This window comes from Lissotriton helveticus, chromosome 3_1 (genome assembly GCF_964261635.1).
Source record: "Lissotriton helveticus chromosome 3_1, aLisHel1.1, whole genome shotgun sequence".
In the NCBI taxonomy this organism is placed as follows: domain Eukaryota; kingdom Metazoa; phylum Chordata; class Amphibia; order Caudata; family Salamandridae; genus Lissotriton; species Lissotriton helveticus.
Window position 1 is genome coordinate 524,835,325 of NC_136061.1, and position 144,179 is coordinate 524,979,503.

Here is a 144,179-nt window from a genome sequence, read left to right on the forward strand (position 1 = left end):
TAAATCTATAACTACTACAGAGGGATAGTATATAACTATCAGAAAAAGTTTACCATATTAACTTTTGGTGCACAATATACTTCAGTTTTAAAAATAACAACTTACCTTTACAAAGAAGTTGGAGTGATTAGTGAAAATCCAATTGAAATGTACAACAAGAAGTAGTAGTCAAAATGGCTGTGTTTCCTTCTCTTCCTTTATATATATTCAGGTATATAACCAATCAAATGTCAGGTAATAAAAGTAGAAAATGAAAGTAACATTTTCATTGGTTGTCAATTCCAACACTTCAGATGTGTTTTGTGAAGTAATTTACCTCAGGGTATTTAGAGAGGTCTACAGGCTAAATGGCTAAATGGAATTCCAACCAAATTTGTGAAAATGGTAGGGATTGGTATGTAGTATGTGCTAATCTATATTTGGTGAGAGTGTCTCCAGTCGTTTTTCTGTAAATTACTTTCCCACCTTTTTTGATGGAGCGCTTCCCGGGGAGAGACCCGGTACGCGAACTGGCGAGCGCCCCGGTACGCGAACCTTAAGCGTTACGGGAGTCCACCATTTTGTGTTTCGGTCGACTTAAGATACAAGATGGAGGGCAAATAATGTTCAGAATGGGTAGAAGGGGGCACGGTAGACTTATCTTGACCCCCTAGGTTTTCTGAGGGTGGCTGAGGAGGCTTATATGTGCGAAAAAAACATTTTTTAAAAAATTTTCGCGAGGTTAGCTTCCGGTTCGCGTACCGGGTAGCGCCCCGGGGAGCGTACTTTGTTGAAAATTAGTGAAAAAAGTTAGAGTAAAATATTAATTGTGAGTGATCAGATGTAGGGTAGCTCTGAGAAGAGCTTTTGGGTTTATGGTACATTTAGGTACTTATAAGTAGGTACCAATGCACAGTCTTAAATTCAGAATGAAAATTCTGTTGCCCTCATCTGAGAAGTGAACTCCATCTCCTCTGTAGATATCTTGCGTGTAGTAACGCAAGTTATTGTTGTACACGGAGCCCATTCCATGGTCTCTCATGTAAGCTGAAACAGATTTGTTTACATGCTTCCTCGACTTCTCAATTTGTGGACAAAATTGGTTTGACCACCTCCATTTCTGTCTTTGGCATATATTTGAATATACCAAGGCAGTCTGAGGAAAAAGTGCCATTAATTGCTCAAAGGTGTCCTTTAAAAGCATTTCCAGACCTACCCCAGTCAAAGTGCCCAAATCATTACCTCCACAGTGCAGAATTAACAGGTCAGGTTTTGGCAAATGCATAAAGGTTTTCACCAATGGTATCAATTGGTGACATTTTAATCCTCTGTGGCCAAACCACTTAATTTCCACATCTTGTAAATTGAGGTTAGGTAAATTTCTGTTCTCAGCATACCTCTGAGCCCAATAGATGTAACTATGTCCAACAATCCAGACAGAAAACATGGTGAGAGAAGGTTCTCCTGCAGTCAGATGAAGTGTGGCAATGAAATGGCAGTTGAAAAAATAAGAGTTTAAAATGAAAAAAACTGTGGAGTTTCTGTGTTAATGAAGCAGTAACAGTGATTGGTGGATTTTGATTGCTGAAAACAGAAAGTTAGGGTGCATGGATGAGTTCTTTGAAAGATGTATTTTGAGTGGTCAAGAAAAAATCATTAAATGAAAGAATGCACTGGATATGCAGGTGCACTGAGAGTTCAGAGTTCAATTGCAACATTGTTGTGTGAACTTGCAAACACCAGAGGTCTTCCAAGAGGTGGTTGCTATGCAAAAAAAGCAGAGAGGGCAGAGGGGGGAAGGGTTTTGATTTGAAAAAAGTGATGGAAGAGTTTTGATTGGGTGACATGAGAGATATGTGTGAAGAATTACAGCATTTCTGTGCTTTTGATAGCTGCAGACTCTGGAGTGCATACCTTTTGCTCTGCTGAAGACAAATTGGTGTGTTTCTGAGACTGTTTTGAAACTCAAAGTATTTGCTAAGGTGAGGAAAGATTTCTTTAATTTAGATAGAGAATAGTGTCCTTTAAGGAGAAAATTATGAAGAAAGTTGTGTTTTTCAAATGTTGCTTTGTCTCAAGTGTTTTACAAATAGATTTTGTTTCTTTGAGAAATTGCAATTGGAGAAAATGTGAAGTATTAGTACTGACAGGGTTTTCATGTGCATAGGAGCTGTGGAGTGTTTTCAAATTATGACTTGAAAATCGTTTTTGAGGAAAAGGAATGGTTTTAAAATTTATGACAAGGACATAATGGTGTATGCTTCTTTATAAGGCAATTGAGTGTCTCTGATGTTATTTTTCCCATTTTAATGTAAGACCTTTCCCTGTGGAGCAAATTGCTTGTAAATATGCTCCCACCTGTGCATGGCAAATTTAGATGTTGAATGTTTGCGTTACATAGCCATGTTAAAAGTGACCCAAACATGCTGCAAAGGCAATCAAAAAACGCTTTCATGTGTCTTAAGGACATTTTAAGTCATTTCCCCATGTGGAGTGTTTTCAAATTATGATTTGAAAATCGTTTTTGGGGAAAAGGAATGGTTTTAAAATTTATGACAAGGACATAATGGTGTATGCTTCTTTATAAGGCAATTGAGTGTCTCTGATGTTATTTTTCCCATTTTAATGTAAGACCTTTCCCTGTGGAGCAAATTCCTTGTAAATATGCTCCCACCTGTGCATGGCAAATTTAGATTTTGAATGTTTGCGTTACATAGCCATGTTAAAAGTGACCCAAACATGCTGCAAAGGCAATCAAAAAACACTTTCATGTGTCTTAAGGACATTTTAAGTCATTTCCCCATGTGCAGTGTTTTCAAATTATGATTTGAAAATCGTTTTTGGGGAAAAGGAATGGTTTTTAAATTTATGACAAGGACATAATGGTGTATGCTTCTTTATAAGGCATTTCAGTGTCTCTGATGTCATTTTTCCCATATTACATTAAAAGACCTTTCCCCGTGGAGCACATTCCTTGTAAATATGGTCCCACCTGTGCATGGTAAATTTAGATTTTGACTGTTTGAGTTACATAGTCATGTTAAAAGTGACCCAAAAAAGTGGCAAAGGCTTTAAAAAAACACTTTCATGTGTCTTAAGGACATTTTAAGTCATTTCCCCGTGGGCAGTGTTTTCAAATTATGACTTGAAAATCGTTTTTGAGGTAAAGGAATGTTGTTAAAATTTATGTGCGCCATATGCCCCCAAATTTCTTTTTCAGGGGTGCAGCAGGGTGTTCTTGAGACACCCCTGCACCTTTGGAAAAATTCCTAATTTGCGATGAGCTAATTGCTAATCGCAAATTGCACCTTCATTCCTATGGGCCTCCTGGCCCATGGAAATGAATGGGTAATTTGCAATTAGCAATTTGCTCATCGCAAATTAGGAATGGTAAAGAATCGCTATTTATTCCTTAAAATTCGCTATTTAGGAAATGCAAAATATTTTGATGATACATATGGCAGTTTATCTCTAACAAGATAAGAAGCTAAGGGATACATTTATGATGACTGGCGCAATGAAGTGGACATCACTTACTTCATTGGTAGACCTTTACATGTATTATCTCCTCTGTAGTCTTCATCAAGCGTAACTTTCATCTGCAATCCTGAGTAGGCCTCACCTTAAACAAACCTCTGGATAGGCCACACCTTATCGTCATCCTGAATTAATCATTTAAAATGCTAGGGACAGATTTATGATAGGTGTATGCCTCTTTTGCGCCACTGTGCGTCACTTTTGTGATGCAGCGGCGGTGCAAAAGATTTGCTGTGAGGCGACAAAATTACAAATTGATGCATTTAGGCAGATGTGTCATGGTGTAAAAAACACCGTGCCACATGAAACCGATGCAGCAGTGATGCAAAAGATGCACCATGTTGCAAGACAGGCCTCACTTGGGGCCATGTATCAAGCTAATTAGCATTTGCAAAGGCCGAAATTCTGTGAATTTCGGCTTTTGCGAATGCTAATTAGAAAAATGGTATGTATCAAACAAGTTTGATGCAAAATAAGGAATAGCAAAATTTGCTATTCCTTATTTTGCGATTGCACTGAAGGATTTGCAAATTTTGTGATTTCTTAAATGCAATGTATCAAACAAAAAATATGGAAAAAATGCCAATAAGGATTTGCAAATTACCACCAACTTCTAGTTGGTGGTAATTTGCGAATTCTTTTCAAAAAGCTTTTTTTCCAAAAAACAAAAGGTGCCATATGACGCCCATACATGCCCTTAGGGCATGTATGTGCGCCATATGCCCCCAAATTTCTTTTTCAGGGGTGCAGCAGGGTGTTCTTGAGACACCCCTGCACCCTTGGAAAAATTCCTAATTTGCGATGAGCTAATTGCTAATCGCAAATTGCACCTTCATTCCTATGGGCCTCCTGGCCCATGGAAATGAATGAGTAATTTGCAATTAGCAATTTGCTCATCGCAAATTAGGAATGGTAAAGAATCGCTATTTATTCCTTAAAATTCGCTATTTAGGAAATGCAAAATAGTTTGATGATACATATGGCAGTTCATCTCTAACAAGATAAGAAGCATAGGGATAGATTTATGATGACTGGCACAATGAAGTGGACATAACTTACTTCATTGGTAGGCCTTTACATGTATTATCTCCTCTGTATTCTTCATCAAGCGTAACTTTGATCTGCAATCCTGAGTAGGCCTCACCTTAAACAAACCTCTGGATAGGCCACACCTTATCGTCGTCCTGAATTAATCATTTAAAATGCTAGGGACAGATTTATGATAGGTGTATGCCTCTTTTGCGCCACTGTGCGTCACTTTTCTGATGCAGCGGCGGTGCAAAAGATTTGCTATGAGGCGACAAAATTACAAATTGATGCATTTAAGCAGATGTGTCATGGTGTAAAAAAACCGTGCCACATGAAACCGATGCAGCAGCGATGCAAAAGATGCACCATGTTGCAAGACAGGCCTCACTTGGGGCCATATGTATCAAGCTAATTAGCATTTGCAAAGGCCGAAATTCTGCGAATTTCGGCCTTTGCGAATGCTAATTAGACAAATGGTATGTATCAAACAAGTTTGATGCAAAATAAGGAATAGTAAAATTTGCTATTCCTTATTTTGTGATTGCACTGAAGGATTTGCAAATTTTGCGATTTCTTAAATGCAATGTATCAAACAAAAAATATGCAAAAAATGCCATTAAGGATTTGCAAATTACCACCAACTTCTAGTTGGTGGTAATTTGCGAATTCTTTTCAAAAAGTTTTTTTTCCAAAAAACAAAAGGTGCCATATGACGCCCATACATGCCCATAGGGCATGTATGTGCGCCATATACCCCCAAATTTCTTTTTCAGGGGTGCAGCAGGGTGTTCTTGAGACACCCCTGCACCCTTGGAAAAATTCCTAATTTGCGATGAGCTAATTGCTAATGGCAAATTGCACCTTCATTCCTATGGGCCTCCTGGCCCATGGAAATGAATGGGTAATTTGCAATTAGCAATTTGCTCATCGCAAATTAGGAATGGTAAAGAATCGCTATTTATTCCTTAAAATTCGCTATTTAGGAAATGCAAAATAGTTTGATGATACATATGGCGGTTCATCTCTAACAAGATAAGAAGCTTAGGGATACATTTATGATGACTGGCGCAATGAAGTAGACATCACTTACTTCATTGGTAGGCCTTTACATGTATTGTCTCCTCTGTATTCTTCATCAAGCGTAACTTTAATCTGCAATCCTGAGTAGGTTTCACCTTAAACAAACCTCTGGATAGGCCACACCTTATCGTCATCCTGAATTAATCATTTAAAATGCTAGGGACAGATTTATGATAGGTGTATGCCTCTTTTGCGCCACTGTGCGTCACTTTTCTGATGCAGCGGCGGTGTAAAAGATTTGCTATGAGGCGACAAAATTACAAATTGATGCATTTAGGCAGATGTGTCATGGTGTAAAAAAACCGTGCCACATGAAACCGATGCAGCAGTGATGCAAAAGATGCACCATGTTGCAAGACAGGCCTCACTTGGGGCCATATGTATCAAGCTAATTAGCATTCGCAAAGGCCAAAATTCTGCGAATTTCGGCCTTTGCGAATGCTAATTAGACAAATGGTATGTATCAAACAAGTTTGATGCAAAATAAGGAATAGCAAAATTTGCTATTCCTTATTTTGCGATTGCACTTAAGGATTTGCACATTTTGCGATTCCTTAAATGCAATGTATCAAACAAAAAATATACAAAAAATGCCATTAAGGATTTGCAAATTACCACCAACTTCTAGTTGGTGGTAATTTGCGAATTCTTTTCAAAAAGCTTTTTTTCCAAAAAACAAAAGATGCCATATGACGCCCATACATGCCCTTAGGGCATGTATGTGTGCCATATGCCCCCAAATTTCTTTTTCAGGGGTGCAGCAGGGTGTTCTTGGGACACCACTGCACCCTTGGAAAAATTCCTAATTTGCGATGAGCTAATTGCTAATCGCAAATTGCACCTTCATTCCTATGGGCCTCCTGGCCCATGGAAATGAATGGGTAATTTGCAATTAGCAATTTGCTCATCGCAAATTAGGAATGGTAAAGAATCGCTATTTATTCCTTAAAATTCGCTATTTAGGAAATGCAAAATAGTTTGATGATACATATGGCGGTTCATCTCTAACATGATAAGAAGCTTAGGGATAGATTTATGATGACTGGCGCAATGAAGTGGACATCACTTACTTCATTGGTAGGCCTTTACATGTATTATCTCCTCTGTATTCTTCATCAAGCGTAACTTTAATCTGCAATCCTGAGTAGGTCTCACCTTAAACAAACCTCTGGATAGGCCACACCTTATCGTCATCCTGAATTAATCATTTAAAATGCTAGGGACAGATTTATGATAGGTGTATGCCTCTTTTGCGCCACTGTGCGTCACTTTTCTGATGCAGCGGCGGTGCAAAAGATTTGCTATGAGGCGACAAAATTACAAATTGATGCATTTAGGCAGATGTGTCATGGTGTAAAAAAACCGTGCCACATGAAACCGATGCAGCAGTGATGCAAAAGATGCACCATGTTGCAAGACAGGCCTCACTTGGGGCCATATGTATCAAGCTAATTAGCATTCGCAAAGGCCAAAATTCTGCGAATTTCGGCCTTTGCGAATGCTAATTAGACAAATGGTATGTATCAAACAAGTTTGATGCAAAATAAGGAATAGCAAAATTTGCTATTCCTTATTTTGCGATTGCACTTAAGGATTTGCAAATTTTGCGATTCCTTAAATGCAATGTATCAAACAAAAAATATGCAAAAAATGCCATTAAGGATTTGCAAATTACCACCAACTTCTAGTTGGTGGTAATTTGCGAATATTTTTCAAAAAGCTTTTTTTCCAAAAAACAAAAGGTGCCATATGATGCCCATACATGCCCTTAGGGCATGTATGTGCGCCATATGCCCCAAAATTTCTTTTTCAGGGGTGCAGCAGGGTGTTCTTGAGACACCCCTGCACCCTTGGAAAAATTCCTAATTTGCGATGAGCTAATTGCTAATCGCAAATTGCACCTTCATTCCTATGGGCCTCCTGGCCCATGGAAATGAATGGGTAATTTGCAATTAGCAATTTGCTCATCGCAAATTAGGAATGGTAAAGAATCGCTATTTATTCCTTAAAATTCGCTATTTAGGAAATGCAAAATATTTTGATGATACATATGGCAGTTTATCTCTAACAAGATAAGAAGCTTAGGGATAGATTTATGATGACTGGCGCATCACCAGGGATGTGCCAGTCATCCTGTGCCGCTGTTCCGCCACCCATGGTGTGCTGCATTTACAATGCGGCAAAGCATGGGGCAAAAATGGCACAGATGCGTGACGCATCTGTGCCGTAAAGGTGGCGCATTGCTGGAGTTGTATCGCAAGTGCGATGCAGCTCCAGCAAGGCTCAGGGGTGCCCCATCTCCACAATGTTGCATCAAGACCTATGCCTGCTTCAAGCAGGCGCAGGGTTTTGACGCAGCTTTGTCCTATCTGATTGTAAATGCGGCACACCATGGGTGGCAGAGCAGCGGTGCACGTTAACTGGTGCATGCCTGGGGATGTGCCAGTTAACATAAATCTGCCCCTTTACATTTAAGTATGTGCAGGGGACACAGAGTCGGTGAGGCTTATCCAAGGTTAAGAAGAGATGAGTCCTGTTCACTGAAAAATTAGACATAGGCTTCACCTTCTCAGCATCGCTGGACATGGCTAAATAATAGCTGCAAAATGTTACTCTTGTTAAACAATTTTACTATTATAATCTCTGAGATTTGTCTCTTACTCTGCAACATCTCATTGTTGTTATCTTTCTTTAAAGATAAAGACAACATCAACATGAGTGACAATCAGCAATCAGTTGATTTTGACCTCATCATTGAACTCGTAATTGAAACATCAGTGGATGTTGATCCCTTGGATGATTTAAATCCTGAGGATGAAGAAGAACGTGATGAGGATGCAGATTTGTCAGAATTATATGACATAGGATGGGAATCTGACGTGCTTGAGCCTATGGAACTATAAACATTTATTTTAAAAATGTATAATAAATAAAAAGTAAAAATGTAAACCGTTTAATTTAAAAATAAAGACACCTTCAAAAACAGGTTATGTGTAGTGTCTTCAATAAAATATTAAAATATGCTCATTAAATTAGATCAGATTCACATATAAAATAGCACAGGTAAAATGAATATAAATTCCATTTCTTTTCTGCTATTTCTGTATTCTAAATTTGCCAAGCACTAAAAAATCTTCTATTTAAAATGACAAGTAGTGTGTTAAGTTTTTGATCACTGTTATTGATTTACTGTTGGGTAATAGTGGTTAATAACATTTTTTAATATATTTTACCACAGATTCAACTGCAGATCATTTCAAGATTTCACCATGCCAACCAAAGAAAGACTGAGAAAGGCTGCAAAACGTCAAAGACAGCAGGTCAATGAAAAAAAGCAGCAGTCCTCTAACAAAAAGATTTGTCAAGTCACCAAGAAAGCACCGGGTAAGAGTACAAAAACATTCATAAGAAATATCTGTAGTAAAAAAAATATTACTACAGAAAATGTTTCAGTCCAGAAAAGGAGAAGCAATTCAAACGGAAAGGAAAGGCCAATGAAAAATGTTACTGCTAGAGCAAGAGATAACTCTGTGCATGATAGTAGAAGGAAACAACAGTTTAGGGACATTCGTAAACGAATGTCCCGCAACAGGATAATTGGCAATTTGTTAAAAAATATTAGGAAAGGTCAACAGAAAGTGGTTTTTTATAAGAGAAAAAAAAAGTTGAGAAAGTTATTGATCAGGCATTTGAAATTAAACGTAAGTTATTTATTTTGATAATCAATAGAATTAGGAAGCTAAACAAGGCAATTTATGATTTCAAAAGAAATAGTAGATGGAAGAGAATAGTTAATCGTAGTAATTTTTGTGAAGTTTTTTCTGGAGAATGGATGCATAGTTCAAGCTGTGAGGCATTTTTTAATGAGGAGAGTTATTTCCAGGATAATGATTTGGTGCATGCTGTTGACACCAGTGGTCGAGCTTATGAAGTGAAAGATGGTTGTCCAGTTGAAAAAGAAAAACTTGTGACAACAGAGGCAGAAGAGGTGTTAGGTAATGAGGTTTTAGGAAGACGTCCTAAGGGTCCTGTGTACACCTGGAAGTGTAGTAGTATTTGCAGTGTGCGACAGGATTCCATCAATTTGCTTTGTGATTTTGTACGGTCATTTAATAAGAAAAGTTTGAAGCAGAAAATGAAGTTGTTGCAAGAATTAGATCCTTGCAGAGTGAGAGAAGTGACAGGTTTGCATGGTCATTCACTGGCTTGTCTTTCCAGGAGAGTATGCCAGAGTGTTTTTCATCATTTCAGGATGCTAGCAGTGCATCATAATAAAGTGAGGAAATTAGTTAGAATGTTGTATTATGCTAAGAGTCCAGCAATTATGCTTAAACAATTATGCGCTGCTCTTTTACATGGTTCTGAAATAGATGTGAAGAATATATGTGAAGAAATTGAGTTTTGTTACTTTGGAAGTAAAGAGGAGAATGTTGCAATTGACCAAGAAGAAGCGGGTAATGTGGAAGATAGTGTACAGGTTTCCAGTACAGATAATTTCCAGAGGGAAATTGCGACGTTTCAGGTCAAATCAAGTGAGAGGCCAAATTTCACTTGTGTGTGTTGTCGACGCACTTATTATAAGAATCAGACTAAGTTAGTGGATTTATATGCAAAAAGTGAAAGGGAAAATAATAGTGAATGGAAGGATTTCACAACATACTTGATGGTAGAAAATTGTTTTGATTTGGGATTGGATCAACGTGTGTGTACTTATTGTTGTAACAAATTAAATCAAAACCAGATGCCTGCTAGAGCAGTTCATAATAATCTGGAATTGGTTGAGATTCCTTCTGAATTGAAGGATTTAAATACTTATGAATCTATTTTGATTCAAAGTATCCATCCCTTTCAGGCTATTGTAAGAATGGAGCCAAAGACAGGGAAATTGCCTCCATCAGATTTACAGAGAGGATTAAAGGGAAGAGTTGTTTATTTGCCTCTAGATTTGAAGAAAAACATTAACACAATTGGAGTAGAAAAAGTGGAAGAGGAACCTCTGGTTATCTTAGTTAATGGGGTTCCGACAAAGAATAAGAAAATATGGCAAGATTTAGTGGATGTTAGGAAAGTTAAAAAGGCAACATTGTATTTGAAAAAAAATAATAAATACTATAAGAATGTATATGTTGCAGAAGAGGAAGTAAGTGAGGAAGAGGATAGCGATTTGTGTGCTGGTCAAATTGAGAAAGTAGAACCCTCTACTAGTGAAGAAATATATGAACATTATAGTGTTCATCCTTTGCATTCCAAGGAAGTCATGGGGAATGCTATTGAGTTGTTTCAAATGAAACAAGCCAAAGGGAGTCCCATTAGTGTTTGGGAGGAAAGTTTGGAAGCTCGGTGTTTCCCACAGCTTTTTCCAACAGGTCAGGGAGGAAGATATGATGAGCGACCTCATCAAATTCCTGCTTCTGAATACCGGACTTTGCGATTGTATGCAGGAGATGCTAGATTTCGACAATGCATTCCCTATTTGTTTCATCTCCTGTTTGAAAGCGATCTGTCTGGACTGTCATATGCAGTGAACCACATCTTGAAAAGTGGTATACACATGCAAAACATCTCGGCAAGTGACTTTATGGATAAAGTCAATGTCCAAGACAGTATTTTGGATTCTCACCTGATTAATCTCATGGCGTGTCAGCGTGGTACTAATGAGTACTGGTACCGTCGTCATGGTGATTTAAAATGTATGCTGAGGAACTTAGGAACTCCCACATGGTTCCTCACTTTGAGCTGTGCCGAGTATGGCTGGGAAGACTTACTTGAATTTCTACGAGAGGCAAATGCTAACATAGAAAACATCGAATTCAAGACACCCGGAGAACTGTGCTCTTTGGATCCAGTCAATGTATGTAGGTACTTCAATCATAGATTTGAAGCTATGATGTCTTTCATCATGAATAAGAAGAATCCACCTCTTGGAGAGGTGTTGGATTTCTTCTGGAGAAAGGAGTACCAAGCAAGAGGTGCTCCTCATATACATATGTTGCTGTGGATCAAGGATGCACCTAAATTTGGAATGGATCCAGAAGACTCAGTGATGAGTTTCATACAACAGTATTCTACGTGTGCTGTTCCAAACGCAAAGGAGAAGAAAAGCCTAAGAGAAAAAGTTCTACGTTTCCAAAGCCATCGATGTGGAAAGTACTGTCGTCGTAAATTCCGAAACAAGGACAAGTTCTACACCAAATGTCGTTTCGGCTTTCCACGACCGGTGATTTCTAAAGGAAGAGTGAACAGTTTGATGTCTTCGCTGCAACATAATGTGATGAAGAAATCACCTAAAAACACATACAATTTGAAGAGGAACGAAGAGTCTAAGTACATCAACGACTACAACCCGGTGATTTTGTCCATGTGGAATGCTAACATGGATATACAGTTTGTGGCTGATAACTGTATGGCTGTGGCTCGGTATGTGACATCTTATATCACCAAAAAAGAGAAGACAGAATTGAAGGACATGTGGGAAGACATTTCCCATGAAAAGAGCCTCAGCAAGAAGTTGTACAGTTTCAGTCTGAAGATGTTGTCGCATCGAGAAATCGGAGCTTACGAATGTTCTGACCGGTTGTCTTCAGCAAGTCTCTATGCCAAGTCCAGGAGTATCGTTTGGGCGAGTCTTGGTCTTGCTGCAACGCGTAATCGAGTTCTCAAACCTGTGCGGGAAATTGAGTATTTGGCGGAAAAGGAGCCAAACAGTACCGACATTTTGAAGACAAACATGTTGGATACATATTATCCAAATCGAAGCAGTCACCTCGAGAATGTTTGTCTGTATGAGGTTCTTCAAAATTACATATTCAAGAGGAACATCAAAGAAGACACTGAGAAAGGAGTGTATGCTGTAATAGGAAGTGAGGGATGTCTGGTCAAGCAAAGAAAATGCCACTTGGTAAACCATCGAAAATTGAGTGGCGAATCTCCTGAAAAAAAGGAGTTTTTCTATTTAGCACTTTTGCAACTTTTCAAGCCTTGGCGTGCAGAAGAGGAACTGCTTGGAGATTTCCTCTGTTACGAAGACTCTTTCAATGCTGCCAAGGAGACCATAGAATGTCCTGCTTTTCCCAAATATGTAGAAATGTTGAATGCGGAAATTGAGCAGGAAGCAACGATTGCAGCCGAGATTGCCAGAGACAGTTCTCAGGACAGTCAGAGTTCTGCTTCATTGAGTCAGGATCCACTAGGAGGACCTGTTATCGAAAATGAAGCTGCGACTGCTATGAATGAAGTGGAAAGAGCCATGGCACATGCTCAGGAGGATGCGGTTAACTTAGAAGAGTTGGAAAGACAACTCAACGTTGAGCAGAGGAAAATATATGACGAAGTTACCATGCAAATTGATCATGGATTAAGTCATGACAAGAAAGAGTGCTCATGTACGTCGTTGAAGCCTGTCCGACTGTACGTGAGTGGAGAAGCGGGAACTGGAAAAAGTTTCCTTATTAAAGCAATTTCATGTTATTTGCAGGAAAGGACAGAGTCATCGCTGTCTTGTGTTGTCACCGCTCCAACTGGACTGGCAGCACATAACATTAAAGGGATTACTTTACATCGTTTACTGATGCTGCCAGTGGAGCATGACAACAAATTACAATATCACAAGCTATATGGAGATGCTTGTTGTGAAGTTTCAAGAATCTTCAGGAAAATGAAACTTCTTATCATTGATGAAGTAAGCATGGTTTCCAATGTCATGCTTGCCTTTGTGCATTTGAGAATGCAAGAAGTTCTCAAAACAGAGTATGATGTGTTATTTGGTGGCAAACACATCATTGTTTTCGGAGATCTGCTGCAGCTGACACCAGTGAAAGGGCAACCTGTGTTCAAAATGCTCACGCATGAAGATACCAGGAAGTGCCTAGGGAGCATTGGCAATGTCAATATATGGTTAAACTTCAATTATGCTGAACTGCATGAAAATATGCGTCCGGCGAAGGATGAAGTTTACAAGACTATTCTACAAGATGTTAGAATTGGAAAAGTGACCGAGCATGGGAAAGAAGCTTTACATGCACGATTACTGACAAATTTATATCCAGAACAAGATGTTGTGCCTGAGAATATTTTTCAGAAAATTACTGAGAAGAAATCTGGAATATGTTTGATGCCAACTCTTGCAGAATGTGCCAAATTCAACCACAAAATGTTGCATTTAGAAAAGCAAGAGATTGTGAAACTGGAAGCTATTGATAGAGTAGAGCATATGGGATCAACAATTATTTTGTCTGAGAATTTGAAAACAAAATTGGATTCATTAGAGAAGACTATATCTAAAACTGCAGGTTTTGAAAAGACTCTGAATGTGTGCTTGAACTGCCGTATAATTTTAAGAAGGAATTTACATGTTGAAAGAGGTCTGGTAAATGGATGAATGGGTAATGTTGTTGATTTTGTAAAATACAGAAATAGAGATGGAATTGAATTTTTAAAAATTAAATTTGATGGCATTGAGGAAGTACAGCTAACTGGTCGTTGTTCTGCTAGATTTTTGCATGTAAAAGACTTATATGTTCGCCGTAAGCAGTTTCCTGTTTGCTTGGCATATGTGGTGACAATCCATAAATCGCAAGGTTTAAGTGTAGACAGTGCATTGGTGAATATTGGCAGTTCTGTGTTCAAGGAGGGTATGGCATATGTGGCATTGTCACGAGTTAGAACTTTATCGGGATTGTACTTGATTGAGTGTGATGTGACAAACATTTGTGCGGATCTAGATTGTGTTAAGGAATACAATAGGTTAAGAAGAGAGTATGCGCCACATTTGCCTCAATATCCTTTGTTTGAGAAACGTGTGGTAGGCCGGAAACGAAGAAATGTGACCAATACTGGGGAGGTTGTAGTAAAAAGACGAAAAGTCGATGAACCTGAAATTATAAGCAGAAACAAAAAGAATTCTGTTGAAGATGTTGTTGGTTTTCAATTTGAAAACAGTTCTGGTGTCAACTGCTATGCTAATGTAGTGGTTAATGTTTTGTTTTCTCTAGAAAATGTAAAAGAAGAGATTGTGGTCAATTCTGATCAAAGATTTTGCAGTTTGTTAAATTCTGTGTTAGAGAAATGTAGCACAGATAGAACAAAAATAGAAAGTGTGTCTGAAATTCGAAATCTGTTAGACAGATGTTCAGGCCAAACACAATTCTCTCAAAATATTCAGCAAGATTGTCAGGAGTTTTTAATGTATATGCTTGATGTATTGCATGCTGAAGGTGTAGATGTAGATCACCTGTTTGGGCTTTCTTATCAATGGCAGCATGACTGCGAGAACTGTAGGGTATCAAGTACTACTAGTGTAGACTCAGAAAGATTTATATATTTAACTTTGCCAGACAGTAAATCAGTCTCTTTTAATAAACTAGTAAAAGCAGCTGATCACAACATGGAGTGTAGCCCATGTAAATCTGAAATGATGTCCACATTATTTATACGAACATATGGCCAGTATGTTATTTTAATGTTCCAACGATGTAGGCCTGATGGAACAAAATTGACAACTTTAATTAAAAATTTTGTGGCTTCACAGTTGTCAATATCAGGAAGGACTTTTGTAACTGCAGCAATTATATATCATGACGGTCCTTCAATAACATCAGGACATTACACAGCTTATTTAAAGTCTAGAAATGGCTGGTCATTCTGCAATGATTCTGTTTTAATTTTTTAAAAAAAATTGCCGTATGACCTTAAAAACTCTTACCTGATGTTTTTAAAACAAAAATTTTAGGGAAAGAATCTCGGGATGTGCTCTGAGGAATTTCAAGAAGTTCTAATGGCTCCTACACGATTTGGCCTTGAGGATAAGTGTAGTACAGAGACATAACTTCTTACCATAACACTGGACGTCATGGAGAAATAAGTGCACTTTGAATGAGTTCAGAAAAACTGTTTCTTTTTATAATCTAATTGAAGCAGCCAATCAAAACATGGAGTAGAGGGAATGTAAGTCTGCGATGCTGTCTACTGTTTTACATTGCTTTGTGATTAAAAGTGATGTAGAGAATTAAATAATTGTAGTAGTCATAGAGGTAGTGTAAGTCTGCTTCATAGTAAGCAGTATCAGTGTCATAGGAAATGTAGAACATGACTGAGCAAGAAGGGGAAGATATTACTAGTCCAGGATTGTGAAAATGATCTTCAACATTTTAATTGTGAAAGTTGCGGAAATACAACATGACGGGATTGGCTTACAAGAATTCTAAGAGTTATAAATGGCTCAGACATGATTTGGCCTTGTGGAAACGTGTGGTAGAGTGCAAGAAGTCATTTATTGTATGTAACATGTTTTTCAAAACGATGGAGGTTTTCTTTCAGAAAGTGGTGGTCTGAAAGTAATAACAGCACAACAGAGTGTAAGCTGTTCATAGGACATCCTTCGACGTCATGGAAAGTAAGTTAACTTTAAGGAGTTCTGAATTCTGATTTGTTCTGTTGTATGGGTTTTTTAAACACAATCATTTTGATTGTGTTTTTTTTTCCCCGCTGTTATATGATGAATACCTTCAAGTCACTGTTTTTAGTGAAATTTGATACATTCTGAGAACAGCAAAAATAAACAATTTAACATGTATAATTAATTCTGTACTGTTTGTATTTATGATGTACATTTAGAACTGTGTAGGAGGCATGGAGAAGGAGAGGCTTCTGTAAGTGTCAAAGTTGTTGCATACAGTGCTCATATTCTACGTAGTCTTTCATATGATAGACTACATTTCCACAATGAGATACCTAAGCAAAGGAAACACAGGTGATATGATTGTGGAATGAGCAAAAAAAATTGCACGTTTTTCAATTATATTACCTGTGTTTCCTAACATTACACATCACATTGTGTAGATGAGGTTTAGGCCTGTTCCTGGAGACAGAGGAGGTCTGACATTTGTTCAACAGTTCAGTGGACATGACTCACTTCGTTGGTAGGCCTCCACATGTATTATCTCCTCTGTATTCTTCAACAAACCTAAATTCCATCTGCAACCCTGAGTAGGACTTACCTGAAACAAATCTGTGGATAGGTTACACCTTATTGGCATCTTAAAACAATCATTTAAAATGTTAGGGTCAGATTTATGGTGGCCGTGCGCCTCTTTTGCTCCATTGTGGGTCACTTTTGTGTAAAAGATGCACCATGTTGCAAGATAGGTTTCAGTTCATCTCCAGCAAGATACCATCAGTTTAAAATGTATATAATTAGCACTGTGTAGGGGGCATGCAGAAGCTGAAGCTTTTGTAAGTGTCAAAATTGTTCCATGCAGTGCTGCACTTCTGGGTACTGTTTAATATGCTGCACTACATGTGCACTATGAGATACCTAAGTAAAGGCAACACAGGTGATGTGATTGTGAAATGAGGAAAAGAAACTCCACATTTTTCAATTACATCACCTGTGTTTCCTAAGTTTACGAATGACATTGTGCAGATGAAGTTTAGGTCTGTCCATGGACACAGAAGAGGTCTGGCCTTTGTTCAAGAGTGAAGTGGACATGACTTACTTCATTGGTAGGTCTTCACATGTATTATCTCCTCTGTACTCTTCAACAAGCGTAAATTTCATCTAAAACCCTGAGTAGGCCTCAGCTTAAACAAACCTCTGGATAGGCCACACCTTATCGCCATCCTGAATCAATCATTTAAAATGTGAGGGACAGATTTATGATAGGTGTATGCCTCTTTTGCGCCACTGTGCGTCACTTTTGTGACGCAGCGGCGGTGGAAAAGATTTGCTATGAGGCGACAAAATTACAAATTGATGCATGTAGGCAGATGTGTCATGCTGTAAAAAACCCGTGCCACATGAAACTGATGCAGCAGTGATGCAAAAGATGCACCATGTTGCAAGACAGGCCTGACTTCATCTCCAACAAGATAAGAAGCTAAGTCTTCTGTAAATGTCAAAATTGTTGTATATTTTGCTCAACTTCTATGTACTCTTTGATATGCTAGACTCCATCTGCACTATGAGATACCTAACCAAAGGCAACACAGGTGATGTGATTGTGAAATGAGGAAAAGAAACTCTGTTTCTCCTTCAATCTTTTCCCTTGTCTTTTCTAATTTTTAAATACATGTTTTAATATTTTTCAAATGTTTGTTCTCTCTTTCACAGATTGAAAGTATAAAAACAAAAAGTGAGTAAGTTAACGACAATTATAAGGTAAATGTTTTGTACTCTTTTCGTTACATTTCTATCACATTCACCAACTAGTAGTTCGACAGCTTCATTTCTTTAACCCTCAGTTTCCTGCCTTTGCTACTTCCCTCATTCCTTTCTCTATTACCTACTTACTCTACTCCTTCCACTCTTTTTCTCAGTCCCTCTCTTCTCATAGTTCCTAACTCTTGTTCACTCACTCCGTCTCTATTACTCTTAGTGTCTCTGACTGATCACTGTTTCACTACTTGTTCATTATGCTTTCTCTGTGTAGTTGAAGCACACTGAGGGGCATATTATGAACACAGCCAATAAAATTATTGCTGTTTTTATTGGAAGAAAACTGTTGCAAAAGTGGTTTTAGCAGCAGTTTTCCGCCGCAAAAGCGGCTTTAGCGACACATTTCTGCCGATAAAAGCTGCAAAACTTTTATTGCCTATGTTGATGATATGGTTCTATGTTATTTACATTTCTTTGCTGTTTCAATTAATCTTTTCTGTTATTTTTTCTTTTCTGTTTTCTGTTTTTTCTCTCTGTTATTCCACATGTTTTAATCTTATTTTGAACATTCACTCACATTCTCCAAGAAACTCTTCTTTGTTATTGTTCTACTCTCTTTTTTTTCTTTCACTTCCTTATCTATTTTGTTTTTCACAATTATACCCTCTTCCATCTTTTCTTCGGTAAATAGATCTATTAAACAGTATCTCTGGATAACTCCCTATAGCTGTCTTTCTTTTAACATTACTCTCTGTTTACTTCCCTTATACTTACTCTTCTTTTTTTTTTTTTTTTGGTTCGCTCCCGGTTCGCGGACCGGGAAGCGAACGGGGTAGCGAACTAAAAGAAACAGAGCTTGCCAGAGTGCTAAACATTCTAGCAATTTTTTTTTGAAAGGGGAGGTAGTTCTGAAAAGAACTTTTTTTTAATGTTTTTGTTGTTTTATATATATTTTTTTTTCTGAATTTTTTTTCTTTTTTTTTTCTTTTTTGAACATTTTTATGTTTTTTTTTTGTTTTTGATGGAGGGGAAAGAACAAAAAACAGGCATTGAAAAGGGCTCAACAGGAGCAAAAAAAAAAATTACTGTCTGGGACGGTTAGGGCAATTGTGATTGTTAATAGCTAGGTTTATTAAATTAATGCTCATGTTACCACATGATAGCAATGCACCGCAATACATACAGGTATGTTTGATATGAGCAAAGTTCTCCTGAATGTTTGGCACGGTTTCCCGTGCCTCTGCTGCTGTCAACGATATTAGTGATGTTGACCTGGCCACAGGAGTTGTTGTTGGGTTATCTTGCATGTCACGTATCTCCGCCTGGCTGTAGTTCAATGGATGCCACCTGACCATGTGACGATGCATTGTATGGTTTCCGTAGCTATATTTTTTATCAGTGCCTCTAGATAACCGGTCTTTACAAATCAGGCAGGTGACATACCTAGCATTTACTTTTTTTTGCCCTCGAGGGAGTGAAAAAAACTGCCAAATAAAGCTGGCTTTCCGACGTGAAACCCGGGGCACCTCCTGTAAGAACTGTGGTCCTTCGGTCTTCTCTTCCTCTAGTTCATCCTCTTCCTCCTCTGTCTGGCTGATAAACTGGGGAGGTGGTCCTCTCTTCCCATGAGGAGGTGGAGGTGGTGGTGGGGGTGCACCAGCTGAAGCAACTATTGAAGCCATTGCTCAACTCTCAAAAATGGTCTTCCTCTCACAAAGATGAAAGTCAGAGTGAGGAAAGAAGGAGGGGTTTTCATCATTTGGGATAAAGAATATTTCTAAACCAATGAAAAGTTTTATTTTTAGGTCACCTGACCTAGCCTTACATCATTATGAAACCAAAAGTGAAATGAACCAATGAAAAGTTTTATCAACAAGTCACATGACCTCTTACGCTTAAGTTACGCGCTGCGGAACGCGCCCCGGATCGCTTCCGGGTCGCTGCCCTTCGTGCCTCGGTTCGCGCTCCAGAGCGCTTCCGGGTGCGCTAACGCGGCGTGTCATAAGACGCATTACGCGGCAACGCGATACGTCGCGCTTTTGCGACGTGCCGCGGATCGCTTCCGGGGAGCTGCGCTTCGCGTCTCAGTTCGCGTACCGGAGCACTTCCGGGTGCGCTAACGCAGCGCGTCATAAGACGCATTACGAAACAACGTGATACGTCGCGCTTCCGCGACGCGTCACGATGTTGATTTCTAACGCGGCAGTTGCGCTAACGGAACGTTTACCGGTTCGCGGACTGGGTCGCGGCATCAAGATGAGCTAACGGGAAGCTTCCCGGTTCGCGAACCGGGAGCGAACAAAAAAAAAGTATTAAATTTTTTTTTTATTAATAAACATATAAAATATATTTTTGGATTTAAAGAAGAATACATTTTACAGCTACAGATATTAGCTTTTAAAAAACCAATGAAATTCACTGAAAAAACCATAGGTTATAGACCATATATAGTTAGGAATTAGCATTTACAAAACCTTGAAAATTCACTGAAAAAACCATAGGTTATAGACCATATATAGTTAGGAATTAGCATTTAAAAAACCTTATTTTACTCACACAAAACCATTGAAATTCCATATATAGTTAGTTGTACTAACTATATATCGCGCACCCGCATTCCACTGCTGATCATGTCACATATTACATCATTCATGACATGGTCAGTGACATCACTGATGACATCACTGATGACATCTCAAATGACATCACTGATGACATCACTGATGACATCTCAAATGACATCACTGATGACATCACTGATGACATCTCATTTGACATTACTGATCACATCACTGATGACATCATTCATGTGATAATACGATGAACCTCTTCAGACTCTAATATAACCTTAGATACACTCAGTGTAAACAGACACTCATAGACTGTCACTCATCCATGGAGTTACTCAGACACTTAGTCAGTCATGCAAAGAATCAATCACACCTCCATTTCCTCAACTATACAGTTATACACACCTTACTTATTCAAACATATACTAACACATATTTACTCTCTTTTACAATGCCTGATACAAGTACACAATGATCCATACAGCCACTCACACATTCACTGGTTCTTATGCACAGTTATTTATATGTGTCCACTCTCACATGTACTGTATTTTACATATGTACTTACTTTAACATGTAGCACTGAGATATCCATTCACTCACCAATACACTCATGCACACAGTCAACCGCCCATACAGCTGTTTCCACATGCACTTTTGAACCCATACATCTAGTCAATCAACTGCTCACACATCTATGCAAAGAGTCATACACCTCCCAGCCACCCACACACACACTCAGTCTCCCATACAAATGCTTGGGCAACCAATCAATAACCCATACAGTTAATCATATAGCTACTGATCAACACATGCAGCAGTTTACAGAACAACAGACATAATGATGCACAAATTAAGACAGTTTAGTCACTAACCCATGCACTCAGTGAGACACATTTAATCAGTCACTCATACAGTCAGTCATGCCCCTACTAAATCCTTCATCAAGACACTTATACATCCACTCATTCTTCAATATGTAAGACATATTTTAACTTTACAGAATTATACAGTCACTGAATGTAGTCATCAGTGATGTCATCAGTGATGTCATTTGAGATGTCATCAGTGATGTCATTTGAGATGTCATCAGTGATGTCATCAGTGATGTCACTGACCATGTCATGAATGATGTAATATGTGACATGATCAGCAGTGGATTGCGGGTGCGCGATATATAGTTAGTACAACTAACTATATATGGAATTTCAATGGTTTTGTGTGAGTAAAATAAGGTTTTTTAAATGCTAATTCCTAACTATATATGGTCTATAACCTATGGTTTTTTCAGTGAATATATATATATATATATATATATATATATATATATATACACATTCCCTACTGGCAGTCCCCAGTAGGTAGTTATAGTTAAGATCTAGTTTCCATAGGAAATCCGCAACATTCTATTTGGAATAACTTTGGCGTGGGTGGACGAATCTTCGCGAAATTCTCCCAGAAGATGGAGCGCTCCGCTCTGCTCCTATCCTGAAGGTTTCGGGGTGATTCCTCAAGCGGGGGCTGAGAACAAAGGGGGTCCCAAAACGTGTTTTCCCCATTCAATTTTCCATAGGGACATTTAGCAGCGGCTACAGCCCGAACTGCTGAACAGAATTACACCAAATTTGGCAAAAAGGTAGAGTTTGGTTCACAGTCCGCGCTTTTTGTTAAGTGGTGTAAATCCGTGCAGTAGTTCCTGAGAAAGTCAAAAGTAAAATCATAGATATATCTATGGGCGCATAGGGTATCCTCAGAGTACCCTTCCGAGCACGAGCTGCATGCTAATTGGCTGTCAACTGTCTGTCAACACTCCAAACCAGGAAGTGTTGGCAGCCATCTTGTGTCTCCGTAGAACCGAGGCACAAGAAAACTGAAAAACAAGTGCGCAAAAGACGCAAAGGGGGCAGGGTAGAAACACCCTGACCCCTTAGGCCTGCTAGGGGGGTCCCACAAGGACCCCCAAGGCCCAAAAAAAAATGTTTGTTTTTTTAAAATTGCGGGATGCGCGCAGGGTGCGCGGATCCTGCCGATCAAAAAAAAACAAGCGCCCGCACTTTAATGCTAATTAGCCCCCGGGGGGCCAAATCCCCCCCGCAGCCCCGGGAACCGCCACCCCTGGGGCTTAAAAGTATAATGATGGGTGGCCTCTAAGGCCCCCCGAGCCCCGGAGACCGCCACCCCTCGGGGCTCTACTAAATTGAAATTGTGAAGGGCACACTGCCCCCCCCCGCAGCCCCGGGGACCGCCACCCCCGGTCTTGTTTTTTTATCCTGTGTGGGGGGCTTGACCCTCCCACACACAAGATTAGGTGTTAGCTGCTCCCCATGTAGAAAAGCAATGCCAGCTCCCACGGGATGCGGAGAGCCAGCAGGGACCGTGGGGGGATTAGGGAACCCCCCCACGGTCCCCAACGGAGAGGGCCAGCCCCGAGTGATGGGGTCCCCGGGGATACAAGTGGCCCCGGAGGGGGGCCAAGTGGCCCCCCTCCTCCCAAAAAAACTAATTAAATTTAAAAAAGGCCGACCCCGGGAGATGGGGTCCCTGGCCTATGGAGGGGGGCAAGGCAGCCCCCCTCCTATAAAAATACATTAAAAAAAAAAGTACATGCCCCGTTGGATGCGGTCCCCGGGGCCGATAATGGCTTCTGGGGGGGGGCCACGCGGCCCCCTTCCTTAATTTCTTAATTAAAAAATGAATTAGTGTGCAGGCTCTGGGGGATGGGGTCCCCAGTGCCCAAAAAATTGAAAAAGTAGGGGGCTACACAGCCTCCCTTTAAAAAAAAAATATTTAAAAAAGACCGGCATTGCGCCGGAGGCCACGGCCCCTCATTACACAACTCTGCAAACATGCCCCCTGGCGCGTTTGCAGAGGGGGAAAGAATTCCCCTTGAATACTGGGGGTCCCTGGGGCCAACTAGCCCACCAGGAACGTCCAGTATGCTCCCGCGTGCTCCATTGCAGAGAGGTGTTCTGAGTCCACGCCCCTTTTACACCTCTCTGCAACGCAGCTCTGTGGTGCTTACTGGAGGTAGCTGGTGGGCTAGTTGCACCCCAGGGACCGTCAGTATTCAAGGGGAGTTAATCCCCCAACTTAAAACGTGCCATAGGGCGTGTTTGCACCATGGTGAAGGGAGGGGGCGGGGCTTGAGTTCACACCTGTGCAAACACACCCTGTGGCGCAGTTTAAGTTGGGGAATTAATTCCTTGTCAATCCTGAGGATCCCTGGGGGCCAACTAGCCCACCAGGTACCTCCGGTAAGCGCCACGGAGCTGCGTTGCCTCTCAACACTTCTCTGCAACGCAGCCCCCTGGGGCATACTGAACGTACCTGGTGGGCTAGTTGGCCCCCAGGGACCTACAGGATTGAGGAGGAATTAATTCTCTAACTTAAAACACGCCACACGGCGTGTTTGCAGACATGTCACTTCAGGCCACACCCCCTTCCTTCACCACTGGGCAAACACGCCCCGTGACTCGTTTTAAGTTGGGAAAATTATTCCCTTTCAATCATGAGGTCTCCAGGGGGTCAACTAGACCACCAGGTGCTTCTAGTAAGCACCACTGCGCTGCGTTGCAGGAAGGTGGTCTAGGCCATGTCCCTTTTTACATCTCTCTGCTACGCAGCTCTGTGGCACTTACTGGATGTACCTAGTGGGCTAGTTGGACCCTAGAGACCCTCAAGATTGAAGGGGAATTATTTCCCCACTGATCCTGAAAAGTAATTTTAACTGTACTTACCAGTAACTTGAATTTCCTTCCATAGGATATCATTGCCTGCTTTCTGCTGAATAAGTTTCTAAGTGTTGATTTTTTAAACTTACAAATATTCCTCTAAAATCAGACGAACTACGAATTCCGATTCACTCACCTGTTATCAGGAGAGACATCAGTGCTGCATCTTTGAGCCCAGTATTGATCCTGAAAAGTTATTTTAACCGTACTTACCAGTAACTTGTATTTTCTTCCGTGGATGTCATTGCCTGCTTTTTGCTCAAAACGTTTCTACGTGTTGGTTTTTGAAACTTACAAATATTTGTCTAAAATCACCCGTACTACAAATTCCGATTTACTCACCTCTTATCAGGAGAGACCTCAGTGCTGCATCTTTGAGCCCAGTACTGATCCTGCAAAGTAATTTTAACCGTAGTTACCAGGAACTTGAATTTCCTTCCAAAGGATATCATTAGGCCTGGGCGGTAAATACCGTTCTGCTTGTGGAATTTGCGGAATTTGGGTAAGTTTGTGTTCCGCGGAGAACGCGAAATTGCCCAAAATAGTGTTTTTTTTTTGCTTGTTCATGTACTCAAAATGCGTGTTCGCAAGAAATTTCCCCCGAGCACGCAAACAGCAATTGCGAACAGGAAAAAAGCATTGTGAACTAGCAATTCCGCGTGTTCCTGGAATTTCTGCGTGTTCACAGAGATTTTTAACCGTTTTGCGGAGAGTTGCGTAACGCTAACAATAACACTACTTACCTGCTAAGTGAATTTACTTCTGTAGGGTAACATTGACTGGTTTCACTTGGAAATTCTTCAAAGTGTTGAGTTTTGGAACTTTAAAATATTCACCTCAAATCAGCCGAACAACAAATTACGATTTACTCACCTGTTATCAGGAGAGACCTCAGTGCTGCATCTTTGAGCCCAGTAGTGATCCTGAAAAGTAGTTCTAACTGTACTTACAGTAACTTAAATTTTCTTCCATAGGCTAACATTGACTGGTTTCACTTGGAAATTCTTCAAAGTGTGAAGTTTTGGAAATTTAAAATATTCCTATAAAATCAGCCGAACTACGAATTCCAATTTACTCACCTGTTATTAGGAGAGACCTCAGTGCTGCATCTTTCATGCCACTACTGATCCTGAAAAGTAATTCTAACTGTACTTACAGTAACTTACATTTTCTTCTATAGGCTAACATTGACTGGTTTCTCTTGGAAATTCTTCTAAGTGTGGAGCTTTGGAACTTTAAACTATTTCTCTAAAATCAGCCAAACTACGAATTCCAATTTACTCACCTGTTATCAGGAGAGACCTCAGTGCAGCATCTTTGAGCCCAGTACTGATCTTGAAAAGTAATTCTAACAATACTTACCAGTAACTTGAATTTCCTCCCATAGGCTAACATTGACTGGCTTCACTTGGAAATTCTTCTACGTGTGGAGTTTTATAAATTTAAAATATTCACCTAAAATGATCCGAACAATGAATTCCTATTTACTCACCTGTTATCAGGAGATAACCAAATGATGCATCTTTTAGCCCAGGACTGACCCTGAAAAGTAATTCTAACCATACTTACCAGTAACTTGTATTTCCTTCCCTAGGAATCTATTGTCTGGTTTTCACCAGAAAAGTTTTTAAATGTCTATTTTTACAAACTACAAATATTCCTAAAAAATCACCTGTATGATTTAAACGCATTCTTTCAACTGTTTACAGGAGATGCACCAGTGCTGGATCCAGGATCCACCACTGGGTAAGAAAAAGTAACAATAACACTACTTACCTGCTAAGTGAATTTACTTCTATAGGGTAACATTGACTGGTTTCACTTGGAAATTATTCTAAGTGTGGAGTTTTGGAACTTTAAAATATTCACCTAAATTCAGCCGAACAACAAATTACAATTTACTCAGTTGTTACCAGGAGAGACCTCAGTGCTGCATCTTTCAGCCCACTACTGATCCTGAAAAGTAATTCTAACCATACCTACAGTAACTTGAATTTCCTTCCATAGGCTAACATTGACTGGTTTCACTTGGAAATTTGGTTTCACTTGGAAATTCGTCGAAGTGTGGAGTTTTGGAACTTTATAAAATTCCTCTAAAATCAGCCGAACTACAAATTCTGATTTAATCACCTGTTATTAGGAGAGACCTCAGTGCTGCATCTTTCATGCCACTACTGATCCTAAAAAGTAATTCTAACCGTACTTACAGTAACTTGATTTCCTTCCGTAGGCTAACATTGACTGGTTTCACTTGGAAATTCTTCTAAGCTGTTATCAGGAGAGACCTCAGTGCTGCATCTTTCAGCCTACTACTGATCCTGAAAAGTAATTCTAACCATACTTACAGTAGCTTGAATTTCCTTCCATAGGCTAACATTGACTGGTTTCATTTGGAAATTCTTCCAAGTGTGGAGTTTTGAAACTTTAAAATATTCCTCTAAAATCAGCCGAACTACGAATTCTGATTTACTCACCTGTTATCAGGAGAGGCCTCAGTGCTGCATCTTTCAGCCCAGTACTGATCGTGAAAAGTAATTTTAACCGTACTTACAAGTAACTTGAATTTCCTTCCATAGGATATCATTGCCTGCTATATAAAATATATATAAATTAAAAAATATATTTAAAAGAATATATATATATTACAATTTCAATTTTTTAAAAAGATTTTTTTCCAATTTATATTAAAAATATGTAATGTAATTTAAAAAATAAAATATCTAAAAATAAATAGTTTAAAACAATGTAGTAAATCAGTAGAAAAAAAATAAAACAATTAATTCATTTAAAATTATCATTCATTCATAATCTTTATTTCGATACAACAGTATCATAAAAGATACATTAAAAAACACAGTGCAAGTACATACAACAGAGGGATCTCAATATTACGATTATTGGATTTAAATGCATCAATAATTGGTAGATATAATGGATGGGGGTGTCAATCATTTCATTAAGAACCTTATATAAATAGTTTAAAAAGGCATATAAAAATAGATAAAATCATTCTAGTTTGAGGACAGGTTATCTAAGGAACTAAAATGCAAATAATTTGGATACACACGCATAAATACAATATTAAACATTTGAATTTGGAACATAATTAATCTAAACGTACCAAATATGTATCCTTTAGTAATGCAATTTATTGTATTATTTCCTAAGCATCTCACGGAGCTCAATAACAGGTATTTAAAATTTCTCACCAACTTTGATTCTTACAACATTTACAGCCAACAAAAATCTACTAATACCAAAGACACTGACATGGCTAGTATCTGTTTTTAAAATCCTTTCTGATTCTCTATGCGATCTCACACCTATATTTATGCAAAGAGGTTTGATCCATCTGTTCCTAGGGACCGTATAGACTGAACAAAAGAACAAAACGTGTGGAATGTCTTCTTTAACTTTTCCTGGACACAGCGTACATATTTCATCACTGTCATTTGTCCACCTTGCTACACTTGCTTTTATCATTAATACACCATATCTATATTTCAGGTATAAAGTTTTAGCAAGTGGTGGATTTACTTTGTCTAGGAATGGTTCAAAGCAAGCACTATCTTTGAACGTAAGAAACTTACTGGTCAAAGATCCATTCACTCTATCACATAATCTATTATGGTCCATAAATGCCCAAAACAATGTTTTTAGAATCTTTTTCGAATTTGGGGTTAGTGTAGATGGATTGTTCCAAAAGTGTGCTAGGCCAATCTTCTCTAGCCAGGTACTAACATGTTTCAACCATGTAATACAGTTATTGGTGTCCAAATCTTTTAATTCTATTAAAGCCATCTAATAATCCAGCAACTTAGGAGTTGTGATGAAAAAGGGTTCAGGCAGATCAGGTAGTTTTACCCCTTTTCTAGGTTTGCCCGGCGTTAGCCGCTTCTCACCCAACTCACGATTTACCAAATAAAGAGGCAGGCGCTGGAGATTGGAAGGCAGGAAACAGGAGTTTATTTCCGACGGAACGGAACACGTCAAATCAGACAACAAGGTATCTTCTCGAGGTGCTCTAACAAGTTTCTCTACGGCTCCGTCTTTTATACACAGGTTTATGATGTACAAACATTCCTTATTGCAATAAAGACACTTTGAAGTACAAAAAAGGGCATGTTTGGGACCCCAGCTCCAGGCCCATTCCCATACTGACCGCTCTGATGTTGTTTTCCCCTCCCAAATGTGACATGTGATTGTAATCTGCAGCCGGACATTCCAACAGGGCACGAGGGCAGGAGGGGGTGGTCAGATCTAAGGTTGGGCAGGCGATAAGATCATGTTTCGCTATGCGGGCCGGAGGGGTACATCCACGAGACCTAGTTTTATGATGTGGGACTGGGTCGAGAGGCCAGGTGTAGCCGGGGGGGGGGCATCAGAAGAGAGGAAGGGTGTTCCTGGGAGGGATGCGGGGGTGTCGGTCAGATCTAGGGGTGTGAAGACCTTGATTAATCACCGTTCCTCTGATGTGAGGCGAGGTCCTACTGTAGGAAGCAATAAACTGCATCTGTTGGGCTAGGTGATGGCCCGGGATCAGGCCGGGCAACCGGGCAGGGAGGAAGAGGTTACCAAAAGGGCCCGTTCTATGAGTAGGATGAAAGAGCGAGGGGGCAGGGGTCCAGAGTGGTGACAAGGTCGTGTTTAGCGGTGCGTTTATGGCCCGAACAGGAGAGACCGGGGGCTGTCGGGGCGCGGGGTGCTTGCAGGGCTGGAGAGAGAGAGAGAGCGAGAGAGAGAGAGAGAGAGATGATGGCTATCGGCAATGGGCAGAGAGGTCATGACACAAAGATGGCTACTATCTATGTTCGTGATGGAGCCTAAAAGGGAACAAGATGGCGGGGCCACTGTTTCGTGACTTTCTTTACCTTCAACAGTGGCGAGGGTGAACACAAATGAACGCCGCTTATGAACATATACATTTTGTCATTTTCCACAGTCGCCGCTTTTTACATAAGATAGATCATTTCCGTGTTTATCATACATATAGTCGTGTGTAGTCAATGAAATAGCGTTTGTCAATATTGGTAGACTTACATATAACCGTGTGTAGTTGATGCGACATACGAGGTGGAATACATATAAATTTACATTTGTCGTACTTAAAAGTGACCGATGAAACATTTTACAGGCAAAAGTGGTTGAGGGAGGAATTTAGTCCAATACAAGCAATTAGTCAAGGGGTGTAGAAAGTTCCGAAAAAGGGGGGTCTTCGCCTCAGTGTCCTTTTAGTAGCGAGTCATCACTGGTAGGTTCTGGTAGTTCGTTTTCTTCCATTGGCGCTGTTGAGCACCGGCGGTGGAGCTATAGGTCCAGCTCGGGTCCTTCTTTACACGTCGCAGGGTGTGATCTGTCCTTTGCCATTAGGCCACAGTCCTGTTTCCTAGCTAATCTCTCTTAAGGGTGCCTTATGCTGGGCACCTGCATTTCTTTCTCGGAGTCAGAATCCACATGGAAAGGATAGAAGGGGTTTTGTCGGATAATCGAGGGAGGAGAGGGCGGAATGGGACCGGATCTTTGAGACGGACCAAGGGAGTAAAAGGGTGATGCGCAGGCAGGTCCATCAATCGGGCTCAAAGGGCGGGGACTTCTGGCACGCGTGGGTCAACAAGCAGAGGGCTTCAAGGCAGCCCTCCATTCCTTCGTTTTCTGCGTTTGAGAGTGGTGCATCGTCCCGCGTCCCGTTGCTCTGCGGCTCCATCTTAGGTCGAGGTCACACGCGCCTCACGATCTGTGGCCAGGTTATGCGTCACGTCCAGCCCCTCTCCTCCGGTGACTGTGTATCCTTGAATGGGTACAAAACAGGTTTTAGCGAACTGGCAAGAGAAGGCATTTATACATTTCAATTCCGTCCCAGATCTAGGTAGCTGGGGGTACGTTTCATCGGTCACGGTCAGAAGTTATCACTGTGGAGTATGTATACAGGCATGTCTACTGAGTTTGAACTAAGTCTATTTGGCGTTCATTCATGTCGCATGTGGCTTTCTGACCCTAGCCCTGGCAGTCTTTTATCATCATGAGAGAGGGGTAGAGGCTAAACACTCTTTTCTCGGGGAGCAACAGTTAAGCAGGGTCATCAGTTATACCTCGAGTTTACGGAGCTGGGGTCAAGCGGGAGGAACGGGGACGTTTTGGACATCCGTACTTGGGTGCGGAGGGGTGGGGCAATCTGGGCCTAGGAGATTGTGTTTCTAACGAGCTGAGAGCAGAAGGCCACTGACGTATAGTCCTCCTGTAAAAAGGGCCAGATTAGGGGGACATCAGTCGTCTTACCTGTCCTTTCCTTTATAGCCAATTCGAGTTCTATCATTTTTACAGAAAAGGAGAGGTAGTAACATGGCAAATTACAATTGTTTTAGTTTCTGGCAATTTGTCGATCACCTTTGTGTTCGAAAAACCAATTAGGCTTGTGCCGGCGGGGCACAACATTACCACACAGAGGAAGAGGGAGCAGGGGTCGTTCGCAATTTAAATGAACTATTCGGTACACGTACAACATGAAGGGAAAGGACGAGAGAGAGAGAAACGTGTACAATAATAGGCCATTTTGGTGCGCACAAAACACAAAACAGTAGGGGTCATATTATATAGAAACACAGACTGAGGGACAACGCAAATCCAGATACTACGTACACATGAATTCAGGCGAGGGGGGGGTACATGCATTTACATACAGAACTCAAGACAAAACATAGAACAGTACTTGGCCAAAGACATTTCCTCCTGCATGCTGCGCATCCTTAGTTTCCTATTTAATTCGCCTGGCTGTCTTTTGTTGTTCGTCTCTGTTGCAAATACTTATACTTTCGTCAATTGTTCGGGAACTATCCTGGTCGGGCTAGTACTTACGGTGGGATCTTTGAATCATTTTTAGCGAACGGGTATCCAGGCTGAGGCAACGGAGGGTGTTAGTTGGGGAACAATGGGCAACTTCGAGTTTCATGGCGTAAGAATCTACTCGTAGGTGCACGTCATTATTGGTTGCATTATTCGGGGGCCGGTTGGAGTCATATTTTTGTCATACCGCAATAACCCACCAAGTTTCTGCTTCAGGCCACCCCTCCAGTCGTTTGGTTCAGAGAGAGAGGGAGACGGTCGTTTCTAAGTAAGGGAGTGTTATATCTATGTTTGCTCGTCGTGTATAGGCACCAGGTTCATACCCCCCTTTTCCCCCATTCCATCGGTCGTTCGATCATCCCTCAAGTCGTACAAAAACATCTCTCTTATCAAACCAACGCGTGCAACGTATATCCAGTCGAGTCATACACAACCGGTTATACACGCACGCATTCATATCACCCAAAATCGTCATGTTCTCAGGGGCAGTCCCCATGGATAATGTATCATTTGTCCTCGCGGAACCATGGCGTGTTGCTTAGGTCTTTTCCATACTTTAGTCGACGTTCCGATGTGACCTGCAGAAAGAAGGGGAAAAAGAAGGGGTGGGGGCAGCGTTTTAAGACACATCCGCGCGCATAAACCCAAAAGGCTTTTTACTTACTACGTATTTTGACCTATCTCCGCGGGATGCAGTCCCTTCCATCTCGGCGTTTTAAGCCCAGAGAGACTGGTGGTGCGGGAGGCATATTCATTTATGGACTGCACATTGCATAGATCGCCCACGGGTGGTATTGCGGATCTTGTGTGGGGGGGGTCGAAACAAAAGGGCAATCAGGGTAAAGTGGGTGAACTCGTGTTCTTCTTCGAGGAGTCGGGGTGGTCTACAGTGGTACCGGGTCTGGTTTAGGGGCATCTGAAACAATTTCCCTGAGATATGTGGCATACAAAGTAAAACAGAACACCGGGACCTTTATCGATTGCCTTAGGTTGCACAAAAGTAAAAAAACACACGCAACAACTTGGATCGTTCACATTTTCAATATTTCTAGGTACTTTGCTTTTTAACCTTTCAGTAATCGACTTGCTTTATTTTGCCTATATTTTACGTAGGTCGGAAACAAGGGCTATGTATTCAAAACTTACCAATCCAAAAGCTACGACTGTATTTGTTATCACAAAATCTTTATTTAAAAAATTTTGACCTACAAATGCAGGCCTACAACCACGTGGGCCAGCCACGGAGCAGACTGGAACTCTACATGAGGGCATATTTATCTGCGGAAAACATAACTGAGTCGGTGGTTGTTTTATTTCATCAAGGTATGATAAGTGCAATAAAATCATATCGAAAATTCATTGTGGGTAAGTACCATCAGTGTCAAAAAGATTCGAACTTTCAATAATACTGTAATCAATGATGCGTCAGAACTTAATATCAAATTCATTGTTCGAATGTTCAAGCAATACTCATCCCCTCCCGCCATGTGCTTCAAAACTGCATACATATCTCACGATATCAAGTCTGAGCATCCGGAACACAACGGGGAATTGCGAGTTTCGTTTGTACCGGCGCCATTTTGGGTGGGGTCAGGCTGGTCCAAGTAGAGTCAAAATGTCTCTACCAACTCGTGGTTGGACCAGAACCTCTTTTCGGCAGTCCAGAAGTTTCGTTAAGGGGCAACAGAAGGGACCGGTGACATGAACCATCAATCAAAGAAAAGGGAGGGGCAACAATCTTTCCTACCGGGTCGTACTGATGTTCCACCGGAACTGATCAAATCGGTAGTCTGCAGTATCTTGGGTCATTCAAAACTGAGGCTGGCGCCAGCATGAGGGCGCCGACGTCTCGTGGCTACGTCTTGGTCGTTCTGCGGGCAATCATGGCAGTCATTTCCCATCGGGGGGCGGTCGGGGGCCCGCGGAGGTCGAGGGCCCTCCGCAACTCTCGTAGAATCTTCAAAGCTGAGGAGAACGTTTCTGAACGGAGGACTCGTTTTTCTAGCTGGCCAGCGACCAGGCCATCCTTGCACGCCAGGTTCGTTCCTGCAAGGTCGACCGCCATTTTTAGGAGTTCTACAGCTACCGGCAGTCACTGGGTCAAATGAGCAGACGGACTCCGGCCTGTTGGGTGAGGCGTTGTAGCACCGCCACAGTGGACGAGACCCTGCTGGGTGTGTGGAGCGTCCCTATACTGCAAGAGTGGACAAACCCTTTGCCGGGTGTGTGGAGCGTCCCTGCACCGTAAGAGTGGACGAACCCTTTGCCGGGTGTGTGGAGCGTCGGGGGTGCAGCTGAGGGGCCTCCACCTGGGGAGGCGGGAGAGGCTCGTCCGCGCCGCCTCTCCCTCCCAGTGCACCCCACGGCGTCTCGCTGACATTTGTTATGGCCGGCCCAGGCGACGAAGAAGAGGGGGGGGTCGGAGGCATATGCAAGACATCCCCCCCGTGGGCCTGCAAGGCGCCGGGAGAAGAAGGGAATGGGAGGACCAGTACATTCCGGGTCGGGCCCATGCCTTCTCCGGCCGATGCCGGCCGGCCGCTCTTTGCCATGGCCCCAGGAACGGGTCCCTTGGTTCATCCTGGGGACAGGCCTTGGCGCGTGGTGTCGCCTCCGGACTATTCGCGTAATGGTTCTCCACCCCAGGCCGCCGCCGACGGCTTTTGTAGACTTTCTGATGCCCAAAAAATCTACTAGAAAGTAGCCCAAAGTAGCCCAACATTGCTACTTTGGGGAAGGAGGGACAGGAACGGCGTCAAGCAGATGGCGAAATGCATTGTGGGTTTGTTGTTGCAGCCGTTTGCCGTGTAAATAGTTGTTTAATATATTTTTGTTCAAATAAAAACGTTTTAACCTGTTACTTTGCTATAGTGTTGTATATTTCTAATATTTGCCTAGGGTTTGTCGTTAATTGGGCGGTGGTGGTCGGTGGAGCCGAGCTGTCTCGCAGTCATCATGGCGTTGAGTTCGGCTTTCCTCACTAGTTTCATACTTCCTGAGGGGTTGTTCCTAATGCTTCCATTTCAGTGAGGTTGAAAAGAGATCTCATCAGTGGCCTACTGATTTTACTCGATTCTTTTTGTTTTTCCTAATGATTTTCATGTTCTTTTTATTTGCTAGCACGATACAGCGGCTAATCCGCATTTTCTTTATATATGTCCTTTTTATTAGGGGTGTCCTCCGGTGGAGCCAGATGGTCTACCTCTAATAAATGGTCTGGGCTAAACCAACTACTGAACAATGGGGAGAAGATAGGCATGACGGGTTACAACGGGGACAAAAGTCAGCACTACCTATCCTTCACCACTTTGCGGAGACTAGGTAGAATATTTCTATTCTACAGTATTCGCAATTAGGGAATACCCAAAGAGAGAACCAATTCCAAACAGTCAAGTTCGGACAAACAATCAATCAATCAAATGAGGAATAAAATAGGCGCGACGGGTTACAACGGGGGCAAAAGCCTGCGCTACCTACCCTTCACTATCTGCAAAGAGAGAGATCTTCCTGTTCCTCTCTGTTTGTAGGCAGAGAAGATCCTTTCCAAGAACCAATTCCGAACGATCAAGGTCCGGTCAAACAATCAATCAGTGGGGGATAAAAATAGGCACGACGGATTACAACGGGGGCAAAAGCCTGCGTTACCTATCCTTCACTATCTGCAAAGACTAAACAGAGTATGGCGGCTCTGTGCTTGTTTGCAAATAGAGAATGATCCAAAGAGAACCAATTCCAAAACAATAAATGCTTGGATAACAATCAATCAAATGGAGAGGGAAGTAGGCGCGACGGGTTACAACGGGGGCAAAAGCCTGCGCTACCCACCCTTCACTATCTGCAAAGGGAGAATACTCCTATCCTTCCCCGTTTGTAGACAGAGAATCTCTCAGGACAAAACAATCAAAATGCGTAATACTAGTATTTTCCAATGACAATCAAACAATCAATTCGCAATTTGTCGTGTTTACACGACCTTACCCGGACCGTATGGACAGTTTCTCGTCTTCCGTTTCCAGCGCCCGATCGTCCTCTATTCTCTGTAATTGCTGTGGCACTCCTGATGGTTCCCAGTCAGGACCGTAGATCACTCGAGAGAGGTCTGTTTGGAACCAGTGAAGTTCGGATGATCGGCTGCCAGACAAGGGTCTATCAGGCAGGAGCTCTTCCCGATCGTTGCAGTCGTTCACTCTGTCGTTGGGACCTCTCTCACTGGATCCACGTGTCGCTGATGGGCCCCACGTTTGGGACGCCAATTGATGAAAAAGGGTTCAGGTAGATCAGGTCGTTTTACCCCTTTTCTAGGTTTGCCCGGCGTTAGTCGCTTCTCACCCAACTCACGATTTACCAAATAAAGAGGCAGGCGCTGGAGATTGGAAGGCAGGAAACAGGAGTTTATTTCCAATGGAACGGAACACGTCAAATCAGACTACAGGGTATCTACTCGAGGTGCTCTAACTAGTTTCTCTACGGCTCCGTCTTCTATACACAGGTTTATGATGTACAAACATTCCTTATTGCAATAAAGACACTTTGAAGTACAAAAAAGGGCATGTTTGGGACCCCAGCTCCAGGCCCATTCCCATACTGACCGCTCTGATGTTGTTTTCCCCAGCCAAATGTGACATGTGATTGTAATCTGCAGCCGGACATTCCAACAGGGCACGAGGGCAGGAGGGGGTGGTCAGATCTAAGGTTGGGCAGGCGATAAGATCATGTTTCGCTATGCGGGGCCGGAGGGGTACATCCACGAGACCTAGTTTTATGATGTGGGACTGGGTCGAGAGGCCAGGTGTAGCCGGGGGGGGGGCATCAGAAGAGAGGAAGGGTGTTCCTGGGAGGGATGCGGGGGTGTTGGTCAGATCTAGGGGTGTGAAGGCCTTGATAATCACCGTTCCTCTGATGTGAGGCGAGGTCCTACTGTAGGAAGCAATAAACTGCATCTGTTGGGCTAGGTGATGGCCCGGGATCAGGCCGGGCAACCGGGCAGGGAGGAAGAGGTTACCAAAAGTGCCCGTTCTATGAGTAGGATGAAAGAGCGAGGGGGCAGGGGTCCAGAGTGGTGACAAGGTCGTGTTTAGCGGTGCGTTTATGGCCCGAACAGGAGAGACCGGGGGCTGTCGGGGCGCGGGGTGCTTGCGGGGCTGGAGAAAGAGAGAGAGAGCGAGAGAGAGAGAGAGAGATGATGGCTATCGGCAATGGGCAGAGAGGTCATGACACAAAGATGGCTACTATCTATGTTCGTGATGGAGCCTAAAAGGGAACAAGATGGCGGGGCCACTGTTTCGTGACTTTCTTTACCTTCAACAGTGGCGAGGGTGAACACAAATGAACGCCGCTTATGTACATATACATTTTGTCATTTTCCACAGTTGTCCAAAGTCTGACCCAAAGCATCAGGGGTCTGATTATTACATGATGATAAGTGCGTTTCATATTAAGATCGAGCATGGTTGGTAATAGCGGGGTACGCACTGGTAACCTTAACAATGCTCTATAAAATTTGTTCTCATTAGCCTCAAAGGCCTTTTTAGATGAAGACCCCCATAATTCAGCGCCATATAATGCTGCTGGTTGAGCTTTGGATCTAAATACCTCAAGTGTTGGCGATACTGCTTTATTAAAGCTATTTCCATGTCTTTTTAGAATCGGTAGAGTGTTTTGCATTAATAATAGCTTGCCCTTTTCTTTCTTAACTTTAAATCTAAGGACACATCCAAGTAACTAAAGTTTTGAACATATTCCAGTTTCTGTCCATTTAAAAACACATTTTCTCTAAAAGACTTATGGGGATTTATGGCCATGTACGTTGTCTTGTTGGTATTGATCTCAAGGCCCTTTTTGCTGCAGTAGGTTTGAAAGTACTAAGTAAGCATTGTAAACCCTTCGGTGTTTGTGATATAAGAATAGTATCATCGGCAAATAACAGGGCAGGTATTGTCTCACCCCCCAATTTTGGTGCGTCATTATTGCAATCCTTTACATGGAATGTCATTGACAAAATAATGAAAACAAGGTTGGTGCCAGCACACACCCTTGGGGAACTCCCCTTTTTATGGGGATTGGATTGGTTAGTTCGCCTCCCGGGCCCCACCTCACCTTTGCATAGTTGTTTTCATGCAATCTAATGATCTGTTCTATGAGATTGGCTGGTAACCCCTGACTGCTGAGTGACCTCCATAACAGATGTCTGGGGATGAGATCAAACACAGCCCTTAAATCAACAAACGCCACATACAGATGACCCTTCCTTATGTTTACGTACTTCCAGCACAGGCAGCAAAATCTGAATACCTGATCTACGGTACTTATTTTGGCTCTAAATCCTGCCTGAAACTTTGTGAGAACTGCCTTTTCCTCAATCCAAGAATTAATATGATTTAAAATATGCCTTGCATATACCTTCTGTAAAATATCGATTAAACTAATAGGGCGATAGTTTTCAGGATCGCTCCTATCACCCTTTTTAAAAATACAAATGATTTCCGCCCCCCTCCATGTCTCTGGTAGATCGGCTCCTGCGGCTACAAAATTGCACAAATGGTTAATATAGGGGCCCCAGACACTGGTATCATGTTTGTATAGGTCTCCAGGGATCTTATCTAGTCCTGGGGCGTTACTATTTTTAACCAAATTAATAGCCAATATTGTTTTCTGTAAATCAAATTCTAAAATTCCTACACTCGAGCTTAGTAATAGATCGTCGTTAACAGAACTTTCGATCTCAGGGGCTCCATACAGTTTTGTGAAATGATCTGTCCAGGTGGTCTCATCAAGATAAACAGCTCTAGATGCCTTTCCATTTTTATTTCCTTTGGCCACAAGTTTCCAAAATGCCATGTGGTCCTTGTTTTTTGCTGCTATCAACAATTCAGACCAAATTTCATCATCTCAAAGTGTTTTAGCATTCTCTAGTACTCTCTTGTATTTTAGTCTAGGTTCTTTAACTATCTGAATACTATTATTTTTAAAGGCTAGTACTAACTCAGTTTTGGCGACACGGCAATCCTTATTATACCAAGTTTTCCCATCGGCTTTGGGTGTCCGTTTTTCCCACTTGTTTTGTTACTAATGGGACTAATGCCTTAAAAAAAGCCCTTGTGTAGTTCTAGAAATTTATTTTTTTCCACTCCCATAGTAGTATAATTACAGAAAGTGTCCGCTAGAGTACTATAGACACTTGCCAACTTCTCGCCATGCTCTAACATATGTGCCCATTTAACCGAGCGGCGATTGTTACTAACTATGATGTTGTCCACACTGTTACAAGGGATTCTACTACTCTCCACTGAGCTAGGCAACAGTCTGCTTTTCAAAATAAGTTCAAGCGGGCGGTGATCGCTCTCTACTCTTGGTATTATTTTTAAGTCTACAGCATGGGGCCAAATATCAAGGGATAAGATTATATAATCTATTTTGCTTTGGGTAGTACTTCTACAAAAAGTTGAGGCCTTTAGTACGTCTGATGGAAGGCGACCATTGCATGCCCTTAAGCCATTGGTCATCATTAATCTCATAATTTGGAGTGCTAGAGTAGTACACGGGACAGTTTTACAATTATATATAATAGGAATCTTGTTGCCCATATATTCCTCCTCTAAAATCATTCCGAGCCCTGCGATCGGTTCATAATTGCAATTAAAATCTCCACCTATCACTATTCTTGCACTTAAATCCACGAGGTTTAAAATAGAGCCCATTCGCTCCATTGTCGGTGACTCCTGTGATGCCAAACCTGGGCGATTATAGACATTATATATATGCAGCACTCTACTATCCTTGGTCACTATTTTAATCCCAAGTATATCTAAGGAATCCGTAACTAATTGTGTTACGCTAATATCAAGGGTCACTTTAACCCAGATAGGTAGGCAGCCCGAAGGTCTACCTCTTGTGGACGGGACAGTTGCTATATAAAAAGTTCTGTAGCCTACCCTGTGAATTGGCTTAGTTGCCCATGTTTCCTGTAATAAACAGATGTCACTTGCTTCAACAAATTAATTCCATTCGGGATCCCTAACATTCTTCTTAAGGCCCGCTATGTTTCATGAAATAACTTTTAAGTCAGCACGGGCCCTATGACTTACATCTCTCATTAGCCCTTCACTGGATATTGTATAGATGCCTCTTGGAGATAATAACACGTCCTCGCTTACACAGCATATTTCTTTCTCACCCATTTCTTCGCAAGGATTCAAAGTTGCTACTACATTTATCCCCTCTGCTTTCCTCTCTGCTACGTTCAATACATTTACAATAGCATTTGACTGGTGCAGGCAATCTACCGCTTCCAGGGAAGACAAGTCTTGGAAACTGTTGGGGTTTTCTGGGAATAGTAAATTGCCTTGCTTGTTATTAATCCCAGTTGCCATCGGTTTGTAAAAGTACCCCGATGATAGAGCATAAATATTGGTTTTCCAAGTTAACGTTTCTTCATGTGCTTTCAATGGGGTGCGTACTACGTGTGGGTATCTAAAATTAACAACAATACAGTCTCCCTGTATGACCTTTGGAGAATCCCCCACCCACCCTACCCGGCGCACCATCAGGATTTCACTCATTTTATTTGGATTCAACTTTTTATATTTGGATAGCCAATCAACAACTTTATTCCTAAGGTTGATCCAAGATTCATTTTGGTCCCTTTTCAATGCTGGGAAACCAGCTAGAGCTAGAACGTAGGGACTTGAAGCAGGGAGTAGATTCAGGAAATCCGTATTAGGAGTTAAGTCTGTCCCCTTTGAGCTGTACACTATTTCCCTATAACTAATGCGCTCTGCATTAACTATACTATTGTCGGGACAGGTAAGAGCCTTCTTCTTTGGCTCACGTTCCCCTAAAGCCTCTACTCTATTCCCTGTCAGAGAACTATTTAAAATTGCTGTGCTTGGTTGGATCAAGGTACTGTCAGCACCACGGGATTCCTTATTAATCATTAGTAGCATCTTTAAATTGGCTATTAGGTTTGCCCCTACTTTGATGATTCCATTTCCCTCTCTAATATTATTACCTAGTTGATTTATTGTAATATTAAAATGGGCAATCTTATTGTCCATGTCCCTTAATTTGCTATCCATACATTCATTTATTTGGGTATGAATAGTAAAATATCTACCACAGTTTGATCTACTACTCCTACTGCTTCATTATCCCTACCTTGTCCATAATGATTGTTAGAATCAGTTTGCACCCCTATTGTTCTATACCTGCTACCCTCATATTCCAATCTATTTGAAACCCCAATACATACATTCCCTTTTCCACCCGCTTTCCTTTTTTTTCACCAGTTCTTTTCCCCCTCTGCGATTTTTCACTTTTTTCACTTTTTTTCTTTAGATACTCCCACTATTTTCTGTACCCGTAGCCTTGTTGAAATCTCTGGGCTTGCTTGGTCCTTTATGTGAAGCGATCCCATTAGATCTATTGTGGGATTATTCATATCAAGTTGGGCATTATCATGTTGGCTATCCATGCCTGCGTTTAAATGCAAAGTGTTTGTTAACGACTGTACCCCAGTTTGTATATATGTAGGGAGTTTATAGGGGTCTAGCGAAAGTCTTCTTTGGGCAAGTTTAATTTCATGACATAATACGGATTCTGCTCGCGTTATAAAACCATCTAGTGTCAAAGCTGTTCCCTTCTGTTGGCGCATTGTAAAGTTGGCCCACCCTGGCATGATTAGCGAGTAACTCTGGGTGTCACCAAAATACTATGATGTAACAAAAGCCTCCTTCCACCAATTCTAATATAAAATAAATAAAAATAAATAAATATGGCCCTCATACACAATTATAGCCAAGATTTTCAAATGGTGTGGCCCAGTTTACTATTTATATAATCCAGCCACACGAGGTTTTAGGGCTAAGATAAACGGCTTGCGGGTACGGTGCTAGATGATAAGTCGCCTAAATTTGCGCTTTAGCGACGTGCCATGGGTTTGATTGTGCACGAGGTCAAGTCAATAGAGAAAGGGAGCAGAGCAGTCAATAAAAATAAACATCCAAATAGATTAACTGGGCGGGTTAACAAATAGCAGGGAGGGCAGTGCGGGGATTCAGAAGTTATTTCACTAAATGTACCTTTCTGTATACAAGAACCAAGGGGGGTGGCTCAGCCCAGCCTCTTCCGGCCTTGGACGGCCTTAGACGGTCCCGTCCTTGTCCTGGGCTTCTCCCGGCTCCGCCCGCGCGTGTCCCGCGTTGCATGGGGGAAGGCGGCGCTTTATAGCGCGGTGACAGCGCCTCCCCCTGCGGCAGCAGCTGTGTTCACTTAGGCACTCGGGCGGCAGGAATAGTAAGGCGGTGCACCCTGAGGCCACGAGTCCCACCAGGGCAGCAAGATGCGTGTAACGGGTGTCTCGTACACACAGCACAACAGCAGTTCACCAACAGAGTGTTGGAAAGGGCCCCTTGTCTCCTCCCGCTGTCTCGCTGGCTCGCTTTCTCGGCACAGGCCAAACTTAGAACATTGTGGAATCTCTGCTGCATGTGTCTCTCGCCAGCCTGCTGTGCGTGTCTCACCAGTCGCAAAACCTTTGAAATTCACTGAAAAAACCATAGGTTTCAGCCACGTTATAGTTTGGAATTAGCATTTAAAAAACCTTAGGAATTCACTGAAAAAACCATAGGTTTCAGTCAAGTTATAGTTAGGAATTAGCATTTAAAAAACCTTAGAAATTCACTGGAAAAAACATAGGCTTCACACATGTTATAGTTAGCTGGACATTTCACTCATACAAAACCAGCTAAAGTTCCCCGTTATAGTTAGTTCAGCTAACTATGACTCACGTGCCGCAATGCACTGCTGATGACATCACATATTACTTCACTCATGACATGGTCAGTGACATCACTCATGACATCACTGATGACATCTCAAATGACATCACTGATGACATTACTGATTACATCATCCAGTGAATGTGTGTCTGTCTGACAAATACATATTTTTTATTATATATGTATATCTAAAGGTCGATGGAAGAATAAATAAGTGTCTAAATGGATGGTTTTTTTGTAAAATGGATTGTATAACTGATTTATTAAGTGTATTTTAGTGAATACATGTATCAGCGAGTAATGTTTAAATATGTAAATATCTGTATCAGTGTCTCACTTTGTGTATAAGTGGCTGCATGGGTTGGTGAGTAGTTACATGAGTGTCTATATGGGTTATTAGTTGTTTTTTTGAGTATCAGTATGATTGTCTGTATGGTTTGGTGGGGGGTATTAGCACATAGATGATTGAATGACTGACTCACTGTTCGTATGTGTTTTGAAGATAGCATGTGTGCAGGACTGTATTGGTGGATTAGTGTGTGCATGGGTGTGTTAGTGAGTGAATGACTGTCTCAATAGTATCTTTATGAGTAACTACATGTTTTAAACTAGTATATGTGAGTATTGATGTATATAAGTTAGTATATGTGAGAGTGAGAGATTGGAAGAGTTCCTGTATAAAGAAGTATGTCTATCTATAAGTGATTGTCTAAGAGAGTAAGTATGTGTACGTTTCTGTAGAAGTAAGTGCAGTGGTGTGTGTATTGCTGTATATACAAGTAAATGGATGTTTGATAGTTTATTTGCATGTGTGAGTATGTGTGTGAGTAACTCTATGGATGAGTGTCGGTGTGTAACAGGATGTATAGAATTATAAGTACATATGATGAGTGAGTACGTGTATGAGTGACTATATAGAACTGTTGTGTTGTGTTTCTATCTAGGACCCTAATTTGATATTCCCGATTTATGCCCTTATATGGCTATAATAAATAATATCCTTATAGAGGCATAAGAATCATATCCATATTTAGTAATAGCCTATGCAGTCCAAATACGGCAAGGTTACTCCCCTAGACTCCTAGAAAGTACAACACGTTCTTTAAACAAACCAAGCCTCCAGCAGCCCGGGAAATCCCCCATATCTTGTTTTCATTTGCACAAGAACTCCTAGAGTCAAGAAAGAACTGTTAGTTCTTAGTGACGTCTTATGTCCAACCTTACGTCAAACCCGGCACCTTTCAGGTATAAGTATACCAACGTTGCCTTAAGCAAACACACTGTGGTTTGGAGCAGAGCGGCTACCTACTTGCCCGGAAACCCAGCTAATGCGAGGAGCCGAAGGACGCCGCCCCTCCCTTTTGACGCACTGAGAAAGACGCTGTCTTTTTCTCCAGCCGAGAAAATCCAGCTCCGGTGTTTCCAGTCACCCTTGCGGGTTGCTGGGAGATTGAGTCCTGAGAGATAGATACAAGACCTCCTACATTCTATTACCAAGGTACAGAGGCACTGAGAAAGACGCTGTCTTTTTCTCCAGCCGAGAAAATCCAGCTCCGGTGTTTCCAGTCACCCTTGCGGGTTGCTGGGAGATTGAGTCCTGAGAGATAGATACAAGACCTCCTACATTCTATTACCAAGGTACAGAGCTGACTAAACCCTTGAGAGAATTCTTGATTCAGATTCCTTGGCAAAAAACAACTTAACTTAAAACTGCTACTTACTTACTCCTTCCCACGTATTAGGCTTAGGTCAGGTACACTGGGGTAGGCGTAGATTAGAAGCACCAGTTGAGTACGTTAGTCAATGTTTTTATGTATGCATATATTTTATCCATTTTAAAGTACCATATGGCTAAGAAACCATATCAATGCTTTTACAGAATTATTTCATAATACTCCTTTTACTGTACACACTTTACTTTAGGTTAAGTATTGCAATTGTGGCAATTCATTTCTCTTGCATGAGAAAGAAGACTGCTCAATAAATAACACCTTTTATTGAAAACGCCCGTCTCTCTATTTCTCTGCACTCTGGTGAAACTAAGTATGCACGATTGACTGAGTGAAATAACCGTCTATTGTTTTCACACAACTCTAGAGATACACTCTTTATTCTGAGGGAGCAAAGTTGTCATGTTTATGCGGTTTTCAGAAACTAATCCCTTCTTGCCTAAATCCGGAGAGTTAACTCTTTCCTGAACATTCGAGAAAGTTTCTAGTGACCTCTGAGCTAGCTGGCAAAACTAATTAAGTCTAATATAGTCAGTAGAGACCTAGTCGACCTCAGTCCTACGTCTACACTGCTGTTTATATTATTCCAATGCGCAGAGCCTATTGGGAATATAGGAACTACACTACATGGCGCCCAACGTTTGGTAAGGCGATAATCTAACGCAAGACATTAGAGTAACTCAGTCGTGCTTTTTCACACAGACCCTTTTCCCGTAAAAACTCCAAAAGACATCTGGAGTGGGTAAAAGGTTAAAATCCGCCGGAACTTAGTAGGAAGCGATTCCTATGTATAGTTTTTTGGTTTAATCAAAGTTGAAGGATACAGTGTTCCAAAATATTGTGCTCCTTAACTTTGTTTCCTTGAAACTTGATCTGCAACAAAAACCTTTCAGTCAGTAAAATGCCGGAAGGTGATGAAGAAAGAGATGCCTTAGCGTCTCCACTGTTGTCAGATGACACGACTCTCCAACAGAATGACCCGGATGCAATAATCATCCCGGCGAATGTAAGAAGAACTATAAATATTAAACTTATAGAAAATGGACTATCATCACGAGGTGGTACAGTCATATTCGTGGTAGAGGCCCATGAATATCGGCAGACAGAGGTATTCTATTCATGGATACACTTTCCAGCAGCAAACGCTGTAACACAGGACTTCCACTATTACAAAATAGAGGAACCTCCGGATGAATACACTCCTTTCAATCCCACTAACTTACCAAGAGCACCTGCTCTGGTTTAAAGGCGTCCCAAAACATCAAAATCACATCACCAGGCTCGGTCCACTAGGTAGACCAGGAGCCACGTGGCCGGTTCTAGCCAGCTACACACCACATCCAGACATTGAAACAATGTCAGACCGGGAACTTTTAGCTCAGCTAAAACTGCTAATTAAAATACATAGACAATTGGTCCAATATGTAATGCGGACTTCAACAGTCCAACCAGCAATAAGAATTCCACAAACCACCCCTCACCAGGGGAACACAAATAAAATCACACCACAGAATATACAATCAGCCATTGGCAAAATACCCGCAAAACGGGAACAAATTCAATTCTGGTTAGCACAGTAAATCACTCAAATAGAGGCAGTATTTCCTGACACTACGCCTACTGAGAAACACAAAATTCTGACTATCTGTATTCCAATGGGGATCGTACCACATGTGGAGGACTGTGACACTTGGGGCACAGTCTTTGCTTCGATATACACAAAAACACATGGGGTTCCGTCTATGGCAGTAATACCAGATATGCTACGACAGATTCAAAATGAATACGGTCCAGAACCTGCTTTACCTCTGGGTTTGAAATTACTGAAAGACTTCAAGCAGGTCTCGGCTATATTATTAGCCAACATAAAAGGAGAAGCAGCATCTGTGGCGATCCTCCAGAAATTGAAAGAAACAGATATAGCAGAACAACCATTTGAACTTGCCAGAATCATAAAAAAATCCTATGAAGAACTAGGAAGAGATAGTTTGGGTGGGAAACCAGTAAAACCCCAACTAACTGAAAATCCTGAAAAAACTTTTATTAAAAATAATCTGAACACTCCAAAAAAGAGTTGGGATGTTAATAAACAATCCACTCCCAGAGAAAAACGATTCCAGTCCAGAGGAAGGTCTCCTCAATGAAGAGATAGATCTCCAGAATGTGGAGGCAAGTCTTCCCACAGGGAGCCCTCTGAGAAAAGATACAACCTTAGAGATAGGGATAAATTGAGAAAACCTGACAGATATCAAGATATTGATACACGTCCCTCTTGATCTTTTCAGACTTCCTCACAGAAATCGGAAAGAAGAGGACGGTCAGAACACAAGGAAGAGCACGTCAAGTCCAAAGACAAGCGCCTGCTCATCAAAGTAAAAAATTACAATTTTCAAGTAAGAAGGTAGCCAGTATTAAAATAATAAAACATGCCGAGGATACTGAGGACACAACTGAAAAAACGGAGAGTGGGCCCAGACAATGCTAGACAGCCCAGCAGAAGTGACCATAGCTCGCAAGATCTTGATGAATCTTCTGGAGACAGTGGACACAAATGAATACATTCAAGTGGAAACTGCAGACACCAGAGTTAGCAAACCCCATAAGTTATACGAAATAACATTACGTATAGAGGTGGACAAGACTAGGAAAGTAAGGGGTCTCTTTTGGGATAACCTTTCGAAAGGCTATGACATCCTGTTAGCTGAGAAAGACTGGCCACCAGAGTTTGTCAGGGAGTGCCCTCATGGCAAATAAATGATTATTCCTGCCTTCTCAAATCATATTCCAATTCATAAAAAATATACATTTGCAAGAAAATGGGCAGTGGCCCAAGCTCCTGCATTATATAAAAATCATGTAGGATGGGATGAGGATTCTCCTCCTCACAAAATCCAGTTAAAAAATCAACCCACTGCACAAAGGCAGTACCCAGTTAAACAAGAAGCTAAAAAGAACGTCAGGGAGATCTTAGATCAACTTGAATATCAGGGGGTGATTGAAACATGCACCTCACAAATGAACAATCCTTTGTTTCCTGTCTCCAAGCCAGACGATTCATATCGTCTAGTTTTGGACTACAGACACCTAAACTCCTGCTGCAAAACATTTGCAGTACAAAACTCACACAGTGCAGCACTAATGAATAACATTGTGCGCAAAAAATATAAAACGACATTAGAGATCTCTAATGGATTCTTTTGTCAAAACATTGCACCTGAAAGCAGGTATTTGACCGCTTTCTCAATAATGGGGTCGCTAAAACACTTCTGTCGACTCCCACAGGGATTCAAGAATAGCCCAGGATTATTCTCAGCAGGAGTGACAGAGTTACTACAAATATATGATGATGAGGCATTATCCTATGTAGATGACATCTATCTCACAGATGATGACCTGGAGACACACTTGAAAAGAGTGAACATCATAAAACTTGGGTTTGCAGCTGAGGGTTACAAATTCAACTTTAAAAAGTCACGAATTGCCCATCTAACTGTCCTATTTTTAGGATATGAATTATCAAGTGAAGGCAAAAGCCTAGCAGACAACTTCTTAGAGAAGTGTGCTGTACTCCAAGCACCTAATACGCTGAAGAACTTACAATCAATACTAGGTTTCCTGAATTTCGAAAGAACATACATTCTAAATTATGCAGAGAGGATTAAACCTCTCTATGAATTAATAAAACCTGATTTCAAACCAATCAATTGGACTCAGAAACACACAGAAATTTTAAGATAATTGCAAACAGACATGTTAGCTAAAACAAAATTGCAAACTCGCGAAAACATGCGCAACCTTGTAATCCGAGTCATCCCAGGAAGATGCGGATTCACGTACCTGACCTCTAATGAGGGAGAAACGGTACCAATAGCTTACAAATCACACTTCTACACACAAGCTGAAATGAAATTCAGTTCTATTGGAAAGATTCTAACTGCGGTTCAAACTGCTGTACCAAAAGAAAGAGCCCAAGCCCAAGGCAAGAAGATAACTGTTTTAACAGCAGAATCAGCCCTTGAGGCATTAACAAGCTCACGCAATTTGACTGCTGTGGCATTAGATCCAAAATGGATACAATGGGAAAATTCTCTTGCTGCAGAAGACGTGAAATACTATTTTGACCCGAAAATGAAAAAACTAGAAGATCTAGAATATGAAGAAGAATATCCTCTGCCAATCGAAATTCTGCCTCTCGAACAGTACACATGTGTAATCTACATGGACAGATTTGCACAACACTACGATGTAGAGAAAAAATCCTACAACACAGCGTGCGCGATTGTTAAAGGTCACTGGCGCTTTGGTAAATTCAGACCAATAGTCATCAAAACTGAATCACTCAGAAACTGTTCAGCTGAGCGAGCTGAAATAAGATCTTTAAAGATGGCGCTTGAAAATGCCGATCGCGAATTCCCCACACTAACAGTGTGCCATTCGCATTACTGCGTCAAGTCTTACAATAATGACATGCAGACATGGATCAAAAATGGTTACAAAGATGACACAGGTGCCACAATAAAGCATAAAAAGCTTTGGGAACAAGTAGTTCTTTTGCAGAAAGAACTACAAAAGACTCACGTGATCCATACACTGAGTCATCAACGTGATGGCGTTCACGTTGCAGGGAATTCATTGGCTAACAGAGTCACAGCGGAAGCAGTTCAACCGGCTTCCGTAGCCAAAAAAAAGCGTTCTAAAAAATACATAAACGGAGAAACCATGCTAGCGGTAAAAGCCTCATTAAAAGGCGACTATGCAGCATTATCTCTCGGCTATCCACTCAATTATACATACATAATAGATGCAAACTCCGTTCCTTTTGCTCAAATCCCTGGAGTTGGGGATAGAGTAATTCCAAACACGAACAGAAGAATCTTCTTGATTGAAGACGCACACATGGGATTGGGTCTAAGGCACCAAGAGATTGTGAAATCTCTAAAAGAATTACAATCAGAATACTGGTGGCCGGGGATGAGCTTGCAACATTACAAATTTGCAAAGGATTGTCCAGACTGCAACCGAGATCACAGTCATGAACCAGACCAGGCTAGTGCCAGGACACCTCTGTTAGAAAGCATAAGGCTATCTATACGCAGAAATCCAGCAGGAGAAATGCGATCCCATAAACATTAAAACTAGATTCACTTAAAATGCAGACACCAGCACTCGGCTGACGCCAGAACTGTTATACAAAGATTTGCGAGTCTTTATCGGCACATACGCAATTGGCATGCTACATTCTGACCAGGGTCCTGCGTTTAGCTCTAGGGCTTACGAGGAGGCCATGGCCAGCATGGGCATTGCATTGCGGTACTCTTCTCCATTCAATCCCGAGGGAAATGCGGTAGTGGAAAGAAAAAACCGGGACGTAAAGCAATGTATAACGGCGAGGGTATTAGGTTCGGGTGATGGGTGGGTCAAACATTTAACAAATGTCCAACGTAGTCTTAATAATCTGCCAAGAAATTCTCTCAAAGGTTTCACTCCATACGAACTATTGTTCGGTACTAGAATGAATATTCAGGATCTTGATTGTCACACTTCAGTGGTAGAAGAAAAAGCCTTTGATATCATAGACCGTTTGGCTGTTTTACAGGACTTAAATGAAACAAGAAAAAGTCTGAGTAATATAAAGTTACAGCCTACAGCCACTGAAGAAAAAACACCTGTCCCAGCAAGACCTGTCTGGATTCCAAAGATTGGGGATCTGGTCAGAGAAAAGATTGCGGTGAAGAAGGAATTTGAGCCTTCTTACAGAAAAGCAGTACCTGTCTTAGCTGTCAGCGGAACAAGATCAGTTGTACTACCGCCCCTTGCTGGTAAAAAGGAGAACCGAGTTGTATCCATCGACCTGGTAAAACCACAATCATGTGGCCAATAATAAGTAGTAGGCCCAGTGGACTCCCAAGAAATAGCAGAAGACCAAATCTTGCTACAATCCAAGAGGTTCAAACTGAAATGAACTTAAATGAAACAAGAAGAAGTCTGAGTAATATAAAGTTACAGCCAACAGCCACTGAAGAAAAACCTCCTGTCCCAGCAAGACCTGTCTGGATTCCAAAGATTGGGGATCTGGTCAGAGAAAAGATTGCGGTGAAGAAGGAATTTGGGCCTCCTTGCAGAAAAGCAGTACCTGTCTTAGCTGTCAGCGGAACAAGATCAGTTGTACTACCGCCCCTTGCTGGTAAAAAGGAGAACCGAGTTGTATCCATCGACCTGGTAAAACCACAATCATGTGGCCAATAATAAGTAGTAGGCCCAGTGGACTCCCAAGTAATAGCAGAAGACCAAATCTTGCTACAATCCAAGAGGTTCAAACTGAAAGACTAATCACTTTTGATAAACCTGCAGTGAATAAAAAAGGACTATGCAACAAAGCCATGGAACCTGTGCCTCTTGAAACCCAAATTGCAACAGTTCGTCAAGAAACACCTGTCTACAATGATGTAGCATCGGACTATACTAATGAAACAAAGAAAAATCTAAAAGCAAATAAAAATCCGGAAGCAATTCCAACAATTGACAGAACTGCATCTGGCTACTTCATCAATTTCGATGACTTTTCTGATGATCCAAGTGAACATGAAGAAACGCCAGCAACAAAAACTTTCAAAGACAAAGTAACTGAACTCTTTCATCAACTCAAAGAAACCTATCTGATTTCTCCATGGATTGAATTTTGGATTGTGTTAGGTGTACTTTTCCTCCTGCTTTGGCTCATCATGGTTCTATGTTTGGGAAAATTAATTGAAGGAAAATACAGTACAAGGGAACACAGCAAGTCAGAACATCAACTTGGTCCTAAAGCCTCACAAGTCATCTCACATCGAGAAAAGAGAACTGTCATCAGTGAACATCACAGCCAATCCAATACCCGGTGGGGTAGCATGGGACAAAACGGATTATGAAATTTATGGCCCGATTGAGCTCTTGAAATATCCACACCAGTTTAAGGTTTCCATAAGTGACTTTGTAAAACCAAGTAGTTTCTCTGATGATTGGGACTTTGAAAATATTAATAATATGATGTCAGATTTAGTAATGTCAGCTAAATTCACAGTACATGATTATTTGCAGGGTATATCAAATTATGAAGAAATGTACTGTTATAATCACTATGGTCATCACTATTTGCATAAAACTGCTCAACCTAGAAATGTTTTTAATTATAACCAATGGGAACACTGTGCAACGCCGCCTAAAGGCAGCTCGAAAACATTTTATGAGAAATTCCCATACTTCACAGGGTTTAACAACAGTGATGCAGAAACGTGTTATTTTAAAATGTTAAATAAGACAGGAATGAAAACAATGTTGACAAATACTAAATTGATTTATTCGGAAACATTTTATGAAAAAATGACTACATTTGGATTTGAATTTTGGAAAAACAACATTGAAACAGAAACAATCTGGGGTACAAAAGAATGGCAGGTCTAAGGTTTAGAAGCATTATTTAGAGCCTGCATGATCCCAGAACAGATAATATTCCTGAATGACACCATTCAGCAAACAACCTGTCTTGGTTTAGCCAAGATAAAAGACTTAAATAAACCGTCTATTCCGAAGCCCATACCTGATAGTAATAGCACTACAGATGTGGAGATAGACGTATCCCATATTTTACACCAAAACAGAACAAAACCTGATTGGAAAAAATGGTTGATCTGGCCCACAGACACAAATAACTGTCAAGATAGATTCCTGAACAAAATACAGGGGTTCAAACAGAACAGGCCAGACCCAAGATATTTCCAGAGACAACATCCAGGGATAGTTACAACATACAGTGTAGGGAAACTATGCCTCGAATGGCTACAAAAATCCACACTGGCTGAAATTAAGCAACACTTGACTTTACTTAAAGGCGGTGCTGACTTGCGTGATTTCATACTTGGACCACGCAAACAGCGTCAAAAACGTTTCATATACGCCGGTATATACGCTGCTTATAACGAGGCTTGGAAAGTAACACAAATTGAAACAGCTGAAACAATACGAGAAATTGATTGTATTAATTTGGAAAAATCACTTTCTGTAGTGGACAATGGGTTAACGACTCTGTCTTCCAGAATATATTCACTGGACAACATTGTATCATCAGCTATTGATATAATAGAGCAGGACTTGCTAATTTTACAACATGGTCAGTCCCAATTACGTTCTATTGTACAGCTTGGCTGGACGTTGCAAAATCTGTGTTCAGGCTACGTGCCATGGCGTTTAATCAACACAACGTCATTATTCTCTATCTTTAACCTTACTGATAAACAAATCAGTTTGGCACAAAAAAGAGCAGACTATACGATTCTGAGCATTGAAAAACTTGAGAGATTACCATTGACAATGTCAGAGAGACCTGTCATTGAATGGATAATACATGGAACGATTACAATCCCAATAACAACTTTCCAGTTTAAGTATTGCCAAAAATATATACCAGCAGGCCTGTATGAAAAGGTTGGGTAAAGGATACATCAAGTCAACATGGAAATGACCTTATACATACAAATGTTATAGTGAAGGGAAAAAGGAGGTATTTCTTAGTGGTAACAATTGTAAAAAATCACTAAGCGGTACACTTCTGTGTCAAGGTATTAACTTGCATGGAGCATATGAAGGGTCTTCAAATAACCTTTCATGTCACCTGCACGGCACTCCTGCAACACAGATAGAGCCATTCTTCAGACAGCTTTCCAACAGCAGCTACGTTCTAATAGGTGACCACAGCTGTTGTGGCATGGTGCCAGGAAAAGCCTATCTCGTGAGCGTTAGTTCCATGGTCACTTGCTGTATGCAAGTATTGTATCCAAACAGCAATCCAGACATGGAGGCGGCAATATGGCCTTCTTTGAATATCTCTTCTATTCGAATTGATTCTTTAAGCAGAATGAAGTCTATTATTTTACAGACAACTGTGCCTTTAACCTCGTCCAAAGAGACGTATGAACTGCAAGTTGCAAGGACAGCGGCAAAGATACATTCCCTATTATCAACAAATTGCCCGGTGCATTTCGTAGAAATGTTAGATAACATTTTAAACATGTCTGATACCAGTGGCATCGCACATGTATTTAAGACAATTTTTTCGGGACTGTTAGCACCCTTTGAAACAGTTCTGGGCATTATCCCGAATTTTGTACATTCGTTATTTGGCGGTCTGCCTCTTCTTTTGGGACTCGTAGCAGGAATTTTATTTTTGATCATTCTGCTCCAATATGGCAAGCCAAGCCACATACAAGACTCCAGCAATGATGGGAGAAACGATCCTAGCTATACGCTACCGAGACCGCATCACTAAAGTCCTCGGATTTGCCCGGCTAAGAGATCTAAGTACAACTTGGTTTCTTTCATTTAGACCAATCTGGCAAGATTGCATCTTACCTCTGCTTCGATGTATGCTATGAGGAGAATAATGCGTGTTGGACGTCTGTCTTACACTACCATCAGCAGTACCAATGGATATAGATACCTTGCTAGGTCCGGTAACGACTCATGCATCGTGTTGTCCCCAGCGGTTACCTATTCTGATGACGGCATTCGTTGAGACTTCACCACTATGAGTAGGTTGCGGTGGAGTACGAGATAAAAGCAGCACCACACAGGTACAACCACCTGTGAGCATTGCTGATCCTGACATCGATGATAGCAATCATTCTCACATATGCACAATTACAGCATTTTCGAACTTGGTCGAACTTTCACCTTATGTTGTGGACCAATTTTTTGCAAGTCTGTCTGATATGATGTTCTCCCCTGAACAACGAAAATAACTTTTTGACAAACAATGAGCACACAGCGTTCCCTGAACTCTGGATTTGGCCTTCAGTTTTGATAAACACAGCTACTGAAAACATTTGGAACTATTTCCCCTGAAAGCGAAATTATTTTTTTTCACTTCCAAAATATTTACCTTTTTTTCTGGCACATAGTACTCTGCTTAAAGTAGAACTATTCTTAGAGAACAGAGCTTCTATTTTAGGAACTCTAGAGACAATATTTTACCTCAGCCTCTAGCATATGTACAGCATTTGTATAAATATGTGATGAAATGGTCTCGACCTTCTTTTCTGTATTCAGAGCCATTTCATGTGTAATTTTCGCAATTCATTCAGCTGATATATATATGCATTTAACTGAATGATAACACTGCTTGAAAAGCGTACAGTACCAATACTCATTTTTCGTGTATTTACCATATACCATTTCAAATGCGATTTATGTATTTTGGGGTGGGTTGGAAAACACACATGCATCGTTATGTTTAATATTGCTTAGTTTTAAGTAATGATAGACATTAATTCGTGAGTGGGTGTTGTGTTTCTATCTAGGACCCTATTTCGATATTCCCGATTTATGCCCTTATATGGCTATAATAAATAATATCGTTATAGAGGCATAAGAATCATATCCATATTTAGTAATAGCCCATGTAGTCCAAATACGGCAAGGCTACTCCCCTAGACTCCTAGAAAGTACAACATGCTCTTTTAAAAAACCAAGCCTCCAGCAGCCCGGGAAATCCCCCTGCTCTTGTTTTGATTGGCACAGGAACTCCTAGAGTCAAGAAAGAACTGATAGTTCTTAGTGACGTCTTATGTCCAACCTTACGTCAAACCCGGCACCTTTCAGGTATAATATATACCAACGTTGCCTTAAGCAAACACACAGTGGTTTGGAGCAGAGCGGCTATCTACTTGCCCGGAAGCCCAGCTGATGCCAGGAGCCGAAGGACGTCGCCCCTCCCTTTTGACGCACTGAGAAAGACGCTGTCTTTTTCTCCAGCCGAGAAAATCCAGCTCCGGTGTTTCCAGTCACCCTTGCGGGTTGCTGGGAGATCGAGTCCTGAGAGAGAGATACAAGACCTCCTACATTCTATTACCAAGGTACGGAGCTGACTAAACCCTTGAGAGAATTCTTGATTCAGATTCCTTGGCAAAAAAACAACTTAACTTAAAACTGCTACTTACTTACTCCTTCCCACGTATTAGGCTAAGGTCAGGTACAACGGGGTAGGCGTAGATTAGAAGCACCAGCTGAGTACGTTAGTCAATGTTTTTATGTATGTATATATTTTATCCATTTTAAAGTACCATATGGCTAAGAAACCATATCAATGCTTTTACAGTATTATTTCATAATAGTCCTTTTACTGTATGCACTTTACTTTATGTTAAGTATTCCAATTGTGGCAATTCATTTCTCTTGCATGAGAAAGAAGACTGCTCAATAAATAACACCTTTTATTGAAAACGCCCGTCTCTCTATTTCTCTGCACTCTGGTGAAACTAAGTATGCACGATTGACTGAGTGAAATAACCGTCTATTGTTTTCACACGACTCTAGAGATACACTCTTTATTCTGAGGGAGCAAAGTTGTCATGTTTATGCGGTTGTCAGAAACTAATCCCTTCTTGTCTAAATCCGGAGAGTTAACTCTTTCCTGAACATTCGAGAACGTTTCTAGTGACCTCTGAGCTAGCTGGCAAAACTAATTAAGTCTAATATAGTTAGTAGAGACCTAGTCGGCCTCAGTCCTACGTCTACACTGCTATTTATATTATTCTAATGCGCAGAGCCTATTGGGAATATAGGAACTACACTACAGTTGATGAATGAGGGGATGTGTATGTAGATGTTGGAATTGCTGAATAGGTTGTTGTAACTGGTATTGGTATCTCCATTTTTTTGAAAACGTTAGTTTCTATTTGTGAATGTTTGTATCAAAGGTTATATTACGGTGAGAAGAGGTCTGCCACTCTTTCACAAAGATGATGCCATCAGTGATGTCATGAGTGATGTCACTGACCATGTAAATGTTTTTGTACTTGTATAGCGCACAGCTACCCGCCGTGGGTTTCCCGGCGCTTGTACGAATACCACAAGGGAACCCTTCCTGGCTTTCCCTGTGAAGTGTCCACTCCTGGGCACCCCCATGGTGCAGACCAGGCATCCCACGCGTTGTGGGGGCCGTTGTGGAGACTAAGCAGGCTATTGCCCAGAGTTGCAGCGCGAGACCCATGATCAGAATAGGCACTGAGGCGAGAGTATCCGGTCAGGGGAATTAATGAGCCCAAGACCCGCTGAGGCGGGAATCGAACCCTGGTCCCTGGCCAGAGCTCTGCATTGAGGTCTGCCGCTCTAACCATTGAGCCACACTTCTCCACATTGTGCCACACTTCTCCACGTCTCCATGTCATGAGTGATGTAAATAATTGACATCATCAGCAGTGCATTGCGGGTGCGTGAGTTATAGTTAGCTGATCTAACTATAACAGGGGAATTTCAATGGTTTTGTATGAGTGAAACCTATATATTTATATATAGAAATAAATGTATTTTTCCTCCGGGAGCAATCGCCTCACTCCAGGGGGAAGCAAAGTGGCACTTTTATGCATAGTTGCCAAGTTTACCAAGTCCATGCGTGATGAGCTGCTCCAGTCTACATTTTTTATCTTTGAATTCTGAGACTTGTAGTCCTTTTTTATAGGGTAATCAGCAAGACCACAAATTCCAGAATTCAAAGAAAAAAATGGGACTGAAGTGACATCTCACGCATGGACCTGGTAAATTTTGCAAGGCTGCTTCTGCATTCCCAGCTTAGGGGAAAAAGCCAAAATGTTTGTTTTACCCTGTGGAGATCGATTCCGCCTCTGACGTGGTGTCATTGCACCTCCTGGGGAAAATAACAATACTAAAAGAAATACAGCCCCAATCATATAGGTAAAAAGAGGAATTTGACTGCAAAAGTGTGTAAGAAAGAGACATTTTCAAAAATGCCCTCAGAATGACATGGTAGTATGGATGCCCACAAATTAGGAGATATACAAATAACCACTGCTTCTAAACTCCATATTTGATGCATATTTCAGAAATACATATGTTTCTTGATACCAATTTTTCAGTCTACATATATCACCATATGAATTGGTTTATACTCTGTACACAATGAAAATTCATTGTAAGATGCAGCTCTGTTGTTTGCTCTGGGTACCTCAGGTTCTTGGACAACCTATAAACCCTATTTCTCCCCACAACCAGAAGGGTCTAACGGATGTATTGGTACACTGCTTTTGTAAATCAGCCATTGTGATAAAAAGTTACAGATGAAAATATTGTCACAAATGGCCCTCTTTTTCTACAATTTTTAAATATTTCTTCATTTCAAAAGATAGTTTCTTTGGGAAAACCTTGAAGGATATACACATATTAATCATTCCTAAATTCCAAACTGTGTCTACTTTTTCAAAAATCTATAGTTTTCTGGATCAGACATGGGTGACAGTGCTTTCCACCACAAACTGGAAGTAGATTGAATCCGCAAAAATAGGAAAAAAGGGCTACCTCTTTGAAAAAGGCAAAAGTGTGGTCAAGAAATTGATTTTTTTCACTCAGCTTTACATGTTCCTGAAAGCAGGGAACATGGTGACTTTACCGCAGCAGACCTTTTCTTTTTTTCTTTTTTTTTATTGATTCAGTTCAAAGCCACAAAAGACAAACAGATTTATATAGCAATTACAGAATCAGAAATAAACAAATATTTTAAAAAAACAATATCAAAGCATGATATATAAGCAACTATATCATCATATTTAACCAAACATAGAGCGAGCAGTCATTTTTTTCATGGATCCAAATGATCAATCATTGCCTGCCAAATTTTATACCCTTTTTGCATTTTCCTAACAGATTTAATCCGGTAAAGGTTAAATTCTAAATAAAAAACATTGTAAAACTTTGCTCGCCACATTTCATATATAGGAGCTTCTGGCTTCAAGCACATTGAAGATATACATAGGCGAGCTACCGCCATAGCCTTAAATAAAACATATCTGTTGTGTTGATACCCTGGAAACAAGTTATTATCATTAGATAAACCAAAAATAATCATCTCTCTTGAAATTGTGAAATCACACTTTGTGATATAAGCTAGAAATTTTTCTATAGATATAAAGAAAGATTTTAACACTGGGCAATCTGAAAATATATGTACAATATCTGCTTGATCAGATTGGCATCTATAACATTTCCCATTGTTAGCATTACCCCATTTCATCATTTTAAATGGCGTTTGATAAAGGTTAAATAAAGTTTTATAATGTTGTGAGTATAGGTTGGCAGACAAGATAATTTTATCAGCTATATAAATTGACTCTTGAAAGGGCACAGCCAGTGTGCCCAGTGTGTCACACCATTTGGATTCCTGCAATCCCAAATCATCCTGTTGTAAATTCACCAAATGATTGTATATAGTACCAGTATGTGAGGGTTTTTGAGCATATCGATGACGTCATTATGACAAAGCGGTAAAGCATTTGGGTGTTTAAAAATAAAATCCCGTATTTGTAAGTACTTAAAAAAGTCGTGTTGGGAGAGACTATAGATATCTTTTAGCTCCTGAAAAGAGGCAATTGTGCCATCTTTAACCATATTGCCTATAGTTAACATACCTTTTTGCCCCCATGTACCCATGGTATAATCCCAGAATATTAACTGAAGCAGTTCTATAGAGTTACATGGAGTATAGAAATTAATGCGCCCAAGGGAGTTAAGCTTCCGTATGGACCGCCATCCTTTAAATGCAGACACCACCAATTTAAATCTGGTTCTTTTATAATTACTGGGTTCTAAAAAACGAAGTAGCATTTGCTGAGATTGTGGGCCAAGTAAAAGAGAAAAAATATCAGGGCTCTCAAATAAAGGGGGAGTTCCACCAATCGCAAAATACTTAATATTCTGCATAAGACACGCCAAATAATATAATGCAAAATTTGGAGCTCCCCACCCCCCACGTAATATTGGTAATGTCATAAATTTAGACGCCCTGCGTGCCGATTTCCAACCCCATAAAAATCTATCAGCTATAGATTGTAGTTTCCTCTGTTGTAATACAGGTATCTCCAATGGTACTGATCGAAAATAATATAAAACTTTAGGCAAAATAGAAATTTTTAGAACATTGCATCTCCCAACCAATGACAAATGTAAGCACTCAATTTTCTCAAGTTGATTTCTAATTGATTGTAATATATCTGACCAAGTCACCATGACTAACTCTTGAAGCGACAATCTGATTTTAATGCCAAGATATTTAGCCTCTGTGGTAACCCGATTGTCATTATGGCAAAGTCCTGGTGAGCATAAAACCTGTGTTTTCTGGATATTGAGTTTATACCCCGACACATTACCAAATTCACGAGTCAGGTTTTCGATCTTGTGTAATGCAGGTTCCGGATCTGATGTTATGATCGCTACATCATCAGCGTAAGCTAACACACGTACATTGCCCCCAGGTAAAGCCATAGATTGTATATGTGGAGATGTCATCAGCATTTTTAACAGTGGTTCTATGTACATGGCAAATAGTAATGGTGAGCATTGGCACCCCTGCCGTGTGCCCCGAGTGATGTTAACTGCTGTTGATTCTTGACCTGACAAACAAATCTTGGCCCTAGGATGTCTATACATCACTTGTAAAGCATATATAAATTGTAGCTCAAACCCCATTTTTCCCAAGATCGCCCATAAAAATACCCATGCAACGCGATCAAACGCTTTTTCAGCGTCTAAAAACACCAAACCAACGTTTGTACGATTTCAGTTGCATAGTCTAAAGTTCAAATGACACGATGTATGTGATTGATCGTACCACGACCGGGAAGGAAGCCATGTTCTTGATTGGAGACAAGTGCCGGAACAACTTGAATCAGCCGATTCGCAAGAATTTTAGAGTAGAGTTTTGCATCTACATTAATAAGAGAAATAGGTCGATATGATCCAGGAAGATGCGGCGGCTTATCTTTCTTTTTAAATACAATTATACTAGCATCGTCCCATGATGGGGGGGATTTCCATTTTGGGCATCTAAAAGCGGTGCCAACATATCATCTTTAATAATGGGAAACAGTATATGGTATATCTCTAAAGGAAGTTTATCGGGGCCGGTAGCCTTCCCCAGCGCCAATTCTTTAAGGGCGCTTTCAAGTTCTTGCATTGTAATTGGCAGCTCTAGATCTTCTTTATTCATGGAGTCTAGTTGAGTTAAGTCAAGTCTATCTATATATTGATCAATTAAATCAATTGAAAAATGTTCTTGGGTATATAGATCTGTATAATAGTCATGAAATACCTGAAGAATACCTTCTGATGACTCTACTAAAGTACCTTGGCTATCTTCTATAGAAGTTATACGCTGTGCTGTCTGGCGCCCCGCATTCTTTGGGCTAGACATCTTCCCACGTTTTCCCCATATTCATATCTTTCAGCACGATGACATTTATATTGGCGTGCTATGTCCTGGCTCCACACCCCATTACTTTAGCTTTACATTTAGCAACTTTGTCTTGTGCTCCACAACTATCTCGGTGTAGGCTTATTTCATGTGTTAAATCGCGCTCTGCATTTGTTAGATCCTTCAAAAGTTGTATCATTTTTTTTTCCCTTCCTGTACAAGACTCCAGCCATAGTTTCACCGCGTGGGCCTGCCTTAAAGCAATCCCATAGCATTGCATAAAAGGTAGAACCCCTATTAAGATAAAAAAAACTGCTGAGCCCATACTAAAACTTGTTGCAAATAAGTTTAGTCTGAAAGCAGTTTCTTATTAAATGTAAAAGACCTTTTTGTACGCTGGATTTTAAGCAGGGGCATGTCTATAACAATAGGGGCATGATCAGATGTGATACGTGGCATTACAGACATTTTAGATCCTACTGCAATATACCGAGGTAGAAAAATATAATCAAGACGCACAAATTTCTTATGAGGTGAAGAAAAAAAGGTAAATCCAGGATCTCTCGGATTAGCCAAAGGCCACTCATCAATCAAACCATGTTGATGTAGTAGTTGCCGTAATTCTTTAAATACTTTAGGCTTCCTACCTAGGTATCGGCTAAACCCCCAGTCCCATGTATTCAGCTCCCCATGGATATTAAAATCACCAAGTAGAAATAGTGGAGTGCCCCATAAACCTAATTCTACATTCAAAAATTCTATCACTGCAGTGTCATCGATGTTAGATCCATATACCGTACATATAGTAGCCACAACATTCCCTATGACACATTCAATGATTGCCCAGCGCCCCACACTATCCACTTTGATTTTACCTGTCGCGACTATAGATTGTCGCCCCAATATAGCCACTCCTCGATTCATAGTAGATTGTTGGGAGGCCGCCAATACTGTATACCCAAGATCATTCAAAACTTTTCTATTTGACCATGGTATATGCGTTTCTTGGAGACATATTATATCTGGTTGAATCAAACGTATCTCATGCATTACTCGTTTTCACTTCTGAATGTTATTGAGGCCACATACATTAAATGAACATATGCGAAAAATACAGCTAGTCATGGCTGTTGAATGGATTCCTTACGCAATTACACCCAAAAAGAAACAGTATATTTAGTCTAAACATTCTATGGCTTTGACTGAATTTTTTTCCCCTTTTTCTCCCCAACACACCCCCCGTGCCCCCCCGAACCCACCCCCCCCACCACAACCCCCGTTAACCTATAAGAAAATAGCATGAGGAGTAAACCATATGAACAGATGAATATTCAAAGTTAATAATTTTATCCTTCATGCTAAAGAGTTTAGATATTCCTTTGCTGGAGCCTCAGTTGTGAAAAACCGATTCTGTCCTTTATATTTGTTTTTAATGTAGATGGTTGAAGGAGAAAAGCTTGAGCGCCCTTCTTTTAAAATGGAGCAATCAGCTGGCCTTTTCTTGATGTCATTTTTTTTAACAAAGTAGATACTTTTTTTGTGGAGAAAACTGTGCTGATTTTTCAAAACTCTCTAAATGTATCTATATTTTGCCTAGATTCTTGGTTCCCTTCAGCAACATCCGCAAACTCTGGGAAACTTTAGAATTCCTAGGATGTTGGAAAAAAAGGCCGCAAATGTCGCATTGATACCTTATGTGGGAACACATTTATAAAGGCCTAACTAAGCACGACCTACAACAAAAGCCTAAAAAGAGGGTTCACCACAGGGGGGTGGGGAGGGGAGCCTCAGCAGTTAAGGAGTTAACAATGTGAAAGGAATTTTATCTTACCGAGAGAAGTAAATGAAATTGTTCATAAAATTAGAATAAATCTTAGTTGTGGCCTGTAATATGTGATTCCTGTTTAAAATTCATTTTCTCAAGTAACTATAACTCAGACACTTACATAACTATAACTCCTGCTTTCAATATGCGCTGCTTGTACCCTGACATATTACTTTATTCATGACATATTTAATGACTACATTGATGATATACCTTATGGCATCTGAAATGATATCCATTGATATCAACAGTGCAATATGTTTAAATATTTACAAAAAAACTGTCCTACATTATGTTCCCCATTAAAACCCAGAACACAGATAAAGTGTTGCCTAAACTATATTTCACACTTTCTGTTTTGGAAGGGCACAGTATTCTTTTGACCACACTTAGTCAGCATTCTGATACCAGAACGCAGACTAAGAGCCTGCTTTAAATCTTGGCGGGCGGATTATTCTGGCACAACGGTGATGGATATCCCGTCCGCTGAAATATAAATCCCATTATATTCTATGTTTCAATTTATGTGTAGAGGCTCCAAGGTCATAAAAATAGCACTCTACAATACCTCTATGCCACTCTATGCCCCTCCATTCTATGCTTTTCAACTGTCAGCCACTCCACTCTATGCTTTTCCACCCTACGTCACTCCACTATATGTCACCCCATGCTATGCCACTCCACTCTTCTCCACTCCACTGTACACATTAACTTACACTGTTTAACTCTACGCTTCTGCATTGTACAGCACTCCTCTCTATGCCTCTCCACTCTACACCATTCTAGGTTACTCCACTCTATACCACTAGAATCTAAGCCACTTTAGCCCAATCCAGTACAGGCCACACCAATCTACACTATTCCACTCTGTGTCATGCCAATTTACTCCATTCCACTGTGCGCTATTCCACCCTTTGCAACTCAATTCTGCACCACTCCATGTCGCTCCATTCTACGCTATTCAACTTTACCCATCTTCAATCTACCTTTCAACACTCCACTCTAAGCATCTCTACACTATGCTATTTTACTCTACGCCACTCAACTTTAAACCACTATATTCACTTCCACTATATGCTATTCAACTCTACGTCACTCCACCCTATGCTTTTCCACCCTACGCTACTCCACTATATGCCGCTTCACTCTATGGTACCCAACTCTATGCCCTTCCACTGTATGCCAATCGACTTTACGCTGTTTCACTCTATTTAACTCCACTCTATGCCATTATGCTCTATACTATTCCATTCTATGCCACTCCACTCCACTCTATGCCATGCCACTCTACACCATTTCACTGTATGCCATTCCACACTACTACTCCACTCCACGCTATTCCACTCTATACCTTGTCAAGGTACGCGACTGCACTGTACGCCACTCCATTGAATGCCAGTCCACTGTACACCACTCCACTCTATGCTTTTTCACTCTATTCCACTCTACTCTACACCACTCCACTCAACACCGCTCAGCTCTGTACCACTTTGTTCTACGCTACTCTACTCCACTCCCCCACACTCTATGATATTCGATTTTACAGCAATCCACTCTAAGACACACTCCTGTATGCCACTCCATTCTACCCTACTCCACTATATACTTGTCCACTCTATACCACTCGACTCTATGCCACTAAAATGTATTCCACAACATGCCACTCCACTCAATGCCACTCCACATTATGCTCAATGCCACTCCACACCAACTGTGAGTATCTGGTTGTGCCAGACCAGGACAAAATCACAAGTACAGTTCGACCATAATGGAGCACAGACTGGCTACATGGAACCACTTAGGGCCACTGAACAAGAGTACCATATTTTCCTGTTGTGGAGCATTGCGAGGTCCTGTGTCGATGATGCCTCATGCAGCTGAGGTAATGCATCTGCTCCGAGGAGTTGTGTGGCTGCAATGCAAGTCCTATCGTCATTGTTGAGGATCCTGTCGACAAAGGCTTCCGATGTAAAAATTGGTATCTAGGTTACTTCGCACAGCTGAGGCTAAGCGTTGTTTCTGAGGGGCTGCAAGACTGCAATGTGAGAATCTGCAATTCAAGATCCTCTATCGTTTTTGAGGCTGCAGTTGACAAGAGATTTGAAAAGCCAGGGCCAGCATTGGAGATGCTTCACACAGAGGCGAATTCAGTGCAGGCTGCGAGATTGTTACAGAGTCCTTGCACTGAGAGAATCCTCACAGCAAAGGTAATGCGTTGGCTCTTTTCGGGATTGCACCACTCAGCAGAAGAGGTGTGTTAGTTATGTTGTATTCACAGATGGGCTGGCAGAACACCTTCGGGCCACTTCTAAGGGTCTAACACTAGAGTGGCCTCATTTTGCATAGCAGAACTCAGAGATGGCAGAGTCCAAGTGTTGGGCTAAAGGTTGTTAGAGCCTTCTGTGCCTGAAACTCTAATTAGAAGGCCAGCCAAATAGCCCCCAGAATCGCTATGGGGTCCTGGGCTAAAAAGGTGCAGGTCCAGTCCTTTACACTCAGAAAATAGGGCAGCAGGTAAGCAGAGCAGGACAGCAGTCCCAAGAGAGAAGTCCTCTAGAGGGACAGTCCTTCAGTAGCACAGCAGTCCTTCTTCCTGCCAGAGTATCTACAGGTCCATATCTGTATTGAGGGTTGGTCTCTGAGGTCCAATATTTATAGCTGGACATTCCTTTGAAGTGGAAGAAACTTCTAGAGGTTTGCCTCTGAAGTACACCAGCTTCCTGCCTTCCCTGCACGGGCTCCTGACTAACTACAATAGGGCTGTACTCAGCAGCACCCTCCTATCCTGCCAATGGCCCATCCAGGCACACCGAAACTCTCTACTGTGTGTGGGGCTGTCCAGAAGGAATACACATAGACCAAGTATCAGCTGCACCCAAGTATGTGACCCGGGGACAGGCTACAGGCACTAAATGGCTGTCAGGAAAATGCCAACTTTCTAAATAGAATATTTTATTACAATTCCAAAGACACCAAATATGACCTGGGTACCTGTTCCCATTTGGAAGCTGCATTTTATTGATGGTAATAAGGCAACTTCAATGTCATCCCATGGAAGAGGTAGTCCCTGCAGTATTAAAATGCTAAATTAGGCATTTTCACTACCAGGACATGTATAAACTAACATTACATGTCCGACCTTTTAAATACACTGCACCCTGCCAATTGGCCTGTCCAGTGCCTACCCTAGGGGTTATATATATGCATTATGTAATAAAAGGCAGGTTTATGCCTAAAAAGAGATGTATCTTGTCAGGTGGAAATGGCAGTTCAAAACTGCATACACAGGATGAATGGCTACCTTGAGGTATGATTAAAGGGCTACTTAGGTGTGTGGCAGAATCAGTGCTGCATGCCCACTCATAGCTTCCAATATACAGGTAGTACCACCTAGCTTTTTACCATTAAATTAATTATGTCAATTGAGGTTGTGCCAATGTTACCATGTTTTAATGAGTAGGAACATGGTATTTAGCACCAGTTAACAGTGGTAAAGTGCACAGAGTACTACCACCATCCAAAAATGGCTGACAGGTCTAGCATATACTCCTTTGGCATTTCAATTTATAGTGATATACAGTGACATCATCACACTAAATGTTTGTGCAATATGGGCCATATTCACAATAGTAAACTTAGACTTTTGTGTAAGTTTAACATTGTTTGCTATTCACAAAGGTATTTTAACAGTATTATCTTAACTACTGCAGCATCTATGCACATAAAAAGATAGGACTGCCCTATCTTTGTATGGGCAGAGACTCCATAGTCGTAAAGATATTATTCGTAAAATTACCTTTGTGAACAGCAAACAATTATTAACTTACACAAAAGTGTAAGTTTACCTTTGTTAATCAGGCCCAATAACTTAAAACTACTGAACCAATTTAGAACTACTAAGAAATCGGTATTCGGAAGGGACGTGTTTAAGGCACCCCTTCAAGATACTGATTTGCAGGAGTATGTACTAATGTTTTGTTACTTGTGGTCGCAAAACTTACGCACTTTACCGTCAACTCAAAGTTGATGGTAACCCATTCGCAAATGGTAAGTGTTCCCAAAGAGACACCTTCCCCTTTGAAAATGGTTGAAAAATATTTCCGAGAGCTACTCCTATAAAATTAAACTTTAACATTTCCTTTTTTAATTTTAAACACATCCCATTTTCCTTTAATAAATACGTACTACATTTAAAAAAAAAAGATTTCTTTATTTAAAAGTAATCACAGACATTGTGGTCTGCTGACCCCAGCAGGCCACCATCGCTGTGATGGCAACTAATCATAGTAGGTCACAAATTGTGACCTACCTCTTTAATATTCATGAGGTAGGACTATTTGCTACTCCCTATGAATCGCTATTTAGGGAATAGGGGCTAAAAAACAACCTTTGTACATTAAAAATAGTAGTGACACCTTCAACTCCAATATTTGAAATAGGTAACAAGGGTTAACACCAGAAGATTACCTGGTTTAAGACCCGGATGGTTGGGATGGATAAAACCATAGGAATTGCATGCAGGTCTACACAGCAGTAACTTGAACAGAGTGGTAGTCCAGTTAGGGGCATGAATGGGGGGGGGCGAGAAGGGCCCATTTCTCCTATAGAGCCTTGAAAGGGATTCATGTTTTCCTCTGTAGTCCGGGTAATGCGTAAGGGCCCGCAGGTTTACAGCTGCATTTGCCTCTGGGTGTTGCGTTGCTCTGAAGATCGGGGATTGGGGTTGACGAGGTTGTGTTCACTAGGCTTGGCCTTGACAGCAAGACACCAATATCATGTTGAATTCACTTCTTAAATATAACTTTCTGGTACTGTTCTGTCTTCTTTGGTTGTTCCTTCCTAGGGGCTTGAACCATCGGTACCAGGCGCGCAAAGCCTATTGGGTTGAAAGGGCTTCAGCCACCCCTCCCTTGTATGTGTCAATCCGGGCAGAGAGAGCTTCCTGGGCACACACACAGCAGCACCTGAGTACTTCACAGGTCTTTCAGTGACCATTTACTTGTTTATGGGGCTTCGTTGTGTTTTCAACCCTTTTTTGAGCCCCTGCATCGCTACTCTATATATTACGAGAAGAATTAGCCGCATTTTTATTACCCCCCTTTGAAATTTACCTCTAGTTGCGACTCTGATCAGTACCACCATGCACGCTCCGGTTTTCAGACCTCATTACACACCAATCTCAGCACAGCTCGCTACCTGCAGGATCAGATGTATTATTTTTCGTACTGTGAAAACAGAGAAATAACCCTACTAATGACTGAGTGGTTTATTTACAAGCCCCTTACTCCGCCGGTGCCTCCCTTTAAACATGTGAAAATGTGACGTCCAGGCGGCGCATGAGGCTTGTAAGTAAGCCCTTGAATGTTTAGTGAATACCCTAGCATACAGAGTACTACAGGAAGAACCATGTTTGATGCCATCAAGACGAAACCCAAACAGACAAATATTTAGCAGCTATGGGCTAATAACTTGTAGGCAACCCTGGATCTTGAATGCTATTTAGTAATGCTAATGTTGTAGAATGTTGAGCCCAGCTGGCATGATGTCGCTTGCCAGTGAAGCACTAGTTGGGCTAGCAGCGCACATACAAAGATCACTGGGAGGTTTTGCAGAAGACACTCAGGAATGAGATCATTCGAAAGCTATAGGGGTTTAATATAGATTAACAAAATATGTACTTTGGAACGGTTGGTTTTTGGAAACGGAAAATCATATAGCTTATCGTTCTCTGACATGCTTTGCCTCATAATGGAAACCTTCTCTATGAGGTGATCAGTAATATAATCACCCATCATCTGATCTGTCAAATGGGAGACTTAGATCCTAATTATGATAGGTGGCAATCCATCAGGTGCAGTAGCTCGTGGCGGATGTCTGCCACTCGCCATCAAGAGTGGCTAAGTGTCTCTAGGTCCAGAACTGTTGGGTCTCACAATCTCAGATCCATTAAGCCCGGCTCTGTAAAAACTGGATATTTTTCCAAACCCAGAGGCCCCAGTCCCGAGTTCATGGGGTGTAGAAGGCACCCAGTCAAACCTCTTCAGGGGCAAAGCCTGGGTGTAGAAGCCCAGCCCAATCATCATCTGACCCTTGCAGCATCAAGAGTGGAACATTCAATGGTCCCCGATTCAAACAATCCTAGGCTGTGAGCAAAATATAGAACAGCTTAGGGACTATATTAGTGTACATCCCCTCCTCTCACCCAGAACACATGAAGACAATGTTCCCTCAGCCTGCTCAGAACTCTCATCACTCCAAACCTTAACCCATATTTTCGACCTGCTCTAAACCCTAGGGCTCAATCCTCTCCCCAAATTACCATTAACCTCCACATGGAACACTCAGAAAGAATTTTCTAAGTCCCATATCTTGCTATTTGAGGGCATGAGGATTACACTCTAAAACCAGCTAAGGGTCAGGGACTTGGGGGTTAAAACTCACTCCTGCAGAGGCAAGATGTAGGGTCCAGGGAAGGTCCTGTTGGAGCTGGACATCTGGGCAGTTGCAGAGAAGGAAGCCTCTGAAAGCTTGTTGTAGCTCAAATAGGAGGTGAGACAACTGAGATTGTGTGTCACTTCTGGGGCTCTGGGTTTAAGGCAAACATGTCCAGTGTTCCTTCAGGGTCTTCAGACAGCAGGGTAGTCCTGCTTTTGATTCTTCTCATGCCTAGGAGTGTTCTGAGGAAAGGTATGTGGGCTCCGCCTTTAGGCCCTGTTCCAGCCTGTGGGTAGAGGGTAAGCTTTTGTCTATCCTCTAACCCAGTTCTGGTCAGTTGTTCTTCTCTACTAGATTTATTGCTAGCCTGACTACAGAGTCAAAAGGGAGCCAGGCCTGGATGTGAGCTTCATTTGCCAGAGACAAGGCAGGCATCCTTTGAAGCTCAGAAAGGGGCTGGGTTCCACTTCTTGTTTCAAGTGCCCTTTGTCTACTATCTGGAAGCAATACATATCTCACTTAAGAGCACCATCAGGGGTCAAGTGACAGCTGGACACTGTCAGGAAAGCTTTTTAGTTTTAGGTAAAATAAAAACGTTCTAAAAGTGCAATTTCCAAACTAATAATATAAAATCCAACTTGACCAGTAATGCAGATTTTAAATTGCTATGAGAATGAGCCTTTGAACCATTTTAGCTACCTTCAAACTGAATGTATCATTTATCAAAGGTACTAGTGTAAACAAGTGTAAACCTGTGGGTACATATTCAAGAGACCTATACGTATAATAAATGTGCAAATTAGGTGTATGCCAATTTTACAAAGGAAGGCACAAGCACTTTACCACTGTTTAGCAAGGGTAAAGAGCACAATGTGTTCTAGTCAAGTCAAGTCAAGTCAAATAATTTATATAGCGCGCTACATACCCAGAGGGTCTCAAGGCGCTTGAGGAAGGGTGGGGAATTACTTGTCGAAAATCCAAGTTTTAAGTTGCTTTCTGAATGCTAGGTGGTTTTGAGTGAGGCGAAGGTGAGTGGGAAGTGAGTTCCAGGTTTTAGCTGCCAGGTAGGAGAAGGATCTTCCTCCCATGGTGGTTTTGTTGATGCGAGGTACAGTAGCAAGGGCTTGGTCGGAGGAGCGTAGCTGGCGGGGGGGGGGTGTAGAAGGAAAGTCGTGTGTTGAGACATTCGGGTCCGAGTTCGTAGAGAGCTTTGTGTGCGTGGGTTAGGAGGCGGAATGTTATTCTCTTATTGACGGGGAGCCAGTGGAGGTTTTTCAGGTGACTAGAGATGTGGTCTTTACGCGGGATGTCTAGTATGAGTCTGGCTGATGCGTTCTGGATGCGTTGGAGTTTTTTCTGAAGTTTTGCGGTGGTACCGGCGTATAGGGTGTTGCCGTAGTCCAGGCGGCTTGTGACCAGCGCGTGGGTGACCGTTTTTCAAGTTTCGGTGGGGATCCAGCGAAATGTTTTTTGGAGCATGCGAAGAATGTTGAAGTAGGATGATGAGACTGCGTTGACTTGTCTGTTCGTCGAGAGTGTGGAGTCCAGGATGACGCCCAGGTTCCGTGCGTGGTTCGTCGGGATGGGTGCTTTTCCAAGGGCCTCTGGCCACCAAGAGTCATCCCAGGCGGAGGGGGAGGTACCTAAGATAAGGACTTCTGTTTTGTCAGAGTTCAGCTTCAGACGGCTTTGCTTCATCCATTCGGCTACTTCTTTCATCCCTTCATGTAGGTTGGTTTTGGCGGTGTTCGGGTCTTTGGTGAGTGAGAGGATAAGTTGAGTGTCATCAGCGTAGGAGATGATGTTGAGGTTGTGTTGGCGTGCGATGGTTGCGAGGGGGCTCATGTATACGTTGAAGAGGGTGGGGCTGAGTGAGGATCCTTGTGGCACGCCGCAGATGACTTCAGTGGCTTCTGACTTGAATGGTGGAAGGCGGACTCTCTGAGTTCTTCCGGTAAGGAACGAGGTGATCCATTCCAGTGCTTTACCTTGTATTCCTATGTTTTTGAGGCATTGTAGGAGGGTGTTATGACAGACTGTGTCAAAGGCTGCGGAGAGGTCAAGGAGGATGAGGGCGACTGTGTCTCCATTGTCCAGTAGAGTTCGAATGTCGTCTGTTGCTGCGATGAGTGCGGTTTCAGTGCTGTGTTTGGCTCGGAAGCCGGACTGTGAGGAGTCGAGGGAATTGTTTGTTTCGAGGAAGGCGGCGAGCTGGTTGTTGACAGCTTTCTCAATGACTTTGGCCGGGAATGGTAGGAGCGATATGGGGCGGTAGTTTTTGAGTTTGGTGGGGTCAGCTGAGGGTTTTTTCAGAAGGGCGCTGAGTTCGGCGTGTTTCCAGCTTTCCGGGAAGGTGGCAGAGTTGAGGGAGCAGTTGATGACGTCTCGGAGGTGTGGTGCTATGATGGAGTCTGCTTTGTTGAAGATATGGTGAGGGCATGGGTCTGTGGGGGATCCCGAGTGAATGGAATTCATCAGGCGGATGGTGTCCTTAGTGGAGATAGGGTTCCAGTCGTTGAGGATGTTCAAGGGGGGTGAGGGTATGGCAGAAGGTTGGGGGGGTTGGTCTCCGGGTTGGTTGTCGAAGCTGTTGTGGATGTCTGCGATTTTGTTGTGGAAGAATGAAGCTAGGGAGTCACAAAGGGTTTGAGAGGGAGTGATGTCGTTGGAGTTGGCAGAGGGGTTGGTAAACTCTTTGACGATGTTGAATAATTCCTTGCTGTTGTGGGCGTTGTTGTCTAGTCGTTCTTTAAGTGCTGCTTTCTTGGCAGTCCGGATCAGTTGGTGGTGTGTGCGGGTGGCGTTTTTGAAGGCGTCCATGGTGCTGGTGTTTGGGTCTCTTTTCCAGGCCTTCTCGAGGGAGAGACAGAGTTTCTTGGATTTCTTAAGATCATCGTTGAACCAGGAAGCGTTTTTGTAGTCTCTCTTAATTTGACGTTTTTTCAAAGGTGCTAGGTTGTCGGCGCTGTTGGTTATCCATTGGGTGAGGTTAATGGCTGTTTGGTTGGGGTTTGAGGAGAGGGCAGGGGGGTTTTGAAGAAGCGATGAGGAGATCTGGTCGAAGGTGATTTTGTTCCAGTTTCTTCGCAGAGTAGGTTGAGGATGGTTGTGGGATGTGGTCTTTTTGTAGACAAAGTGAACGCAGCTGTGGTCTGTCCAATGGAGAGCTGTGGTGTGACTGAAGGATATATGTTTGCTTGAGGTGAAGATGGGGTCGAGTGTGTGACCTGCGTAGTGAGTGGGGGTGTTAACAAGTTGTTTGAGTCCAAGGTTGGCGAGATTGTCCAGAAGGGTGGTGGCGTTGCTGTCGTTGATCTTTTCCAGGTGAAAGTTGAGGTCTCCCAGTAGGATGTAGTCCTCGGAGGGGAGGGCGTGTGGTGTGATGAAGTCAGTGATATCATCACTGAATTGTGCACGGGGTCCTGGTGGCTTGTAGAGGAGGGTGCCTCTGAGTGTGGTATTGGGGTAGGTGTAGATCTGGAAGTGGAGGTGTTCGGCGCTAGCGAGGTTGACGTCTGAGCTGGTTGAGATTCGGATGGAATTCTTGTGGACGATAGCGATGCCTCCACCTGTTTTTTGGTTGGTGCGGTCTTTTCGGATGATCTTGTAGCCTTCCGGGATGGCAATGGTGATGTCTGGGGCTGAGGAGGCGTTCATCCATGTTTCTGTTAGGAAGGCGACGTCCGGAGAGATGGTGTCTAGTAGATTCCAAAGTTCGATGGCGTGTCTGTGGACTGAGCGGGTGTTGAGCAGGATGCATTTAAGGTGGTTGGTGTCAGATCTCTGTTTGGTGTTCGTGGATGTGGAGTTGGTCTTGGTGCTGTCGTACTTGCAGGAGTTGCATGTGAAGGGTCCATGGGTGTGTCCGGGGGCGGCTTGGGCGCAGTTAGGGAGGCGGCTGGGATTTAGGGCTAAGAGGGTGGAGGCGTTGTATATAATGCGGGGGGGATGGGTGGAGCAGGGGCCAGGGGGACTGGCACTAGGTGCGGGCCAGGCGCGGACGGGCGTAGACGGGCTTACCTTTGGCGCACCTTCGGCGCGACTGGGGCGCGAAACGCTGCGCGCTGATGCATTTGTCATATATGGATAGTGGAGGGGGCGGAGCGTGGGAGGGGCAGCAGGGAGGCGGGAGCGAGGTTCAGGGAGGGTCAGGGACGGTCAGCAAATCAACAAAATGGCAGTCTGGTAAACAAACATTGCGAGCGTCTCAACCAACAAAAGCCACACTGAAAATGGAGCGCTATGCAGGGCAAGACTATCTCAGGCCAGCAGAGGAAAGCGCTATATCAGGTGAAGCCAGAAAGCGCTGTGCAGGGCTAATCACTAATCACCACACTCGAAATGTTATTCTATTAGGCAGCAAGGCACATCAGTGTCACAAAGCGCGGCGCAGCTTTAAATTCCAAAATAAAATGAAATGCGAGGCAGAATTCAGCAGCAATAGGTACGATACCAGCCAGGAGAGGAGAGGAGGAGGGGGAGCGACCGTTTCTGGTGTTAGCAGGGCGGTCACAGTTCACTACGAGGATGTGGGCAGCCTGTAACTATGTGGGGGCGAGGGGCAGCAGGGAGGCGGGATCGAGGTTCAGGGAGGGTCAGGGACGGTCAGCAAATCAACAAAATGGCAGTCTGGTAAACAAACGTTGCAAGCGTCTCAACCAACAAAAGCCACACTGAAAATGGAGCGCTATGCAGGGCAAGACTATCTCAGGCCAGCAGAGGAAAGCGCTATATCAGGTGAAGCCAGAAAGCGCTGTGCAGGGCTAATCACTAATCACCACACTCGAAATGTTATTCTATTAGGCAGCAAGGCACATCAGTGTCACAAAGCGCGGCGCAGCTTTAAATTCCAAAATAAAATGAAATGCGAGGCAGAATTCAGCAGCAATAGGTACGATACCAGCCAGGAGAGGAGAGGAGGAGGGGGAGCGACCGTTTCTGGTGTTAGAAGGGCAACAAGGTTGCTTAGTAAAAGATAAAACAATTCCTGAATAACCCTGCAAGGGCACATTTCATTTCCAAAAGTAATGCATATTTTGGAAAAGGTACTTTTATAAAGTTGCCATTTCCCCACCTAAAGTCTATGGAAGCCAAGTCGTATGAGCTCCATCTGTCAGCTGGCAGCTGAATAGGCCCGTTGATGAGGTGTAAACTTGTTCCGAGAGCATGAACAAAGGGCTTTGGTTGTGGGGAGGTTTGTCTAAACCTCTAGCAGGATGACCATTTGGGCTGTGTTTAAGAACTTCAATATCTTCAAGGAGGCATACGCTATCATAGGCAAATGTTATCTACACCTGGGCAGGGCTATCCTTTGTTCCCCCAGTCAGGCAGGCACCAATGCCCGCGGTAGAGGAGATGTCCACAAAACTAGTTTAGAGTGACCACAAAGCAGAGGAGAAGATTTCCCTGGTCACAACAGCTCTGCACAGAGGAGGAAGGGCTATGGCATCTTGGTTTTAGGTAGAGAGGGGCACTGTAGGGTGGTTTGTAGTAGGGCACACATAAAAATATGTGAAAGTACTTAGGGGTGACCCTTGGAACCTTTACCGCATTGGGTGGGAAGGAGTCATATGTACCCCCAAATCACAGGCTTGTGTCGGTAAATCAATCAAATCAGATTTGTAGAGCGCACAGCTGCCAACCAAACATCGTGGCGCTAAAGACTATGAGAAGGCACAAATTTTCAAGATGTTATTAAAAGGATTTTCCTGTTTTAGTTGGTTTCTGAACTTCCCGCCTTTTATGAGTTGCTGTAAGAAAAGTGGAAGCGTTTTCCAGGCTTTTGGAGGGGAAATAAGTGTACAGGGATTCTCCACATGTCTTTAGTCTGATTCTGGGGATTTGCAGCAGCCTGGCATCCACAGATGTTATTGCTTGGATGGACGGAAAATGGCAACACTTAGCACTAAGATATTTTGGAGATGTTCTGTTAAATGTGTGATTGCCAATTACCAGAGATTTAAATATGATATTTTCTATGTCTGTGGTGGAAGCTGGATTGAGAAGGATGTAGCAGGTCAAAGTTTTCTATATAATAAGACAGTTGATAGTTAACTAGATTCTCTAGCATTTTGGAGGCAGCAGAGATATTGTCTAAAATTGGTTCAGTGGTCGGATCAGCTAAAGGTTTCTTCAGTAACAAGCATAATGTGGCACGCACAGACATAAATTTTGCACCCCAGTGCCCTCCAAAGAACACTTTCTTGACCTATGGATAAACAGTAGAGGGATGGAACTGCTGTCTGTGACCTCATAGGAGCATAGAAAAATTAACCTGCTCTCCCTATCGAACCCTGGACAAAGAAATGGACACCAAGGATCTTAAGGCTGGCCTCCTGTTTAAGCTACAAGGACACAACAAGTTACAAGAGACCTTTTTCTGCAACTGCCCAGATGATTAGTTCCAACTGGAACTGTCCTGGAACCTGATGCTGACCTATGCTGGAATGAGTCTTGACTCCTAAGTGCTGTCCCCAAGGTCATGGACCCTTGGCTGGTAAAGCCCACTCCTTCTAACATATCTGTAAACTGTGACTCAAAAATGCTTGACAACAAGCCCTCTCGAGGACCAGGACAAATGTACCAAGACAATTAGTCGAGAATGCATTGCCCCTGGGCTAAACATTCAGTTTGCTTCAAATCTGAGCTTTTCCACACCAGCAAACTCAAATCAGCTGGACCTCGTGGAAAAGGTATGCAGCCTCGATGAACCCTCATCATCTACAGCCCCCTATCTCCGCCTGCTGGAAAAATACAAACTCTAAAAAGTGACTAAGTCTGTTGGTAGAACTCTTCACTGGCCAAATGTGCCAAACATATCCAGCCATGGACTGGCCTTCTTTGGGTGTGAAATTGTATTTTTTATACCAAAAGTCAACGGCTATACCGGGTTTACGTCCAAGGGCTATCCAACATCATAGAGTTCTCTTCAGCTGCAGCCTGTTGCCACAGAGGTTTTTTGACATCCGTTTCACAGGCTAATTCCGGAGATAAAGCTCCTGACTGGGTCAAACATGGCTTCTGTGCTACCCTTGCACTTTATTGTGGTTGGCCTTAATATGCACATAGGTACCAGTCAAGTGCAACCAGATAACTGCGCTTGGGACTTAGACATTTTCAAGCTATTTTGATCATAAAGCTTTAAAAATGTATAACTCCAGTTTCCTGTTTTGGATTTTTGTCATTTTAGTATCATTTTATTTATTGAAATAAATATAGTTTCCCAAATTTGTTTGACATTTTTCTTGTTTTGTCTTACAGCTTTATTACTGTTTTGCTACTGCATCCTTACTTTAAATATTGCCTCTTAAAGTTAAGCTGTCAGTTTTGTATCGTAAGTACAAAAGGGTTGAACTGAGGTTAATTTAGTGCTTTTAGTGGTTCAGCCTTGCAAGGGTTGAGGCTATTACTTGAGGTGGGTACTCATCCCCCTCAATATTCCACTATCTTACAGTTTTCCAGTCAAACATTATTCTTTGAAAAACTGCTGCAGCAGATGGTAAGCCAAGTAACATGCTTTTGATTTGGAAGCGTCCCATAAGGATGATGAAGACAGTCAAATTTTACTCTAAGGATTTGCTGTAACCCGAAGATAGGGGAAAATAGATCTGAGGTTTAAAACCATTTGAACCCTGTAAGCAGAGCTACCACTTTATTACTCATATGCAAAGAAAAAAGAGTGAGAAATACGTCATCATTAAGATAGAGCAACACGGCACTGAGGTTAAAACTGTCACAGCTCCAAATGGAAGTTAATCAGGATGGGCTTTCACTTCCCTGAGTCCGTTCATAATATGAAGCATCTGTTTAAGATATATTAGTTCGTTCAAACAACTGCAAGGGCTTTTTCGATAATTTTTTTGAAATAAAATGGTGCAGAAAGCCAAATCTCAGATTCCTGTCTTCTTAAACACTGCTAAACTCCCCTGAAAAACAAGATACAAGGCTTTGCCGGAACATACCGCTAGACTCCAGAATTTTTACTCCATGCCGGCTTACTCCACAGGGCACTACTACTTAAAGCTTACAGAATGTAAAAGTTTGGTCCTTCAAATCCAGAGCAGTCATCTGAGGTTTTGGAACGCCAATGGTTTTAAAGAACTGGGTCATTTGTTCGTGGGCGGCAGAAGTATTACTTGGCAGAAGGTCCAAGGTAGGTGTGGAGACTTGAGTATTTTGTATTTCTATTGATATATCCAGATTTCACATCTTTTAAATAATCCAGCTAATTCCGGTTCAACTCTGCTCTTGGTTGCACTATTCAGAGCAAAGTTAAGGGGGGTGGGGAATTGGTATCATTGAATTCTATGGTACCAAGGGGAGTCTATGGTGGTTAACAATTTTCTAGAAAAAGTACCCAGGAAAAACAATGTATATTCTCTAACCGGGACTGGAAAGCCAGCTCACAACTTGGCACCAAGGCCTTAAGAACAGGCACTTTTAAAATAATTACTTTTTTGTCATGCTGGATGGTGTATTATACGCCCAAAGCGCTTTACAAGATGCGTCCAGAATTAAAGAATAGATGCCTTTGCTGCCAGGCAGCAGGCGAGGGAGGATGGCTCCACACGTTTTTCATCTGCACAAAGCTAGGACAAATCTGGTCAAGAATATTCACAGCTTTAAGCTGTGGTTTGTAGAAAAGACTGGATCCTGAGGCAGCTGTATCACTCTTTAGTATTGTTATGCAGTGACACACCTTAGCAAATACAAAAGGGGAGGAGACAGTTATAGCAATTTCTGTCCTTGTTGCGTGTTCACTGATACTTCAGAACTGGAGGTCCCCTTAGGCACCCACCTATTCGGAGTGGTTGAATAAAATGATACAAACAAGGACATTTGGAGAAATGTTTGCTAAGAGAGTTGGTGCTATTAAAAGATTTACTATCACATGGAAATATATGGAGCTGCTGGAAACAATTCAGTAAAGTGGGCTGCGAGGCAATGCACATTTTTAGCAGCACAAATGCATTTTATGGGCATGAACCGGACCATTATTTTAGGGATTGAAAGCACTGCACTTCATTGAATTTTAATTGGTTGCACTTTAGCAAGTTTGTATTGCAGTTTAAAATTCTGTCCCACATACAGTTAGTGAATTGGCATGTTGCATTTTAGGAAAATGTATATTTAGAGAAGTCTATGTTAAGAGACCCGTGGCCATAATAGATACACCACTGTATTGAACAAAAATGGACTGAAATGTTTTGTATAAGCTCTAGTGGAGTTGAAAGTACTGCATTTGATGTGCTTGATATGGACCATTCTTAGTGTTTGGAAGCACTGCACTTTTTGAATTATTTTTAGATGTTTGTATTAAAGTTTAAGGCTCAGCATCTTATATTGTTGGTGAATTGGCATGTTGCACTTTAGGGAAAGGCATATTTAGAGAAGCCTATGTTGAGTAAATCACTGCCATAGAAGATCTACTACTGCTTTGAAATAAATGGGGAAGCACTGTACGGCACAGGCTTTAGCGGTTTTGAAAGCACTGCACTTTAAAGTAGTTGATGTATGACAGAACTGTTTTATCAAGATTGTGCCTACATTAATATAGTATATAGTGATGTACATTTATCAAATTGACTGCATTAATTGTATATATATATATATATATATTCCAAAGCAATGCCTCCGGGCACAGGAGCCCCAGACCCTGCAGGGCGGCCTCACAAACAATGGTCCCGGAGTGACCCATCCTTTGACAACCTTCAAAAAAACAACAGTTAGGCCCAATACCAGAGTGCAGCATTTAATCACAGGGGTAGCAGCGCAATAAGTACTCCTTCTCCTTACGCGTTTCAGCAACCGTTTGCCTTGTTCACAGGTGGAGATGAAATGCACAATGCAAACGTGCGCGCTTTTAAATTATTTAGTCACGTGACAGTCTTTCAAAACTGCAGTCCCCATGATGCATTTATGTTGGCATAGTACTGCATGGAAACTTCGTACATCCATATGCTTTTTTTTAAATTAAAAGTTCTTTGTTGTACCTGCATCAACTTAGTTGGATTCATTTTTCACGTTGTCAAGTGAATATTCTGCGTGAGCTATGCTCAGTGTCTCAATGTCCCTGCGGTAATGCCTGTCCTTCGGCACGATCAGAGTGGGGAGTCACCTGTCCCTGAATCCCTTCCTGCACCGTCACACTTTAGCTGATTAGCATATCCTTAAGTGGGCTTGTGATGGCGAGTGAGTCGAGCTCCAGAGTCTAATTCCAAAGCAATGCCTCCGGGCACAGGAGCCCCAGACCCTGCAGGGCGGCCTCACAAACAATGGTCCTGGAGAGACCCATCCTTTGACAACCTTAAAAAAAACAACGGTGAGGCCCAATACCAGAGTACAGCATTTAATCACAGGGGTAGCAGTGCAATAAGTACTCCTTCTCCTTACGTGTTTCAGCAACCTTTTGCCTTGTTCACAGGTGGAGTTAAAATGCACAATGCAAACGTGCGCGCTTTTAAATTATTGAGTCACGTGACAGTCTTTCGAAACGGCAGTCCCCATGATGCATTTATGTTGGCATAGTACTGCATGGAAACTTCGTACATCCATATGCTTTTTTTTTTTTAATTAAAAGTTCTTTGTTGTACCTGCATCAACTTAGTGGGATTCATTTTTCACGTTGTCAAGTGAATAATCTGCGTGAGCTATGCTCAGTGTCTCAATGTCCCTGCGGTAATGCCTGTCCTTCGGCATGATCAGAGTGGGGAATCACCCCTCCCTGATTCCCTTCCTGCACCGTCACACTTTAGCTGATTAGCATATCCTCAAGTGGGCTTGTGATGGCGAGTGAGTCGAGCTCCAGTGTCAAATTCCAAAGCAATGCCTCTGGGCACAGGAGCCCCAGACCCTGCAAGGCGGCCTCCCAAACACTGGCCCCGGAGAGACCCATCCTTTGACAACCTTTAAAAAAACAACGGTGAGGCCCAATACCAGAGTGCAGCATTTAATCACAGGGGTAGCAGCGCAATAAGTACTCCTTCTCCTTACGCGTTTCAGCAACCTTTTTCCTTGTTCACAGGTGGAGTTAAAATGAACAATGCAAACGTGCGCGCTTTTAAATTATTTAGTCACGTGACAGTCTTTCAAAACTGCAGTCCCCTTGATGCATTTATGTTGGCATAGTACTGCATGCAAACTTCGTACATCCATATGCTTTTTTTTTTAATTAAAAGTTCTTTGTGGTACCTGCATCAACTTAGTGGGATTCATTTTTCACATTGTCAAGTGAATATTCTGCGTGAGCTATGCTCAGTGTCTCAATGTCCCTGCGGTAATGCCTGTCCTTCGGCACGATCAGAGTGGGGAATCACCCCTCCCTGAATCCCTTCCTGCACCGTCACACTTTAGCTGATTAGCATATCCTCAAGTGGGCTTGTGATGGCGAGTGAGTCGAGCTCCAGAGTCAAATTCCAAAGCAATGCCTCCGGCACTGGAGCCCCAGACCCTGTATAGTGGCCTCACAAACAATGGTCCCGGAGAGACCCATCCTTTGACAACCTTCAAAAAAACAACGGTGAGGCACAATACCAGAGTACAGCATTTAATCACAGGGGTAGCAGCGCAATAAGTACTCCTTCTCCTTACGCGTTTCAGCAAACTTTTGCCTTGTTCACAGGTGGAGTTAAAATGCACAATGCAAACGTGCGCGCTTTTAAAATATTTAGTCATGTGACAGTCTTTCAAAACTGCAGTCCCCATGATGCATTTATGTTGGCATAGTACTGCATGGAAACTTCGTACATCCATATGCTTTTTTTTTAAATTAAAAGTTCTTTGTTGTACCTGCATCAACTTAGTTGGATTCATTTTTCACGTTGTCAAGTGAATAATCTGCGTGAGCTATGCTCAGTGTCTCAATGTCCCTGCGGTAATGTCTGTCCTTCGGCACGATCAGAGTGGGGAATCACCCCTCCCTGAATCCCTTCCTGCACGTCACACTTTAGCTGATTAGCATATCGTCAAGTGGGCTTGTGATGGCGAGTGAGTCGAGCTCCAGAGTCAAATTCCAAAGCTATGCCTCCGGGCACAGGAGCCCCAGACCCTGCAGGGCGGCCTCACAAACAATGGTCCCGGAGAGACCCATCATTTGACAACCTTCAAAAAAGCAACGGTGAGGCCCAATACCAGAGTGCAGCATTTAATCACAGGGTAGCAGCGCAATAAGTACTTGTATTGTATTGTGGTATTGTGGTATATTTATATAGCGCAAGCCTGTCACCACCAAGGGCATCCTGGCGCTTTGAACCTTGATCCAGCGAATTCAGCAGCTAGCCTGTCCTAGGGAAGAGGTAAGTTTTCAATGCCTTTCTGAAGGCTGAGAGATCTTCGAGACTCCTTAAGGATATTGGCAAGGAGTTCCAGAGTTTTGCCGCCGCTACTCTGAACGAACGACCACCCATCCTCACTCTCTGGAACCGCGGGACTACTAGTAGCCTAGATGAAGAGGACCGAAGAGCTCGAGATGGAAGATACCAGGCAAACATTCTTTGCAGAGGGATCGGGCCCAAGCCGTGGGTAGCTCTAAACACAATACATGCTGCTTTATAACGGACACGTAGATGGACCGGAAGCCAATGGAGTACCTGTAACGCGGCCGTAGAGGAACTGTAGTAGGGGCGGGATAAGGCAAGTTTGGCAGCAAGGTTTTGTACCCTTTGGAGCTTCCCCAGAAGTGTTACCGGGGCTTCCAGAAGTAGTGCGTTGCAGTAGTCGAGTCGACTCAAGATGGTGCTCCGCACTACTTCAGGTCTAGCTTGCTCAGGGAGGAGGGGTAAAACCTTGCGCAGCATGCGGATAAGCATCATGCACGTTGACGTAGTCTTGTTTACGTGCAGATCTAACTGCAAGTTGGGCCCAAAAATGACACCCAAATTACGCGCCGATGGTGCGGCTGACACTGTATCTGAAAATGACTGGGGCCAGAAGTCGTTTGGGAGATCTCTGGGAACTCGATCGTTAGAGCAGTGCAGGACCTCTGTCTTGGTTCCATTGAACTGTAACGAGTTCAAGCGCAGCCATTCCGCTGTAGCCTGCATGCACCGATGGAAGGTCTCCAGCGGGACTGCATCCTGTCCCTCGAGTGAAAAGACCAGCTGGGTATCATCCGCATAATTAAATGCGGAGATCCCAAAAGATTTAATGAGCTGGACTAAGGGGCGGAGGTAAATATTAAAGAGTATCGGGCTGATGGCTGAGCCCTGAGGTACTCCTTGTCCTACCCTCCGCTCCTCTGAACTAAAGGGAGGGAGCGAGACCCGTTGCTGACGGTCATCCAAGTAGGAAATTAGCCAGTCCCTGGCCTTATCTTTGACCCCGCACTCTTCCAGCCTCGATATTAAGGTAGGATGGCTGACCGTGTCGAACGCGGCCGACATGTCGAGCAGCACCAAAAAGGCTGCTCGACCACTATCGACTCGCGCCCGCAGATTGTCTAACACGGTCACTAACGCGGATTCCGTCCCATGAGCTGGGCGGAAGCCGAATTGCGTCTCATCCAGCCAGGCGTTCCCTTCTAAGAAGCCGGACAGAGTGCGGGTGACCAATTTTTCCATGATTTTGACTGGAAAAGGAAGCAGGGAAATTGGCCGGTAATTGGAAAGACAAGCAGGGTCAAGTGTAGATTTTTTTAAGTGCGGGGATACCACTGCCTTCTTCCAACAACCCGGTACAGTTCCTGTTTCGAACGACTGGCAACAGATGGAGTGCAGAGGCTGAAAAAGTTCCTCCTGAAACAACCTCCAGAATTTTGGAGGGAGAGGATCGAGAGGCGAGCCAGATGAGATCGTAAGGGCTAGGCTGCCAAACTCCTCCAAGGAGGGAAGGGGAAAGCTCCTCAGCTGGGGTCGACTGGCCTCACTTGCCGGAGCTCCCAGACTGAAGGCCTGGTCCGAGGAGGAAAGGAAAGAGCTACTCAGCTGGGGTCGACTGGCCTCAATCGCCGGAGCTCCCAGACTGAAGGCCTGCTCCAAGGAGGGAGGGGAAGAGCTACTCAGCTGGGGTCGACTGGCCTCAATCGCCGGAGCTCCCAGACTGAGGGCCTGGTCCAGAACGGAAAGGGGAGAGCCACTCAGCTGGGGTCGACTGGCCTTAGTCACCGGAGCTCCCAAGCTGAGGGCCTGGTCCAGAACAGGAAGGGGGGAGCCACTCAGCTGGGGTCGACTGGCCTTAGTCACCGGAGCTCCCAAGCTGAGGGCCTGGTCCAGAGCGGGAAGGGGGGAACCACTCAGCTGGGGTCGACTGGCCTCACTCACCGGAGCTCCCAAACTGAGGGCCCGGCTCTCTGGACGGGGTCGACTGGAAGGCGTGGCCGGAGCTTCCAAACAGAGGTGACTAACCCTCTGCGGGGGTCGACTGGCCATCACTTCCGGAGCTCCCAAACCAGGGGGGGAATTAGCTGGGTCCTGCAGACCCTCCAGGATTCTACAGATTTTCTCCTCAAAAGCATCAGCAAGTGAGTCACAAAGGGCTTGCGATGAGGGGACGGAGCTGGCCACACACGTAGGGTGGGCAAGGTCCCTAACGATTTTGAAAAGGGCCTGTGCCTTATTTGAGGCCTGATTCAAGGTGGCTTCAAGATAGGTCGCTTTAGCCATCTTGATCTGGGCCTTGTATTTATGTATGGCGGTCCGGAACACAGTTTTCTCCGACTCTAAATACTGTTTTCTCCACGCCCTTTCTGCACGTTTACAGTCGAGTTTAAGCTGGCGTAATTCACTCGTATACCAAGGGCTAGCTCGATTTACCCTCCCTCGTGACTTCCGGAGGGGTGCCAACTGATCCAGTGAGCTCGAGATAGACTGGCAGAAGAGAGTATAACTCTCTTCAGCTGTATTTCCAAGCTTAAAGTCCCTACCTAAGATATGTGGTAGTGGAGAGGTTTTAAGGATTCGGGACCAAGGTCTCTCTAGCTTAGCTTGCGGTAGTCCTACCTCACGCAAGGTGTGGTCCTCTGAACAAAGAGAGAACAGAATCAGAGAGTGGTCTGTCCAGCACTGGCACTTAATATCCTCCATTGAAACCCATTGAGGGTCCGCAAATATCAAGTCCAGGATATGACCCTTCCGATGCGTGGAGGCATTCACCAGCTGTTCCAATTTAATGTCCAAGCAGGCTTAACTAAGGGAGAGAAGTGCATTGTCCAGTGAACCACCTGCCCACAAATTAAAATCACCAAGAATCAGTAGTTTGGAATGGGAACTAGAGAGTTCGTAGATCAGATCAGTAAGGAGCGATATGGAAGGTGCCGGTCCCGGGGGACGATAACACAGGACACCCGAACAAAGCATCAACTCCTGCTGTTTGACTGTAAAACCCATCAGTTCGAATCCAGGTACCTCTCGGATCTTTAGCTGGGAGAGGGTCAGCGCGTCTTTGTAAATGAACCCGATTCCCCGTCCCCGATGGAGTGGGCGAGGGGTATGGCTGATTTTATAGCCTAAGGGGCAGGCGAAGCCCAACTCAACCTCACAGTCCTCCCGGGTCCACGTTTCTGTAAGAAACAGGACATCGAGTTTTTCTGATTCGATTAGGAAGGCGATTTCCGTGTAGTGCTTGCAGAGGGATCTGACATTAAGCAACCCACAGGAAATTCGCCTGTTAGTCGGCTGCCTAGCCGGGTTCTGGCAAGGTCTGAGCCTAAGTAGCTCCGCTCGAGAGTAGGCGATACGAAGTGGGCCGGAGGGGCCAGAGGCAGCGGCCCTAAGCGCGTCCGTAGCGCGAACGGGCGCAAACGGGCTTACCTCTGGCGCACCTCCGGCGCGCCTACGACGCGCCCGCTGCGCGCGAGTGCTGCGCGTCGATCTATCCATCCTAAAGTACTATTACGCTGAGTGGTGGACCGCCTACTAGCCTCTTGCCTTACGCAAGATGGCCGCGGAGTGCCTCGCCTCACTACCCAACCCAAGATGGCGGACCCGACTAAGTCTGTCTAACCCCGCCGAATGCGAGGAAGTGAGCAATTATGTGCCGGTATGCCTCAAAAGATTCCCTGGCCTACGGACGCCGACAGAACAAAGAATGGTAAGGGAGATCTGACCAAGAGGGTGAGCGCTAACAAGGTAAGCGTTAAAGCGCCGCGGGATCTAAAATGCAGATACAAATAGACTTAAAATTATAGCGAGTACTAGCAGGTAAAAAGCGCGGCAGCTAGATGCGCTGGTAGCAGGTTCTGGCTGACCTTGCTTCAAGGTTCCTTTAGTAGCACCCCAGAGTGCGGAGGACCGCCTACTAGCCTCTTGCCTTACGCAAGATGGCCGCGGAGTGCCTCGCCTCACTACCCAACCCAAGATGGCGGACCCGACTAAGTCTGTCTAACCCCGCCGAATGCGAGGAAGTGAGCAATTTTGTGCCGGTATGCCTCAAAAGATTCCCCGGCCTACGGACGCCGACAGAACAAAGAATGGTAAGGGAGATCTGACCAAGAGGGTGAGCGCTAACAAGGTAAGCGTTAAAGCGCCGCGGGATCTAAAATGCAGATACAAATAGACTTAAAATTATAGCGAGTACTAGCAGGTAAAAAGCGCGGCAGCTAGATGCGCTGGTAGCAGGTTCCTTCTCCTTACGCGTTTCAGCAACCTTTTGCCTTGTTCACAGGTGGAGTTAAAATGAACAATGCAAACGTGCGCATTTTTCAATTATTTAGTCACGTGACAGTCTTTCAAAACTGCAGTCCCCATGATGCATTTATGTTGGCATAGTACTGTATGGAAACTTCGTACATCCATATCCTTTTTTTATTTTTTTAATTAAAAGTTCTTTGTTGTACCTGCATCAACTTAGTGGGATTCATTTTTCACGTTGTCAAGTGAATAATCTGCGTGAGCTATGCTCAGTGTCTCAATGTCCCTGCGGTAATGCCTGTCCTTCGGCACGATCAGAGTGTGGAATCACCCCTCCCTGAATCCCTTCCTGCACCGTCTCACTTTAGCTTATGAGCATATCCTCAAGTGGGCTTGTGATGGCGAGTGAGTCGAGCTCCAGAGTCAAATTCCAAAGCAATGCCTCCGGGCACAGGAGCCCCAGACCCTGCAGGGCGGCCTCACAAACAATGGTCCCGGAGAGACCCATCCTTTGACAACCTTCAAAAAAACAACGGTGAGGCCCAATACCAGAGTGCAGCATTTAATCACAGGGGTAGCAGCGCAATAAGTACTCCTTCTCCTTACGCGTTTCAGCAACCTTTTGCCTTGTTCACGGGTGGAGTTGAAATGCACAATGCAAACGTGCGCGCTTTTAAATTATTTAGTCACGTGACAGTCTTTCAAAACTGCAGTCCCCATGATGCATTTATGTTGCCATAGTACTGCATGGAAACTTCGTACATCCATATGCTTTTTTTTTTTTTTAATTAAAAGTTCTTTGTTGTACCTGCATCAACTTAGTGGGATTCATTTTTTACAAGGTCAAGTGCATAATCTGCGTGAGCTATGCTCAGTGTCTCAATGTCCCTGCGGTAATGCCTGTCCTTCGGCACGATCAGAGTGAGGAATCACCCCTCCCTGAATCCCTACCTGCACCGTCTCACTTTAGCTGATGAGCATATCCTCAAGTGGGCTTGTGATGGCGAGTGAGTCGAGCTCCAGAGTCAAATTCCAAAGCAATGCCTCCGGGCACAGGAGACCCAGACCCTGCAGGGCGGCCTCATAAACAATGGTCCCGGAGAGACCCATCCTTTGACAACCTTCAAAAAAACAACGGTAAGACCCAATACCAGAGTGCAGCATTTAATCACAGGGGTAGCAGCGCAATAAGTACTCCTTCTCCTTACGTGTTTCAGCAACCTTTTGCCTTGTTCACAGGTGGAGTTGAAATGCACAATGCAAACGTGCGCGCTTTTCAATTATTTAGTCACGTGACAGTCTTTCAAAACTGCAGTCCCCATGATGCATTTATGTTGGCATAGTACTGCATGGAAACTTCGTACATCCATATCCTTTTTTTTATTTTATTTTTTTAAATTAAAAGTTCTTTGTTGTACCTGCATCAACTTAGTGGGATTCATTTTTCACGTTGTCAAGTGAATAATCTGCATGAGCTATGCTCAGTGTCTCAATGTCCCTGCGGTAATGCCTGTCCTTCGGCACGATCAGAGTGGGGAATCACCCCTCCCTGAATCCCTTCCTGCACCGTCACACTTTAGCTGATTAGCATATCCTCAAGTGGGCTTGTGATGGCGAGTGAGTCGAGCTCTAGAGTCAAATTCCAAAGCAATGCCTCAGCAACCTTTTGCCTTGTTCACAGGTGGAGTTAAAATGCACAATGCAAATGTGCGCGCTTTTAAATTATTTATTCACGTGGCAGTCTTTCAAAACTGCAGTCCCCATGATGCATTTATGTTGGCATAGTACTGCATGGAAACTTCGTACATCCATATGCTTTTTTTTTTATTAAAAGTTCTTTGTTGTATCTGCATCAACTTAGTGGGATTCATTTTTCACGTTGTCAAGTGAATAAGCTGCGTGAGCTATGCTCAGTGTCTCAATGTCCCTGCGGTAATGCCTGTCCTTCGGCACGATCAGATCACACTTTAGCTGATTAGCATATCCTCAAGTGAGCTTGTGATGGCGAGTGAGTCGAGCTCCAGAGTCAAATTCCAAAGCAATGCCTCCGGGCACAGGAGCCCCAGACCCTGCAGGGCGGCCTCACAAACAATGGTCCCGGAGAGACCCATCCTTTGACAACCTTCAAAAAAACAACGGTGAGGCCCAATACCAGAGTGCAGCATTTAATTACAGGGGTAGCAGTGCAATAAGTACTCCTTCTCCTTACGCGTTTCAGCAACCACAGTACCACAGTCTGAGTATTCCACTTGTTCAGTGTTTTAGGATCAAAGGAAAAATCCACTTTGATGATTCAATTCAATTCAAATAAATTAGCATCTTTTGCAATGTCTGTAAGTCACCAGCTACTTCTTCCTAATCTATCAGGTATATCACAGGTATATAGCCTACATGCTGTGTTTTGCGAATAGTACCACTATAAAAAAAAAAATTATTCATACCCAAATATTGTCATATACAAGAATACATATCAATACATCATACAAAATAGAAACAATTCTGACAAGGTTGTGCGAAAATACAAATATATCAGTTAGAAGAAAAAGAGCACCAAAGTAATAGCAATTGCTAAAATATGACATATGCAGTTTGGAGCTAAAAAGTTGAAACCAAACTAAAAAGCATTGCAATTCCTTCTTATTGAAGAAAAACCCCTTACAACCTATTTCTCGAAGTGTTGTGCAAAAGTGCAAATAGATCACTAGGAATAAATATCAATGGATCATAGATAATCATAACATTTCTTATAGTGTTGTCCAAAACCACAGTTAGATTACTTAGCAAGACAAACACCACAGATGAGCTATTCCAAAATAGAAACAGTTACTAAAATATAGCATATGCAGTTTGAAACTGGGAAGTTAAGACCAAGTTAAAGCAAACATTGCATTTAATTCTTATTGGGAGTAAAATCTTTATAGCCACATTATTCCAGCCTATCAGAACATTATACATGGAGAAGCCTGCCATCACCACTCTTAATCCCCTATCTCCATTATTGAGGTCCCCTAGTTTCTCTGCTCTATTTTTATACATGTGCCCAGATTCCCCCCCAACAGATTCTAGCCTGCCTGCTCCTACATGCATTCAAAGCTGTCTCTTGATTACATATTTCAAGACGTCTAGCTAACCACATCTGAAAGGTAGGTGGCTCTGCGTCCTTACATCTGGCAGCTAACATTATCCTAAATATTGCTGATCCCGCAAATATATATTATTCCTGTGTGGTATCAAGCTCCAAGGAGCTATCATATCCCAGGAACAACAGGGTAGTGGTTAGTTTAAGTCTGACTCCAAACACCCTTTCCCAGAAGCTGAGTAACCCGTTCTTTAAAAGGGACACTTTATCACACTCATAAAACATGTGAGTCGATGTGGCTGGTTCGACCCCACATCTAGGACAGCTGTCATCTGCTCTTATTCCCCAATCAAATAATTTAGCAGGTGTACAATACAAATTAAATACAGTTTTATACAATTGAGCCTTTAAACAAGTAGATAAAAGTATTTTCGCAGTTGATGATAGTATCATATAAATATCCACATCCGGATTGTTCAGCTTCCTTGCCCAGGCCATCTCAGTCTTTTCTAAGTCATCTGGTAGTTCATCTATCAGCAGGCTATAATTATTCCTGATTTTGCTAGTCTTCCTGGTAGCTGCTATTAACATTGGTATCCTATCCAGATTTACCACCGGTCTACATGTGGTGAAGATGTTCCTAACCTGCACACATTTAAAATGGTGGTCATTTTGGAATCCTGAATTCCTCCTGCATCCTGGAAAAGTGAAGGACTTGCTCCTCCACATACAGATCTCCAATTGTAACACCTTTCTCTTCCATTGCCTTCCTAAAGCATCGTAAGAGAAGGGTGGGAAGAGTGAGGATCGCCACGGGGAGTATATTGACAAATCTTAGGTATCACCATATATTTTGACACTCTTTTCCATATCCTCCACGCACCATATACAACCTTGAAGCAAACCTTTTTGTAATAACTCTGCTCGATTTGTCTCAACAGCAGCCCGGAGGCCTCCTTCCCTATGGCGAGCTCATATACTGTTGGTACTCTAACCACACTTCCAACCTCCCTGTCCCGTTCTGCCACCAACAGGGAGGTCATCTTGTGAAGAAGAGCCGCCCAATAGTATAATGTAATATTAGGAATTGAAAGTCCCCCTCTATCCTGTGGGAGAGTTAAATATTTAAGTGACCTTCTTACTTTCTCCTATTGCCAAATAAAGTTAGAAAAGATGGCTTCCAAAGTCTTCAATATCAGTTCGTCTTCCACAAGCTGGATTGAACGAAATAGAGATAAGATCTTGGGCAACATAGTAATTTTTTTTTTAATTTCCTCTCCCTTTTATAGATAAATTCAACCCATTAACTCTTTTTAGATCCACAGATATAGTCTTTACCAGGGAGTCAAAATAAATTTTTACAATTTCGTCCACCTTCGGGCTGATAAGGACCCCGAGGTAAACTGCAGATTCAGCTTGTTGAGAGTTATTAAAAATGATATTCTCTGTGCAAAGAACAACTGTCTTCCCTTTTTCAGTGTGTAGCCTGATACATGCCCATATCCCTTAGCTATACGGACAATCTCCCTAATTGCCTCTGTTGGGTCATTAGTTTCCACTGCAACATCGTCAGCATATGCAAGTACCTTGGTCTTGTATCCCCTGCTTATCACTGGTTTAATCTCCTGGCACGGCAACAGCTTTACTATCAAGGGGTTTGTATACAGAGCAAATAAAATGGGTGAGCAGGGGCATCCTTGTCTAGTTCCCCTAGATAGCATTATATTTCCTGATTCTCTCCCCATTAATTGTAGTTAGGCTCTTGAGTCAGAATACATAACTTTAATCGCCTTTATAAGTTTTTATTTTTTTATTTATGTATGCCATTTATAGAGCGCATGAATCAACCCGAATAGGGTATCTCCGCACTGAGGACATGTAGATATAGTAACATAGGAGCTACAAGAGTGATGTTTTGAGTTTTTTCCTAAAGGTCAAGTAGTTAGTGCATTGGCGAGTGTCCAAAGATAGTTGGTTCCCGATTAGAGGGGCTAGGTAGGAGAACGCTTTGCCTCCAAGTCTGGTTTGTTTTATATGTGGGACGGTGAGATGACCCTTGCCTTTTGATTGAAGGGTACGCGAGGGGGTGTGTCTGACCAGTTTGTCCCCCAGATATCTCGGTCCCATGTAATTTAGGCATCTGAACACTAAACAGCAAATTCTGAATTCAATTCTTTTACGAATGAGCAACCAGCATAGTTTGTGAAGCAGGGGTAGTGAGGGTGTTCGGTGGGGTGCGCTGGTTACTAGTTGGGCTGCCGTGTTCTGAACCACTTGTGGACTGCTCAAGGAGGTTTCCTTGGCATAGATCAGCAGGGCATTGCTGTAATCTAGTCGACTAAGAACCAGAGCATGTACCAGGGTTTTACGTGTGGAAGAAGGGAGGAAGTGAAAGACTTTGCGGAGCAGGCTAAGAGCGCGGAAGCATGCCCATTTAGTTGTGGCTATATGCTCATCCAGGTTGAGTTTTCTATCTATTAGGACCCCCAGGTTCTTTACGACTGACTTTGGGGATGGGGCAGGACCCAGTTTCTCTGGCCACCAGCTTGGTGACCAACTGGTTACTGCATTTTTAAATAGCACTATTTCTGTTTTATCTGCGTTCAACTGCAGGAAGTTGTTGCTCATCCTCTGGGGAAAGGACTGCTCCCACGAGGCACATGGTCAAGACCGACTTGCATATGGCTGTGTTCACACAGGACTGGCATGGTGAGCAAAAAAACGATGAATTTAGGCCCAGATCTCTGTACTGGGGTGAAGGTATGACATTGGTCTGCATTCTGTCCATCGACTGTTGTTTTTGCATTTGTCACCCCGAGTGGGACGGGTATGACCAGACATGGTTCCCGTGCTCTCCATGCCGCTGGAATCAAGCTATCCTGGCTGAAGAGGGGTGAAACCACGAAACCGGTCCTAGGATGCTTATTTCCAGTCCAGGGAGGACCTGACTTGGCAGTTCTGGCTGGACTGTTCCCATGAGGCACATAATCAAGACTGATTTGCATGTGGCTGGGTACAAACTGGAATGGCATGGTGAGCACAAAAACAATGGATTTAGGCCCTGATCTCTGTACTCGGGCGAATGTATGACATTGTTCTGCATTCTGTCAATCAACTGTTGTTTTTGTATTGTGAATACGGCGCATCCAGGGTGGCACAAGGGTTTCTCAGGGTGGGGCAGGGAAAGTGATGCTTCTCTACAGATGTGTCACTTTCTTGTAAATCTGCCAAAAAGGCTTTGTTGCAAAGCAAAGGGCTGGGTTGGTGTAGTGGGCAAAAGAACAATGGATTTAACCCAGATCTTTTGACTCAGGGAGAATGTTAGCATTGTCATCATTCCGTCTATCACTGGTTTTCTGTAACACTTTTTGCCCTAGGTGAGATGGGTATGCCCAGACGTGGGTCCCTTTCTCACTGTGCCACTGGATTCAGGCTAGCCTGGCTGAAGAAGGGTGACATACCCTGAAACCGGTCTCAGGATGCTTGTTTCCGGTCCAGGGAGGACCTGACCTGGCAGTTTGGTCTGGACTGTTCCAATGGGGCACAGTGTCAAGACTGATTTGCATATGGCTGGATCCAAACTGGAATGGCGTAGTGGGTAATAGAACAATGGATTTAACCCAGATCTTTTGACTCGGGGAGAATGTTTGCTTTATCAGCATTTTGTCCATCATTTGTTTGCTGTAACACTTATCGCCCTAAGTGGGATGTGTATGCCCAGACGTGGGTCCCTTGCTCACTGTGCCACTGGATTCAAGCTAGCCTGGCTGAAGAAGTGTGACATACCCTGAAACCCGTCTCAGGATGCTTGTTTCCGGTCCAGGGAGGACCTGACCTGGCAGTTCGGTCTGAACTGTTCCAATGGGGCACAGTGTCAAGACTGATTTGCATATGGCTGGATCCAAACTGGGATGGCGTAGTGGGCAAAAAAAACAATGGATTTCAATCAAATCAAAACAAGCTTTATTCGGAATATAAATATATAACCATGAAAGCATACTACATATGTTAAATAAGCAACCATCATAATCATTTGGGGAGAATACAATATTGTTATAGATTTACACAGGAGGATATTTCATCATAAGTACAACACAACGGTATCCTAAAAAACGTTCAAAAAATACACAGAGTGTATTTTACAGAGCTTCACTAAACACAATAAAATACATACAAATTTAAAAACTCAAGGCAATAGCAGCACGATATTTATAAAAGCATTGAGCCACAAAAGTGTAACAAAAGATTTATATGGAAAATTCAAGCTAATCAGATTCATAATATAGCAATTCCAGTGAAGTCAGATCCTTTCTCCGTTTAATTGCCATCTGGGTAAAGAGGATCACTGCATTGCATATCGATCAGTTTTCCAAATTGCAAACATGATAAAAAGCAGACTTATAAAAATACAAATTATTTGATATGAGAAGGGGTATTAATAACGATTTTCTGATGTCTCTGTAAAAGTTACAAAAAAGTATAAAATGTAAAGTCCTCTGGGGGCTTGTACCATCGCACGGGCACCTAGGTAAATCTTGACTCCACTTTCCCATCTCTGGGAATGCTACTTGAAAGTGGAGTGTACCCAGCCTTAATCTCGTCAAATAAAATCTGTGCTGTACTTTTCTCGTAAAAATGAGATATAGTTGTATGCCAAAGAGAAGTTGTCCTTCGCAGTATGATTTAATGCCTGATTTTGTACTAAGTTCAATTAGCCTCTTACTTTCTCTGCATTTCATGGATCTCTTCTTGAGCTCGATCTTACCATAAATCTGTATACTCACAGGATCTTTAAAATGAGATACCATATTGGACTCAGCCAAAAGGCTAGGAATGTAATGCAGCCAGGGTATGTTCCTATGGTGGTCTAATGTGAGGCAATCTAAAAGTATTTCTTTAGTGAAAGAGCTTCTTCTTTAGTGAAGATTTGTTGTCACAATACAAGGGCCGCTACGCTAATCGAGTCACTTATATACGGTGTGTCTAGCTCCTTATGAACTACATAAGTCGATGTCGAACTGGGCACAGATAAAACTCGTCTCAGGAATTTATTCTTAAGAGTTTGTAATTTGTGAGATATCTGCCATACTCCAGAGTGCTCCTCCGTAGCACACCACTATAATGCATTTGCTCCCATATAGCTTTAATATTTCACGTATAGGCTTATTCCCTATTTTCTCAGAAAATCTGAGAATCACCTCACTAGATCTCAGGAACTTAAGTTTACAATGATTTACATGTGCAGCCCATGGTGCCTTTCCATTAAAAAGTAACCCCAGATACGACAAAGTAGATGTTCTTTCAATTTTGGTCCCCCTGACATAGTGATTTCTATTTTTCGATTTTGTTTTCCCACATGTCATAACCAATGGTTTGCCCAAATGTATTTTTAGGTTCTTTTCAGTCATGTAGGATGTAGAACAGTTCTTTGATTTACATATGAAAAACTACACCCTAAGCAAGACCTTGAAGAATTCATGCTCTGCCTCCCAAACAGAAATGCTGTAGTTGGTGTTCTATTCTGTTTTGTTCCATATCAGAGGTAGTGCCATGACTCATGCAAGAGCAGCAGTGCTGTGTGCCAAGTGTTGACTTCAAGCCTAATGCCACAAAGGTATGTGGGAGGATTCATATGGCTTTGCATAAAATATACAGAGGTATTCAGCTAATCAAAGCATACGAAGGGTTTAGAATAAATTGTTAGGGATGTGTGCTGACATATGATTCGGGTGTATCTACTGTGGACCCTTTTATTCATTTTGATCGCTGAGGTATTAATAATTACTGTGATAAGTCTTACTAACATTATTTGTAGTTAGAATTTCACGTTGTAGACACCAAAAGGTCTGTAATAAAACACGGATTGCCTTGCTTAAACAGGGTATTTGAAAGCAATGTTTTACTATTTATTGCATTTATGAGAGTGTTTGAACTAGTAGGTCATTCCCATAGGTCCCATTCTGGAAAAGCTCATTGATGGCAGAATGCCGGAAGATGAATGAGTCATATGCACTGCCCAGGTACTTGGCAAAGACGATGATAAAAAGACCCAGATGGTCCACGATTGCCTGCACATTCATGGAATAGCTTGCTTTCTGTTGCTGTAAATATGGATGTAGCCGCAGAGGCACAAGATGCACATTTGTGCAGTCCAATGCCCCCACCACACATGAGAATCATGCAATGACATAAAAGCCTTGTTTTTCTCCTGTAGCTGATGCACTCTGTTCGGAAGTAGAGGTACTTTGGTGTGAGGCTTGTAATGGCATCCAGGATGATGGGGGGGAACCTGGGGACGGATGCTTGGGATACTTCAGCCACTCTGGCTGTGGTGGGTTCCAGATCCCAGCTTGTGGAGTATAGCCAGTAGCCAGGCCCGCAGAGGGATTTTGGTGCAGGGCTGCGATGTTGGCTGCAGTCTAGGCGCAATCTGGTGGAGGAAGTGGGCAATAATCTCCTTTCTGAGCCTGTAATGGGCAATGACTTCTTCCTCCCTGAGGCCAATGAGGGTTATCCGCTTTAACCCTGGACGGAGTGGGAAAAAAAGCACTGCCACGCTACGCGGAGCTACACAAGCGGTGGGGTGCGATAGAACAATGCAGTTTGCAGTGATTTTTAGTGCTGGATGCTTGTCCGCACTGTGCATGCATCGCGAATGGCACCATGCACAGTTCAATTGGGCCCTGCTTTCCTTTCTGCCGCTCGAGTAGATTTTTCCTCGAGCGGCAACTTGCTCAACAAGAATGGTAGTTTCTCAACATGAACCTGACCCCCCCCCCCCGCATTGAGAAATCTCACCGGGAGGTTTATTTTCCCCGCTCGTGCTCACCAACTTGATGTTGACGATCGCGACCGTGGAAAAATCTCGACAGGAGGTGGATTTTCCTTGCTCGCACTCACCAAGTTGACCTTGATGAACGCAAACAAGGATAACATCTCTGCTACAGTATGTGGAGTTGAGTTTTTGGAAACTCCACAAGCTCTATGTAAAGCGGAGTACGGAAAACTCCTCAAACTCCGTGAGCGGAGCGGAGTTCACTGCCCAGGCTGAATCCTCTTGCTGTATGTTCGCTTCCTTCTCCTGCAGTGCCTCTATGGTGGTGGTCTGCTTGTTGTTCATAGCTGCAATCGCTTCAGATCCACAGCATAGTTGAACTTGCCATATTGGTTTGGGCCCGTTCTGCTTTTATACTAGTGTGCTTGCCTCATTTTTAAGACCAGCTTTTCCTTAGCAGTAAAAAAATTCCACTAATGGGACTTACCATCAGTTTTTAAAAAGTGGCGGATTTTTAAAAAATCCGTGTACATATTGCAAATTCAGTTTTGCTAGTGTTTTTTATGGAGGGAACATCGACCTTGTTGCTAACAGAACTGGGATGGAAAATAAATAGGTGCTACCAGTGGAAAAGGGATTGGTGTCAGTACAACGCATGTTATTACAACGCATGCTTTTACATCGGATTTTTTACAACGCAACTGTTATTACAACGCGTTTTTTTACAACGCATGCTATTACATCGTAAAATAGTGTAACGGATTCAAAAGTACTATTACAACGCATTTTAATACAACTCATACCATTACATATTATTATTTTTTTTTTTTTGTAAAATAAAATCTGGGACGGGATGCAGGGAAATTAGGGGTTTTGGGTGGGTAAGTGTATTAAAAAACGAGTAATTAAACTACTATAATATCACGAAATCGATTTATTTATTTAATAAATTAATACCCGAGTATTAAAAAAATCATACATTTCAAAGCATACCATTATATATATTTTTTTTTTTTTTTGTATAATAAAATCTGGCACGGGATGCAGGGAAATTAGGGGTTTTGGGTGGGTAAGTGTATTAAAAAACGGGTAATTAAACTATTGTAATATCACGAAATCGATTTATTTATTTAATAAATTAATACCCGAGTATTAAAAAACATATTTATTTATTTAATAAATTAATACCCGAGTATTAAAAAAATCATACATTTCAAAGCATACCATTATATATATATTTTTTTTTTTTGTAAAATAAAATCTGGCACGGGATGCAGGGAATTTAGGGGTTTTGGGTGGGTAAGTGTATTAAAAAACGGGTAATTAAACTACTGTAATATCACGAAATCGATTTATTTATTTAATAAATTAATACCCGAGTATTAAAAAACATATTTATTTATTTAATAAATTAATACCCGAGTATGAAAAATATTATACATTTCAAAACATACCATTATATATATATATATATTTTTTTTGTAAAATAAAATCTGAGATGGGATGCAGGGAAATTATGGGTTTTGGGTGGGTAAGTGTATTAAAAAACGGGTAATTAAACTACTATAATATCACAAAATCGATTTATTAATTTAATAAAATAATACCCGAGTATTTACAAATTAAAACTATTTAACATCAATGACTGTAATGACACACCCAAAAATAAATACATAAATTTTATAAAATAATACGTACAACTGCTTACATACAAAATAGAGTTTAAGGGTGGCTAAATATGTTTAAAGATGGGTTCAAATATCAAAATAATAACACGATACCGATTTAGACCATTAATAAAATAATACTCGATTACATATAAAAATACTGTATACCATGGAATTCTTTAACAACGTAAAATAATATATATATTTTTTAAGAATATAAAGAATAAATAAGAGTTTCCAAAACTCGATAGAGAAAAATAGTCACCTTACGAAGAAATGAACGCCATTTTAAACACAGCAATGAAAAATAATGTCCATCTACTATTTCAATGCCCTCCAATGTCAACAAGACATTCAAAATGGATGCTAAAACGGAACGAAAGTTTGTTGAGCATACTTTTAAATAAAACAGTTTAAATTATAGGTTTCCTCATGAAATAAATCCCCCCAAAAAATGAAAGAAAACAATATAATTTACGAAAAATATAATGCTATTTAAGAAAAGTTATAAATAGACGTGACCCACCATTTTTAAAACAGTTGATTATCAACTAGCAGAGTAATCAGACGTGAAAACCTGACCCTCTGACCTCTTGAGATAAATATTACCAAAAGCAACCGTAGAAGCATTTCTATTTCAGTGAACAGTAAGTTATTTAAAGCGATGTAGTAAAATGATGTAACTTCACATATTATTAGCGAAATATTTCCTAAAACTGTTTCATGTTTGTATTAATTAATATAGTAGTATACATTAATTTCGTAATACTTATAACATAATATGTTAGGTTGAATCGTTTTTTTGATAACATAGTGAACGGTAATAAGAGTTAAAAATTATTTTAAGAGAAATGATATATATATAATGAACAGTAAACAAAATATAATTAATTCAACGATTTAAAATATTTCGTGAAGAAATAAACTGTTAAAAAATTTATTAATAGAAACGCCAACATTTCTAAACTATTGAGACATTACTTAAAAGTAATATTTCTTAAATTCGTACATCCAAATGCATGATAAACGATTTAATAATAACTAATACATATATTTCAAAAGAGGAACAACAATTACAACGCAACTATTAATCCATTTTAAAAAATTTTTGAAAAAATATCTCAGCCAGACCTAACTGAAATATATATATAAAAAAATAAGGTACCATTCCATCGGAAAAAAAATAAAAGGTAATACAAAAGCTTACGATAATGTGCAGTAATATATAATTTATCAAATTATAAATGATTCAAAAACACCACATTTAATTTAAACTTGTGAAATTGTATTATTTATAGCCAAACTGAAGAAGTAGCAAAAGTCACAGAACGTTGAGAAAACAACCAAAATCGAGAATATTTTGAAGAATTTTCAAAAAACCAGCTTTAAACACAAAGGTAATTTCCATGAATATATATATTGCATTTACAGATTTCATAGCAAATAAAAAACAATGTAGAAAAGATTATATGTGCAGTATAATAATAACATTTTCCATATTTCTAACCATCCTTCAAGGTAAATGCTTTTCCTCCCACATATATATATAGAACAGCCAATAAAATGGTACATTTTCTAAGCATTGAACACCTTTTGTACTTGTTTTTTTCACAGCATACCAGAAACCACTGCAAGGCAGATATCCACAGAAATCCAGCCTATTCCACATCTACATACAACAGTTTCTCGAAAAGAATCCTCCGAAACCCAAGGTAATTTTCCAAGATAAACACATCTGAGTATCATATTTTAGAACATTTAAAAATCATTGGAAAACGCATTATAAGTTCAGAATAATAACCAGTAAAATTAACCAATTACTATCACAACTCTGTGAAAGTGCAAGAGAAGGTAAAGTGCATGATAGTGTCCTATTGCTAGTTCCTATTCTAACTCCAGGTAAGTGCATATTCAGAGAAAGTTCTAACTCCAAGTGAGTGCATATTCTAAAAAAGTGATTCCCACTCTGTTAAAGTGCATGTGTAAGGAAAGTGCTGGATAGTGTCCAAGAGCTATTTACTATTCAAACTCCAGGTCAGTGCATATTCTGAGAAAGTGCAGGTTAGTTAAAAAGTGCCAATTACCAAAATGCATGTGTATAGAAAGTGCTGGATAGTGTCCAAGTGCCAATTACTATTCTAACTCCAAATGAGTGCATATTCAAAGAAAGTGCTGGATTAAGTAAAAGTGCCAATTACTATTCCCACTCTATGAAAGTGCATGTGTAGGGAAAGTGCTGGATAGTGTCCAAGTGCCATTTACTATTCTAACTCCAGGTAAGTACCTATTCTGAAAAAGTGCTGGATACTGAAAATGTACCCCTTACTATTCCTACTCTGAGCAAGTGCATGTGTGAAGAAAGTGCAGAATAGTGTTAAAGTGCCTCTTACTATTTAAACACCACATCATTGCATATTGAATTAAATTACAGTTTAATAATAACATGTACCATATTTATAAACATGCATAAAGGTAAATGCTTTTTCCCCCACATATATATATAGAACAGCCAATAAAATAATACATTTTCTAAACATTAACCACCTTTTCAACTTGTTTTCATCACAGCCTACCAGAAACCACTGCAAGGCAGATATCCAAAAAAGCCAGCCTATTCCACATCTACATACAACAGTTTTTCGACAAGAATCCTCCGAAACCCAAGGTAAATTTCCTAAATAAACACATCTAAATATTATATTTTACAACATGTGAAACGCATTATAAGTACAGAATAATAACTAGTAAAATTATCCAATTACTATCCCAACTCTGTGAAAGTGCAAGAGTAGGTAAAGTGCTGGATAGTGTGCAAGTGCCAATTACTATTTTAACTCCAGGTAAGTGCATATTCAGGGAAAGTGCTTGATAGTGTCCAAGTGCCATTTACTATTCTAACTCCAAGTGAGTGCATGAGTAGGGGAAGTGCTGGATAGTGTCCAAGTGCCAATTACTATTCTAACTCCAAGTGAGTGCATATTCTGAGAAAGTGCTGGATTGACTAAAATTGCCAATTACTATTCCCACTCTGTGAAAGTGCATGTGTAGGGAAAGTGCTGGATAGTGTCCAAGTGCCAATTACTATTCTAACTCCAGGTAAGTGCATATTCAGAGAAAGTGCAGGTTACTTAAAAAGTGCTAATTTCCAAAGTGCATGTGTAAGGAAAGTGCTGGATAGTGTGCAAGTGCCATTTACTATTCTAACTCCAGATAAGTGCCTATTCTGAAAAAGAGCTGGATACTGAAAATGTACCCCTTACTATTCCTACTCTGAGCAAGTGCATGTGTCGGGAAAGTGCAGAATAGTGTTAAAGTGCTTCTTACTATTTAAACACCACATCATTGCATATTGAATGAAATTGCAGTTTAATAATAACATGTGCCATATTTCTAAACATGCATAAAGGTAAATGCTTTTCCCCCCACATATATATATATAGAACAGTCAATAAAATAATACATTTTCTAAGCATTGACCACCTTTTCAACTTGTTTTCTTCACAGCCTACCAGAAACCACTGCAAGGCAGATATCCAAAAAAGCCAGCCTATTCCACATCTACATACAACAGTTTTTCGACAAGAATCCTCCGAAACCCAAGGTAAATTTCCTAAATAAACACATCTAAATATTATATTTTACAACATGTGAAACGCATTATAAGTACAGAATAATAACTAGTAAAATTATCCAATTACTATCCCAACTCTGTGAAAGTGCAAGAGTAGGTAAAGTGCTGGATAGTGTGCAAGTGCCAATTACTATTTTAACTCCAGGTAAGTGCATATTCAGGGAAAGTGCTTGATAGTGTCCAAGTGCCATTTACTATTCTAACTCCAAGTGAGTGCATGAGTAGGGGAAGTGCTGGATAGTGTCCAAGTGCCAATTACTATTCTAACTCCAAGTGAGTGCATATTCTGAGAAAGTGCTGGATTGACTAAAATTGCCAATTACTATTCCCACTCTGTGAAAGTGCATGTGTAGGGAAAGTGCTGGATAGTGTCCAAGTGCCAATTACTATTCTAACTCCAGGTAAGTGCATATTCAGAGAAAGTGCAGGTTACTTAAAAAGTGCTAATTTCCAAAGTGCATGTGTAAGGAAAGTGCTGGATAGTGTGCAAGTGCCATTTACTATTCTAACTCCAGATAAGTGCCTATTCTGAAAAAGAGCTGGATACTGAAAATGTACCCCTTACTATTCCTACTCTGAGCAAGTGCATGTGTCGGGAAAGTGCAGAATAGTGTTAAAGTGCCTCTTACTATTTAAACACCACATCATTGCATATTGAATGAAATTGCAGTTTAATAATAACATGTGCCATATTTCTAAACATGCATAAAGGTAAATGCTTTTCCCCCCACATATATATATATAGAACAGTCAATAAAATAATACATTTTCTAAGCATTGACCACCTTTTCAACTTGTTTTCTTCACAGCCTACCAGAAACCACTGCAAGGCATATATCCAAAAAAATTCAGCCTATTCCACATCTACATACAACAGTTCTTCGACAAGAATCCTCCGAAACTCAAGGTAAATTTCCTTATTAAACACATCTAAGTATCTTATTCCAAAGCAATTAAAAATGATTGTGAAACGCATTATAAGTGCAGAATAATAACCAGAAAATTTATTTAATTACTATCCCAAATCTGTGAAAGTGCAAGAGTAGAGAAAGTGCTGGATAGTGTCCAAGTGCCATTTACTATTCTAACTCCAAGTAAGTGCATATTCAGAGAAAGTGCTGGATAGTGTCCAAGTGCCATTTACTATTCTAACTCCAAGTGAGTGCATGAGTAGGGAAAGTGCTGGATAGTGTCCAAGTGCCAATTACTATTCTAACTCCAAGTGAGTGCATATTCTGAGAAAGTGCTGGATTGACTAAAATTGCCAATTACTATTCCCACTCTGTGAAAGTGCATGTGTAGGGAAAGTGCTGGATAGTGTCCAAGTGCCAATTACTATTCTAACTCCAGGTAAGTGCATATTCAGAGAAAGTGCAGGTTACTTAAAAAGTGCTAATTTCCAAAGTGCATGTGTAAGGAAAGTGCTGGATAGTGTGCAAGTGCCATTTACTATTCTAACTCCAGATAAGTGCCTATTCTGAAAAAGAGCTGGATACTGAAAATGTACCCCTTACTATTCCTACTCTGAGCAAGTGCATGTGTCGGGAAAGTGCAGAATAGTGTTAAAGTGCCTCTTACTATTTAAACACCACATCATTGCATATTGAATGAAATTGCAGTTTAATAATAACATGTGCCATATTTTTAAACATGCATAAAAGTTAATGCTTTTCCTCCCACATATATATATAGAACAGCCAATAAAAGAATACATTTTCTAAGCATTGACCACCTTTTCAACTTGTTTTCTTCACAGCCTACCAGAAACCACTGCAAAGCATATATCCAAAAAAAGCCAGCCTATTCCACATCTACATACAACAGTTTTTCGAAAAGAATCTTCCGAAACCCAAGGTAATTTTCCAAGATAAACACATCTGAGTATCATATTTCAAAACAATTACAAATCATTGTGAAACGTAATATAACTGCAGAATAATAACCAGAAATTTTAATCAATTACTATCCCAACTCTGTGAAAATACAAGAATAGGGAAAGTGCTGGATAGTGTCCTATTGCAAATTACTATTCTAACTCCAGGTAAATGCATTATCAGTGAAAGTGCTAGCTAGTGAAAAAGTGCCAATTACTATTCCAACTCAGTGAAAATGCATGAGTAGGGAAAGTGCTGGATAGTGTCCAAGTGCCAATTACTATTCTAATTCCAAGTGAGTGCATATTCAGAAAAAGTGCTGGATTGAGTAAAAGTGCCAATTACTATTCCCACTCTGTGAAAGTGCATGTGTAGGGAAAGTGCTGGATAGTGTCCAAGTGCCAATTACTATTCTAACTCCATGTAAGTGCATTTTCAGAGAAGGTGCTGTTAAGTGAAAATGTGCCAATTACTATTTCTACTCTGTGAAAGTGCAAGAGTAGGGAAAGTGCTGGATAGTGTCCAAGTGCCATTTTCTATTCTAACTCCAAGTGAGTGCAAATTCAGAGAAAGTGCTGGATTGAGTAAAAGTGCCAATTACTATTCCCACTCTGTGAAAGTGCATGTGTAGGGAAAGTGCTGGATAGTGTCCAAGTGCCAATTACTATTCTAACTCCAAGTGAGTACATTTTCAGAGAAGGTGCTGTTAAGTGAAAATGTGCCAATTACTATTTCTACTCTGTGAAAGTGCAAGAGTAGGGAAAGTGCTGGATAGTGTCCAAGTGCCATTTTCTATTCTAACTCCAAGTGAGTGCAAATTCAGAGAAAGTGCTGCTTAATGTGAAAGTGCCAATTACTATTTCAAATAAAGTGAAAGTGCATGAGTGGGGAAAGTGCAGGATAGTGTCCAAGTGCCATTTACTATTCTTACTCCAGTTAAGTGAAAATTCAAAGAAAGTGCTGTTTAATGATAAAGTACAAATTACTATTCCAACTCTATGAAAGTGCATGAGTAGGGAAAGTGCTAGATAGTGTCCAAGTGCCAATTACTATTCTAACTCCAAGTGAGTGCATATTCAGAGAAAGTGCTGGATTGAGTAAAAGAGCCAATTACTATTCCCACTCTGTGAAAGTGCATGTGTAGGGAAAGTGCTGGATAGTGTCCAAGTGCCAATTACTATTCTAACTCCAGGTAAGTGCTTATTCAGGGAAAGTGCTGGATAGTGTCCAAGTGCCATTTACTATTCTAACACCAAGTGAGTGCATGAGTAGGGAAAGTGCTGGATAGTGTCCAAGTGCCAATTACTATTCTAATTCCAAGTGAGTGCATATTCAGAAAAAGTGCTGGATTGAGTAAAAGTGCCAATTACTATTCCCACTCTGTGAAAGTGCATGTGTAGGGAAAGTGCTGGATAGTGTCCAAGTGCCAATTACTATTCTAACTCCATGTAAGTGCATTTTCAGAGAAGGTGCTGTTAAGTGAAAATGTGCCAATTACTATTTCTACTCTGTGAAAGTGCAAGAGTAGGGAAAGTGCTGGATAGTGTCCAAGTGCCATTTTCTATTCTAACTCCAAGTGAGTGCAAATTCAGAGAAAGTGCTGCTTAATGTGAAAGTGCCAATTACTATTCCAAATAAAGTGAAAGTGCATGAGTGGGGAAAGTGCATGATAGTGTCCAAGTGCCATTTACTATTCTTACTCCAGTTAAGTGAAAATTCAAAGAAAGTGCTGTTTAATGATAAAGTACAAATTACTATTCCAACTCTGTGAAAGTGCATGAGTAGGGAAAGTGCTGGATAGTGTCCAAGTGCCAATTACTATTCTAACTCCATGTAAGTGCATATTCAGGGAAAGTGCTGGATAGTGTCCAAGTGCCATTTACTATTCTAACACCAAGTGAGTGCTTGAGTAGGGAAAGTGCTGGATAGTGTCCAAGTGCCAATTACTATTCTAATTTCAAGTGAGTGCATATTCAGAAAAAGTGCTGGATTGAGTAAAAGTGCCAATTACTATTCCCACTCTGTGAAAGTGCATGTGTAGGGAAAATGCTGGATAGTGTCCAAGTGCCAATTACTATTCTAACTCCATGTAAGTGCATATTCAGGGAAAGTGCTGTATAGTGTCCAAGTGCCATTTACTATTCTAACACCAAGTGAGTGCTTGAGTAGGGAAAGTGCTGGATAGTGTCCAAGTGCCAATTACTATTCTAATTCCAAGTGAGTGCATATTCAGAAAAAGTGCTGGATTGAGTAAAAGTGCCAATTACTATTCCCACTCTGTGAAAGTGCATGTGTAGGGAAAGTGCTAGAAACTGTCCAAGTGCCAATTACTAATCTAACTCCAAATTAGTGCATAATCAAAGAAAGTGCAGGATTAAGTAAAAGTGCCACTTACAATTCCAATTAGAAAAAGGTACATTTCAAACTTAAAATCAACAGTAAAAGCAAATAAATATTTTTCATATTATGTTTAAATAAAAAACTTTTAAAATGTGTGTATCTTAAATAGAATATAATTAATATTTCCTTTTTTCAACAGGAAATGGCAAGCCAAAATACTGCAACTTACACCAAATCTCGCAAAGGAAACAGACTCCTGAAACATTGTGTTTATTTATACTGTAATGAGAGGCTAAGTGAACCCAGGAAACATTGGAGGTGTGTACAATATTATACCGCCCATTGCAGCGGCAGAGCGGTTACTGTTGGTGAGATAGTGGTAAGAACAACAGAACATAACCACTCTGCCTCTGCAATGGAGATTGAGATACGCGATACTATCAATGAAATGAAAGATATTGCATCCACCTCCAATCAAACTCCTGGTCAGATTTTAAGAGAGGTTGCTCAACATGTCCCTGGACATGTTGCTTGTAATATGCCAACAATCCCAAATTTGCGTAGAATTATTCAAAGAAAAAAGCAGGCAAGTAACACCCAAACTGTTACTCCTCAAACTTTTGCTGACATTGTAATTCCTCATGATTTAACCCTATCCTTCTCTAATGAACCTTTTCTACTGTATGATAACCAAAACCCTCTCAAACGCATGTTAATATTTAGCACTCCCCGTAACCTTTTTAAATTAGAAAATACCGAAATTTGGATGATGGATGGGACATTTAAAAGTACGCCCCATCCATTCACCCAAATTTACAGTATTCATGCTCAAATTAATAACAATGTAGTACCTTTAGTATACAGTTTATTACCAGATAAGCAATCAGCAACCTATACTGAGTTTTTATCAGTTATTAAAGAAAAAACTTCAGGAATAAGTCCTAGGAAGATCATATTAGATTTTGAATTGACAATGATGAATGTCATCAACAAATTGTACACGGATACCCAAATTCAGGGATGTTTTTTCCATTTTTCCCAGGCATATTGGCGTAAGCTTCAAAAAACATCCCTGGTTGCTGATTACTCGTCTGATAGCAAATTACAAGTCGAACTTAAAAAATTAACTGCTCTTTGTTTTGTACCACCTGATAGTGTAGATGACTACTACACAGCAATTTCAGAGTCAGAATATTTTGTAGAACATGAGGAAAAATTGGCACCCATTTTAAATTATTTCGAAGACACATGGATTGGACGTCTAGGCAGATCGGGTCGCAGGAGGAAACCACGTTACCATGTGGAGTGGTGGAATTGCTACTCAACCTGTTTAGAAGGTGGTGCAAAAACAAATAATGCCATTGAGGGATGGCATAACTCCTTCAGTCACACGATTGGCAAACACCATCCTAATTTCTACTCTTTCCTGAAAACTTTGAAGAAGGAGCAAAGTTTTCAAGAAATGAGACTTGCTCAGGCATTGTCAGGTATTCTAAACCCACGTCCTTCAAGGCAAACAAAGGAAATGTCTGAGAGACTATTGGGTGTACTACAACAATTTTCGTTGTGTGTGGCTTTGGATTACCTAGAGAATGTTGCTAATATTTTACATTTTTAATTATTTTTTATTTAACTTACTTTCCTGCTTTGCCCTAAATTATTTTTTCAATATTATAATTCATTTGAAATTTTTTTAAAATTTTTTAAATTATTACTTGTCGGGTTCCCTTACCTTTTTAAGATTTTTTTCTCTCTAAGTACACCATTTAAAAATAAAAAAAAATTATTTTCTTATCTCTTTCAAAAGAAGCAAACCCTAAGATAATAGTTGTTAAAAATCTTTATAACAACTATAATGGAAATATTTTTTTTTTTTTTTTTAAATGTTGTAAACATTCTGAACGTACCAATAAAATTTATATTATACAAAATGACACCCCTTTATTTTAGAAAATTGATGCTGGCTTGAAATAAATTATATTAGTAAACTGTTACTATTATAGAAATAAATATTTGTTCCTTTATTATATTTAGAATAAATTTCTGTACTATTTCAAACAGAAATTTTTTTTGTAAAAGATAAAATACTTTATTTTTCTATGCTTAAGTTAAAAGCATTATTTTATGTTTTTTATCAAATTTACCCCTATCAATTTGATTTTTTCATTATTTATTTCACACCAACCTAACTGCAGTATTTCTTTCTAACTAAACAACCTAACTGCAGTATTTCTCGCTAACTAAAAAATTCAAATTGGCATTTTTACAAAAAATAATTACAAGTTTCAATGAAAATCCTTTTTTTCCCCAATTTGTAAACAATTTATTCTTAAATAACAGACCACGATATCATCTTTCTCAAACAAATCGATAACATCAAAATGTAACCAAATCAATCAATTATAAACATTTTTCTAAATTCTCCAAAAAGCAAATAATCGAAACATTGCATGGTATTTAAACAACGAACTGTCTTTTAAATTAAAAAAAAACAGTTTTTTCTTATACAAAACAAGCCAAATGCAATCAGTTTTCCAAAACATTTTTCTAACAATTCCTATCTGTGTTCATCTAATGAAAATAATCCAAACTATTCTACCACTACACAAAACATATTACGTTCAAAATGTATACAATATAAATCATCACTCTATGTATTTAAACATATTTACACTTTATTTCTCCCGTAAAATAAACCCGACAATGGCATATAACAGTGAAATGTTCGACGACATGTTGTAATATAATCAAAACAACTATTAGTTTAATAAGCAACCTCTACTTAACCTCTCATTACATTATATATGTCTATTTTAATATGTTTTAGTCTAAAATAAGTTCGAAAAGTTTCCTACCTTTAGCGCAGATCAGCTTCCTGCTACTTCCAGCAATCGGAAAATCCAAGATGGCGGCTTGCGTCGACGTTAACGTGAAGACGTCATGCAAAAACATCAAAATAGAAAATGGACAATTACATTATAATCTATTATATGTTTAAATTATTTTCAAAATCATTTATTTGTTAATAAAAAAAAATAAAAATATTTGCAATTGAAATGAAAATATATATATATTTTTATATTTAATATGATCAATAAACAAAAATTAAATCCAACTAAACGTGGTTTCTACTTTAATTATTTTTATTTTAAACGTTATTAATTACAATAAACACATACAAAATTATCTTTTTTATCACTTACCTTTTGCCTACCCTTATTTCCTTCTTCTCCCTCCTGCATCCGTTGTTTTAAAAGCATAGCAAACTGTCCCGCGGATCCCATTCTAGACGTCAACGAAATAAATGAAGGACAAAACGCTTCATTGAAATCAATTCAAAAGCGTGGGAAAAAGTATAAATATGAATCTAAAAATAGTTTTAAAATTTTTATTATTTCATTAAAAATATTATAAACACTAATCAATATTAAATAGATTTATTTATTACTAATGTAACATTTTACAATATTAAAATCTTTTTTTAAATAAAACCTGAATATTAATACTTGATTTATTAATCTTCTTTATTTTTTTAATGAATTAAAATTTAATTTAAAGTACCATAAATATAGTATTAACAAACATGATATTTATGTTGTAAAAAGTACTTGAGTATTAATACTTAAAATTTAATTTTTCATAAATAATTACCTAAATATTAATACTTCCTACATATTTTAAATTTTAATACACTAATATATATATATATATATATATATATATATATATATATATATATATATATAAATAAAAATATATAAATATAAATGTTTTTCTTAATACCCCCATATTAATTATTAACAAAATATAAAAATATAAAAATATAAATATCTATATATCTGTAAAACCCAAAAACTACTAATAATCACTGAGTATTATATTTATTTTAAATAATAAATAATGTAATAACAAACATAATATTTATCTTGTAAAAAGTAACTGAGTTTTATTAGTTAATTATTTATTTATAATATTATATAATATATATATATAATATATATCTATAATACCCAAAAATTACTAATAATCACTAAGTATTATAATTAATTTTAATAAAATATTATTAATTTTATAAAATAATTATATAAATAACTATGTATCTAGATACACAAAATAAATAAAAAAATGAAATTACGATGTAAAAACATGCGTTGTAATAGTATTAGCGTTGTAACACCATGCGTTTTAAAAACATGCGTTGTAATAGTAAATACGTTGTAATACCTGCGTTGTAATAGCACTACGTTGTAATAGTTGCGTTGTAATGGATGTTCCCCGTGGAAAAGTGATGCTAAGAGACTCTAGGGTGGCTTTGTAAATATGACACAAACTAAACAAAAAGGCTGCAGTGACGCTGACGTGGTGTTAACTCCTTGTAAGTATGACCCTCAGCCCCTACATTCTGGGGTCGTGTTATCCAAAGGCACAGTTAAGCTTTACCAGCAGAATCTCCGTGACATGGCACCAAACGTGGGACCCAGAAGGGAAATCGTTACAGAGATTTCCCACTATGGTCATTGTCGTGCCGCATCCCAAAAGGGCACAATATTTCTGCCCCATTGGGGGCAGATTGGGGCAATTAACCTAATATGCCCTCTGTGGAGCAGAAAGCCAGCTAGACACCATTTATTTTGGAGGGAAAGGGCCCCCTGGGCATGGCCCTGTGATCTCCCTCATCCCATGGCCCAATACACTGTCTGCCACCTTCCGGAGGTTGATAGGGGTACTCACCCCAATCTTCTCCCCCATCGGAGCAAAAAGATTACTAAATACCATACATTTCAAAACAGAGCCAAAACAAACAAAAGGAGGGTGTGGTTTTCCCTGGCATTGAGCCACACACATCCGAACCGCCCTGCCCTGAACTGAACTGTCCCAGCTGTTTACACACGGCTTCCTCTGCTGCTGGTTCCCCAATAGCCTCGAGTTGGGTCCCAAAAGCAAAGGGTGCACTCCAACGCGGCACGCCGATACAGGCAAAGGCATCAGCGGGCGGCGCGAAACCTCCTCGCATCAGTCCGAGCAAGTCGAGCAAGCTGAGGACCTAAGGAGCGGCGGCAGAAGTGCAGCAGATGGCGAGTGAGTAAGCCTCCCCCCCGCCCCCTGCTCCTGCTCCCGTTATCACCCCCGTTATCAGCCTCTACCCAGCCTCAATCCTGGTCGAACTTGCAACTGCAATTGAATTGTAACCTGCCATCAACGCCACCACCCTCGCTGTGGGGTGGAGGCCCAGGAGGCAGCTGGGGGAGTAAGCCGGGAGCTACAGGGAGGGAGGGAGCTGTGGCGTGGTGTAGGGTGGGGCACAGGTGGAGGCTGTTGTGGTCAGCGTTTTGCAAACAGTGCTGACCCAGAAAATCGCCGGGACCTCCTGGACCGCTGCAGCCGCTACAGTCACTTCTGGTCCTTTAGCCCTTTAGCCCTTTAGCCCTTTAGCACCTTAGCCCGCCTGCCGCCCCTGTCACCTCCGTTATCATCACTGACTCCCTCACCGCCCTCCGCTGATGCCGTAGGGAGAGTGACTGCGGCCCGGAGCTTGACCCAAGAAGGACACGATTCTCCTAGCTGTGGCACTACAGTGTGAAAACTATAACCCCTGCATTCCTGCACTCCCCTTCTGTTAGCCTATTGCAACATTACTGTCTTGCCGGAGTTGCTTCCCAGGGTAACTGTTGTAGCTCAGAGCACCCAGCTTTGGGCGAAGTCCAGAGCGGCCTCCTCGCTCACACACCCGGAGGTGAGACTGGGGCACCATACCTAGGACTGGAGGGAGGAGCAGGGCCACAGGGCAAAACAGGGATACACAGGGCTACCCAGGGCGCGTGTGAGCGCGGTTGCCGATAGAGGCAGCCGCTGAGTAAGAGCCCGGGGGGTGACTGTGAGGCAGCCGGACTAGGTCTTGCTGACCCGAGGTCCCCCCTGCGAGCCCCGCTTGCTGCTCCCTAGACCACCACGCCCTTCCCATGCCCTCCCTGCCACCTTCCGGTATAACTCGAAGCCCTAAATCCAACAGTCTGACTTTAGAAGGCAGGCGCTACTACCTTGTGGACAGTAACCAGCAACCAGCAATTCAGCCAGCCTTCAAGACATCCAGCCATCCAGCTACTCAGCCATTCATCAGCTACGTTTTAAATAGGCCTAACATATCAGACCATCACCATTAATTGAAACTTCAAACACAAACGGAAAACGACCAAACCAACACCTTGCAGAACCGAAAGGTATAGCAACTTTTTCCACAAGCTATCATTAGAGATTGGACACAGGGGGAGAGGCACGACCCTCGTTTGTCCACTCCACAAACTTGTTAGCCTATTGAAATAAGAAAAACGCACTAAGGCTACAAAAAAAAAGCGCAATGAGATCTGGCATGATCAGGCAACAACCAAAACCCAACTCTACATTGAGATCATGGAAAAGAAAACTGGGGAAACCAGAGTCAATATCTCCAACAAACTCTCCAACAAACTCAAATAATCCCAAGGAATTCGGTTCAAGCGCATGTAATAAAAATATAAATAATTCAGAGGCCTCACCCCCTACAGTTATGGAAACATCAACTGCAACAGTAAATATAAATTTACCCTCAACTCAACCGCCAAACAAAAACGACCAAGTCAAGGTCCTTGCTGCCTCACCATCCCTAATCACTGCCCTCGAGCTATCACAGCAGCCACAAAGACTTGTACAGCCCGTACTACCTCCAGTAAAAAAACTTCCACCAACGGATTCAGATAATCTTGTAACCATCGATGGAACGCCAGCAAAGAAAAGGATATGTTCACACCAACCTAAGATTTATACAAAGTTCTCCTTTCTTGAAGACCCTGGAACAGCTATATTCTCAAAGACTGGGAATATTAGAGGTCTTCAATCTCCGCTTTTAAAAGACGAGCATGACTGCAGCCGCATGAATAGCAGCCAAGTAGGCTTACCCAGCCCAGTGAAAACTCTGCGTCCACCCACTCCTGAGGCAGTGACTGTCATCCCTACACTAACTTCGCCTAAAGCAAGAAGAGCGGCAGCACCCATCTTCTCGGTAGAACATGAACCAACCAACCGCAATACTTGGGAACTGGTGTCTTCCAGTAAAACTTCCAAAAACGACTGGAGTATACCGATCGAGGCCAAGTCTCCAGATATAGCGATCGACCCACATCTAGTACAGCAGGGTGAGACTCACCCTAGCAATTTCAGTCTTCGACACCTCGGTAAACTGGAAACTAAGGCTTTGATTCACAAAGGGCAGGAAAGGGAAGATCTACCACCTCCCCAATTAGCTAGCAGCTCTCCAAACTCAACAAAAGAAATCAGAGACGTTCGAGCAAAACCATCCCCAGTAACTGAAGAGCAAGGTAGTGGCATCAAACCACCGCTACTACTAAATACCCCTCCGACCCTAACCAAGTCACATCAGCTAAACTTCAGTAGCACCACCGAACAAATAACAGCGACGAACAAGACAGCAGTGCAAGGGGCCGCCCAGGGCGGTACTTTATTACTGAACAATGATTCCCTGCCCACAAACAACTTTTCAGACAATGACAACGACATGTCCTCTATAGCAGCACAGGAGTGGGAAGAACTAGTTGCTACTTATAACCGCCATCCATCTGAATGGAAGCCCACTGTCGACGCCTCGCCAAGACTTGAGAGAAGTTACAGCCCAGGAAAAGCAGTTCCCGAATCGGTTTGGGTAACAATCTTAAACACACTGCAACACTCGGCTACAGCCCTGGAATTCCAATCTCAAAAAATGGACATGCAAATTTGTGTTTTGCAGACAATGGCTGACTCAATCTCAGGAATTGACTGGAAAATCTCGGAACTAAATGGCCTCATAAGGAGGGGTCAAGATGCCGTTGCGGCCCAACCACCTTTAGTACAACCACTACCTTGTGACCCAATTTTAGATAAATTATCATCCTTACCAACAATGTTGGGGGCACTGATAAGTGACTTAAAATCAGCAGTTATATAAACCCAAACCTCGCAAACTTTCTACCCACCATCAGATGCTCCAGTGATACCAACGGGCTTATTGATCGAGCACCCGATCGAGCAGAGGTTAGATATCATTGCATCCTCAACCGAAATATCACCGCCCAGATCATTGGCATCTGAGTTAACCGTCATGACTGCAACTACAGTCACATCTTCCTCAACAAACACTCAGGAATCTTCTAAGACTCGGAGAAAGAACAAAAGGAAAGGAAGGAATCGGGCCCCAATAGGGTCAAGTAAGAAGATAGAAATATATTCTAACTCCCCTCCTTCAGCAGCAACCGTCCTTGGGTCTCCGCCAGCCAATAAGGAACAATCTCCCCGGTATAAGGTCTCTGAAACTGCATCATCAGCATCTTCATCGCAACATTTAAAACTGACAAGTATCGTTAATAAGAAACCTGCACAAAAAATACTCAAGCAGAAAGGTTTACAATTTACAAAAACTCAAGCGGCACGAAATTCTATTAACATCGAATCAACACCATCTGAACTTGCTCCAATAAGAGGAAGAGTGGACACCACCACGGCTATCAACACGGAGTCCACTCCACATTTGACACGTATACCGACTAATACCATCCGGAATCTGCAGATAGCCACCAACCAACGTGAGCAGCCAAATTCCCCAGTCACAGCAGGCCCAAGCCGCTCTCCTCAACCTATTCAACAGGGTGACAGGAGATCTACGCCGGACCCAACCATACCACAGCATTCGAACAGTCCAACATCAATCCTTTTTATACCAGAATACACATCCCGTGGCAGAAATGATATACTGAATAGGGGAAACATATTAAGGCTCTTTCATTCACTATCAAATTTATCAAACATCAGTTCATCTGACCTCTTGGAAATAGAGTTTCAGTCAAACACCGAACCCCATCGCCCAGACATTATAAAAGAAACTTGGCACTCACTTGAGACAGCACATAAAATCATGGAAGAAGTAGCGACGTTTCAGCAATGGGGGATAGAGCTGAGACTCGAAGAGCGACCTTGTTATCCTACTCCTTTTCTTCCTCTAGCCAGACCTCTAGCACAAAAAAGTACTATCTCAATATTAAAAGGAGCGAGAAGCAGCTCGCCCGGGCCGTGCCCCCGAGACTTAAAAAAACCCAATTCTGAACAATATCAAAAGCTTAGCAGCTGTTCTTCACCAAATGCTGCTCACAATTGGAAGTCAATTCAACGCACATTCGTCAGTTCACCTGTCAATAACTGACAAAAAGGGAAAGAACTCACCAACCCCTCAGAAGGATGCATGGACATTAGAATTTGCTCCTGGAACATCAACGGTTTGGCGAGCAAAAGAAATGATCCCGAATTTCTAGACTACCTGACTACATTTGACCTTATCCTGCTTCAAGAGACTTGGGAAGAAAAAGCATTTGAGCTCCAAGGGTTCATGTCTTGCTGTATTCCGGCAAATAAAAACTCAACCTTTGGCCGAAGATCAGGTGGTCTGATGCTTTTCGCATCGATATCGACAATAGGCAAAATTGAGGCACTGGACCTACATATTCCACTCCCAAACGTCATCCAGGTAGCAAAGATATCCCTCTGGTTAAAGAAGCAGCTCCAGGCTGTGACTATAATTAATATATACATTCATCTCAAAGATAAACAAAAAGGTGCGAAAGACGTGGCCAAACTGGTGAAAAAAATAATGGAAGAAAGCGTATCTGATTCATTCATCTTGGCAGGCGATTTTAATATGCTTCTAATCAATAAAGAGCAACTTAGCGACCTTACCCAAGATTTGAACGAAGCATGGGGCGTGCCGACACAAGGCCATATAAAAAACAAGAATCCAACGAAGCATTCAAAAATCCTACTTCAACATCTGGAACAACTTAACCTGAGGGCCCTGAACGGCCGCTACGTTGACGATGATCCACCAGTTGCCACCTTCCATGCGAATAAACAATCCTCCCATCTTGACTACATGTTTACATCCTTAAACTTGTTCTGTTGGGTAAATTCTTTTAGAATAGGTACGAGCGACCTCAGTGACCACCTGCCACAAGAGGCCATTATAAGATCTACCTCCCATCTGGAAACTGAAACCTTTATAGGCTTCGAAACAGACATTGTCCCAAATTTAAGGCGGCTGCGTTGTAACGCCAGGAACATTGACTCCATCAGTTCCATGGCGAAAAGCCTTCTCTCCCAAGTTGCCAGCTACGCAACCAAGGCGCCGGAAGTCTGGGATATTTTCGTCAAAACGATCAGGGAGAAAATGGTAAAGAACGTTGCCCAGAAATGAAACTACAGAAAAGACTAGTAAATCAAATACTGAGACAGTTGCGAAAGGATCCAACAAATTATAGCCTACAACCCGCCCTACGGGTAGCTAAAACACAGCTGAAGCGGACAAAATGGTGCAATCAGAAGCGAAATAACGAAGAGCTATGGGTAAAGCTAGTCTACGGAGGGAAGCAGAAAAACAGCTCCAGATTCTGGCAAATGGTTAAAAGAATACAGAATCCTGACCTTCCAGGTCAAAATTCGCACATAACTGAGAAGGTATGGTCGAAATACCTATTGACGCATTTCAACAACGATGGGACTACAGACGATGCCGTTACAAACAAATCTTGCCTAAAAGCCACAAAGCACAAAAAAGAAGTAAACTTCAACTACTACACTGCCACAAATCCCCTTGAAACGGGGGAACACATGGCCACGAATACACCAAAACCTGACAAATTAAATACGGGAAAAAATCCACCAAAGGTACTTGAGCCAGGGCCAAAGACAATTTTCCCATCTGATATCCAACGACAAATATCAAGGGGGAGACCAACCGGTGCTCCAGGGCCGAACAGCCTACCATCTATGCTCTACAAATCAGATGTTGAATTTTGGAGCGCATATTTAGCACCAGTATTTAACAGTATAAGACTCTCTCAGACACTTCCTGAGTCCTGGCACGGTTCAATCATCAGCCCGATATATAAACAAGGTAGCAAGAGGCTTCCAAACAACTATCGCCTTATTGCTCTCCTAGATGTGGAGGCAAAATACTTTGCTGGCCTTATTTTGGAGGAGCTAACATCATGGGCAACTGAAAACTCCATCATCCCAATCAACCAAACGGGTTTCTGTAAAGGCCAAGGGACCACAACTAATCTCATGGCACTATCACTGCTGATGGAAGCAGCAAAAGAAACTAAGTCATCTTTATTCTTTTCATTTATTGACTACACTGCTGCATTTGACCATGTGGAACGTAACAAACTTTTCCTGAACCTGGACAATTTGGGAACACCTAAATGCCTATTAGACGTCCTAGTACTGCTCCACTCAAACACCTGGATTAAAATCAAACTTGGGGCTGGAACACACCTTTCAAAGCCCATTAGGACAACAAAAGGATTAAAACAGGGGTGCCTACTTGCACCCATCATATTCAATCTTTTTCTAGCCGATCTACCTGGGCAACTTGACAAATGTCCCAATCATGCACCGAGATTAGGGAAAATTCCCCTCTCCAACCTGTTATATGCGGATGATCTGCTGTTGATAAGTCGGACTCCAATGGGCCTCCACCATCTTTTGAACACAACTCATGCTTTTTCAGTAAAGAATGCCCTACAAATAAACTTCAATAACTCAAAGGTAATGGCTGTGAACTATAGGACAAAAAAGAATCCTTGCTGGCACTTGAATGGCGAAAAGCTTGACCAGGTCACCACATATAAGTACCTGGGAGTAATCCTGGACTCAAATAATACCTCTAGGGCGCAGTTCAAGTCCTTGCGAGGGAAGGCCACAATGACCTATTTGGCATTAAAATCATTAAAGGTCAAACTACCTGACCTTACACTTAAACCTCTTCTTGAAGGGTGTGCGTGCCAAATTTAAAACGACTCTCACCTATGGGAGTGAATCACACCACGGTAAGGATGTGGCGTTGCTGGACACACTCATAGCTAACTCATACAGGGCTATTTTTAATCTTCCTAAATATGTCTCCCCGGCTCAGATTCGATTAGAATTCGGTATCCTGAAAGAAACCTTAGAAAGGCGGAGTGTGTATGCGACAAACTGGCACAAGATTCGCAATGCAGAGGCTGGATCTTTATGTGCAAATATATGGGAAGAATTACTTCGGCACCGCAATTTTGCGCCGAGAGGCTATTTATACGAATCACTCAAAGTTCTAGGCCTGACTGACAACTGGGAAACATCAATAGATCTCGTGTCTTTTAAAAAAATAGCCATAAAATCAGCAAGTATCATTTCAGCGATAGAGGACAAGAAGGACCTAGCAAATAGAGCACATGGATGGCTAATGGTGGGCGATTATGAAAAACTGCGGTCACAAGCGTACCTCAACATCGCATGAAAATAATTGTTAAAGAAAAATTCTTAAAATTACGCCTTGGGGTAATTCCAATACTCCCACATCTTCCGCCTTGAGAGAGAAACAACTCTTCACAACAGTGTCGCATGTGCAAAACCGGCAAGGAGGACATAGTTCATGTGATTTGCATCTGTCCTAGCTTAAAGGACTTGAGGTACAATCTCCTACGTCCCTTCTTCAATCTACATGCCGTTCGGACATGTAGACAAGCAGCCAAACTGTGCCTCTCTACTAGCGACATCAAATTGAACTGCCAAGTTGTGAAGTTCTTCGACCTAATAAGAAAGAGACTTAATCATGCCGGATGAACTTTTTAAAATCCCTCGAGGATAATCATGAAACTGTTTTTAACAATACTGTAATTTTATGCATTCTAATTTTGTTAAGTTTAAGTAACAACGACTATTGACATTTTACAATTTTGTAAAGATTTTAATTAATCATATACAAATAAAATATTACTTACTTACCATACACCCTCCCATAAGGGGCTTTAGTGTCTTTCGTTCCCTCCTTGCTGCAAATAGGAGTTTTTTCTCAATTTGTGAGATTGTCCCAAGTATGTCCAAGGGGGAATAGTAGAAAGTCCACCTTATACAAAGGACTTTGACTTTGAGGCAAAAGAAAGTGGTGCAGGTGTTGCACTCTAATTTGTTCCATTTGGGCTGGGGGTGTGGCCAATGCAAGTGTGCAACACCAAGACTGCCTTATTGTTCCCCAAAGGTAAAATCCCTGGTGGCAGATGGACTTTTTACCACTTGGGGGCACGTTTTGGGCAACCTAGCGCAATTGAGACAAATCTCCGATCTGCCTCATGGGGCAGAAATGCACTATTGCCTTTTTAGGGCAGGGATATGGCTTGATGACAGGATAGGCTGAGCTCTTTTTTTATTTTTTATTCTCTGGTATGTAGTGGACTTTCTGCCCCTCCCAGGGGCTAATTGAAGGCAAACTCTGTCCCATTTGGGGTTGGATTATGCCTTTCGAGACAGTCTTTTTGCCCTTCTAGGGGCAGACAGGTGGTTTTCCACAATTTTCCCCTGGGGGCCAGAAAGCCCACTCTAGGGCTGGAATATATATATTTTAAATATAATAATGAGGGTCTCAGGCCCATCCTAACATCTGCCCCACCCTCACCCCTAAAATCACAACAGTCTTTCTGACTGGCCGACAATGAAATTCCATACCAATGGCAAACAAAACGTCATTCGATTCCTTTAGGTGTTGTTTTTACATATGGGCCAGGGGAGTGTTGCTAACTCCCAATGTAACCCCACTTGCAATAGTCAATGGCTGCACTCTGTGTGCTTGTATAGATTGCCTCCTAGGAAAACCTACCAGACCCCGACAGTTCTGAAAACTAGACAACAGTGAGGACTCCAGGGTGGTTTGCTTTACATGGATCCAACAACATTTTCCAACAAACAATGACCTGCAAAATACAAACTTTTAATAAACACCCACACTTCCCTCAAATGTCTGTGAGGAAAACTTCTGGAATCTATGTTGAGCCACAAATCTCATACCACCATGCCTGTCCCCCACATCTCCCGATAACAATGGTACCTCATTTGTGTGGGTGAGCCAAGAGACCTTGACACAAAAGCTACCCTAAAGCGCTACGCAGAGAGAGCGGAGAGATCAGTGATAGGGGTAGCTGCAGGATTTAGGGCTGCACAAAGCAATCACCCATGCAAACCTACAAACCACAGACATTTTTAAAAACAAGACAACTTGGGTATTCAAGGGAGGTGTGCCTTGCATAGATTCCATAATGTTTTCCTACAAACAATGCCCCACAAACCTCAAACCATGTGTCAATCACACATTTATCTCACATTTCTGTGATGGAAACTTCTGGAATCCTCAGAAATCCCAAAAATTCCTACCACCCAGTATTACCTAACATGTGCTAATAAAAATGTTTTGCCTCTAATTTGGCTAGGCCTAGTGCCTGCAACAGGAATTGCAGAGATCAATGTAGCATTTTAGGGCCTTTTGTGTCATGGTCTCTTGGCCAACTCACACATGTGTGGCACCATTCTTATCAGGGGACAAGTGGGAAATCAGGATGGTAGGACGTGTTGCTTCCCACAGATTCTAGAACTTTGATTCACAAAAATATCAGGAAAATGTGTTATTTTTACCAATGTTTGATGTTTGCATAGGGTTCTGGGTACATTTACCTAGTGAGAGCCATGCATATCACACACACCTATACTCCCTGGTTGTTGACTTTTCAAAAAAGTGTGGGTTTGATAGGTTTCTCTAAGAGCTGGCTGAGTTAGGGCCAAACATCTACAGATACCCACTTTAAAAAAAAGGGTCAGTACTGAGTGTTGGGACGTTTCCTGTTGCAGAAACTAGGCCGACCCACGCAAGTGAGGTACCATTTTAATTGGGTGAATTGTGGAAATGCTGAGTGGAAGAAGTGTGTGGCTCCCCAAAGATTCCAGAACTATCCATCACAGAAATGTGAGTAAAATGTGTGTTTTTAGTGAACGTTTGAGGTTTGCAAGGGATTCAGGTTCCAAACACCTGGTGAGAGACCCATAAGTTACCCCACCTTGGATTCAGGAAAGAGTATAGTTTAAAAAAAATTACAGGTTTGCCAAGTTTCCACAGAGGGGGGTTAAGCTAGGGCAGACATCCACAGCTACCCTCTCTGGGAAAAAAGGTCAGTTTTGAGTGGAAAAATTCGATTTGTCCATGTTGTGAGGATATTGGGACAGATAAGAAAAACATAATTTTTCAAAAGATAACTAGGGCATGTTTTATTTAAAACATATTTGAACATTTTGCAGCAGCTTAATCTATACTATGTGATGTCTATACATTGTATGAATTGGGTAGGGTAGGTTATACTATTTGGAATAATTGTTTTAATGAATTACATGCACAGTCACAGTTCTGTCACAGGAAGGGATTTAATAGCATAAAATATGCATATGACTTTTCCCCAGTGGACCAATCAGGATTTACCTCAGCGACCCTCTAGATACACACAAAGCCATGAATTCTGTACAGATCGCAATAACTAGCTGTGCTTTTCTACCAAAAACAGACATTTCCACAGATCAGGTTCACTTGCACTCCTTTTTCATTTAAGGTGTATTCATTACATTCAGGTACCTGCAGGTTATCAGAACATCAAAATATTTACATAATACTTTTTTCTTTTTAACCCACCTGTCTACCACCCCTCCCCACTCCCGCTGACCTGGCCCCATTATACATGCGACAACATTTCCCAACATTGTTTAAGTACTTTCACAGTCTTCTAATCTAATCTAATCTTTCACCAATGAGCTAGGCTGCTTTGTTGATAGGAAAAGGTGAAATAGCTGTATAAACAAATCCCTTAACCAAAATGTTTTATAAAGTGCATGTTCAACTTAGTTTTGTGCCGTCCTACTTCTGGGCTTTATTTCTACAGTCAATTCTCCTTGTTCTATGAGCAGGACAGAGATGCTGATAAAACAAGCTTGAATAGTTATAAAAACCAAGCTCAGAATCACATAACAATGTTTCTGGGTTAGCACTGGCTGTACTTTAAGTACCAATGCTCTGAATCACATGCTAGGAAGAGTTCCCACAAATTTAGAGATGCATAGATAACCACAACTCCTAAACTTCATATTTTATGCCTATTTCAGAAAATCAAAGGTTTCCTTGATATCTATTTTTCACATTACATCTAAGGGCCCTGTGGTTTATATATACAACCACCTGTCTGCTATGCCTTCCCAAGTGGAGAGTTGGTCAGACAGTAGAGAATATAAACAAGCTTTATAAGTAGTTCTCTGCAGAGAGAGAACTGGTCAGAACCGCACTCTAAGATGGACACTGAGGGGACTGGCACCCCAACAGTTTACAGTAGGTAAAAAGGACTAACCATGCATCTCTAACCATGCCCACCGTGGAAAGTTACTGGCCTGGGCTGAACATGAACAATGGAGCACATAGAGATAAGCTAACACATGCCAGTTGGGAACATGTTATCTGAATACATTGCCACGGTGCTGGGTTACACCATCTCCTAAGGTGGGTCAGAAGCTACACATTCAGCTAGTCATGTGATGGCAGAATACCCTATTCATTAGCAAGTCAAGGAAACAGCCTTGGACAGCAGGAGAAATAATAACAAAACACAGTGTTCTGCTGAGGCAAGCAATATGAGCACTGAGGCCTAACCCAGGCACAGTCTAATATGGATTGCGAAATTCAAAATGGATGTGCACTGGCTAACTAAAGCTTACATGTTGCAGGAAAAACTCAGTGGGTTGCATATTGTGAATAAAAATGCATGTATTTTAGCCACACACTGCTAACCTAAAACAGCGTGGTAGAGGCATCATAGGAAAGGGAATTTTTTAATCTCACACTTTCACCATATGAGTTGGTCTATACTTGATACACAATGAAAAACCATTGTATGGTGCAGCTCAGTTGTTGGCTCTGGGTACCTTAGGTTCTTGGAGAACTTACAAACCCTATACATACTAACGAACGATAGGGTCTAGCGTACATCATGGTATTATGAGTTTGTAAACATCTTTGTGACAAAAAGTTACAGATAAAAACATTCTCACAAATGGCCTTTCAGTCATACTCATTTTCAGTATTTCTTTATTTCAACAGTTTGTTTCTTTGGGAATACCTTGAGGGATCTACATATATGACCCTACTGAATTTATCATTTTGTCTACTTTCCAGAAATTCAGAGATTTGCTGGATCACCCTGTTGGTTTCACACTAGTTTCCACCACAAACTGGAAGTAGGTTTAGAGCACAAAAAATTGGAAAAATGTGCCACCTCTTTGCCAAAACTGTGGTAAACAATTATTTTTTTATTCGGCTCTGCGTGTTCCTGAAAGATGGGAAATTGTTGACTTTAGCAAGGAAAACTGTTTGTTGATGCCATTTTTAGGAAGAAAAACAGACACTTTTATCCAGCGGATTTTTTCACTAATTTTGCCCCAAAAACTCAACATTTTGTTATATTGTGCTTATTTTCTTGCCCCCTCTCCAGAGGAGTGCTCAAATCTTGGGTACCTTCAGAATTCGCAAGGTGTTGGGACGAGAGGACTCAAATTTGGCATGAATACCTTATGTGGAAAAAAGTTGTAGAGCCCTAAGCACAAGCTACCCTAAATAGTAAAAAAAAGGGCTCAGCACTGACAGGAGAGTAAGACCTAGCAGTTAAAGGTATAATTAGCTATGGATTGGAAAAGTAAATATGTTGCTATAAATATAGCATTTTTGCTTGCCACTAACGAGCTAGAAACACAGAGCAGAACAAAGAAAAACACTTGGTATTGTTCCTCAAAAGCTGCTTTAATTATGCTTCGTGACTTCTACTTGCCATTACCCTCGGCCTCTGGCTGTGGCAGCAGGCACTGTAAATACAGAACCCAACATAAATAAGTTATTCCAGTTGAGTTCTACATGCATAACAAGTCGCCTATTATTTAAGGGATAAAGTACCATGTGATGTACATTATAAGGACATTGTGAGTTCCTTTATAAGGTTATGAATCCCTGAGGTGACTTGCAATTTTCTTCTGATGTATAGCAAAGGGTACTTTAACCTATATAATACATGGTCACACCATCACCTTTCACCTTGGTGCGTAGCTCTTTTGTATGAAAGGGAGAGCAGGTTCACAATTATGAATAATAAAAATAGAATCTCTAGTTCAAAGTTAAAGACATTCAAATATGTGTTAGATATTTTCTGCAAAAGTTATTACTATCAGTTTAATGCAAGTTATTAAAAAGGTTATATAAAAAGCCCAGTAGCTTGGCATGTATAGATTTTAACGTACCTGAGGAGTGCAACAAATACGCTAATACAGTTGAGTTCGGATGTCATTTGCTTATAATAGTCGTCTAAATGCTTCAGAAATCTCCTAATATAAAGAATTTAGAGACACGTTTTTATTGCATCGTCACATGTATTTTACATTATTACTGCCACATCTGGGATTTAAAGGGCAAACTAATTCTTTAACCCTCATGTCTGTATTTGATAAGAGTAAGTAGTTTTACAAATACATTTAGGAGCCAAATAATCAGAAACATGCAGGTTTCGTGTCTCACAATGCAAAGACATTCGGACCCGTTCACCCATTTACAAGAAGCACCAAGGCGTAGCTCGAAACAGATTGTTCTGGGTTTGACATAGCTAACGCGTCTACCTGTGTGAGAGCAACATAGCATGAGAGTATTGTTCATGAAATCATTATGGTTACTCTCTTCACACGAAGCTTATTCGTTTATGCATATTTTTTTTATTTTCATTAGGATTCTAAGACGTCTCTCACATAGTACTTTCTCTTTCTCATAAACTGTGTTTTTAAAGCTGTCAAGCCCCTCGGGAGCTCATCTGTTTACTGATATGTCTAATAAATTCAGTTTTATATATCTTTGCTGACAGAGCAACAGAATGCAATTATAATAGCCTTAGAAGCTGAAAATAATGCTTTCTATAACAGTTGTTAGTACCACGCACATGGGAACCTCAATGACGTTACAAATGCCTCGTGTAGTAGTGACAGATGGCAGGAACGGATTACAAGCTGGGCCTCTGTTCATTTTTTAGTATTTCTGCATCTAGCTTTTCAGGATCTTGAAGTCTCAAAAATTGTGTTTAGTTTTGTGATTTCTTCGCGCTCACAATTTCCAACTTTATTTAAAAGCAACCTGGGGAGCGCCTGCTTTAAATGGGTAGAGCAGCAGCGTTTCCAAGAAGCTGCCTGTGTAAAAGAAATGCATAATTATTAGCTACTATTAATATTTGAACATACTATTGTAGTTTGAAAGAGTGCAGTTGTCGTCCTCGTGGGAAAGAGCGCATAGGGGAGACCCAGGATTATCATAAAACTTTGAACACCACCCTCTCCTGGCCCACACTGGTGCCTGTTAGACCTGGCTTTTTCCAGCAGGTTTATCCCCCGACTTTTTGCTTTTGGGCCTTCTGTTTCTGACCTCTTTTTGTTGGTTTTATGACTCTAGGCACTTTACCACTGCTGATCAGTGCTAAAGTGCATATGCTCGCCCTGTAAATTGTAAATATGGATTGGGGATTCCATGATTGCCATATTTGACTTACTGGTAATTCCCTAGGACAGTGCATTGTGTGTGCCCTGGCCTGTACATCAAATGCTGCTAGTGGGCCTGCAGCACTGATTGTGCCACCCACATAACAGCCTGTAAATGTAACTCAGACCTGCCATGGCAGTGCCTGTGTGCAGTTTGGTACTGCCATGTCGACTTGGCAAGTGCACCCTCTTGCCAGGCACTAAGCTTTCCTTTTCCTACATGTAAGACACCCCTAAGGTAGGCCTAAGCTACCTCTATGTGCAGGGTGCAGTGTATGTGAAAGATAGGTCATGCCCTGATGTGTGTGGTGCAGTGGCGTCACTAGGGTTGGTGTCACCCGGTGCGGGTAACTCATGGTGTCACCCCCTCACGACTTACCGCATGGACCTCCTCCGCTCTGAGTCCGCCAGTGGACACAGATGGCAAATATATATATGTTCATACAGTTTCTCTTTACTGCGGCATTTGATGAAATCACAGAACCATATTTTCATCTCGTGATTGACTGTGTCTTTCACTTTAAAATCTGGTTCCTCTCTTCTCTTTGTGGGCACTTGAAAGGCGCAGCATGAATGCTCTATTTTCTAACTGGTAACCCCATAACGCCGATTTTACCTCCAACAGACCAGAAACCCAAAAGAGAAATGGCACAGCCAGTGTACTCAGAGAAGCAGGGCCCCAACCGAGGGAATGACCAAAATAACAAATCACAAGTCAGCAGAAACACAAATCCACAGCCAAAAGCACGGGGACATAAAAGCTGCCACTGCCAGGATGGACAATAAGGCAGCAGGATGAAGACCAGCCAGCAAAGCAGGCATATTTCAGCCAAAGCAGTTCACTTGATAGTATACGTATGAAGTGACCTAACTGTGAAGTGAACTACCTGCAAGTGAAGTGACGAGTTTAAGGAAAGGCCTGGCCTGCTCCCTGCCTTGAGCAATGAATCATGCAGCCGGCCGTGTGCAACTACAAGCACAATGCACTGTCCTGGTCAGGACTAGCCTAGGAGGCTGGAAGGGCGGGGCTGGACAGGGTCTTCTATTTATTTATGCGTTTTTATATAGAGCAGACTTTACCCAAAGGCGTCAGAGCGCTTCACAATAGGAACAGTAATGAAACATGAGGAGAAAATTACAAGTGAACAAATTACAAAAGCAAACGTTAAGTTACAAGAGGCAAAAGTGACAATTGTGAGCAAACAAAATACATGAGGTAGCAAACGGTGCATTACAGGAGGAAAAAGTGACATGTGTGCAGGTTACAAGTGCTTAAAAGATAAACTATGACTAAAGGCAGGTTTTGAATTTTCCAATGCCTGAATGTAAGAGCTTCACATCCACTGTCTGAATGCCAGATGCATTTTCACACGAGTAATTAAACTAATAACAGTGTATAAAAGCAGTTACTAATGCGTCTTTATTACTAAAGGAACACTTTTGTGAAAAATTTGAATAACGAAATACTGAGCAAAAAGCACTGTTTCTAAACTTATACCTTGCAGTTAGCATGCAATTCCTTAAAGATGGTTCATAATTCATTAAGCAGGTATATTACAAGGATGGTAACCTGAGACCTATCTCACTCAAGAATGTCTGCAATGAAAGCAGTAACTCGCTCAGCTTCCTACGTAAAATACAAATCTGTGACCTGCATGTTGCATGCTTCGCTTTGTCAGGCCGGCCTGTAACTAGACCGCACACAGATCCCGCCAGCAAGTGTATTCACCACCAAAGTTATCTTACTGAGCTACAATGCTTTGGAATTTGTTGGGTAAACAAAGATCTCTCAGGTCATCTCTGCACCAGGACCAGGTGTCTACAGTCTAATTAAACATAACAGGTATGTGGAGGGTCGAGGGGAATCTTTAACGACCTGTCTGCTCATACCCCTAATACTGATACACAATACACAAAGGAGCAGACCAGGTCTGGGAACATTGTGTGGCTCTACCAGTCACCGCAGACAAACGTGGTGTGTGTGCAGGTAGAAGGTTGCTGTCTGTGTGGATTCTTTGAGAACACATCATAACAACAATGGTTAAGCACAAACTAAAGCAATTCCCATCAGACCACCCTTGTTGGTGGATTTTTCGTCATGTGGGGATTGCTAAACATTCCATCCGGCCATATAGTACCGGTATAGGAATGAATAAGAAAAGTGTAGTCATGATCAACATCTCAGTGTGGTGTTGGTGAACAGGTGCAGTGCTACAGTGATCGTGATGGATAAAAATGACTACACAGGCTCCTAAGACGAGTTTAAACAGGAGTCAATGTGCCAAAAGTTAAAAATGCGCCAAGTGGTTAAGCTGCCTACTGGCGCCGTGCAGAGCGGTCGACATGTTTCAGCCAAAGGGGCCATTTACCCCGGCTTTCTTCAGGACCTTATAACATAGATTTACTACTGCACCATAAGTGAAGGATATGCAAACATGTACTACAAAAACAACATATAAAGTATTGTCTACCAGGAACTTCATTACTTAAGTGTCCACTGGAAGGAGATCAACGTGTTTTCTTCCTAAAAGAATGAGAACATTTCATCAGACAGCACCAAGACCATCCACAAACAACCACATATGTACACAGAGACAGAAAAGCCACAACTGCAGGAATAATTTACATTCTGCATTTTAAACATTTCTAAACAAGCATATTAGCTTCATCACCCTGAGGCATTTCCTTAGGATGTGTACATATGTGGTTGTTTGTGGATGGTCTTGGTGCTGTCTGATGAAATGTTCTCATTCTTTTAGGAAGAAAACTCGTCTTAGGAGCCTGTGTAGTCATTTTTATCCATCACGATCACTGTAGCACTGCACCTGTTCACCAACACCACACTGAGATGTTGATCATGACTACACTTTTCTTATTCATTCCTATACCGGCACTATATGGCCGGATGGAATGTTTAGAAATCCCCACATGACGAAAAATCCACCAACAAGGGTGGTCTGATGGGAATTGCTTTAGTTTGTGCTTAACCATTGTTGTTATGATGTGTTCTCAAAGAATCCACACAGACAGCAACCTTCTACCTGCACACACACCACGTTTGTCTGCGGTGACTGGTAGAGCCACACAATGTTCCCAGACCTGGTCTGCTCCTTTGTGTATTGTCTACAGTCTAATCCCAATAAACTATTTTAAAGTGAAGTCTGCTAGAGAGAAAACAAAGTACAATTAGAAGAGGTATAATATTACTGCAATATATGGTAGACACTCAAGCACAAGGACAAACGTTACGTAGGCAATTGTGGCACACTTGTGCAAGTATCTAAAGCAAACAAAATGTAGGAGGTTCAGTGTGTTACAACAAGAAAAGTGACGTGAGCATGTTACAAAGGAGTACCAAACGCAGGTAGAAGGATAATACTGCAATGGCAGACACTCAAACACAAGAACAAACGTTACGTTCGTAGGCAATGGTGGCACTTGTGCAATGATGTGCAAGTATCAAAGCAAACAAAATGCTATTACCGTGCAGTCCCCAGGCCTATTTGTGACTGCCCAAGCCTAGGAAGGAAGAAAGCTTAGGCTGGTGCACCCGCCCAAAGAGGGCCGCGTTTTCGTTTGTGCCAGTAAAAAAAAGCATGTACTGAATCGTATCAGTTCATCTGTGTGCCACTTAGTTCATGCATGCACATGCAGTAATAGTACTATTCATACAAATAAAGCAAAATGTGTAAAGGATATTATTTCTCTCAGTCTCACCGTCCATAATTTGAAGGGGAGAGAGACCACGACGACGGCGCTCGCGAATCGCGATATCAGAAGAGGGTGCTGCAGTCTCTGATGTCATCGTATTAATTATTCCCACCACGCACTCTCGTCTCCGACCTCAGTCTGGACTCTGGCTGGCGGCGCGTGACCGCGCCGTGACGCGTCAGCAGGTGCGCACAGCGCGCAGGGGTTGTCCCAAGGCCGTCATTGGTAGCTCTAAGATTGACAGCCCTGGGACCAAAGTGCTGGGTAGTACGCCGCGCCGCGCGCATCCGCTCGCACCACCAGTGACGAACATCACAATCCATCTGGTGCGTGCGTGCGGAGCGTGGCGCGGTGGCGTGTGTGTGCCTTGCACAGTGACATCACTAAAGCAGTGCAGCAGTGCACTACAGTACACTAGTCAGGCAGGCAGCTAAGCTAACTAGATTGGTGTCACCCCAGATGGGGTGACACCCGGTGCGGTCCGCACCCCCCGCACCCACCTAGTGACGCCACTGGTGTGGTGTGTCCTGATAGTGAAATTCAACCAATTTTCCTTTTCACTATTGAAAGGCCATCTGTCCCATAGGATAGAATGGGGAGTTTACTTATAACACTTTATAAGTATAACTGCCATGGGAACACATTTGGAAAATAGAGTTTAGTATGCCTGAATTCAGAATATAAAAATGCATCTTTTAGTAAAAATGAATTTTATATTGTGGGTTTGAACATACCACTTTTAGAAAGGGGGTGTTTTCTTGCTTAGCTGTCCTGTGTACCTCTGCTGGTATATGGATTGACTGTCTGGCTTTGGAGTGACAGGGGCTGGGGATGTGCAGTGGCTCCAGAGAGTCTTGATGAGTCAGGTCTGGGCTGAATTGACCTGTGCTTCATTTAATGTAGGGGTAGGAGATTTCCTTTCACCTAAATGGGCCTGGTCTGCCTTCCACTATGCTGTCTCTACAACCTGCCAGGAAGCTGCACCAAAGAGGACATATCTGGTTTTGACTGAGTACTGGGCTTCTCTGCCACCAGAGAACAAAGGATGTTGCTGTATAAATATTGGAGCCACGACCCCAGAAGTTTAGATCACTTTTAGGACTTCAAGAGGAACCTCTGATAAGGAGAAGAGCTGGAGAAACTGGAGGACGAGTACTGTCCCTTTGCCGTGTGCTGTCTGGGGTTGGCCTGCAGTGGCTGTTTCAAAGACAGGAACTGTGCATCCTGCTTGAGAAAGTATTTCTAAGGTCTTGTAGTGGAGCCTGCCCCCTGTTCAAGAAGTCTCAGCAACAGCATAGAACTCACCATCCTTCTGGTCACCATCTCTTGTTCCGCTGTACCAGTTGCCACTGAAGAAAAGGGCAACCGACTCCGTCACTGAGTCCGTCGCAGACTCTGTGTCCTGAAAGTACTGCAGAGAGCACTGCCTTGCTTTGAAACGCAACCCTGGTCTAACCAAGTCCGTCAACGAGCCGCTGCTTGCACCGTGTCCTGTGGCACCGCTCTCCATACCGCTTTTTCGCTGCTCAACTCACACATCAACCAGCTCCCTCGCTACATCGTGACCTGCCAGCACTGCATCAAGCACCACCTCAACCTGCTACGCAATCCTTATTCTCACCGAATCTGTCAATGAGCCGCTGCCTGCACCGAGCCGTGAGGTCATGTGGAAAATAACTAAAATCGGTATACATAAGCGGCGTTCATTTATGTTCACCACAGCCACTGTTGAAAGTAGAGCAACAATCATGAAAACAGTAGCCACGCCATCTTGTCCCTTTTAGACCCCATCGCGAAAGTAGGTGGCAGCCATTTTTGTGTCACAACCTCTCTGCCCACTGCCAATAGCTTGCGTGCCTCTCCCCCTCACACCCCAGCCTTGCAAGCATTCCCCCGCGCCCCGGCAGCCCCCGGTTTCTCCTGCTTGGACCATAAGCGCACCTCTAGCGCGACCCTGTCTCCGAGCCACATCCCGTGCTGAACCCCCTCGCTCTTTCGTCTCATTCAAAGAACAGGCCCTTCTTTGATAACCTCTTCCTCCCTGCCCGATTGTCCAGCCCGATCCCAGGCCATCACCTAGCCCGGCAGATGCAGTTTATTGCCCCCTACCGTAAGGCCCCGCCTCACATCAAAGGAGCGGTGGTTAATCAATACCCTCACACCTTGAGATCCGACCGATCGCCCCTTTCCCGTTCCCAGCAGAATGTCCAGCTGCGCGACAACCACCACATGCTGAGGTCGAGGTGGGAACTCTACTGTAAATATGTGTGGGAACGGGGGTGAAGCGGGGATTCCGAGGATGTCTTTCCGTACATCAAGTATTGACAAGAATGTAAATGTAAATGTATTTCGATTTATATAGCGCACTAATCACCCAGAGGTCTCAAGGCGCTTGCTTAGGGAACCCGTCCTGGTATTCCCCTGTGTGATAACCCCGGCAGGGTATCCACAAGGTGAAAGCCAGGCATCCCGCCGCGAGGGGCCGTAGTGGAGATTAAGCAAGCTATTGCCCAGAGTCGCAGAGTGTGAACCCGTGAGTTGAGTAGGCACCGGAACGAGAATTATCAAGTCCGTGGATTTTCTAGCCCAAGACCCGCCGAGGCGGGGAATTGAACCCTGGTCCAGGATCGATCTCAGCTTCCGGGTCTGCCGCCTCTAACCCCTGAGCCACACTTCTCCAGAATGTGTTTCATGTAATAAAGCAATAAACCTGTGTATAAGAGGCCAGGCCTCAAGGATGCGTTTAGAGCACCTTGAGAAGATACCCTGTTGTCTGATTTGACGTGTTCTGCTCCGTCGGAATAAACTCCTGTTTCCTGCCTTCTGTCTCCAGCGCCTGCCTCTTTGTTTGGTAATCTCGAATGGTATGAGAGGCGGCTAACGCCGGGCAAATACTGAAGGGTTCTTGGTCGAATTCGGCCCTACCTTTCAACAGTCAGGCACGCTGCAATGCTTCCATCTAACATCGCGACCGCAACAGTTATTCCTGACCTTCTTGTACCATTGTGTCCGCCGCAACAAGAAAGTAGTGTATCCAAGTCTGTTGATGTATTAACTAACGCGTACCAACACGGCTGGCTGGAGTTGTTAGACTCTGTTGTGTTCAGTATCGTGGTAGCCCCCAAGGAGCTACACTGTCGGAGGAACTGTGTTTTCATGTTGTTTCTGCATTTTAAAGGTTATTTTGCACAGTTACTATTTTTACCGTATAGTGTGTCCGATTTTTTTGTCGTTTCTGGTTGTGTTTGGTTTAGCTGTTTAGTCTACCTTAGCGGTGATTAAATACATGATCCCAAAAACATTCCTAATGCAAATATTATGTTCATCACTTTTGTGCTGCATGGGCAAAAATGAAACAGGCTAGTTTGTCAGTGTGTTACAAAGATATGCAGCTTAGATGATCCGTTTAAAGAGGGTCAACGCTACTTTGCATCTGGTCAGTCTGTGTCTAGCACAGCAGATATGAGCGATAGAGTGGGCTGCTACCAAGAAAGTTTGGTTAATATCTGATAAAAAAAACACGTGCAGAATGCTGACACTAACTAAAGTTGTTTAGTTACATTCTACGATCAGTGGCATGGAAATAATAAACCAGTCTGGTATTTATACCAGTTGTTTATTAGATTAAGGACGTGGGTGCTAACCGCCTTCTTGTCCACATATTTTCAGGTGTTAACAGCTGGTAATTGCATTTCATGTCATACCCCTCAACCTCATGCCTGTATTTGTGGAACGAGCAATTAAGACCAGCTAGGCCCCTCAGAAGAGGTTGTTAAATGCTGTCAATTGTTCATACCACATTTCTGCTCAGATAACTATTAACGTCCGAGGAGATGGCAATAATACCTGCATACTTTGAACAATCCCTCAGTTTTTGCTGTCCAATTGGTTCGTTTAAGATGACAAAATTACACAGTTCAGACATCCACTTATTAAATTAAATCAAACACCCATTTCTTGACCATTTTTTGTATTAGGTCATTTTATTTACCAGTTATACAAAGTTAAGTGATTTTTTGCCTGTATGCCGAGTTTGATCCTGCTTGAACTTCATTAATAAAAAAATAAAAACTTTACCTGACCCACTCGTTCTTCAGGCCTCGGAGTAGGAGCAGCCCCTCTGCCCCACCGAGGAGTTGTTGCAGTACGCTGACAGCCAGCCTGTTGGCACTAAGGCCCAAATGCTACAGCTGAGGAGAAGCTGCCACAGGTAACGTGCCTTCCAAAAACGTGCCTCCGAAGGCAGAAAACACGGTTGATAATAAGTCCCTCAAATGCTCTGATTACCACAGCTGTCAGAGTCGGAAGCCGAGAGCGCCCAAAATAGAGGTTGGCAGGTTCTTGTAAAAACGAAAACACGACGACAATAGGGAAGCAGGCGCCGCTCACAGCCAAGGAGAGATGGGGACATAAATGGAACGCAGCGAGGAGACCCTGCGTCAGAGGTGAGCTTCACGGGTGGCGCCGATTTCAATACATAGTGATGAACAATGTCTGGGGAGTGTACGGACGCTCTGAGACACCATAGCAAAATACATTTCTTTTACAAGTTAAAAAGTTGTGTTACAAATTTCTGTGTGCTGCACAGGCTGGGAAATAGACAGGATATCATGTTTTTGACTCTTATTATTATCCAGTCGATAATTTGAGTAGCCTTTAGTTGTGACCATACGTTCTCTAACAGACTCGGAGCGCAATATAAACAAGTTACAGAGCAAGTAGGAGGGGCCATCACACTCTGTAAGGTGTAATGGCCAACTAAAATATTGTCTGAGTGAAATCGCCAGGGAAGGAGCAGAAAACACAGAGGGACATTTACACAAATGGGATCAATACCAGGCCAGGATTTCTGAATGTAACAGATAACAATCAATGGCAATCAGTCGGTGTACCAAACACCACAGAAGAGATATAACAGGTTGATGGAAGCATGACCTAAAAACTAATAGTGCACTAGCACTCCATCGATATCCTGCTTCTGACCGCTGCTTTCAGAAAGGAGTAAGCTCCACAAAAAACATCGTAGCTGCTCAAGGACTGAAGCCAGATCAATGCATCCCTGTTTTTCATAAACCTCAAAGATTTTTTAATTGGCTTAACAAATAACAAACAAAAAAGGTTTATATAATTCACAAAAAAAAAATGCATCAGTCTGTTCCAACAATCCATCACAAGCTCATGCCGAAATTGACGTCCCCAAAAGAACACTGGTACCCGAGAAGCTCTTTAAACACAATATGGTACCAGCCCTAAAGCAAAAAAGTAGGTATCTCTCCCAACATAAGAGAGCTAAAGTTAAATAGAATACATGATTCAGTATGCAACCCCTCAAGTGACTGAATTCTAAACAAGCATTTGCAATGCAATAGGTCTCGCATTTACGCAAGTTTAAGCTTTTGGCATTGTCAATGACAAGGCCTTTTATTTATGTTTTTTTTCTAAAAAAAAACATGAATAAAAGGCATTGTCATTTGCAATGCCAATAGCTCAAACTCGTGTAAATGTGAGACCTATTGCATTGCAAATGCTTGTTTGCATGATCACCCTCATGTTTTTGAACTGATGCTGCTGATTTTTCGTCTCTGAAGTGCACTGAGCACTGCCGAGTAGGCATCAGTGCCAGTGCTCTGAACCTTAAAAGGTTTATACTTGATTAGTTCTCCCAAAATTGGCATAAGCTCACTTGCCTATAAGTGCATAGTATATGGTACCAGGGGTATTCAGAGCCTTATTAGTTAAAGCGTCTCTCGTGGACTGCAGCACTTCATGTGCCATCATGGATTGAAGATGTCTCCATGACATCTACAGTGGTTTGTTGACTGGAGTGTCATGAGGCCAATGAGAGATGGATGTTTCTAGTGGTTTGCTTTAGTTTGTCTTTTTTAGGCATATTGTTAAGGTCGAATATGCTCATAATCAACGCATCTCTTTTACATCATAAAATGAGTCTGTGGTATTGTGGCTAATGTAACTCCACATTCACACACAGGAGTTCATATAATAAATAGAACGTTGAAGCCTAATTAAAAACATGAAGTATCCGTTCTAGTCAACTGTTGCTTGCATTGCCGTGTGATAAATGACATGCTTAATTTCACTTACACATTGTGCATAAATTCAGCCTTTTCTTAGCATGAACTGTAGCATGTGGCTTTTCCTAATCATATTCTTGTGACCTGCAAACTAAATATACAAAGCTATTTCAAAGTATTTTTTGTTCACCTGTATCATAAACATTACATTGCAACTAGACCTAGCTCACCCAAACAGTACCTTACTTTAGGAAAACTAAGTACGAAGTCAAAAATGGAAATAATCTTCACACTATTGATCTTACCAGTTAAAGAACACACTATTCATGATCACCAGCCAAACGGTGCAACCAAAACTGCAACAGCATATAGACCTGTCCACAGATGACAACCAACAACACTTCTTTGTACATCCTGAGAGTTCATTTTATCACAGAAATACTCCTCCTACTATATTCCTAACCCCCTGCATGAAAAATTGACCTTGCATTATCTCTTCCTTTACCCTCCATCCTCTGCATGCCCTACTGTCTTTGAGTGTAGCCTACTCTTCTGCATGCCTGTTTGCCTTTCTGTTATTTCTGTAACCTGCTCATATCTGTCATAAATCATAGACTCTCCGTGTGACAATTCTGTGCAATCTAACATCTGACATCATCTTGCCTAACTCAGCCCACCTCCCATTCGTATACACTCACACCTATCTCCTATTAACTTAATCTACCACAAAGAACCAGAAGAAATGCAAGCTGTATATTCCTGCAAGCTGATAATAATAACCAGCACTCATAGGATTAACCACTAACCTTGTGCTAACGCGGGATTACTGGTTACTAATTATCTTACCAAATCCCATACTATGTCGACTGAATCGTTGGTACCTGTCTTGGAGTAAAAGGTAATCTCGCAATAAGTCAATCAATTTAAGAACTTACACCACTCTAAATGACCACTGACCAAAATTAAGTTTTAAAGATTTAATATAAAGTCAAAGATAACTGAAGATACAAACTTCTCAAAATGAGATTCAACAGGTAAATTGGTATCACTATAAACATGAACTTTTTGAATAATCTAAGTCTGAAAAACAGAATAATAAGTACAAGCTCGAAAACCATCAGGGTTGCCAAAATGGATACAAGTTGCAACCTCAAAGTCATTACAGAAAAGAAAATTTAGGTTAGTCTGTCCCTACACTACACTAAATGACATCCCTGCTTAACAAGATCTTTACCCTCTAGGTGTCAGCCGTGGTGACTTCCTAAGAAGATCACGCACTTCTCTTTGTCTCTTCTCTGATAATGGGTCTCTCCTGATCAGCCTATCTGCCTACCCATCCGCTTCCTTAGGCTCCCAAAATCATCTGCTCTGCTCTCCTCCCGGGTCTCTTTCCCTAATACAAAATCACATTTCCAATAGAAACGCCCCTTGGGACGCCCCTCACGTGGTACATCTTTGCGCGGCAAACTCCATGATGGTACTCTTGAAGACCCTCATTATAGTTGACCTTGGTTCCCAGGCTTCTTCTTCAGTGCACTGATACCCCCTGAAATTCCTGGAAACTCCTACAGGCCTGCGCAAGGCGCCACTGAACAAAGTCCCTTTCATTCGAGCTGATTAGGACCCTCGCACCTGCATACAGCTCATCCTGCAGTGGGCCTCAAATTCCAGACTCCACCATATCTTTAGTCATAAAACACTCTCAAAGCTCTGTGCTGGACACCTCGCGACCTCTTCTCTAACGAGCACATGACGATTTAAACTACATGACATTATCGGCTCTGGCCTACTTGATTTACATGCAGCAGGTCCCTGCACTCTTAAAACGTTAACTTGATTTAAACAGCAAACATTCTTAACTAGCATACGTTTCTAAAATAACACATCTATAAAGCATATACTTTTAACCCTAAGTTCAATAGTACATTTGGAAGAACCATGTCAACCTTATCTCACATTAATTTAGCAGCACGTTCAGGTTTGCTGTGAATTGCCCTAAGGCCTACACATAATACTGGATTTTCAAAGTTACATTTAATTCGGACATGATTCTTTTAACATGAGAACATGAGGTTTTCACATATATTCCAACATTTCTACATTAATCTCACACCGTTATAATTATAGTTACTCTACTTAACATTCTATACATTTCACTACTGATTATAAACCACTCTGTATATTTCACTCCTGGATATAAAACACTCGTGTGCAAAACATGTTTAAACTAACTACGTGCTTGTAAATATGGCGTACTTATACATTTTTTTCAAACTTGTGCTCTCTCAGTCCCCCCTTTGATGACCTTCAGGGGTCATCATCACCATGACACTAAAAATGTAGAACCTTTTAAAGTGAAGACAGGGCAGTTCCACCTCTTTTCATACTCTCTAATGCTTTCAGACTCTTATATTGAGTGTCCTGCATCGCTGTCAACTCTTCTTCCTGTTTCTTCATAGCTCTCTGTAGCCTATTTGCTCTATAACATTGATACAAACGCACCAATCCCCACAAAGTGATTACACAAATCACAATTATGATGATGGGTTTCAATATGTACCAAACGATACCCTTTCCTAAGTTGGCAAACCAACTTCCAACTTTACCCATTCCATGACCTACTTTTTCCCACACATTTACCTTTGCCAGGTCCTCAATTTCGTAGTGTATGGCAGTGATGTTTTGTATATACTTCTCTAGAGGTTTTGAATTGTCTGGAATGTAAGTACAGCATTCCTGGACCTTCAAAGCCTTACAGACTCCTCCCTCTTTTGCTAACAGAACGTCTAGAGCAAGTCGGTTCTGAAGAACCATTGCCCTAATCGATTGCATCTCACCTTCTATCAGCATCAATGATCTTGCAGTACTGGCAGATAGCCTATCTACGACTGTAGCTAACCTCCTAATTTTGATGTCATTCATTATCAATCCTAAGAAAGGGAATGCAGCACCTAGTACATCTCCAACTACTTCTGCTGCACCCAGCCCTCGCTTCCATCTAGTTGATATTTCTTTCTTAGGCGTGTCTAAATTCTCAACATGATATATTTTAGGAAAGACAACAGCCAGATAGCATGATCCGTACCAATTATCTGGTAACTTCACATAAGCATATCTTCCACATACAAAATATACATTTGGTATTGCTTGCATCCCTTTCATAAAGTTCTTAGAGTAATACTCCAATTGAAAGGCATGTTCACAATGGACTTGACCTACATAAAAGTTTTCATAATATGAGTAACTCCTGTGAATGCACAGTTTTCCCCGTTTATCCTTATCCAAAGCAATTGGACCAATACTACCCTTTCTTTGATGTGCCCTCTCCTCCTTGGTCCAATCTGTTTCCCATTGTCCTGATGCTTTCAAAATCTTCTGCCTCCTGTATCTAGTATCTACTTGTGCTATAAACTTTTTCTCAACTTCTGATATTTGACAAGTCAGATTGTTTCTTCGAGCATGTGAAGTATCTAACGTTTTCCATGGAATAAACCATTTGTGTAATCTGTCTTCGCTTTTGTAGTAGTCCCATTTGTTCAAATGCTTGAAATTCGGAACCTCTGGCAATGTCGAGTCGAAATTCGAGAAATAATACTCGAATCCTTCTCGTCCATAAAACATGCTCAACAATAAACTGCACGTTATTCCATATGTCAACGGAAGATGATGGTATCTGATACCCTCCTCCACTGAAGCTGGTAATTGCATACAAACGTAACAATCCTTTACTTCCATGGCATCAACATATTCATAAAGCAATTTAGCATAAGCATTTGACTTGTAATTTCCCTGTGACTCGTCGGTGTGAAGCCTTTTTATTTCTGCATCTAACAATGCCTTGTCTTTCTCATTGATGTTTCCCTTCTCTTTAATAATGGTAGTTTTCGGTGTTGACACTCCCGTATCCTCCTTGACTGCGGTTTCATCCCCCTCGTGTCCCACTAGGAATGAAACAGTTACCACTAAAATTATAAGAGAAACCACTACTCCTAAAAGTGTAACAGCTATACATTTTGCCCTGCGGTTCGGGTTGCCAGCCTCCATGTTCTCAAACAGTGTAGTTTTTGACTTTCTTCCAGCATTCACTTCTTCTCCTTTCTGAGCCAAAAGTCTTTCTTTCTTGCAATGTCTTTCTTTGAACACTTGGAAGCTTGACAATTTGTTTCCGCAAAACAGTTCAAAGTCCAGTAGAAAATAGACAACCCTAGCCCTTCTCCATCCACTAAAATGAAACCCCTATCACTTTTCTTCTTCCACTCGGCGCTAGGTTATCTTGCAACAAGTTTTTACAATTTCTTTTCAACAGTCTTATTTTCGTCTGAAGTTATGTATGACTCAAGGAGTGACACTACGTCTTCATAAATGTCCATCCGAAGTATTATTCCCTCAGGTTCTGGGCAGTTCGTGCCACAACATGGAAAGTCAACTTTTTCTAGGATTATTCTCCTTATTTCGCTCAAGACAAGTGGACGGACAAAATTGAGAGTTAGCGTCTTTTCAATTTCCACTCCTGGTACTATCAGTTCTACATCCACAATTACAAAGGGGTCCGTTCTAATCAAGATCACTTTCTTCACCTTTCCAGTTCTGCGCCCCTTTGAAGACATTCACAATATGGTATTAATCCACAACAATAAGCGCTCCTAGCATTTCTACTACTCGCTCAAGCATTTCCAAACGAAGAAGAGTTCCCTCCAATATTGGATATCGTGAACAGCAAACTGGAAACTCAACTGTCTCTAAAATCAATTTTCTTATTCCACTCAGGAGAGCAGGATGAACGATGTTGAGTGTCAGCAACCTTTCGGTCTCCGCTCCTGGTAGTAGAAACCTTATTTGCACTGTGATGATCGGGTCAGTTCTGATCAGTTCCACTTCCCTGATCCTCCCTGTTCTGTGTCTCCCAGACATCTGCAACGAGGTAGGTCCAGTCGGGAGTAGAGTATCTTCTACTAGGCACTCGCACCCTCCTTGATCTTCTAAGACCCTCCTCGGCTTGATCCTGGATATCTTCTTCTGGATCTGAGTCTTCGGATATAGGAGTAAGCGTTTCTTCCTGAGCCGACCTCAAACTTAGCCTTCTTCTCCTAGTTGGCCAAGTGGCAGCTCCAAGCCTTATTCTCCTACTCCTTGTCCTCCCACTTGGTTCTTGGTCGCTCCGATACGGATCTGAGTCTGAGTCGTATTCACTTCTGCTCTCTCCTTCAGTTGCGTCTTCTGTCTCACTGCCGTCCTGCCTTTGCTCTTCTTCTGAATCCGTTGCGTTCCCAACTTCTTCCGACACCCCCTCAGCTGCCTCAATCCCTTCTTGCGACTCTTCTTCCACTTCCGGGCTTTCGTCTGGGATGGGAGCTGTTCCTTCTAGAGGTGCTGGAACTCTTCTAGTATGGGATGCATGGATCCAATTTGGCAGCCCCCCGCACTTCACCGCGGTGTTCGTTATCAGGATTACCTGAAAGGGCCCACGCCAGCGAACATCTAGGCAGTTCTTCCGGACGTGTTTTTTAACTAAGACCCAGTCCCCTGGGTTCAGGTCATGACACAGGTTCCTCGCTGCTGGAACTTCAACTGCATGCACCTGAAGGGACACAGAATGGATGGCGTCAGACAGTCCTTTACAATAATCCAAGATCAGATCATCTGTAATATTCAATAGAGCAGTAGTTGGAACTGTAGGAAGTCTCATGGCCCTCCCCATCAGGATCTCGTGGGGAGAGAGACCTGTCCTCCTATCAGGTGTGCTGCGCATGCTCATGAGCACTAAAGGAAGAGCATCTGGCCAACTCAAGGATGTGGATGCCACTACTTTAGCCAATCTATTCTTCAAAGTGCCATTCACTTGTTCCACAATTCCTGAAGCTTCTGGTCGATAACTACAATGCAGCTTTTGATCGATATTCAGTGTGGAGCACAACATCTTCACTATTTCGCTGTTAAAATGTTTTCCTCTGTCAGATTCCAAAGAGGCAGGCACCCCGAAGCGCGGTATCAACTCCCTGAGCAACAATTTAGCCACTGTGAGTGTATCGCACCTACGTGTAGGGTACGCTTCAACCCATCTGGAAAATACGCATACAATCACCAACACATACCGAAGGCGATTGACTCTTGGCATTTCGATGAAATCTAGTTGCATTCTATTGAAAGGCCCCCCCGACCTCCCAATGTGACTCAGTGTGACTGGTGTTCGTTTGCCTACGTTCAGCTGTTGGCAAGTAACACATCGCTTACATACTGATTCTGCTGCTATTCTGAATTTCGGGCAATACCAAGTCTGCCTAAAAACTCTCATCATAGCATCCCTTCCTAGATGTACTGGACCATGTATTTCTCTCGCCATGGGATTAGCTAATTCTTCAGGTAACACAGCTCTCCCATCTGCTGAAACCCAAAAATCCATTTCACTTCGCACACAACCTGCTATTTCCCATGCCTTTTTCTCTGTTTCAGGTGCGTTCTCCTGCATTATTCTTAAATCCTCCCAAGTATCTACAGTTTCTAACATCATACTTAATTCAGTCTTTTCTTCTGCACCTTCTATTTCCACCTTTGAGAAAGAATAACTTTGTTCCGCACAATAGCGTGCGACTTCATCAGCATATCTATTACCTTGTGACACAAAATCTGTATTCTTAGTATGAGCTACACACTTCACTACTGCGATGTCAACAGGACCTTGTAATGCTTCTATCAGCAATCGCACAAATTCTCCATTTCGAATGGGCGAACCAGAGGAGGTCATGTAACCCCTCTGAGACCACAACTGCCCGAAATCATGAACCACACCGAAACCATATTGGCTGTCCGTGTAGATGGTGACTCTTTTCCCGTTTCCTGCTATGCAGGCACGAGTTAGGGCAATAATTTCTGCTACCTGTGCGGAATGTACTCCTTCCAGGCAAGCGGCTTCCACAACTCCAGTAATGGTACAAACAGCATAAGCTGCTCTCAACCGACCAGTATCGTCTCTTAAACATGAGCCATCAACAAAGTAAATTTCATCGGGGTCTGACAATGGCTCATCCACAATATCTGGTCTGGGTTTCGTGCATAGTTCAGTCACATCAAGGCAATCGTGGTCTTCACATCCTTCGCCTTCTATTACAGTAGGTAATGGCATCAAAGTAGCAGGATTCAAGACAGAGCATCTCCTGAGAGTCACGTTCTCTGCGGCAAGTATAACTTGCTCGTAGCGCGTGAGCCTACTATTGGTCAGATGCTGCGTCTTCGTCCTGGTCATTAACAATTCAACTGAATGTGGTACATATACCACTACTGGATGTCCCATCACAATACTCTCGCTCCTTTCAATGCTGACACCCGTTGCAGCAACGGATTTGAGACATCCGGGCAACGCTGCGGCTACTGGATCTAATGTAGCCGAAAAATATGCAACTGGTCTACGGGCATTACCGTGGGTCTGTGCCAAGACTGACAAAGCACATCCCTCTCTCTCACAGCAATAGAGTGAAAATGACTTTTCGTAATCTGGCATTCCCAGAGCCGGAGCACGACATAAATCGTCTCTCAGCTGTAAAAACGCCACCAGACATTCTTCATCCCATGGTACCGGATCACTCACCTCCTTGTGCGTCAGTTTCTGTAAGGGCTTTGCTTTCAGTGAAAAGTTAACTATCCACTGTCGGCAGTAACCCACCATTCCTAGGAACATTCTAACCTCTCTCTGAGTTGTAGGCGCATTCATTTTCATTATCGCCTCAATCCTCTCTGGGGACACCTTACGTTTCCCTTTTTCTAACCTGTGCCCTAGATACTGTACTTCTGTCAGACAATACTGCAACTTGCTCGGAGATACCTTATGTCCATTTTCAGCTAAATGATTCAGTAAGGCAATTGAATCTGCTTTACAAGCTTCCTCTGTCTCTGACGCAACAAGTAGGTCATCTATGTACTGTACCAGAACCGAATTCTGTGGCAGTACTAGATTCTCAAGATTCTTCTTCAGCAACTGATTAAAGATGGATGGGCTATCTGTGAATCCTTGTGGGATTCGACACCATGTTAAAACGCGATCTTCCATTTTAAAAGCAAAAAAATACCTGCTCTCTTCATCCAATGGGATTGAAAAGAAAGCCTGACAAAGATCTATCACTGTGAACCATTCTGCTTGACATGGTATTTGAAACAATATCACTGATGGATTCGGTACCACGGGACAACATGAAACGACTATGTTGTTAATCTTTCGTAAATCCTGTACTATCCTGAATTTCCCACTAGGTTTCTGCAAACCCATAATCGGGGAGTTACAAGGACTACCCACGATTTCTTTCAGTATTCCCTGCTGTATCATTGACTCGATCACAGGTTTTATTCCCGCAATCGTTTCCTGGGACAATTTGTATTGAGGCGTTCTTGGAAACTCAACATTTGGTTTTACCAATATTTTTACCGGTTCTACCCCCTTAATCAATCCTATTTCTTCTCCTGTGAAATCCCATACCTCTGACGCCACTGCATCTCGTAGGTCTTGGGGAAGATCTTCTATTGTCAGAGTAGGATATAGTTCTACACAAGATTTGGAATTGGCCACCTTAAAAGTAGCATCTTCGTCGGTAGTCTGTACCTCCACTCCTTGCGGGGTGCAGTATATGGTGCAGTTCAATTTGCACAACAAATCCCTTCCTAACAGACATACCGGACTCGAGTCACAAACCACAAACTGATGTTCGTTCATGTGGTTTCCAATTTTCACAGATACTGGTTCTGTCAACGGACTAGTCATTCTTTTATTTGCGACTCCTACCACCTGAATTGTTTCCCCTGACATCGGCAAGTCTGGAACCACCGCTGATCTCAGAGTCGAACGAGTAGCCCCAGTGTCCACTAAGAACGTAGTGGGACACCCTGCCACTTCTGCCTCAACAAATGGCCCTCTTTGATCCACTTCTAGGACTGCCCCGAGGGTACAATCCTCTTCACTGCTCACCCGTTGTCCTGTCAATGGGTCAATGTAATAACACTTTTCTTCCTCGATAAACAGAGGCATTTGTTTAAAGACCTTTCCTCCAGCTGCTATCTTCGGTGGCTGTGGGAATTGGGCCCGTGGAGCCGAAGTCCCCCCTTTGGCCACCTTACTGCTTGAGACTGTCACCTTTTGCACTGGGTCTTCTTGGACCTGTTCTTCTACTTCTAGCTCTCCATTTTCAGGGTTAAAGGGACACTCGCATCGCCAATGCCCCAACTGGTGACACTGATGACACTTTGTCGTTTTCTTTAGAGTGGCAAAGTCTATCCTAGGTCTCTGCCCTTCCTCATTGTCCTTATTCTGACCGTTTGGCTTTCGTCCCATCCCCTGTTTCTGCTGGCCACCCTTCCCAGCGGACTGCATTTGCACCACCATCAATTTCTCCTTTAGATTCTTGGCTTTAGAATCTATCTCGTCACTGCAGTACCTCGCATAACGTAAAATCTCATCTAGTGGTTTGTTCTGCCAACAGATTAAATGTTGCTGTATCATCAAACAAATATCAGGTCTCAACCCCAAGACAAACTTTGACACAAACTGCCCTATATCTTTGGGATCCATTACATCTAGTCCACTGTATTGCTTGAATGTTTTCAGCAATCTTTCATAAAACTCGTGAACTGTCTCCTTGGGTTCCTGCCTTGTTCGGTCTATTTTTACCCAATCTATGTCCTGTGGTGGTACCTTATCTTTCAACCAAGCTATTACCCTTTCATACTTTCGCATGACAATCTCAGATGGTCCATTTGTTCGAGCATCCCTCAATGGTTCAGCATTTGGCCATTCGACACTAGTCTTACAAGGGGTCCACAGATCAGATGGGACCACGATGTCAAACAACGTGTTCAAATCTATCCACAGTACTTTCGAGATTTTGACAAACCTCTCTACCTGTTTATACCATTCGACTGGATTGTCCCGCAACTTCGGAAATGAGTTGGTAAATGCGGCTAAGTCTCCTCTACTCCAGGGCACATGTACATAATTTCCATTTGATATTTCTCGCAAAGGGAATGCCTCCATCTGCATTACCCTTCCCTCTGGGGTCATCACATTTGTACTTCGTCTAACTGTGCCCTTTTTCGACCACCTTTCTTCCCATTTATCCAGATCTCTCCACACTCGTATCCCAGCTATCAACTCCCTTATGTGAGTTTTCAATCCAGTAGTCCTTTTCTCATCTAGATCTTGATCTGAGTATTGTAACCTATGGTTACTCTGTAGTGCCCTTGTCCTAGATAAATCTACAGCATATCTGTCGGCCAAATTAGACAGTTTCTCGTGGAATGCTCTAGCTCTCCTGGTAGTATCCTTCGCTATGAACAGCAACTCATCTTGTTCGTACAAATCGATCCTTTCTAAAGGCACCGTTCCTTCTATAATCTCGTCAAGATCGGATTTTAGGCTGGAGACATCAAGCCTTTTAACCTTTATCGCAGCTTTCAGCACCTCTGGTCCAGAAGTACCTTCTGCCTCCCTCCCGTCCCAGCTCCTAGCCCTGCGCCTAGGCACTGGTGAGTTAAAGGGAGTTCTCCCCTGTTCCCATCTCTCTAGGTCCCATGCCTTTCCATCTTCTCGGGGTGGATGATGAAATACTTCCTTGTTTCTCATTTTTCCGCCTTCCCCGATCTGCCTGTTTTCTCCAGGTGCATAGTAAGGCATCCCATTGCTCCCCCTCTCTTCACTGTTTCCCTGTGATTCTTGGTTACTCGAAGCATGGCGGGACCTGTCACTATTCTCCTTCCTCCAATGTTGGACATCTTCCCCGAGTGTATGATGAAGGCACCTAAACCTATTCTGAAAAGCCCGTACCGCCTCATCTCCTCCTTTCCCCCAGAGACGGGACATTTCCTCACATTCTACAATCCTAGTATTTTGTTCCGGCTGTTCTCTCTGATTTGTAGGACATGCATCCCCTCTATTCTCTTGACTTTGGCCTTCCCGGCCCTGACTGCTTTCGCTGGCCCCACAATGAGATACTGTCCCATTGCCCCTGGTATCCCACTCTGGTTCCGTCCTTGTCCTGTTACTCGGGGATACTATGGACCCGTCCCATTCCCTCAAATCAGCTCTTAATTCTGAATAGGGTCTTGGCCGTGGTCCCCTTAGATCCATTGGTCCTCTCGGACC